Here is a 142,081-nt window from a genome sequence, read left to right as displayed (position 1 = left end):
AATTTGAAATGTTGGCAATTCCTTGGGTCAGCTGCGAATGCTCCCTGACAAAAGGGAGCAGTTTTTGGAGCCAAGATGTAAAAGGATTAAGACCTATTGGTTGGTAACCTTAGCAACTTCTCACCTCCTGCCTCTCCCTCTTATTATGGGGGAAAAAAACCATGACGATTACCAAGTTTTGTAAGTGTGTCTAGCCCCAAGTATTGCTCAGGTGTAATTTAATGGGGCAGTGAAGACGAGATGCTCAGCGCATTGGTGCTTCTTGGTGCCTGTGCATCTGTGACCCAGAGGAGGTGGCGGGTGCAGTCTGGATGGCAGTGACACTTGGGTGCTCTGGGCCTAAACTGAAGTGTTGTTTCTCAGGTTGTGTTCATTACTTTTCCACAGAAAATTAATAAGTGTTAAGTGAAAAAAAGATGCAAGGTCAAAGACCTTTGGCAAACACTGGTTTCCATTTTTTTTGAATTTTTTTATTGTGGGTAAAATACCTATAACATAGAATTTGCCATTTTAACCATTTTTAACTGGACAATTCAGTGGGATTACTTATATTCACAGTGCTGTGCAACCACTACCACCATCTATTTCCAAAAATTTTCATAACCCCAGACAAGAACTTGATACCTATTAAGCAGTCACTCCATTCCCCTCCCCCAGCCCCTGGTGACCTCCACTCTACCTTCTGTCCCTCTATGCCTATACTAGATGTTTCATGTGAGTGGAGTCATAGAACATCTGTCCTTTTATGACTGGCTTCTTTCACTTAGCATAGTGTCCTCAAAATTTGTCCACGTCGTAGCACGAATCCGGACTTCATTCCTTTTTAAGATTGAATAATATTCCTTTGTATGGATAAACCACATTTTGTTTATCCGCTCATCCACTGATGGACACCTGGGTTGTTTCCGTCTTTGGGCTATTGTGAATAATGCTGTAATGAACGTTGCGGTACAGGTATCTGGGTCCCTGTTTTCAGTTTTCTTGGCTATATACTTAGGAGTGGAATTGCTGGGCCATATGGTAATTCTGTGTTTAAGTTTTTGAGAAACCACCAGACTGTTTTCCACAGCGGCTGTACTATTTTAACACTGGTTTCTTTCCTGCAGAATTTCTCAGCTTATAAAATGTTTCTGTATACAATAAATCTCCAAGAGAAAAATAGTTTTCAGATTTCCCAAACTTACTTGACCTTGAAACGTTTTTTGCTTTTTTTAATTTAATTTTATTTTTTTAAACAGTTTTATTTATTAATTTATTTTTTTGTGAGGAAGATCAGCCCTGAGCTAACATCTATTGCCAATCCTTCTCCTTTTTTTCCCCCCCAAAGCCCCAGTAGATAGTTGTATGTCATAGTTGCACATCCTTCTAGTTGCTGTATGTGGGACGCGGCCTCAGCATGGCTGGAGAAGTGGTGCGTTGCTGCGCGCCTGGGATCCGAACCCAGGCCGCCAGTAGCGGAGCTCTCGTGCACTTAACTGCTAAGCCACGCGGCCGGCCCTTTTTTTTGGTTTTGGAATGAGTGTTATGGAATGCATCTTAGGGGACACCACTCTAGAGAAGTTTGAAAGAAGTGTGTTTTCCAGTGATTGGCCCTCCCAGTCACCGTCTTTCCTTACGTCCTACTGAAGTGGTCAGGGTGTGTTTATAATTTCCTTATAGCTATTCTTATGTCCTCGTGTGAAATAAGTAGAAATTATTTGCATTTTCTGGGTGGAAGGTATCTGGGATGGAAATTGAAATGCTTAAATACTGGACTTTTTAGAACAGTTTTGATTGTGATTTAAGTGGATAGACCCTTAGATAGGACAGTTCTGGAAAATTTGGCACATAAGGAGGAGCCTGGAGACTTCTCACAACCTGATGATTTTTAGCCAGATGCTGTGTGAGTAGCCTGGGTCTCGGACCCTCCTGGGAGGGTGAACTTGGGTATTAGTATTGTGACCGTGAGGCTGCTGTTAAGGGTGGTGCTTAGCTTCTCTTCTCAGCGCCAGGCTCCTCTTTCACAAAAGTTTCAAAATGCTCATCCTCTGTGGTGAAGCTCTGATGGAAAGGAGTGTGGCTCTCACACTGGGCATCAAGTGGTTCAGTTTGTATTGATCTGCTGCTTTTAACTCTTGCAGGTTAAATGCCTCGCTCTCTGCTCATCCTGAGAAAGATGAATTAATCCTTTTCGGAGGTGAATATTTCAATGGCCAAAAAGTAAAGTATTTATTTTTTCTTTTCCCCCAAATTTCCGTGGGTCTCATTTGGAGTAAAATTAAAGCAGAGATACCAAATATGCATTTGTGCTTTAACTCCCCTCCTGTGTGTGCGACCTCCTAAGCTGTCAGGACTGGCGTGCAACGTTGTCCTTGACAGGCCACCAGGATCCTTTAGTGACCTTTGCGGTCACTCCTCTTACCGCCTGCTTGAGGTTGCCCAGCACGCTGCTCATTCAGATTGATTGTTCGTGCTGTTCTTCCTCATGATGGGTTTCCACAGTTGTTTTGAGTAGGGAAAGTGCTGATAAATTGTGGAGCTCATTTTTATTTTTGAACAGGCCAGAAAGACCTGTATTTCAGAATTGTATATGAAATAGTTACAAAAGCAGAATTTCACCTTCCCTGCCAGGTGGAGAGACACTCTTTTTCTTTGTGTCATCATCCCAAAGGATCCAGGGGACCAGCTGTACGGTGCCCTGCATTGATACGATTTATATTGCTGTAGGAAAGCTAGTGGTGGAGACCCTTCCCCCTTACTGTCACTTGCGTGGAAGCATCATTTGTGATACTAAAGCTCCTCTTCCTTTCTACAGACTTTTTTGTATAATGAACTGTATATCTATAATATCAAGAAGGACACCTGGACCAAAGTTGAAATCCCCAATCCACCTCCGAGACGCTGTGCTCACCAGGTGTGTGTCTTTCTGTGTTGGGGCTTTACTCTGAGGATTCTGTTATGGACTTTCCGAGTTGGTGAATGACAGGCCACCTGGTACAGAGAGACCGGGCCTTGCACATCATCCCCGCTCCACTGTTTCTAAGTTGGACTTGTTACTAAGCTGCTTTGCACTTCAGTGTCTTTACCTGTAAGACAAGGAGAGGAGCACCTGCCCCTCCAGGTGGTGCGAAGATCATATGAAATAATCCAGATAAAAGTACCTAGTGTGGTGCCTGGTGTGTACAGTCAGCAAAGTGCTCCTTCTCCATTTGAGTGAGAGAGGCCCCTGTAGGTCCAAGATCTGGTGACTAGAAAGGTGAAAACGAGGCTACAGAATGTTCAGAGATAGGTGTGAATGGTGTTTGGAAAATAATTATTGTAGAATGAGATGAGTTATAACCGGGAATAAGGAAGGAGCAGCACATGCTGTTGGCTCATCATCACCCAGGAGAGCTCTGTCAGAGCTGTGATCCTGTCAGGGAAGGGTCCTTGTTTCAGGCTGCATCAGCTCCAGGAGGACGGGCACTTCGTCTTCCTCGTTCATTATTATAATCCAGTACTTGGAACAGTATCGGGGCTCAAAAAACAATTTGATTGAGTGATACCTCTTCAATTTGGAGAAAGATCATGGTATCTGCCTACTGTGGTGTCATTAAAACATCCCTCCACAGTCTGTGGTTCTCCTTTTCTGATTCTATGCTCAGGAGTAGCCTACTGATCTGAAATTGGGTCTGAGAGGAGGACCTGCCTGCCTGCCCTGCATGAACGTCTCGTGTACATGAAGGCTTGCGGGCATTAGGACTGCTTCATCTTCTGGAAGAGAGGAATGCACTTGATTTCTGGTTTAAAAATCAGATCTTCATAAGCTTGGATGTTAATAAATGGATCTTGAGAAGTCTGAGTCCATCGAGCCTACTCCAGTTCTTGAGAATGAATAATCTGCCCCAGCCCTCCAAGCTCAGGACTGAGCCCTGTCCTGTGGTGAGCACTGCAAGTCCCCAACCCTCCCGGATGCCTCGTCAGATTCCTGGGCCCCGATTGCTCATGTCCTGATGGAGCAGTCACACTCTGTGCCCACGTCACATAATGCAGCCTCAGGGGCTTCTGTTGTGTTTCTTTTCTTATCCATTTTACTCACAGTTATAAACTGTGTCGTTGAAGAATTAGTGTCTTAAAAAGTCTTTGAGTGGGCCGGCCTGGTGGCTTAGCAGTTAAGTGCACGCGCTTCACTGGGTGGCCCCGGGTTCGGATCCCGGGTGCGCACTGATGCACCACCTGTCAAGCCGTGCTGTGGCGGCATCCCATGTAAAGTGGAGGAAGATGGGCACAGATGTTAGCCCAGAGCCAGTCTTCCTCAGCAAAAAGAGGAGGATTAACGACAGATGTTAGCTCAGGGCTAATCTTCCTCACACACACACACACAAAAAGTCTGAGATTTTTTAAATCAGTTATTTTGGCAGGGTGCTTGGTGGACTCTGAGTCATAGGCATGCCTTAGGAGGACTTTATTAGTTTATGGCTTAATGATGTACTGGTATTAAGGTTGGCTTGCTGTTTACTTGTGAATTTCACAATGAATCAGAGCAATGGGAAACAGTAAATTATTATAAAATCTTTGCCTAAAGGTCATTGTATTTCAAATTCTACTGCGTTAACTTCTGGGATGTAAGAGTTTCCTCATTATAGACTAGTTTATGAATATGATGTTAGAAGCTGTGTTCTTTATCTTGTCTTCAGTCAATTAGGGGACGAAAGGAGTAGAAAGAGAAAGCTTATACATACACGCTGCATTCTTTTCTCTTAGATCCTGGATTGGGGTGGGGTGAAGTATTTTTAGTGTGTAGTTTGAGAGTTTAGATGGCCTTTTCTAAAATGCGTACAGCCCAGGGAGAGAGTAAAAGGTCATAATGTCTGCTGGATGTAGGACAGAAGGACCGGTGCATGCTTCAGCTGCGTGCTCCTCTCCGTCCACCTTTTCCTGGGAGAGAAGAAGGGAGTGTTCCTCCTCTTCTTCCTGGGCTGTTGGGGACAGCCAGCAGGGAGAGAGACTCTTGAGAACTGAGGAATGGGTGAGGAGGAAGAGGTGAAGATCTTGAGTTCATGTCCTCTTCTTCACTTGATGGTTTGTTTCTCCCAGAGTAATAACTAACACTCACTTGAAACAAAATGCATTGTCTCATAAAACAGAAAAAAAGTTCCATGTGGTTAAAAAAAGTCGTCTGTGTTCTTATTGGCCTTTGTGTTAATGAGCAGTAGGTGGTTTATGGAGAATAGTTAATATAAACAAAAGGTTTACTCGTGAAAGAAGTGGAGTTCCACTGACAGTGTCCATTTGAGCTGCAGAAAGTGTTAGCCTCCACCTCAATAAGAGCTTCAGTCCGTCCATCTGAGGCGGCACTGCAGGAGTCCTGGTTTCGTTCACTCTGAAACACTGAGCGTCTTTTACACTTGAGGCACCATTCTAGGGCTGGGAAGCAGTGACCAAGTAAGACAAATTGGCCGTTCCTGATGGTCTCCCGTATTCTGTTTCCTCTGGTCCTGATGGTGTCCTGCGTTGTCAGGCGTTGGCTCTCACGGAGCTGAAGCATGCACCTGGTGTCGGAATCCGTTCACAGTCTGTGTGGGATCTTGGACTCCATTGGGCTCTTTTTTGGCATTTGGTGGGAGAGTTATGAACTTAAGGTTTTCTAGACATGATTTTATTCCAATTAAGACAAATAATAAAAAACCCAAATGCCTGGGAAACATTCAGCTTCGTGGGACAAGTAGGAAGGTGGTTGCTGGCAAGGATGGCCTCGCTGGCACCTGGGCAGTGCCGCTGAGCTCGGTCACTTGCTCGCGGGGTGGTGCTTTGCCTTCCTTAGATCCAGAGAATGTTGGTTTTCAGTCGGTTTAAACAGTTTCTTCAAAACTGCTATGAGTATATATTTTTAAAGGTGTTTTATTTTTGTTACTTTATTTCCCAAACACAAATTAATCACCCATGAGAGAGCCTAGGGTATGAACTCTCGGTAGGTTTGACGGTGCAGAGGAGAGTAAGCAGCCAGTAGGGGAAAGCCAGGCTCCAGCCTGTTCCAGCCTGGTGATGCCATTCCCTCCAGAGTCCAGCTGGGTGTCTTCTGAAGATTGGCACAGTAGTCCAGCTCAGACCTTGGCTGTCTCCTCTATAAGAAGAAGAACGCTTATGTTAGGAGGATATTATGGGAAGTAGTTTTGTTAAAGTGTGGTGACTTCTTGTAACCTCCTTAAGACTTCCTTATTGGCCTGAAACCTCTTGTTTTTGTATTATGTTTTGAGGTGAATTTGCATTTTGTGGGTATCTTTAGCAAATAATTTTTTTTTCTTATACTGCAAGGTATTTTAGAGTACTGCATATTTATTATAAGATCAGTTCTTCCTGACAGTGACCTCGATAAAAGTAAAGTTCTTAGAGAAATTGGGCACTGATCAGTGATTTGAACTAGGTTCCCTCTTACCAGACTATTCCATTCCGTTTGCTTAACAGTTATGAAATAGAAATAATTTGGAAATAACATTTAACTTGGATTAGATTAAAACCTTTGAGTTTGATATAAAATCCTATTGCTAGTTCCCAGATTGGCCATTTCATTCATTATTCTTTTCTTAACCCAGGAAGTTTTTCTTTTTTCTTATTTTGTTACTTTTATGTAGAGCTGTATCATTGTTTTTACCCCTAAATAGCTAATTAAAAATATTTGAACAGGGCAGATTATTTTAAATAGCTAGAATTTTAAAACATACCTTGTTGAAGGTGAGTGAACTATATATTTTTCCAATAGTGTGACTTCTCTTTGTTGTCTCTTTCGACACATGCATGCAAAATAGTTTTCTGTAGAAAATACTAGTAAAGATGTTTTAGTTTATCATCAGTAACTCTAGAAAACAAAATACTAACGAGATGTGTCATACCCATGCTTTGGTTGCATAAGGGAAGAAAACAAGATGAATTTATTTTCTCTAAAATCCGTTTTCTTTGTTTTTAGGGATGGCAAGTAAAGAAAGACTTTATTATATATTTCCTTAAGAACTTTAAAAAAAAAATTTAGCAGGAAATACAGATTTATTTTATCATGATTTATCTTTAAGTGTTACATTTTAAGGGCGTCTCTCTCTAGGGTATTGTTTTGTATTGATGTGAACTGGAAGTATGGACCCCAGGTGTTGGTCTGCCATTGCTGCGTGACCAGCACACTAGTGACCAGTCATTTGCTTGATTTCTTTGACTTGAATTTCCTCGTTGTATTAGATGACTAGTGTTATAGTAGGTGATTAAGGTGCCTTCTGCATTTTAATCTTTAAAACATGGTTCTCGTTTGAAGTTGTTTGGGAGATAATTCACGTAGTACCTCTCATGTAGCAATTTTGAAATCATTCTTGAAAGAAGGTAGAAGAAGTTCCAGATGACTTAAAAATCTCAGCATTAGATCCCAAACAGAAGTTGTGTTTAGTTCAAGTATTTCTGTATAGTTTTTCCTATTTTCCTGACATTGGGTTCATTTTTTTCTCTCTCTCTATTGTTTACACATTTTTCTTTTCCAATAATTTTTACTCTTTATTGTTTCCTTCCTTCCACTTTGGGTTTAATTTGCCTTTTTTAGCTTCTTGAGGTGAAAACGTAGATCATTTATTTTAAATCTTCTTTTCTAATATAAACATTTAAAGCTATACATTTCCCTCTAGGCACTGCTTTAGCTGCATCCCACAAATTTTGATGTGTTTTATTATTCAGATTGAAATGATCTAATTTGCTTGTAGATGTCTTCTTTGACCCGTGGGTTACAGTATCTAGATGTATGTTGTTTAATTTACAAATATTTGGAGATTTCCCAGATACCTTATTGTTATTCATTTCTAATTCTGTTGCAGTCAGAGGGCACTTTGTATGATTTCAATCCTTTGAAAAGATTTTTTGAGACTTATACTATGTCTGTACATATGGTCTGTCTTGGTATGTGTTCTGTGCATATTTGAAAGGAATGTGCAAGCTCCAGTTGTTGTGTGTAGCGTCCTTGTTAGGTCAAGTTGATTGATAGTCTTCACATCGTCCATATCATTATTGACTTATCTCTGATAATATTCTGAAGTTTACTTTGTCTGCACAGCCACCCCAGATTTCTTAGGATTAGTGTTTGTGTGGTATATCTTTTTCCATCCTTTTACTCTTAACCCATTTGTGTCTTGACATTTGAAGTGCATTTCTTGTAAACAGCACCATAGTTGGGTCTTGTTTTTGTATCCAGTCTGACAGTCTTTGCTTTTTAGTTGGTATATTTGTCTGTTATATTTAATGTTCTTATTGATATGGCTGTCAATCATGTTTTTGATATTGCTGTTTGTTTTCTATGTCCCATTTGTTCTGTATCCCTTTTTCTCTTTCTTCTTTTGCGTTGGTTGTATTTTAATGTCCCCTTTTTGTCTTCTCTGTTTGCTTATGTTTTGTTGTAGTAGTTGCTCTAGGGTTTGCTGTATACATGAACTTGAGGCAGTCTGTCTTCAAGTGATATTATGCCACTTCTCATAAGCTGTGAGAACCTTACACTAGAAGGCCCACATTTTCTTCTTCCATCCTTTGTGCTGTTGTTGTCATATATTTTTTTCCATATATTTTAGAAGCCTCGCAATACAATGTTATTGTTTTAGTTTTAGACAGTTATTATTTAAAGAAATTTTAAAATGAGAAAGAAAAATATCTTACATTGATTTACAAATTTACCATTTCTAACTCACTTCATTCCTTTGTGTAGATCTATGTTTTCATCTGGTAATGTGTTCCTTCAGCTTAAAACTTCATTTACCATTTCTTGAAGTGCAGGTCTGCTAGAAACAAGTTTTCTTCGGCTCTTTTTCTAAGTGAAAATGTCTTCATTTTACTTTCATTTTGAAGGATATTTTGCTAGATACAGAATTCTAGGTTGACAGCTGTTTTCTTTTAGCACTTGAAAGATGTTCTGTTTGCTGGCTTACATCGTTCTAGTGAGAGGTCAGTGGTCATTCTCATCTTAATCTCCTGTATTCAGTGTGTCTTTTTTCCCCCCTAAGGCTGCTTAAAAGATTTTCTCTTTATCTTTGATTTTTCAGCAATTTGATTTTGATGTACCTTTGTGATTTTTGGGGGGTTCTATTACATGTATGTTAGACTGTTTAATGTTATCCAACGGGCAGTGTATCTCTGTCCTTTGTTTTTTCCCCAGTCTTTTTTCTCTTTTGTCTTCATTTTGGATGGCTTTTATTGCCCTTCATGGTCAGTGGATGTGCTGTGAACTTGTGAGTTTTTCATTTTACATACAGTATTCTTCAGCTCTAGAAGTTGTTTGGTTCATGATTATTGTTTCCATGTTTATTTATTATGTTCATGTTTTCCTGTAATTGGACATATTTATAATGGTTTTCCAGTCCTTGTCTGCTCATCGTCTCACTGAGAATTGACTGACCTTTCTCCTTGTCATGGGTCACATTTTGCTGCTAGAACTGTGTGGTTAGCTCCTGGGCTTTGTGACTGCTGCCTGTGGATTTTGTTTTCATCTATCAGTGAATCATGAGTTTTGTCCTGGCAGGTGGTTTAGTCACTTGCAGATCATTGTGATAATTTTGAGGCTTTCTCTGGGGACAGCTTAACCCATAGCCTTTCTGGGTTCTCTCCTGAATGCCCTGGGCATTCAGTGACACTTTTCACTCTGTCTGGTTGGAACTTGCCTGTCTCTGAGCCCTGTGTAAGCTCAGGTCGTTTTCAAGCTTTCAGCCCCACAGTGGCGGTTCTTTGCCCGGCTTCCCCTGGTCTCACCCTATAGATGTCGCACCCTATAGATGTGCAGCTTAGTGTTCAGAGGCTCCGGGGGACCCCCTATGCAGATTTCCAGGGTGCTTTCTCTCCAGTACTCTGTCCTGCAAGTTCCAGCTGCCTCAGCACCCCTGAACACTGATCTTTGTGTCTTCAGCTCAGCAAGGCCACCTGCTCTCTTGGGCTCCTTTCCCCACAACAGGGTGCAGACACTGCCTCCAGAGTCAGAGGGCTCACCTTGCTCGTTGACCGTCTCTCGGGACCACAGTGCTGCACTTCCTCTGTCTGATTGTATTGCTTCATGGATTTTGTCCAGTTGGCTCCTGGTTTACACTGGGAGGGCTGGTGTGGTACCTGTTGCTCCGTCCTGGTCAGGAGTGGAAGTTTTATGCCTGTGTCTTTATAGATTTAATCTTCTCTTGAGGAATGTGTTAATTTTTTCTTTATGTTCACTATCTTTGAAGAGTAGTTAATACAAAGCCCTCACTGGCCATCAATCCGCCTTCATATGGTCCCTAGAGTCCTGACATGAGGGCCTGTTACTGTGACAGAGATGGGGGATGGGAAGACGAGCTCTGGCTTTTTTACAGTCTCTGTTTTCTTGCCTGGAATTTGACTTCATTTTTTAAGAATGACTTTAAAAACCGATTATGTAAGTAATAAATATTTATTGTGAAAAAAATGAAAAGAATAAAAAGGAAAAGTCCATGTCCATTCTTCCAGAACTGCTAATTTAAATTTTTTGCATCTTTTCTCTGACGTATAATTTGTATTTCTACACATCTGTATTTCATATTCGTTGGAGTACATACATGTATACACATACATATATTCACACATTTTTTTCTAGATTGTTCTTTCCACTTGATGCATTATTTGTAGTATTATCCTGTGGCATTAAATTGTCTTCTATAACATGATATTACAAAACTCCATTGTATTGTGTAACATGAATGTACCACCTAACTTCATTAAAACTAAAAAAATGTGTTAGATTTGGGCCTGAGCTCATCATCATGTCTGCTTTAAAGACTTGAGATGATGAGTTGCTTTCCTCTAGCACTACGGGGGTTTTAGAGTGATAGGAAACTGGCTTGTCCCTTTATAGGTCAGTCATCTGTGCTGAGATGATGCACACTAAACTGACTGAAAATGGAGTGGGGGGGTCGTGTCACCTGTAAGTATGCCACCAGGACTCTCCAGTTAGTCCAGGGCAGGAGCGGCATCAGAGACAGAGCCGCAGTTCTGCAGTGTTCTTAAGCTCTAGGCAGGGTGCAGGACCTGCGCTGCAGTGGAAGCTCTGGGGTACTCAGAGGGTGCCCACAGATGGAGCCTCCTGGGAAGCACCGTCTGACCTGCCCAGTGGGTGCTTTTGTGTGGATGTCTGTGAGAGCAGGTAGGCATTCAAACAGAATGCTCAGGAGCATCCTGGCATCCAGCAGCACCTGACGTGCTCCCCCGCCCCGGCCACACTGTGCCTGCTGCTGTGGCCACTGCTTCCAAGCTCCTGGCCAGAAGGCCCCTCGGTTGTTTCCCATCAGCACCCCCTTGGCATGAGGGACATGCCCGCGTGATCTGCTTTGCTGCCTGGACCCCGTGGCTGGTGACTCCCAGGGCAGGCTGGCCCAGTGCCTGCTCCGTGCCAAGGGTTGACTGACTGAGCATTACACCCCACGTTTGTGGGGTACTTACAGGAGAAGTCATTTCCGTGAAATGGAAAAACCTCACACACTCGGTTTATGGGTTAGCTAACCATAAAACGAGGCAAGTTGTGACTGTCATTGAAACAGTGAACCAAGTGGTATGTCACGGAATGAGTTCTCGACAGAGGAGGGCTCTGTCCGTCACTGACCAGCCGGTGGGTTGTGTGGTTCTGGTGGGTTCAGGCGGTCATGGGTGGTTCTGATGTGGCCTCTGAGTCCTGGGCCTTCAGCAGAACCTCAGAGAACGCAGGCCCTGAGAAGGAGACGAGACAGGGCAGGTGTTCCAAACGAGGTCAGGGCTGGGAATCGGAGTGTCCATGGGGTGAGGAGGAGGTGAGCTTCTGGAATTCTAGGGGAGGGGTTCCCGTTTTATTTGTGCCACCTTTTATCTTCACTTAGGCTTTTGTTTGGAGAAAGAATTCCACTGCTTCAGCAATCCAACCCAAAACGCCAAAGCCCTGGACTAGATAGTCTATAAATTGCCTTTAAAAGTCTCCAAATCTGTGTTTCTTGTATTTGCATTGGTAAGGGTTATCTTATGTGAAATAGCATTTGCTCTTATTTTGGCAATCTGAGATATGTTCCCTTACAGATATTTTTCCTTTTCTGGAAAGGCCTTTTTAATCACACACTTTGACTTGCTTTTTCTCCTCTTAAGGGGGATCTAGCACAGCAATCCCCATCGAGAGTCAACATTGCCCTCACCTCGTGGAGATGGAGCTTTCTGTGGGGTGATGGAGAACTCAACCACGTGGTCACTGTAGGAACACCAGGATGGCTTGGGCAAAGTCTTGTGTTTTCATCCTTGTATTTCTGATGCGGGGTGTGGGATGTTGGGTGTTCTTGCTTCATCTTTGATGAGTTAGTGAGTAACCTTGAGAATGTGAAGTATAATTCTGCTCATGGGATGTGAGCCCTGGAGTTCCCATCCTCAGTTACCTCCCCCCTCAGATCGCCACATTGGTTCATGATGTGCCTGTGGACCGTTTGTTCTGTAAGTGTTTTGATATTCTGCTAAGCCCAGTAATACTTTGAAATGTGCACATGTGGGTCTCGAAAGTCTGATGTTGCATGGTGCCTGGTTGGCATGGCTTACGTGCTGCTCTCTCTTCTGCTTCTCCTGTGCTGACAGTGGCTGTTCAGGATACAGGATAGTGAGCGCTTCCTGCAGCGGGTGGCCTGAAGGCATCATTTTCCCTGCTTCCGTTTGCCTTTACTGTTATGCTTAAATCTTTTAAAAATAAACGTTAATAACATTACATAAGCATTCCCTAGTACACATATGTTTTATTCATTAGTGTAGTTTTAGGTATACAGTGCTTAATAGCTAGGAAAGGGGTTAATGAGGGCAGGTAAACAGCTTTATTATAGATATTTAATAAAAAGAAAATACTCTGTCAGTTTGTGTTATAACTAATGTGAACTTTTGACATAAATGTGTCCCTTTTAATGGGATATGGGGTTGTCTAAATCTAAGTGGATGTTAATTTTGCAACCAGGAATGCGTGAAAGTTTATTAGACTTTTGACTTAGGCGGATTTGCTGTATGAGGAATTTTTCAGGAATTTTCCCCTCAAAGGCAGAAGATGATGGCCGAGTGTGCGTGCCGGCTGAAACTACCCTGTGTGGTGCTGTGGTAGATGGTGCCAGTGCTGGTCCCCACTCATGGAGCTGGCAGAGAGCTGCATCCTAACCTGTCACCTCTCTTAACAGGCGGTGGTGGTGCCTCAAGGTGGCGGACAGTTGTGGATCTTTGGAGGGGAGTTTGCTTCTCCCGATGGAGAGCAGTTCTACCACTACAAGGATCTGTGGGTCCTGCATTTGGCCACCAAGACCTGGGAGCAAGTCAGGTAAGGCCTGGGTGACGAGCCCGACCTCTGGGCCAGCTTCTTTCCCATGCCAGCACTCTGAGTTCAGGAGACGCAATTGGATCTCGTAGAATCTGGGGCTCTGAGGAGTGTGGACTGCAGAGCCCTGAGAGACTAGACCTGCTGGTCTGAGGTAGGAAAAGAGCTCGAGTTTTCTCTGGACCCTTCACAGAGAAGTGGGGCCTGGTGATGGCTGCCTGACGCCTGGCTTTGTTGAAGGTGTTGCCGGGATCTTGGGGAGCAGCACTGTGCCTGGGCTTATTTTCTCATTCCTCCCCTCGTCAGCGTCATATTTTAATGCGGTTCTCCTTCTGGGCCATCTGTTTATCCCCTTAGAGGCAACGCTGGGTTTCGACTTGCTGGAAATGGAGCTGTGGTATTTACTAAAAGGGAGTGCTCTGTCTAGGTCTAGTTGACGTAAAATAGTGGAGCTGGTGAGAGGAAGGAGGGCGAAGCCTCTACAAGGCTCTTCAGTAAACTGGGCTCTGCCATTGCTGGTGCTTGGTTTCTGCACCTGTGGGTGACATTGATGCATGGTTGTCACGTTTACCACTGCACACTGACCACGGGTGTCTCAGTGGTCAGAGCTGCACACCCGTCTCTCTATGTAGAGACACAGACGGTTTATCTGTGCATAAATTATTTATGAGAAGAAACTTAGTAGAATGACAGATTGAAAGTGGAGTTAGTGGCTTTATCCTTCTGGGTACGATGCCCGATTGCCAGGCTGCGTGTGCCGTGATTGCAGGGTACTGTCTACAGTTAATACAGCAGAGTTCCCTCTCCTCAGTAGAGAAGGCATCTGTGTTGCAGAATTCACTTATGGTGCAGAACCGTTTCCGGGTCCTAGGACTTTCGTCGGCGGGGAGCACCACACCCTGGAGGACATGCTCGGTTATTGGACCATGAGCCTTTCAGGAGACTGCTGATGCTGGCTGTCGAAGCCTGCTGTCGAAGCCTGCTGTAATCCTCTTCAGGCTTAGACTGTTAAACTCGCAATGCAAAGAGTCCATTGTGCAAGTGGAAAGTGTCAGTAGATTCCCCTAGCTCGGTTGACCTGCTGGAGAAGGACTTGATGCCACTCTTAATAAAATCAGAACCAGAGCCTTGTGTGCATTCCTGATTCCTGACTTCTTCATTGCCCTCTCTTACTTGCTTTGGGAAGCGTTCGTTATCTTGTAGGCACAGGAATCAAGAAACAATTTTCATATTAAGATTGATTTGGTTATGTATATGTTGAAACTTAGTCATTTTCCCCTTAATTTAAAAAGCATTTAGGCCCAGAGCGTGTAACCTTTGTTATCTTTCTTGCTTTGCTTCAGTAATTCCTTTAAAAACCCATTTGTTACTTATTTGCTTGCTTGTTCATTTTTGGCAGATTGATTCCTGATATTTCCATAGCATTTGTATCAGCTTTGGAAGCTTGCGTCCATAATGGATGGGTGAGGGACAGTAACCCTCTCCGTGAGAGAATGTGTCTCATCTAAGAGCTACTCGGCAAGGCCTGCTGTTGACGGTAGCACTTCTCTGGGCTGTTTCAGCAGTGACGTTCTGAGCTCTTTCGTGACAGGCATGCTTTCTTGTGGCCTTCCGTCTTCTGGTTCTATGTATTGTGGGTGTTTGTTCTAAGGAAGCTGGGAGGCGCTATTGATGCGTGGTCACTGGGGGAGTGTCCTTTGAAGAGCTCACTGTGGCCAGTGTCCCCAGCCAGCCAGAGATGGCCGCCCTAGCCTCAGTGCATGACTCAAGCTGTGTGTCCCAGTGCCGTCGCCTTGATTACACTTACATGGCATTTGAGGCATCCATCCTAAATCAGAAAATGTCTCTGATAAACAGGTCTCTCATTACTTGAATACTTGCTTATTGTAATTAAAATGTGAGAATTTTTTAAAGGTGTGTATGTAGAACCTATTGAAAACTAACGTGAAACTGCCAAGATAAAATTCAGTGCCATCTTAACCCCTCTGTTTTAGTCTAAATAGAGTGGTAGGGCAGGAAAAGGGTTATGTGCTTTATTTTTTGTCTTTTTTGCCTAAATCGCTGTTTTTCAAGCCTTCTGGGTGATGAGCTCTGGTTCTTTGTGGGTGAGATGAGCAGAGAGACCGGCAGAGCGATGCTGTGAGCTCTTCCCTTCGGTGGCCAGGGTGCGACGGGTGCGTTTCACCAGAACCTAAGAACCATGTGGGAATGTCTGTCTGACCAGAAAGGTGCAGCCTGTTGAGTACAGGTGTGCAAGTCAGGAACTCAGGAAGTCCCCAGTTCTGTCTCGTATTTTGTTTGCCAGGAGATTTTAAATGACCAGCTTAGTTTCTGTGTTTCTGCTGCTCAGCAAAGTTTGGTTACTACTACTTCACATATTTTTGGCCTTATGTTTGAGGCTTGCTCAGTTTTCAAGGCCCCTGATGGGATGCAAAGTGTTATAAATGGTGTGCATGGGATATTATGTGATGGCAACGTCTACTTCCCTGTCCTTCTTGTCTCCCACCCTGAAACGTGGGCACTGAGCTCCTGCCTTCCTCAAGTACTTGGTGCCTTAACCTGTCCCTGTGCCACAACCCTTCCTGCACCCGCCCCAGATGTCGTCTTTGAGGCCATCAAGGAACGTGTACCTCTGGTGTGGCCCCTTCTCTTGCCGGGACAGCTGTCTACAACCCACTGTGTATAGGAAACAAGCTTATCTCAGGAGAGTTTTCCTGAGCAAGTCACTGCACCCGAAGCCACAAGAGATTGATAGATCTGACAATAGGAAATGTTAACAGTCTTGTATGGGAAATGATGCCCCAGGAAAGTTGAGAATAGTGACGGGTGGGGGGAAAGTACCCACAGCGTTCAAAATAGAGGCCTTCTGTAAGGTAGTGAGCAACAAGTGGCTTGAGGAAAACCGAGCAAAGGAGGTAAAATGGCAAGTCACAAATGGCCAACACTGAAAAGGTGAGTGCTACTCAGTGTCAGCAAGAAGGCAGGGACTCCCGTGGTCAGATGGTGGTGGTATCCGTCACGCCATCATAATTTTAAATGTGTGTACCCCTTGACCCCAAATTCTCTTTTAGGACTATACCCTAAATAAATACTCCCTCTCTTTTTGTACAAAAAAGCATATACAAAAATATGTACAAAAACACAAGATGCAGAAAAACACATGCCTGAGAAAAAAGCTTACAAAGTGGGCCAGAGAACTGGGTGTATGCTTGCTCGTGTGCGCACATGCACGTGGCGAAAGGTCTGGGTTGTTTCCAGGTTTTCTTCTAATTCGTTGATCTTCTGTTGGCACCTGTTCTAGTATCACTCCATTTTAATCACTACAGCTTCGTGGTATATTTCGATAGCTCAAAGGTTTTTCTCATTTACTTTAAAGATTTCTTTGTCGTGCACTCATTTTTTTCATATGAGCTTCAGAATCAGTTTTTCAAGTTCTGTTTTTAAACATTCCAATGGGATTTTGATTGGATTGCTTTCATTTATAGATTGCACTTAGGGAGAAGTGACATGTTTCTAATCCTCAGTCTTCCCAATCAGGAACATTGTACTTATCTCAGTTTAGTTAGGTTATTTTTATTCTTCAGTAAAGTTTACAACGGCTTAGAACTAGAATTGAAAAGTCAAAGAGTGTATGTGTTCCTAAAGCCATTCACCTCTGTCTGATGGTTGTCCCCAGGGAGCTCCGTGGCACTCCCACGCTTGCTGTGTGGGGCCTTTGTGTCTGCGCTCTGTATTCCCAGTGCGCAGTATCCTTGTTTGAGTGTTGTTCTTACTCATATGCACCATCACTTCACAGGGTAGCAGAGACGAGACTGTGGGTGGCAGCCCTGCAGAATAAGCAGTTGTTCTGGCTTTATCTGCCTTTGGAAGAGGTACCAGAAAGAAGAGTCCAGGTTTCCCAGCAAGAGTCAGTTGTGTAGTGGCTGGGAGACTTGTCAGCCTGGGGAGGTGGCTCAGAGCTGAGAGAATACCTCTAGTAGTGATTCTTGGGCTCTTGTGCACCACGTAGCACCTAGGGAGCTTTTAAAATGCACATTTCTACACTCCGCCTTGAACATCAAGTCTGATCCAGGGCAGGTTTAAAATGGGGCTCAGGTATCTGCATCTTACATTAACCCCTGCCCCCACACCCCGCAGGGACCCTGAGCCATGTGGCCCTGGACTACAGCTGGAGGCCTCGGTTATTAGTCCATTGGCCTCAGTTGCTGGTGGGTCTCATGCTTATTTTGAGTGCTGTGCACTGATGTGAAAATGTCTGCTGCCCTTTTAGAAGTAAGAAAATTCACATAAAAGGCCTCTTAGATCCTTAACAATTAAAATAGTGTAGGTATTGCTTTTGTAATTTACTAATTATTACAAAATGAAAACATCACCCCAACTGCCTTGATTGGCTTGATTGATGGGGCCCAGAATAACCGTGGGAAAGTGCAGGTAGACTAATTATTAAAGTCTGTATTGGTTCCTTGGACTAGTTACAGTGTGTGGGATTTTGACTTAGAGCTGCTGCCGCTTGTAATTGGACTTGGTTATTAGTACACTGACATAGTGGTTGCTGTTGAAAGAGGATGACTGCTGGCAGTTTATCCTCTGTAACTTTTTTCTTACTGATCTAAAAGAAAAGGTAAGGAGATTCAGCCAAAATGAAGATTGATTTTTACCGTTTCTGGGAAAGATCGCTCAGCCTGGGAGAATGCACATGATGTGGGCTCATATCACTTGAAAAGTACAGGAAGAGTTCACTATGAACTGAATTCATTTAGTTACCAGGATTTGTCCTGGCACTCTGCATTCATTTTTTTAGTAAATGCTCTTCACTCCCGTGGGGGTAGGTTCACACTGGGGAGACTGAGAGTGGGAAAGGTTACATATTGGTAAAGGCCAGCAGAGGCCACATTACATCAGCATCTGGAGTGTTTAGTCCCTTTCTTGGCTTTTAAACTGGTTTTTCTTTTGGGAGGGCAGGATGGATTCCTTCTTGAAGGCTGATGACTTTTGATTTACAGTCGTGTGTCGCTTGATGACGGGGATACAGTCTCAGAAATGTGTTGTTAGGTGATTTCTCTGTTGTGTGAACATCATAGTGTGTACTTACACAAACCTAGATGGTACAGCCTCCTCCACACCTGGGCTCATGGTACTGATCTTCTGGGACCACCGTCATAAATATGGTCCGTTGTTGACTGAAGCATCGTTATGTGGCGCGTGACTGTTTATGTGTGTCTTCGATGCTGATGTTCTGATTCGAGTTAAGCTTCCTGATACAGCGAGTGCCTCCAGCCCATCCTTGTGTCTGCTGGTCTGAGGAAACTGTCCTCTGGGGAGGCAATTGTAACTCAACAGGAGGAACAGACAGGGCCCGCCCCAGAGTAGTTAGGAAGAACTGTTCTTCTGAGGTTAGTGATGCAAACTCCCTATCAGGTCACTGAAGGGGGTGCCTTGAACAACCAGTGCCTGCGAGTTTCCTCATTTAACAGTGGGATTGTGCACCGGATGCCTAGTGCAGACACAAGAACCTCATTTTACATGGGATGTGTAGGACCAGCTCTAACAGATATTTCAAGATTTCTTGAGTCTCTGTCTTCAGTGGGAGGTGCCTGCAGAACTGCCCTGATTTAAAAAAATAATACAAAAGGCCTGATTTGGCAACATCAATTCTATATATAGTAGTGTTTTTATTTTTATAAAATATGCAGTCTTTCTCCCCTTCCCCAGCCGCATCTCCTCCAGGGGTAGGAAGGAAGGTGAGGTGTGTTTGTTGTGAATGTGTGTACACCTGTGTGAGTGGGATGGAAGTTGGACGGCAAAGGCAGGACCAGCATTTGCCCACCTGCTCTGTTACTTATGGTGCGGAAGCCTTTACCATGTGTAATAGGTCAGGATGGGCAGAGGGGCTGGGAAGAGGAAAGGATTGAAAGAATCACCTTTTCTCTTCCATTTAACAGGTGAGTGGCTGATAATTGAAGGTATATCTGTGATTATCATCAAAAGCAACCTTGAAATAGTGAGACGCTAGGCAGCCTAGTGCCTTAGTCAGCTCGGGCTGCTATAACAGAATACCATAGACTGGGGGCTTAAACAGCAGACGTGTATTTCTCGTAGTTCTGGAAGTGGGAGGTACAAGATCAAGGTGCCAGCAGATTCAGTGTCTGGTGAGGGCCCACTTACTGGCTGGTAGACAGCTGCCTTCTCGCTGTGTCCTCACGTGGCCTTTCCTTGTTCATGGAAAGATTTCTGTCTTCCTCTTCATATAAGGGCACTCATCTCATTATGGGGGCCCCATCCTCATGACCTCATCTAACCCTAATTACCTCCCAAAGGTCCCACCTCCAAATACCATCACACTGGGAGTTAGGGCTTCAATATATGAATTTTGCGGGGACACAAACATTCAGCTCATAACAGCCAGCATCTGGTGTTTGCTAAGATCTTTCCTTTGACAAAGATGAATGTATCAGTGAGGGTCAGATGAGGAAAGCATGAAGGGGTGGTCACACCTGTGGTGGAGGATGCAGAACAGTAGGAACATCCCACTGGTGGGCTACGAGGCAGATGGGGAAGTTCTGGAGCTGAAGGAGATGCCAATGCTCCTGACAAGGGGCTGAGGCAGGGGAGGGGGGAATGCCCTCGTTCCTTCCGTCTGTCCCACACCCCCAGTCTCCCACTGGTACTTCTGGCTCTGGTGGGACTTCTCTGTGATGGCAGCAGAGCTGGGGGCCAGCGGAGCCCACGGGAGAGGAATTGCCTGTGTAATAAGACAGAGTGCTCCCGCGCTTGGATCCCCTCTTTAGTCACAGTGGGCCGGCCCTGTCAGTTCAGGTTGCCTGTTGTTTCAAGTTTGGTTAGGTCAGCCTGCACACTTAAAAGCCAGCATTTCTAAAGATGAACCCCAGTCTTCTCCCCTACCCCTACAGGAGGTGCAGTTGGGCAAGGGGAGAAAGGTTTTGGCACCCTTCCTCCATTTATTTCTGAAGCTGCTGCCATCCTAGTTTGTCATCAGTGACTCAAACCACAAACAGAGGGAGGCCAGGCTACCACAGAGCTCAGCTTTTTTCAGATGTTGTTCACATACGATATCACCCTTTCAAAATGTATAATTGTGGTTTCTAGCATATTCACAGAGTTGTGCAGCCATCACTGCTGTCTAAATTTAAAGCGTCTCCATCACCCCAAAAAAACTCCTTCCAGTCACCCCACATTCCTCCTTCCCCCTAGTCTGTGGGAACCCCTAACCTGCTTTCTATCTCTGTGGATTTGCCTATTCTAGGTATTTCACATAACATCCTAGATGTGAATCCTACAGTATTTGTTCTTTTGGGACTGACTTTCAGTTAGCATCATGTTTTTAAGGTCCATCCATTCTGCAGCACATATCAGTATTTAATTCTTTTTTATGGCCAAATAATATTCCATTGTATGGAAAGAGCACATTTTGTTTATTCGTTCATTGATGGACATTTGGGTTGTTTCCACTTTTCTGCTCTCGTGAGTAACGCTGCTGTGAACATTTGTGTACAACGAATACATTTTTATAGCATTGAAGCACTTAGTAGGTGATGAATAAAAGTTGGTTGAATGAAAAAAATATACATAAATGGATAAGTGCGTGTGTGTGCGCACTATTTTCTCTTGATTTGAGAAAGGAGCCAATGTTTGGTCTTCAGGAAATACTGAAGTATTCAGTATTCGCACGTATTCAGTGTATATGTATCTTAAAGTGTGTCTGAGAAAAGTTAACATCCTAGAAAAGAAGAATTGTTAGCAAAATGATTCAAAGTTATTTTTACGATCCTGTTGCGAAGGGCAATTACGAGTTAGCTGAAATCAGACTGTGCCTCATAATTGCAATGTATGTGAATCTTGGGGTGTGACATACGTGTTTGGAAATAGAAACACACATCTCTGCTCTCTGGGTTCTGTAGTGAGCTAGTTGGGCTGGTGGTCCGAAGGCTCTGGGCTCCACAGCGAGGCGGGTTTTATTAACAGCCACGCAGCAGCTTGAGTGAAACCAGGCGCCCACAGCAGTGGACGCAGAAGCTGTGTAGGCCCCTCTTCCTTCCCTGCTGGCTGACCGTCACCCCTGATGTGCTTGTGTGGAGGGAGGGAGGGAGGACCCGGGGAGGAGCAGCACACAGGTGGAGTGTGACTATGTGGAGAAACACTAAGCCGGGAGGCAAAGGGCATGTGAAAGCGAAAGCTGCCATTCAGATCAGTGGTCAGTGTTTTGGCCCATAGCTGTCATTAGTGCTGGGACCTCTGACTTCATCTGGTTGGTTTAGCGTCTTAATTGGTGGTTGAAAGGGCGGGTTCTGGGACCAGACTGCTTTGGTTTAAATTCTGGCTCTGCCGCTGACCAGCTTAGTGTGTCTTGATTTTCTCCTCTGTAAATGGGATTAGAGGTCACATCTGCACCACGTGTTTGTTGTGAGGAATAAATGCACATAAAAAGGCTGGCCTAGCATAGAGTAAACATTCCACAAATGGTGGTTTTATTATTAATGGTAACAGTGAAAATAAAAATAAAACAAGGACACAGCTTGATAGGCTGCCTGGATTATAGAGACTGCTACTAATTACTCCCTACAATGTGATTAAACACTCTACTTACAAAGCTCAAACTCCGTTGACTGATTGATACCTGGAGAAGTGGGGCTGAATTCCAAAGGCACGCTGTTTGAAATGCAAAGGGAGATGCTCTTACACAGCCTTCCTGCTGGGGCTGGGTTGTAACTATTCTTGGAGGAGGGACCTTTTCTATTCTGAGGATGAGCCACTAGAGGAAGTGCCCTGTCAGGTCGGCCTGTGCGACCTTGATTCACAAGGATTCCGAGAGAAATTGTTCCTTTGCTCTGTTAAGTGTCTCGGGGCTCCCTGGTGCAGCATGGTGCCACAGCGTACACTTTTGTAAGGTGTAAACTTGAATATAACTCGGGAAGGCATTTGCGTATCTAGTGCTTAACGCCCTCTTTGTACCCTACGCACATAGAGTTATTTGATGCTTGTGCATTTTCTGTAAATGTCACCACAGCGGCCCATTGCAAGGGGCCTAGGTGATGCTGAGTGGCAGCTCACCCTGTTGGAATGCCGTTCTGCACAGAACTCAGATGCGCTGAAACACTTACTCCCATAACATTACACGTGTGTTTTTGTGCCACATATAGATCTGGCCAAGTAGGACATGTTAATTTTTTAAGACTCCATATTTAGGAGTCATGGCAATTGAAAAGTGCCTGTTGGAGATTCAAATATAAACGGGCTTTTTTGGATGGCTTTATTTTTTTTAAAGGGGTCTTTTTATAGAAGATTTTTTTTCCCTTTTGGTTACAAAACAAGTGGTACTTGGCTGCTGCCTCAAAAAATGAGTTGACAAAACACCCGTCAGATTCGTGGCCAGGAAGCTGGCAGGAGGCCCTTAACCTGGCACGTCTCGGCGGTGGGCAGTCATTTGTAGATGACGGCTTACTGGCGCTGTGTCCGCAGGTCACTGGGCCTTTAGGTTCATGGTTACTGGACTAACACTGGTAGCATTCAAGCTCTCCTGTGTAACTTGTTTTGCAGTAGAATTGGAAGCGATGAGACTAGTTTAGTTGTTGAATGAAAACCTTCCTCAGATTGTACTTGTTAAGTACTATATCAGAAAACTTCTCACAAGGGGGACTTGCTTCTCGCCCAGCACATGGGGTGTTTTCCTTCCCATTCACCTTCTCTACTGGGCGGCAGCAGTGTGGGGTGCCCATCTGCTCAGCACCCAGCACAGATGGCGTGGAGATGTCGTGCCGTCTGCTTCAGCCTGAGGAGTGGGGCCAGCCCCCAGGACAGCACTGCTCTGCCCACCCCATCCCCCGTGCAGAGTGTGCAGTTGGGGTCAGCGCCCAGCAACCCCAGGGCTGTCATGGCATGCCCAGACCCTCCTTCTGAGCCTTGTCCATTTGGTATTTTTATCATGAATTTGGGTAAGAAAACATGCCTGCTAAATTTGTGGGTGATACAAAGCGAAGAGGGAGAGCAGATAAGTTGGTTGACAGATTCAGTATCCAAAATTATCTCTGTGTACCAAATCTAACAAGATGAAATTGAAGTGGGACAGGTTTCCCTTGTAGGTTGCCTGTAAGTATAGGATTAAGAGATATGACTTTAAAATCTGCCCTTGCTAGTAGGAGAGAGGGATTTTGTACTTTGTAATCCCAGTAGGCATCAGCCTATGAGGAGGCTCCCCAAAGGCTAATGCTTAAATGTCAGATTGAGGTATTGATTACCTTTGGTTGCCTTTCCATTGGCGAGCACAGTGGTCATTTTGAGTGACATATTAAAAGGGACGTTAATAAACCGAGAGCGTTAGGGGAGAGAGAGCAGTATGTCAGGCATTTGAAGAAAGATGAGAAGAATGGAATTTGTTCTGGATGGGGATAAGGGAAGATCTGGGGTCCTCATAGTGACGTGTAATAAACTGTTCACCCAAAATTTGCTAAAGGGGAGATATTTGGATGGGGCAGCTTGAGCCTCCTTTTCATTTTGAGATTCTGTGTATTGATGTATTTTTTAGGGCACCTGGTTTTGGGGGAAGCTATATAGAATACACAAAAATAAATGGAGAAGAATACATTGTATAAATAAGTGTTGAACTATGTGGTTCAGGTTGTCACCATCCTTCGCAGCCTGGAGTTGCTGAGGTCTTTGTGGGGGAGCTGGACTTGAGGGCTGGATTCTGTAGGTGACAGAGCCAGGCCTAGAGAGCAACCAGTGCAAAACGCCTTTGGCGTGAGCAGAGGACCCTAGAGGGGATTTGATTCCGACATAGGACTTGAGGCTTGTAATCTGTAAGAATCTAGGGAGTGTGCCTGGATGACCAGGTCGGTGTCGGCTCTTTTTTAATCAGATTGTCTTCTTATTGTTGAGTTTTAAGAGTTGTTTGTGTATTTTGGATAACAGTCCTTTATCAGATGTGTCTTCTGCAAGTATTTTCTCCCAGGCTGTGGCTTTTCTTCTAATTCTCTTGATACTGTCTTTTGCAGAGCAGAAGTTTTAAATTTTAATAAAGTCTAGCTTATCAATTATTTTACATTTAGGTCTGTGACCCATTTTGAGTTAATTTTTGGGAAGGTCATAAGGTCTGTGTCTAGGCTCATTCTTTTGCATGTGGATGTCCAGTTGTTCCAGCACCAAAGACAGAAGAGACTGTCTTTGCTCCAGTGTTGCTTTTGCTTCTTTGTCGAAGATCAGTTGACTATATTTATGGGGATCTCTTTCTGGGCTCTCTGTTCTTTTTCATTGATCTATTTGTTTATTCTCTCGCCAACACCACGCTGTCTTGAACTTTGTTCTTTTCCTTCAGCACTGTGTTGGCTATTCTGGGTCTTTTGTCTCTCCACATAAACTTTAGATTCTTTATGTTGATATCCATAAAATAATTTGCTGGGATTTTGGTTGGGATTGCATTGAGTCTCTAGATCAAGTTGGGAAGAACTGACATCTTGACAATACTGAGTCTTCCTATCCATGAACATGGAATGTTCCTCCATTTATTTGGTTCGTCTTTGATTTTGTTCATCAGAGTTTTGTAGTTTTCCTCATATAGATCTTGTACATATTTTGTTAGATTTCTACCTAAGTATTTCATTTTTGGGGGTGCTTATGTAAATGGTATTGTTTTTAATTTCAAATTTCACTTGTTCATTGGTGGTATATAGGAAAACAGTTGACCTTGTTGCCTACGTCCTGCTATAATCGCTTAGTAGTTCCAGGAGTTTTCTTGTCACTTCCCTTGGATTTTCTACATGGATGATCATGTCGTTTGTGAAAAAAGACAGTTGTATGTCTTCCTTCCTGGTATATATACTTTTTATTTCCTCTTCTTGCCTTATTGTATTAACAAGGACTTCCAGTATGATGTTGAAAAGGAGTGGTGAGAGGGGACATCCTTGCCTCGTACCTGATCTTAGTGGGAAAGTTTTGAGTTTCTCATCCAGTGTGATGTTAGCTGTAGGTTTTTATAGATCTTTATCAAGTTCAGCAAGTTCCCCTCTATTCCTATCTTACTGAGAGAGTTCTTATCATGAATTGGGTGTTAGATTTTGTTAAATGTTTTTTCTCCATCTGTTGATATGGTCATATGATTTTTGTTTCTTAATCTGTTGATGCGATGGATTATATTAATTGATTTTTGAATGGTTGAACCAGCCTTGCATACCTAGGTTAAATCCCACTTGGTCATAATGTATAAATCTTTTTATCCTTTTTTGGATTTGATTTGTTAATATTTTGTTGAGGATTTTTGCATCTATGTTCATGAGAGAGATTGGTCTGTAGTCTTCTTTTCTTGTAATGTCTTAGAATGGTTTTGGTATTAGGGTAATGATAGATAGAGGATAGAAGCTGTCCTCTGAAAGAGATTGTAGAGGATTGGTATAATTTCTTCCTTAAATGTTTGGTAGAATTCACCAGTGAACCATCTGGGCCTGGTGCTTTAGGTTTTGGAAGGTTGATTGAATTATTGATTCAATGTGTTTAATAGATATAGGCCTATTCAGATTATCTGTTTCTTCTTGTGTGAGTTTTGGCAAATTGTGTCTTGCAAGGAATTGGTCCATTTTATCTGGTTATCAAATTTGTGGGCATAGAGTTGGTCATAGTATTCCTTTATTATCCTTTTAATTTCCATGGGATCTATAGTGATGTCCCCTCTTTCATTTCTGATATTAGTAATTTGTGTCGTCTTTCCCCTATCTTAGCTTGGCTAGAAGCTTATCAATTTTACTGATCTTTTCGAAGAGCCAGCTTTTGTTGATTTTTCTCTATTTCCTGTGTTCAGATTCATTAATTTCTGCTCTAATCCTTATTATTTATTTTCTTCTGCTTACTTTAGGTTTAATTTCCTCTTTTTCCAGTTTCCTAAGGTGGAAACTTTATTATAGATTTTAGATCTGTCTTCTTTTCTAATACATGCATTCTATAAATTCTATAAATTTCCTTCTAAGCACTCCTTTTACTGCATCCCACAAATTTTGATAAGTTGTGTTTTCATTTTCATTTGGTTCAAAATATTTTTTAATTTCTCTTGATATTTTTTCTTTGACCCATGTGTTATTTAGAAGTGTGTTGTTTAATCTCCGTAATTTTGGGATTTTCCAGTTATCTTTCTGTTATTAATTTCTAGTTTAATTCCATTATGGTCTGAGAGCAGACATTGTATGATTTCTATTCTTTTAAATTTGTTACAGTGTGTTTTCTGGCCCACAATATGGTCTGTCTTGGTGAATGTTCTATGTGAGCTTGAGAAAAATGTGTATTCTATTGTTGTTGGATGAAGTAGTCAGTAGAAGTCAATTATAGTCATGTGCTATATAACTGTTTCGGTCAACAATGGACTGCATATACGATGGTGAGCCCCTAAAATTAGTACCATCTAGCCTAGATGTGTAATAGACTGTGCCATCTGGTTTTGTGTAAGTGCGCTCTGTGATCTTTGCAGAACAATGCCATCACCTAACAATGCATTTCTCAGAAGTGTCCCCTTTGTTAAGTGACGCCTGACTGTATATCCAGTTGATTGATGGTGTTGTTGAGTTCAGCTTTGTCCTCAGTGCTCTCTGCCCGCTGTATCTGTCCATGTTTGAGAGCGGGGCATCGAATTCTCCAACTGTGATAGTGGATTCATCTTTTTCTCCTCTGCAATTCTATTAGTTTTTGCCTCACATAGTGTGATGCTCTGTTGTTCAGTGCATACATGTTAAAAATTATTGTCTTTTTAGAGAATTGACCCCTTTATAATTATGTAATGTCCTTTTAAATCCCAGATAACTTTTCTTGCTTTGATGTCCCCTGTGTCTGAAATTAATTTAGTTACTCTTACTTTCCTTTGATTAGTGTTAGCATGGTATGTCTGTGTCCATCTGTTTACTTTTAATTTATATGTTTCTTTATATTTAAAGTGGATTTCTTGTAAACTACCTAGAGCTGGGTCTTTTTTTGATCCACCCTGACAATCTCTGTCTTTTAATTGGTGCCTTTAGGCCATTGACATTCAAAGTGATTATTGATATAGTTGGATTAATATCTACCATATTTGTTACTGTCTTCTATTTGTTGCCCTTGTTCTTTGTTCCTGTGTGTGTCTTTTGCTTTTTTTCTGCCTTTGGTGATTTTAATTGAGCATTTTATATGATTCCATGTTCTCTCCTTTCTTAGCATATCAGTTATACTTCTTTTCTTTACTTTTTTTAGTGGTTGCCCTCAAGTTTGCAATATACATTTACAACTAATCCAAGTCTACTTTCAAATAACACTATCACTTCATGAGTAGTGTGAGTACCTTATAATAACAAAATAATCCCAATTCCTTCCCCCATTCCTTTTATCATCACTGTCACTCATTTCACTTATATATGAGTGTATAAAAGCATACATAATCGAATAAACTGTTGCCATTATTATTTTGAACAAACTTATCTGTTGAGCATGATATTTTTGAGATCTGTCCGTAGTGCGGTGCGTGTCAGGAGGTGGTTCCTTTTTGTTGCTGACAAGCATTCCATCGTATGAACGCACCACACTTTGTTTATCTCTTCATTCATTGAAGCACCTCTTGACTGCTTGCAGGTGTTGAAAGTTATGAATAAAGCTTCTCTAAAATGTTTGTCTATAGGTCATTGTATGCACTATTTGAGTAAATAGCTGGTGTCAGGTTGCTAGACTATCTGCTAAGTCTGTGTTCCACATGATAAGGAGTCATCACAGTGGTGGTCCCATTTCACACTCTCTCCACTGCTGTGTGACTGGGTGAGCTCCAGTCACTTCATGGCCTTGTCAACAATGGATACTGGCTTTTTGTTTTAGACAGTCTCACGGTGTGCGGGAGGAACTCACTGTGGTTTTAGTTAGTTAACAAAACAACTGACAACTAATGATGTTTGAGCATCATTTCATGTTTTTATTGGCCATTTGTATATCTTTTTATATCTTGTGTGAACTTTCTGTTCAGATCTTTTGCCTGTATTTTTATTGAGTTGTTTATCTTACTAATAATAAGCCAGTAAGAATTCTTTACATATTCTGGATACAAGCCATTTGTCAGATGTATGTTTGCAAATATTTCTCCCAGTCCATCACTTGCCATTTTATTTTTTTTATTTTTATTTTTTAAAGATTTTATTTATTTATTTTTTCCCCCCAAAGCCCCAGTAGATAGTTGTATGTCATAGCTGCACATCCGTCTAGTTGCTGTATGTGGGACTCGGCCTCAGGATGGACGGAGAAGTGGTTCCTCGCTGCGCGCCGGGATCTGAACCCCGGGGCCACCGGCATCGGAGCGCACGCACTTAACCACCAAGCCACGGGCCGGCCCTGCCATTTTATTTTTTAATGGTTTATTTTGAACAGCTGAAGATTTTTATTTTGATGGAGTCAGTTTAGTATGATCTATCTAAGAAATATTTATCTACTCCAAGGTCATGGACATTTCCTCATGTTTTATTCTAGAAGTTTATAGTAGCTAGCTGAACTCAGGAAGGTTTTGGTAGCTTGTGATCAAATTAAATGGTACTCAGTAAGTGCTCATGAAACAGAAATTGGTGTAAAAAGTGGTCTTTTTTTTTTTTTTTCCATTTTAGATCTCCAGGGGGTCCTTCAGGTCGGAGTGGACATCGGATGGTAGCCTGGAAGAGACAGTTAATCCTTTTTGGTGGCTTCCATGAGAGTACAAGGTTGGTACCAGTAGCAGGAAGAGTTTTCTTTCCTGGAACAGTAAGGGGTGGACTTTTTATGGAAAGAACCATTCTGAATACACATGGAAAATGCCACCCATCCCCTAAAACCACAGCCAACTACTTGGGCATGTGGTTGAGACAGCCACACAGGCCCCCGTGGTCAGGAGGGCCCCAAGCTTAGTTTAATGTTCTGCTGTCACTGTCTTGAAATTCTTAATAATTGTTGAACAAGGGGCCCCACATTTTTGTTTTGCATCAAACCCTGCAAATGATGTGGGCAGCCTAACAGGATTCTCGAACTGGTCCAGAATCCCCTGGAGGGCTTGTTAAAACTCTGGTTGCAGGGTCCTACCCGGTTTCTGACTCAGTAAACCTGGGGTCGGGCCTGAGAATCTGCATTTCTGCAAGCTCCCAGGTGATGCTGATGCTGCTGGCCAGGGCACCTCACTTTGAGAGCTACTGGGCTAAAATAATTTAAAAATTCCCCCTGCTGCGGGGTGCAGTGATAGCCCATGTTCTGCAGTAGAGTCTGAAGAGAGGCCTCAGTTAACGTCGGTACAAGCCACAGTGGGTTCCCAGGCTACGCTCTCAGGTTCTGATTGTTTTAATCCTGCCATCTATACAGATACCCTCTTGAATGTCCTTAGTTCAATCCAGAAAGATAAGACACATGGTAACTAGGTTAGTATTCCTGTCGGCATCATAATACATAATGTTTTGGGTAAAACGTCCAGAGTGTTGTAACGCCTGGTGAGGCTGTGTTTGCAGGGCTCTTCCTTTGACCGTGTGCCATGTCAGAGAAGGGGATGATGTCTTTCTCGCTGTGTGCCTTGTTTTACGCTCTCCTTTCTTTCTCCGAGTCCTTTAAAAAATAATACCGTCAATTTATCAATTGTGGTGGCACTACTCAGACTTTTGTCTCATTATGGATCTGTTTGCACATATTTTTTCTGATAGTTCCTGGCTCATGAACATAAATCCTCGCATGCACATGTGAGGAAGGAGGCATTGGCGGGTTAGGAGGGTGAGTGCCACCGCTTTTTCACGTCCACCATCTTAGATGGAGGATTGTGGTGTAGATTTGGCTCCATTAAAGCTTCAGTTTTTCTTGGGGTTGGCCTGGTGGCGTAGTGGTTAAGTTTTGCACGCTCTGCTTTGGCAGCCCAAGGTTGGCGGGTTTGGACCCCGGGTGCAGACCTACACGCCATTCATCAAGCCATGCTATGGCAGCATCCCACATACAAAATAGAGGAAGATGGGCACAGATGTTAGCTCAGGGCCAATCTTCCTCAGCAAAAAGAGGAGAATTGGCAACAGATGTTAGCTCAGGGCTAATCTTCCTCACCAAGAAAACAACAATTATTTGTCACAGCACACATGGGGATTCGTAGGTTTGTCAGTGCGTTGATTCAGCACCTACTGTGTGCGGGGCAGTGAGTGAGATCAACACAGCCTCTCCTCCCTGGAACTCATGGGTTATAAAGCGAATCAAGTTTTACAGTGGTTGTAAGTTGCAACCATTTCAAAGTCAACTTTTTTCAAAACTATTGTCATCTGTTACCTTGTTTAAAATGATTGTTTATGAAGTATTTCAAACATTCAGAAAAAATGACAGTACTAGAACAGATATCTGTGTAGTCACCATACATATTAAATTAGTTTGACTTTTAAAAACCAAATACAGTTGCTGTTTTATGTGAAGAATAGAATTTCTTAACTGAAAACATGCAACGTGAAATCTGAGGAAATGGTGGAAGATAGTGAAGTCTTTTAAAAACTCCAAGCCTCCATGTTCCTCAGTTCGTATGTTAAAAGCCCTCCTCCCTCAGAAGGGCGCGCTGGTCGTGGGTGCCAGTCAGAAAGTTCACGTTGTTTCTTTGTCGTCATCAGCCAGCGTGTCCTGTTTCTCGGTACCTGCTTTGTGCAGCATCCGAGGGTGTGGCCGAGCAGACTGGCCTTGCACCAGCTCTCCTCTCATGGTGATCCTCTGCGCATTTGCTGTGGAGCTCCAGACTCAGATCATGTGAACACAGCATGAAAAACAAAAATCCCTTCAGACCTGTGTTCCAGCTTCTCACTTCTCCCATGTTTTCTTCTTTTGAAAATCAGTCCTCACTCCCCGTTTTGAATAGCCAGAGGGCATCTCTTATTGTTTTGGTGTCATTCTGACCCGAGGCCCCTCAGCATTGCCCGTGGCGTCTGTCAAATCCCCACATCAGGACCCAGCCTTTTCTCTGGGACTGTGGCACAGCTGCTGCTTCCCTGCATGTGGGGCTCCCTTCTCAAGGGCCAGTTTTCGTTGTGAGTCCTTGCCACATAAGTCCCAGGAGCATTAAGCAGGGCAGGGCCACGCTGCCTCCTGGAAGTCTCAACCACGTCCTCTTGCCCTTGCCCGAGCTTGTGGATTCAAAGGGCTTCCCTCTGGCATCCATCAGTTTCAGGACTGCTCGGTCCCATCTCTCCACCTGTCCAGGGTCTCTGCACAGCCCTTGCCAAGCTGTGGATATCTCCATTCTGAGTATTCACTGCGGTCTATAATTCATTGTCAAACTTAAAGTTACACGCACAGTAGCCTCATGTAATTATTTGTAAGGTTGTGATTTTGTAAACTGTGTAAGCCAAGATGGTATAACTTGCAGATTAAAAACGCTTTCAGATCTAGGTAAATTACCGTATTTCTACGGGCTAGCATTATTTCTGCTTTTCAAATGCAAACTCACATATGCTCCCAATCCTTTCATATGAATTCAAACTTTAATTAAACTGATAACTTAGTATAACTGGTAGGAAATTTACCTTTAATTTAAATCAGGTTCGCTTTTTAATGTCACTGTCTTTTTGTTTGTGTCACTGTATTATAACAGGGATTACATCTATTACAATGATGTGTATGCCTTTAACCTGGACACCTTCACGTGGAGCAAGCTCTCCCCGTCAGGGACAGGGCCCACACCCAGATCAGGCTGCCAAATGACCGTCACTCCCCAGGGCAGCATCATCATCTATGGGGGCTACTCGAAACAGGTGAGACATGGCTTGTAGGAAAACGAATGAACTTCTGTCTGTTGCCTTTTCAATGTCACCAAAAATGAAAACTTCCAAATAAGATTTCACATTATTTTAATATAAACAGTTCTCTTTATTGAATTAGAAACTGACAGAGTATTAATCTGCTCCTCTGTGAATATGTTAAGATTTTTTTATAGCCATATTATGTTCTAATCCATTTGCCCTGAAAAGGCTGCACTGTGAATAATTCTGTATTTGGGGATCTTGATTTCTAAGCCATGGACACTACCTACTGTGTGGTGTTCCATTGTAGAATAGACCACAACTAGTTTCTCCTTTCTGCTGTCAGTGGGCTTTCTCTTCCTTCACCTGTGAGCAGTGCTGATGTGCTCACCTGGCCGTTCTCTTGCCCGTCTCAATGCATGTGCACTGGAGTGTCTCCCGCTGGCCTCCAGCGTGCTTCCCTCACACGGCATGCCCACTGACACCATCAGCAGCCACGAGTCTTCCTCTTGCCCCCTTCCTCATCAGCGCTTTGCCAACCTGTGAATGTTTGTGCCTCTGAGGGGGATGAAAGGCTGTCTCATTTTTAGGCTTTTTCTTCTCCTTTTTGTTTTGAAATTTTCCAAACATGCAGTAACTTGAAAGAATTAGTGAGCACTTCTATCTCCCACCTAGATTCTGCCATTAATATTTTACCCTACTTGTTTTGTCACATATCTGTTCATTCTGTAGACTGCTATCACCCGTTGTCTTTTTTGATGTACTTCAAAGAAAAGTGCAGACATCAGAGTTCAGTGTTTACTTTTTAAAGTAAAATTGACCTACAGTGAAGTGCACACATTTTAGGTGTCTAGGTGACAGATGCATGAGTCTCTGTGCCCAGAACCCTCGTTCTGCCACGCCTTCCCAGCCATTCCCTGCCCTTGTCCACCCAGGGGCCAGTGCCATTCTGATTTTTCCACCAGGTTTGATTTGCCCTCCCGGAGTTTCTGAGCGATGTGGTCACACATGTACTCGTTAGAGAAAGCCCTCCTCCACTCTGCACGTTCTGGAGATTCCTCCACTTTCATTGCTTCTTCATGCTGAGTCGCATTCCATTATTTAACACCCCACAGTTTGCTTTTCCATTTTGTTTTGGTGGACACCTGGGCTGTTTCCGGTTTTTGACTATTATGAATAAAGCTGCTGCGAGCGTTCTTGTCCAGTCATTGTGTGGCTATAGGTTTTGATTTCTCTTGGGTAAATACTTACAAGTGGAACTGCTGGGTCACAGAGTGGGCGTAGGCTTAATTTAATAAGAAACTGTGCCACCTCTTTGCAAAGTAGTTGCAGCAAAAATGTCTTGAGGGTTGTGGTTGCTCCATATCCTTGTCAGCACTTGATGGTGTCAGTCTTTTTATTTTAGCCATTTGGAGGATGTGGGGCATCTCATTGTGGTTTTAATTCTCATTTTCCCCAGGTGAAACAGGCCCTCTGATTTGCTGGCTGAGCAGGTCGCCTGTGGTGTGGTCAGGGTGACTAAGGCAGGGAGGGTGCCCTGCAGCAGGGAAGTGCCTGCATTCTTCCCCACTCCACCCCAGTGAGCACAGGGCCCTGCAGCTCAGTGACTGGAGTTCCAGGTGGATTCTACAGCCCGTGGAAAGAAAGGATTCTAGCCTTCACTGGCAGTTGATCAGAGATTGAACATTCTCTTAAATTTTTCTTGGTCAGTGTTTGTTCTAGAAAGAGAAAATTGACTCGTTTTCAGCAGTTGTGACCTGCCTGGGTCTCTGCTGGCTGTTGTACAATCGGGAGGGCCCTGAGGAACGGGCTGGTGTGGCCACAAGCAGCACAAAGTGCCCGGATCTAAGGCTTTATCATAGCAGATGCTTCACAGAGTATAACAGGCTGAGGAGCAGAGCGAAACCTTGTTAAGCTGATGCCACTAATCAAAATCGTGCCTAATTCTCAACAGCTGCTGTTCCCCAGCCAGGCACACCAGCTCGCCTTCCATCTGACAAGTGTGTAATCCAGCGGCTACCGACTCCAGGCCTTGGCGTTTGAATTGCAGTGAGAAGCTTGTCTGTTTGGATTCATGGGAGATTTATCAGAATTAGTGAAAGATTTGAGTTGTGAATGCTATGGAGTGTATATATATATATATATATATGTATATATATATATATATATATATATATATTTTTTTTTTTTTTTTTTTTTGGTGATGAAGATTGTCCCTGAGCTAACATCTGTGCCAGTCTTCCACTATTTTTTTTTTCTGTGTGGGACGCTGCCACAGTATGGCTTGATGAGCGGTATGTAGGTCCACGCCCAGGATCCGAACCTGTGAACCCTGGGCCACTGAAGCAGAGTGCACAAACTTAACCACTATGCCACTGGGCCGTCCCCCACGCTATGGAAAATTAAGAGGTGTTAGTCTAAGTAGGTAATGGGCTGCTCAAGTCCCAACTGGAATGCCCTTCATGGTCTTGGAGTCTGGACCAGAGGAGTGCTCCTCCTGGCTCTGTGTCACCACCTGCGAAGGGGATTGCTGGGCACAGTGTCCAGTGAAAATGCCCTGCGACTGCCTTGGGGCAGCCTGCACAAGTGGGTGATTAACTCTTGAGACATCAGAAAGAATGGCCTCTAGAGGTTTTTGTGTTTCACAGATGGTCCACCTGGGCTGCCACATGCTACTGTGTCAGGAGACCCTAGCCATCACTGGGCCTGGTTTTAAAAAATTACTGCCATTGTAAATCCAAGGGAACCAGGATGAAATTCTGATAACTCTATAAACCCGGCCTCCCGTTGGCCAAGATGCTGAGGGTTGCTAGAAGCTGGTCAGTCTCGTTGGCAGGTTAGAGAAAGGAAGGCAGCACGCCGCTCCACTGCTCTGGACCCGGGAGCCCAGGAGAATTCACGGCATGTTTTAAAGTAGCTTGCCCTGGACACAGGAGGATGTCTGTAGCGCACATGAGATTGGGGATGTTCTGTCCATCAGCTGTAGAGCGGAACAGCCCGCACCATGGCACTGGCTGGTGGGGCCTCTTGCACACACTGTCAGCTGTGTTACCGTTTCTCAGCTCTCAGGACAGGAGTGACGGTGGCACCAGGCCTCCCTCCCCGCGCTCTGTGACAAACAGCCATGCTGCTGGCAGCTCTGTCTCCTTTGCCCTGTCTTCTCCCCAGCACTTCCCTAGAAGCTGCCAGAGCAATTTCTCAGACTTCTCCCTCTCAGTCTTTTTCATTTTGTTTGAACCTTGACCAGGGTACAGCTGCTTTATGTGGAACCTGCCTCTACCCTTCGGGGATAAACTTGGGCAGGCCCGAGAGAGTGGACGCGAGAAGGAAAGGCTCTTCAGAGTGAGGCAGGCAAGTTCAGCCTGGGGCAGCAGTGGGGCCTTTGCTCACCTCAGAGCCGCCACTGCCACTTCCAGAGACTGGACAGCACTGAAATGGGGAGTCTAGGGTGTCGTCTTCGCTCCTGACAGTTGAAATGAGTCCATCTCTGAGTCGAAGGCCAAGGGAGTGGGAGCTGCTGACACAGTACTGCTGAGTACTGAGTACTGCTGACTCTGTACTCAGAGCTGCTGAGTACAGAGCGTGGGCTGCGAGGAGATGGTCCTGGGTGGGAGGCAGGGGCTGCAGCCTAGTGCTGGACTCCGGGTCTCAGACAGACTCTGAATGGTTTCAGAGACAATTGCATTGTTTTTAAACCAAATGTTATAACATTTGATACACATCTCTCAGATGTCTTTGGATTCTGTTAGTGCTGTATTGGGCAGAGGAGGAGTCAGTTCTCTGTAAAACGTACTCCCAAGTTACTGCTGTGTGTCGTTAACATGAGCGCTCCTGAGCTGCTTGAGGAGGAGGCTCATCCTTAGAGAAAAGCTGGACCCTTTTCAGAGCTTCACCTTCTCTAGAGGGAAGTTTGACGTCTCCAAATATTCATGCAAGTTCTGTTTCCTCTTCTATACAGTTGTATCCATTGAAAACACTAACTGAATTTAAAGCTAGTATGATCTGCATAAATGGAAAGAATCTGTGGCACAGGTAATCCAAAATAAAAGAATAATACAGGGCAGCTTTTTGCTGTTCCCTTTGAAGACAAGGAGATTGGGTTTTGGGGAAAGTCATAAACTTCAAGAAGGGAAAATATGCTATGAAAGGAGGAGTTAGAAAGCTGTTAGGGCATGCAGACCCATGAACTCGTCGGCTGCAGCATCGTTACCTCCCAGCCAGCCAGGGCTCTTCCCAGGGCTGCCACCCTGTACGGAAGCTGTAGACCCAGGTCAGCCGAGCAGCCCTTCTGAGGAAAGGTTCTGGCTTACAAGGCCTTGAGGGGACATATTTAAATCTTTTGGCATAAAAGATCCCCCCTTCACCTTTTGATTTTAAGAAGAAATCATTACTGTCAGCAAAACACAGTTAATGTTGACAGGTGCAGTGACGACAAGGAGGCTGAGATTGGCTGAAGCTCAGTGGTGATCTGAGTTTCTAACGACACATAGAGATGTCACTGAATTCCTTCAATGTCCCCTCAGCAGGCCAGGCCTCTGGGTGTGAGTTTAGTTCCTACAAATGCTGGGCCTTTTGGGCTGCAAGGGTAGACATGGAAGTGGTAGTTCCTTCCTCTGTACTAACCTGCTGGAAAAGGAGAAGAACGTCTAGTCTTAGTAACTGTCTGTAATATGCGGAAGGCGCACCACTCGAATTGTGCAGACGTTTCCGGAAGGACAACAGAAGAGGCATGCCAGATTCCACTTCCTGAGAGTCAGGCTGCTCCACCAGTGACGGATGTCAGACCTCTTTAGTTTTAGGGTATTCGGGCCCACACGTTCAGTCCATGGACAACTGGATTGTTTTGTTTTGTTTTCCAAAAGGAAAATAGCTTTTTTTCCCCTTTACAGTCGACACAGTACATACTCATTTGTTAAAAGAATTATGCACATGTATTTCCTGGCTCTGTCAGCTGAGAGAGGGCCTAGAAGCAACGACAGCCAGTAGCACCTGGTACCCAAACCTTAGTTTCTAATACCACCTCCAATAAAAGGAGCCAGGGAGGCCAGCCTGGTGGCACAGTGGTTAAGTTCATGCTCTCTGCTTCAGCAGCCTGGGTTCATGGGTTCGGATCCCAGGTGCGGACCTGCACCACTCATCAAGCCATGCTGTCGTGGCAACACATACAAAACAGAGGAAGATTGGCAACAGATGTTAGCTTGGGGCAAGTCTTCCTCACCAAAAAAAAGGGGGCGGGGGGGTGCCAGGGTTCCTTGGAAACGGCCAGTTCTAGGACTGGGGCAGGAAATGTGCAAAACGAGTCTGGGCATCTCGTAGTGCCAGAACCTAAGAAGTCATTATAAGAACCCCACATTGATGGGCGTGTTCGAAGGACATAGGAGCCAACTGAAAGAGTTCCCAGGGCCAAAGTTGGAATCGTTTGAGCAACAAAGTAAGTTAAGTGGCATTGGAGTATAGCCTGAAGTGTAACGTGAATCTCCATGAGTCAATACAATTATGAACGATTGAATAAATGAATCGGGGAAGAGACAGATCTCCTATGCTTCTAGAATTCCATATAATTGTGTAGACTGTCCGCCCTCCAGGAGGTGCAGCATGACTCCCCTCTCCTTAAGTGGGGGCTGCGCTAAGAAATGTCCTTCCCAAGAGAACAGTGTGGAGAGTTGGGGGAGGGGTAACTTACCGTGGAGAAACCTGGCCAGTGTGACCCCAGCCAGGTGGTGAAGGTCAGTGTCAGCAGTGAGGGGTCACGGTGATGGCTCGCACCCTGGATACGATGAGTGACAAGGCACTTCACCTCTGGGATCCAGAGCCCAAAAACCCAGAACCCCAGTCTAACCCTGAGAACAACATCAGACAGATCCCAACTGAGGGCATTCTAAAAAACACCTGTACAGGTCCTCCTCAGAACTGCCACGGTCACCAAAAACAAGGTACATCCGAGCAGCTGTCCCAGCCCAGAGGAGCCTGAGGATTCAGGACCACTACATGTGATGCGGTGTCCTGGAGTGAAAAAAGGACATTAGGGGAAAACTAAGGAAATCTGAATAAACTGGGGGCTTCATTTAATAGCAGTTTGTCAATATTGGTTCATTAATTGCAATAAATGTACCACACTAAGATGTTAACAGTAGGGGAAACTGGGTGCAGAGTACGTGGGAACCCTTGGTACTGCCTTCTCAATTTTTCTCTAAGTGTAAATTAAAACTATTCTGAAATTAAAAGTAGGGCATTTAAAGGACAGATACAAAGAAGAAATTAAAATTTCCTGAAATTCATCACCCAGAATAACGTCTTGCCAAGTAGCCTTCTAGACACTGTCAGTGTTTAGGTAAAAGGTATGTTGTGAAGACTGTAGGATATTGCTTCAGAGAATAAAGTGTGGTCTGGCTGTGGTAATAAAACTAATTTGAAGCAGAAGACTCAAGGTTAAGAAACCTGTGCTTTATTGTTACAGAAGCTCAAAAGTTTTTTAGATGGGGTAATGCTGGCTTCTGCACGGAGCATTAATTTGATTCTTGCACCAAAGCCTGAATCGCATTATTTGAAAGATGATGGGACTTGAGGGTACACGGGAGTTGAAGGTGAAGGATGGCTGCAGAATGATATTAGAGGTCCCCGTGGGGTCTCCAGTGGAGCCCCCGTCCTCGTAAAATGAGGATTGCTGCAGAAGCTCTAATGAGAGAGAGCACTGGAGTATTCTAGCATGATTGTGTTCATTAGAATGGTGGATTTTTAAATTTAAAATCTAGTCTTAGTTAATAAATCATACCCACACTTTTTGTTATGTCTATTCAGATGAGGTCAGAAGTGAACCTGCTGTATTTCAGAATCTCTTGGAGGCTGTTCTAGAAGGCTGGACTCCTTAGTCTCCTCCACAAGGAATGAGACCACCAGCTTGAGGGGGCTGTGCGGGGCTTGTAGATGGCCCTTGGCTGTTCTCACACGACTCCCTTTCCTTTGCAGAGAGTCAAGAAAGATGTGGACAAAGGCACCCAGCATTCAGATATGTTCCTGCTGAAATCTGAGGAAGGAGGAGAAGGTACTTGCGCTGTGCAGAGAGGATGGGCCATGTGGGTGGTCTGCGTGTTTGCTACAAAAGGCGGTTGGGACAGAGAGGTGCAAGCCCACCTGCCCTTGTGGACATGGGGTCGGTGGTGAGCCCCTTGCGCACTGTGCCGGAGCTGTGGGCAAGCCTTTCTCGCCCCCGAGGGGGCCCAGCTGGACACTCCGTGTAACCCTAAGTGTCCGCCTGTCTGTGCAGCAGAAACGGCTGTGGGTCCTCACCCCCTGGGGGTGTTCAGGATGGACTGACTGAAACACGGGTGATGCTAAGCCGTGAACTCCCTGTGTAAAGAGCGGGAGCCGCTGCTTTTTAGGCATCTCCCTTCCTCGTCCGTGCTCGAGAGCAATGACCAACCTTAGGATGTAGACTTCTGGAGTGCGTATTGGGTTGATAGCCCCAGTGTTCATTTTTTAAAGCTCCTTTACAAATAGTAGGATTGCAGTTTGTTTGCATGAAGCAAGTCTTCAGATGACAGGACTGGACTAGCCCCAGGGGATCTGGTCTGATCCCAGTCTCTTTGTGACTTCCAGCACATTCTTTAACCTCCCCGTGAGGTCTCTTCTGTAAAATGAGAGGATTGTTGTGCAAAACACCTTAGTTCTTTCTCGCTCTAAAATTCTTCAAGCCAAGTCTTCAGAAATGTTCCGTACCCCGACGCTTCTCAGGTAGCCAGCCACCAGCAGTGACTGATGGGGATATCTCTGTTTACCAAGTGGGAACCAAGGTTTAGAGCTGGGCAGTCACTAGCCCAGTTCACACATCAGTGAACTCAAACTTGAAATCTGGACTATGTTCCAGGCTGTGGGACCTGAGCCTGTGTGCTCAACCACTGCGTCCCGGCCATCAGGCCTTCGACCCCCGGTGAGAAGTACCTGGTGTCTCGTGAGCTGGCACACATTCGCATGCGTGTGCCGTACAGCTGAAACAAGCATATCTTACCCTACGTGCAGGGCACTCTGTCGTTTATTCTTTTCTTTTTCCTCAAAACATTAAAAGGCTGGTCGTTTTGGACCCATCTCATGCCCACTAGGGGTGCCACTCGGAGTCACACCTGCGCCGCACGTTGATGTACAGCGGTTGGGCATGACACTAGAATGTTTGCCATTTGATGCTTCTGCTAAGTTTTTTCTTTAATGTTCATTAAAGGGAAAATCTCAGCTCTTTTTTCTAGACGCAGTGGAAAGACTTCCGCCATGTTTCACGCTAGGTTACATTTGGAGGATTCGCACAGAAATTAGAACGTGCCCAGAGAGAAGAGTACAGGGCTGTGGCCTGCAGGAGAGCTGGCGCTGTCCCTGCAATTCTGATGAGACAGAGCAGCCCATGCTGTGGGCCAGGGCTCCTGAAGGACCTTCACCAGAGGACAGCCCCACGAGGGGCGGGCGTGGGGCGGGGTGAGATTCTCCCAGAAGTCGGCAGGCCCGCCTCCCCCCATGCCTCTTCTGTCTCATCCTGCCCTTGAACCACAGCTGGAAAGTGCCCCTTAGTGGGGGAGGTGTTGAGAGGGTATGTGAAAAAGTTACTTCAGTGCAAACTGAACCTTAAGGAGAAGGATTCAGTTTTGGGAGGTGTGTTGAAGTGTTTCGTTTTTCTACAGAGGGAGCAGAATGAGTGAGCCTGGTGTTCTTTTACCTGCAGTCTTGTGTTTTCTCATTTCTCCTAGTCACTGGGGACCGGACACTCTTGTCTCCCTCCCTCCCTCTTACCCCACTTCCCTGCTCCTATTTGACAGGCAGATGGGTGTGGACTTGCATTAACCCTTCAGGAGCCAAGCCCACCCCGAGGTCCGGCTTTTCAGTGGCTGTGGCCCCGAACCATCAGACGCTGCTCTTCGGGGGTGTCTGTGATGAGGAGGAAGAGGAGAACCTGCAGGGTGACTTCCTCAATGACCTGTACTTCTATGATGCCGCCAAGAACCGCTGGTTTTCAGGGCAGCTGAAGGTAGAGTCAGGGTCCAGTGTGTATGCCACGTGTGTCAGGAAGGCACCTAACGCAGGGCTGTGCCCGGCTCTTGCCTCCATCACTATCAGCCGTTCTTCCTTCCAGGCGAGGTATTGAGATGCCCAGGGCCCCCAAACCCAGTCCCTCTGTCTGTGAGGCTCTGAGTGAGCTGTCACCATATTTACTGTCATCATAAGTAGGGAGCGGGTCACCTCTGCCTCTGCTGCTGGCACCAGCCTGAGAGAGGCAGCCAGTGTGTCCCGGCCCAGCAGTGGGATCCCCGGGGCTTTGGGAGTAGATGAGTTCATCAGGTCAGCACCCTCAGAGACGGCCCTGAGGTCAGAGGAGGGCAGTCCACTGTGGCAAAGACCCCGAGCTCTCCTTGAAGTGCCTTGGCTCCTGTGATGGGCATCGGGTTCCTGTGAGGGCATGTGTCTGGACTCGCCGCCCTCTTTGCGTTTTCCTCTGAGGGGTTACACCAGGAGAGGTTGTGTGGTCTCCGAGGGTGAACCCTAGAGTGGATTAGGGGCATGGGCCTCCAGCTGGTTGGCCCAGCATCCCTTGGTGGGTTGGGCTCACCATGCTGCCCCTTCGTTTGCTTGCCCTCTGGAGCGCCCACCGAGGCCGCCTGCTCACCGCCATGTGTCTGCAGCTGAAATGCGCTGCCTTGCTTTTTATCAACAGGGACCTAAGTCAGAGAAGAGGAAGCGCAGGCGGGGCAAAAAAGTGGAGCCCCAAGGTGCCGACAAGCAGGAATGTGGGGGGTCCAGCACCTGGGCGCCCCTGGAGGTGATCAGAGAGGTGGTTGCAGAGGACGGGACCGTGGTCACCATTAAACAGGTGCTGCCTGCCCCGAGGCCAGCAGGACGGCCACAGTCCGATGAGGAAGATGGCCCTGATGAAGCAGATGGCGCCACTGTCGAGCCGAGCCCCCGCTCCAACGCCATGCTGGCTGTGAAGCACGGGCGGCTTTACCTCTATGGGGGCATGTTTGAGGCAGGCGACCGCCAGGTCACCCTCAGCGACCTGTACTGCCTTGACCTCCACAAGATGGAGGAGTGGACAGCCTTGGTGGAGATGGATCCAGGTGAGCTGCAGTGGGGGTAAGCACCTCCTCAGGTCTGGTGGGAACCCCACAAAAGCACCTTCATCGCCTCTGCCCATGGTGCCCACCCAGGTCCACCCCAGGCCGATGAGCCTGCAGTGAGCAGGGCAGTGTGCTCTCACCTTGTGGCCGTTTACATAGGGCAGTTCTGGTCCTGGTGAGGGGCGCATCCTGTGCACTTCCATCCCTGCTCTGGGAGCTGAGGGGGCAGCAGGGCTGACTGCATCACAGGACGCGGGCTCCTCTGTGACACCACTCGTGTGGACCTCAGGCTCTCCAGTGCTGCTCACAGGTGCATTGTTCCAGAACAGATTTTACCTGAGCCTTCCTCTTCCGATTGTCAGCAGCCTGCTGTGTGCACAGGAGAGTGGACCAGGCGGGCCCATCTCTCTGGTCTGTGACCTTCCGATTGAACCTCTGGGCCCGTCCGCTCTGCTCCAGACTGCTGCCCGTCAGTCCTCACCTCACACTGTGCCACGGCTGCTGCTGGCCTCCACTCACTGCTCCTTTCTTCAAGATCGGACACTAAAAGTAAAGTCAAAACCCACACATCTAGGGAATGGTACCGAACAGCTGGTGTGAGATTCATTACTGTCTTCTAGTGAAACGAGGTTAGAGTTGGGGCGACCAGAGAAGGTTTTGGAGATGGGTTGTGTCTTTGCTGATCGTACTCTCACCCCATCTCTGCTTTAAGATCCAGGGAGAACCATCTTGGAGCAACCAGCCACATTGACTCCCTTTCATGTCGTGTTTGTGTAGGAAGAAAGTGGACTCCTCAGAGGGGCTCCCCTGGTACCCATCTGCAGTTTCCCTGGCCCCCTGGCTACACTGACACTCTGTGGATGTTCGTTTTTGTTTTAAAGAAACTCAGGAGTGGCTGGAGGAGACCGACTCGGAAGAGGACAGCGATGCGGTCGAGGGTGCCGAGGGCGGAGGTGACGATGAGGAAGATGAGGACAGTGGCGAGGAGAGCGGCTAGGAGGACGGAGGTGAGTGGGCCATGTGGGCCTCGCTCGCCTGTGGTTAGTGCCAGTGAGGCGGAGCATCAGGATAGCAGGGGGCAGAGCCTCTCCAGAGCCAGAGTGCTCGGTGCCAAGCTTAGAGCTTGGGGGTCCCTTCTCTCCCAAGGTCCTGATTCTTACCGATAATGAGAGACTTGAGAGTTTTAAAATTTTTAAGATTTGACTTTGCTGTGTAAACGGGCTCTTGAGGTAAGCTAAGTTTTTAAAAAAAATATTTGGAGGGCGTGTAAGTAGCTTGCTGTCTAAGCAGTGTCATTGTAGCTTCTTTGATCAAGTGAGGAGTGCCCTTGCGATGTCGTTTCTATAAAGCCGGGTGCTCACGCTCCATGAGACAGCAAGCACGCGGCCTCCTCGACTGCCTGACCCAGGCCTCCTTCCTCGGCTGAACGTGTGTCTTTCTTCTTTCTCTCCTTCCCCTTGAAAGAGCAACATCACCCCTTGGTGAGGCCTGGCGAGCAGTTCACAGACTACCTGCCCCGGACCGAGCAGTATTGGGTGCAGCTTGCCCGGGACGACGCTGGGCCGAAGGTGCAGGAGAAGACAGTGCTGAGGGTAGCCCACGCCCTGGCAAAAGCTTTCTTTGATGGCTCGGCGTGAGCCACCACAATGGACCAGAGTGACACTGAGCATCACTACTGTGATCTGCAGTTAACTGGATCTGGAACAAGGCTGCCGCAAAGGTGGTCTTCTGTGCAGCCCTGTGTGCCCTGACGGTTCCACTGGAGCCTCCATACAGGGGGCAGGGCCGAGCTGAGGCCAAGGCTGCCCCACACAGGAGGCGACACCTGGGATATGAGCTAGAACATTGTGCTTTGTGGGCGGTGTTCCCTTCTGCAAAACTCGGAGACAAATGTTCTGATTGACTGCACATTACTTACCAGGAGATCATCTCTTTGATTTCTAACAGTTATCAGTAGCAGCCCACCGACTGCCTGTATGCGCTTTCTGTGTTGTCTGAATAAAGCCCCTTTTGGTTGGGTGGCTCTGCTCTTTCTCTGCCACTTGGCTTTGCTCCGGGGTCTCTTGGTGACTAAGTGTACCTGACTCGTCAGAACCACTCCTTTAAGCCTTTGTGGGAGGAGGTGGTGGAGCCATTCTCTACTCCTTTCTTCTTTGGGCCCAAGGTTGTCGTTTGCAGAGTGACAGAGAGGAAGGGAGGCCGGAGGGCAGGGACCCCACTGTCCCCATGTGATGTCGCCATCCAGCACCCTGCTCAGGAGCAGGGGTTCATCGCAGCGGAAGTCTGGGGTTAACAGGCAGACTGGTGCCCACTCCAAGGTTAATGGCAGGAGACCAGTTTTCGTTTGTATCATTGGGGTCAAAAGTTGGGCTTTGAATTCACACCTGGTGCCTTTTTTCATCTTAAATATCTTCAATAATGAGAATGTAGGATTCTTAGTTTTCAGTGACGGGGCCGACATCCCACTCATCACCTGGAACCAGTCATCCGGTTCATTACCTGGAAGTTTAAAAAAAAAGAGTGGTAGTGCCTACCTCCTGCAGAGCAGGGCATGGGCCCAGGAAAGCTTTACTGGAAGGGTGTGGGCCAGTGCACCCCAGAAGCAGCTCTCACTCCACCCAGCCTTTATCTTCCCTCGGTGCTCGGCACCCCCCAACTCTGACTGGTGTGACCTTGTCAGACTTCTCTCCCTTGACTCGCAAGCTGCTCTGTATGGGGACCAAGAGGGGGCGTGGGCTCTTGCAAGCTGAGCAGAATTAGGAAGCTCTCCCCTCGCAGTAGCCTGCCTGCTGCATCTGCCCGTCAGATCCCCCCTCTGGGTGCGGTGCTGGGCAGTGCCCGTGGGAGCGCTGGTCATCAGAAGTGCCAGGCCAGGTGGCAGGCCGTGCGGCAGGATGGCATCCGCCTGGTTGACACGGGCTTGTGTTAGGTCAAAGGCCTAGGCGCTCTGGTTTAGCGGTGTCTTTGGGCACTTCCTGGGTGCTAGGGCAGTCTGAGTGTTTTTCTGACGTTCTGGGTGGAGTCTAGCTGGAAGATGCTAGGAATGCCACAGAGGGCCCCCCCCCCGGCCCCGATGACCCCCCTGCTGGCTCTTGTGACTTGGGCACCCCAGGCCCGATTGTGTGGCCACCTCTCTGCTGCTGCTGGGTGGGGGTGATTAATTGGAAGATCTTGTCAGCTTCAATACAGTTGTGTGTTATCAGAGGCCATTTTTTTTTTACCAGAGGGCCTGTACTTGGTGAGATTTGAAGAAAGAAGATATTTTTGAATCAACCAAGTTGAAAGAAATAACAAACCCCCTGAAGAAGAAAGTTCTCGTACAAACAAGTCTATATTGCTGTCGTGTCCACAGAGTTGTTGCCAAAGATGCAGTTTGGGTGAGACAGGCTGCTCAGAACCCACGAGGATTAAATAAACAAGCTTCCAGAAAAGGAGCTACCTCTCTAATTGTGTGATTAAAACACCAGTAAAGCCAGGCCTTAAATGTGCAGCAGCAGGGAGAGGAGAAGATGGGACACAGGACCCCACCCTCCCCAGGAGCCTCAGGGATGGGGGGAGACAGGACACAGAACCTCGCCCTCCCCAGGAGCAGCGGGGAGAGGGGGAGACAAGACAGGACCGCGCTACTCCAGGAGCACCAGGGAGAGGGGAAGACAGGACATAGGACCGCGCCCTCCCCAGGAGCAGCGGGGATGGGGGGGACACGGGACAGAGGACTGCACCCTCTCCAGGAGCAGCAGGGAGAGGGGCAGACGGGACACAGGACCGCGCCCTCCCCAGGAGCAGCGGGGATGGGGGCGACACAGGACAGGACTGCACCCTCTCCAGGAGCAGCGGGGAGAGGGGGAGACGGGACACAGGACCGCGCCCTCCCCAGGAGCAGCAGGGATGGGGGGAGACGGGACACAGGACCACACCCTCCCCAGGAGCAGCAGGGTGCGGGCAAGATGGGCACAGGACCGCGCCCTCCCCAGGAGGAGCATGGTGGGGGAAAGACGGGCACAGGACTGTGCTGTGCCATCCCCAGAAGCAGCAGGTAGCAAACCGCCCCCCGCCGTCTGTCTGCTGGTGACTAGTTTGCTGAACTGAATGCTCTTGATGCCCCGACAGCCACCGGGGCCACAAGTGCCCAGCACGAAGCCCCCGGGCCTCCATCTCTGGGTTGCTGGAGGAGATGGCTGTGTTCAGGGTCAGTGAGGGCCCTGCCCTATTTGCCTGCTCCTTGGTTTGCCGAGTTGTTGGTGAACCCCCTTCCTGCCCCCCATTGATGGGTTCTGCCCTTCTCTCCTACAGGTGCCCATCACCTGGCTGCACCTCCCCTGCAGACACTGGTACAAGCAGGAAGTCAGTGGCTAGGTGACAGTGGAAATACATTGAGGGACCAGACACTGGGCGGGTCTGCTGAGGAGACAGCCTCTCCAGGGCCATCCCACTTGGGGAGGGAGGGAGCCCTCAAGAGGCCTCCCCAGGGGGATCTGGAGCTAGTTCAGGGACAGGTCAGGAAACATGAATGAGATTCACACTTAGAAACCCCCCCAAGTGTGTCGCGATGAGGAGAAGGTAACACAAGTGTCCACTGGAGGCTTTAGTTGGAGGAGTGTGGCTCAGGAGGAGATGGTTTTTCCCTAGCATGAAGGAAAAGGGATCAGCTCTAGCAAGCATGAAACCCATCTGCGTCTACTGCTTAGTTCCGTGAGCACTGAAGGAACTTTCTAGTAACTACTGTTTTCCCCCCGTGTTTTAAATTGGGAAGCAAAGCTGTGTGGGGGCCATTGGTCACCAGAGACCAGTCTCGTCTCATTGGCTCAGATAGCTCCTGAGTACAGACCACAGTCATCTTCCTGTCTGTCTGGCAAGAGAACTTTGGCAGTGCCGTCCGAGTCCAGGCCGGGCCTGGTCACCAGGGTCTGACCATGGTGTCCAGCGGGGGAAGCTAAGGCACCAGGCAGCACGGCCAGTGGCCACAGGTGCTGGGACCAAGGCGCCCCAGGCATCCGCGAGCCCAGCTCAAGCCTGTTCTTTCCTTGTCTCAGCCCGAATAGCCCCTCTGAGCCCCGCACTGGATATAAGCCTTAGGGGGCTTGAAGAGACGCCACGGGCGCAGCCAGCACTGGGCCTGGTTGGCTGGTGCCATGTGGGAGCGGAGCTGGGGCTGTTGTTGTAGGACCGAGATGGGCTCATGGAGCACAGAACCGTGTTTGGGGGACTGGGACTCGAGAGGCGGGCTCCTCCCGGCCATGAGGGCAGGGAAGAGGGGGCGCTTCTTATCCAGGGAGCTGGACCTAGAAAGACCAGGGTGTCAGGGGAGGATTCTGAGGCAGGAGAAACTCTACTGGGAAAGAAAGATAATGAGAACTGCCCCATGAGAAACACGGATGTTGAAGTTTAAGAAAATTAAAGATAGGTTTGAGGAAACGATACTGCGAGGTCCTTGGGGCAGAGCCTGTCTGTGTCTTCCGTCAGCTGGCAGGGGGGTGAGCGCCAGCTGGGACGTGGAGGCCGTGAAAAACCTGGGCCCCGAGACAGTGGATGCCGGGACTGGCTCACACACAGGAACGGCTGCACGGGAGGGTGGGGGGCACATTTCAGATTCGGGTTCAGGGAGCTTTTCTGCTCAAAAAGTAATAAGATCCTCCACATGTGACAGGGCACTGTCGGATCATGTAAGCTTCAGTTCCATAGGAAGGAATTTGCATTTATCCATCTTGAAATTTTGGCAATAGAGGGAACTTGCATGAGAGACACAGATTTATAATGAGATGATACGAGTTATCCCAAGTTTCAAATGACGATGTTTATTACTAAAAGGAGCAAAATTTTCCTTGAATCTCGACAGTGTCCCTTGCTTTCAGATCATGAAATATATACTAATGGTATGATTTAAACAGTTACATTCATTAAAGAAAATTATTTTATTTTCATTTTGTAAGTAACCAAGCTATTTTCCCAGCTAAGAGAAAAGAAAAAAGGCCGAGGTAACGTTTTTAGCCGCTTCATCAGTAAGAAAAATCAGAACATAGTCAACATTCCCTTTTTGTCATTGCACAGAATGATTGCACTGTGGTAGCAAACAGTTTACATGCACCAGGGAAAAAACGGAAACAAGAAAGTGCAGATTGAGACCGATTTCTATTAGAATTCACAAAAAGGCATCTACGTCAGGGGTAGTGGTTTCATGTCTAGAGTGAGGGCAAGTTTCCACACGCCGCCCACCCGAGCAGTGAGGGCCGTGTTGGTTTATTTCACTCTGGCTACATCAGATGGCGTTTCTTTGGAAATGGTGAGTGGTGCAAATAAGGGCCCAGCTGGAGAGCACTGTCAGGTGTAGCTCAGGGTAGGGGCACCAGCAGGTCAGCAGTGGGGTGCCTCTGCTCGCTTGTGAGCCACTGTGTGCGTGAGGGCTGAGGGCCGGGCGGGCTGAGAGTGCAGGCCACACTGCTCTGATGGTGGCAGTGACAGCGCTCAGTGGAGCCGGGCTCACTCGGGCCCAGTGGGAGGGGCTGGGGGGTCCCAGGCAGGGAGTGCAGGAGCAGCCTGGAGGGAGGCGTGCTGTGGCCTTTGGCCCCACAGAGCTGACTCCCCTCTTCGTGTGCCTCACACTCATCTTCTCCCTGTACCTGACCCCAGTGTTTGGAAGCCCATATGGGGTGACTGGGGAGGGGCCCTCCTCCTGACATGCTTCCTGCCTTTCCCAGGCCCCACCCGGTGTGGGGTAGGCGTCGCTCACTGAAGGTCAGCTGGCTGCATAATGTATCTGCCCCGTTTGGAACTGGTAACGAACGTTTAGAGAGGGAGAGAAACCCTCAGGCTGTGTACATGTTCTCGGTGGTCACGGTTGAACACAGGATCCGATGGAAAACCCTTCATCTGTCCGTGTGTGATCACGCAGGAAACACTGGAATACGAGATCTGGAGGGACTAGAAATTCTCACAGCTGCCTTGGGTGTATCAAGGGCAAGACGGGCGCTGACCTCCAAGGAGACAGCCCGGGCGCCTGTCTGACCTTCACAGCAGGTGGGAATGAATTACTGAGGCGGGCTGAATCAAGCATTCTAAATGAGGCACTGCCAGCCGGGTGGTGGAGCAGAGGTCCAGCCAAGACCCATCTCGGCCATTCCTTGGGGCCTCCTGCCTTTCATCAGTTTTGGACTATCACCATGTCACCAAGTAGTGGTGGAACTGCTAGAGATCTGCATCCATGTGTGGCACGGACACGAGAGGAGGGGCGGCGGGAGAGGATGTGCACAGGCGTGACGACAGGCGTGCGAGGCTTGGGGCCCGGGCCTGTGATGCAGGCGCACAGTGAGGGGAGTAGTGGGGCGGACAGAAGTGAGGTAGGTATGTGAGGTTGGCTGCTCTGGCCTGCCCTGCTCGCCGTCCCCTACACCCCAGACTCCCCCGGGGCTATCACGTCCACACTTTGAGCTGCCCAGTGGGGCTGCCTGCTTCTCTGAGATTTAGGAACAAGCTGGAACAAACGTGTTTGCCCACTCATATCTCAGGCACTTCCACGTTGGAATGTCACCCAGAAGCAAACTCTGAAGATTGCATTTATTCCTAACGTGTGGGCCACGGTTCTGGAGGACATTTAGCCATCTTTCAAAGAGTTAGCTCCGTCATCCTGGGGGTTCCACTCTCTAGGCACCACCCTGCACCACGTCGCCTTCTGCAGCTTCTCTGGGGCCTGGCGTCTCCCCCATGTCCTCAGAAAGGAAGCATCCCCGCAGATGTTTCAGTGGCTGGACGCTGGGTTTCCACAGCTCTCAGACGTTCCGCCTGTTCCGTAGTTCACCTTGTCCAGGCATATGCATATGCCATAAAAACACAGCTGCGTTTTTCATTTTTAAACAAAGGCAACTGTACTTTCTCTTGCTTCTTTTAAGGCTGAGTTACCGACACTTCTTGGCACTTGGGGCGACTGGTTTTTTCAGTCTTCGCTCACCGATGGTGTTGCCTGCCACCTGGCCGGCCCCAGGCAAGAACCAGACTAACGGGACACCTTGAGCTAAGAGTCTGCGCTTCACCCTCACACATTGCTCCTCCTCTGCAGTCTTGATCCTGTCACTTCACTCGACGTTTAACTGACCAGGAGCAAATCCTCGTCCTAGGCAATATTAAAAATGACTCCATTGTGGCGTTTACTCAGTATCAGGAAAATCTGAGGCGTCTGTCAGCTGTACTCGATACTGTCAGTTGGTTTTCGGGTCAGGTGGCACATTCAGTTATGGAAATAGATGTCTTAAAATCTAGTAGGCACCTTTATGTGAAGTGTCCGAGACCAAAGGCAAGAAAAATTGGAAGACAAGACCTGTAAGAGTTAAAGAAGCTGAGCTTAATCTAGAAAAGAGGTTGCCCCTTCCACCCTTACTCTTGAGAAGCGTCTTACTATACATGTGAAATGGTATAAGCCACTGCCCTGGAGGAGGGCCGCTGGGGCATCTCTGAGAGTGCCTGCTGGGCGTCCCGGTGAGAACGGCCTCCAGGGGGTGGTACTGGTGCTGATTCAAGATGCTTGGAAGTCGTGAAAGGATAATCAAAAACCGAAACTGAAAAATGCAAAAAAAAAAACCCTAATTTCATTCGCTCCCCCAAATAGTCATCTTAACAAGTCCATGACATCTTGGGCTTGGTGTCGGAACATCTCCACTGGGCTCTCGGTAACGTCCTTCAGTTGTTAGGTGGAGTGGCCTTATAATTTATTTTCTAAACTGGGACTCTTTTGAAAGTGAAAAGGAGCACTTTGATGACCAGGTGGGGACACCCGGTGTTAGCCAGTAGTGGAGCTGCCCTAATTATGTGCCCTGGGCACCAGACGTGGGCCCTCGGGATTTGTGGGCTGGGGGGACCCAACCTGTGTTCTTCATACTTCCTGGGGAATCTTGGGTTTGTGCATGTAGGAAAGAGCCTGTCATCCTACAACGTAGGTGTTTACTCACCTCCCATACAATGGAGTCTCAACAAAGAAACATGGTTGTGGGCTTCTTAGGAAAGTGTCAGGAAGTCCGTGTGTTTTGATGACTCCTCCCTCCCCTCAAATGATTTCGGCAACAGGTCTTGCATTTTTTTGGCTATACTGAGTTTTTCTTCATCGGCATCATCTTCCTTGTCAATTATTTTGGCTTATGTATTGCATACCTGATCTGTGTCTTTGGGAATCTTGTGTGCTAATGATTACGAAACTTAGAATGCAAAAGAACAGATAAAGAGAATTTTCCAGGTGCCTGAATTTATCCAAGCACTCTACAGGCACTGAGCAAACTTCAAAAAGCACAGGTGAGTGAATGTACACGGTTCCTCATGGGTTTGGTAAAGGGAACAGGTAAACTACGGGCACAGACAGGCTCACCTTGGGGCCTCAGAGGGCAGTGTCCTTTCAGAGTGAGGTGCAAGTGCAGGTTTCCCAGCCTTGGGGGGTGGGGAGAGGTGGCATGGGGTAGTGACCTGTCACCCCACCTGTGCATGGGCCCCAGCTTGGTATCTCAGGTAACACAATTTCTCTGCCTCTAGTTTTCACATCTAGAGCATGGAAGGAGCTGTTGAGAGAGAAAATGACTCTCACGAGGTTGCTCTGGGATTAATTAAAACTTGTCGACGCTCTGCACCACTGGGGGCCAGCTGTGACATGCACGTCCATTCTTTCCAACAGTCCCATGTGTCCTCGTCTAGCTCAGCACGCACACGCCCACCAGGAACGCGCACGAGACAAGCAGGTCAGCGGCGTGGCCCCGGGGTGAGATGGCCGGCGCACCTGTCGGGAAACCTGAGACTCTGGGCGGGTAGGAAAAGCAAGGGAGGCTGAGTGAAAACATGGGCCTGCCTGCAGCAGTCCCAGGAGGCAGCCCAGTCTTTAATCAGTTTGGAAACCAATTAAAAAATAGCTTCTAGAATCTCTAAGACCCAGTGCGTCATGCTTGGTGGAATTCTCCGGCAGTGCAGGGGAATGACTGAAGGACGGGGTGTTGATCTGGTTTCACAGTCGTGGTGTTGGCAGCTGGACGAGTGAGGGGACGCTAGCTAGTCACCTGTGTGAGCCACTAGGCATGAAACCACTGCTGCTGTCGTTGAATGATACGCATTTTTGTGCTGTTGCTTTTATACGTATCTGAATTCCTCATGGTGTTCGCATGTAAATATGTCACCTGAATTTGTAGGTACCATTTTGTGTCATGCAGTTACTGGAATGTACAAAAGAAGTCTATAATCTTTACAAATAAGAGTTGCAAACAGAATTATAAAACACATATCCCAGCATGGATGATTCTTAGAGCTGCAAGGAGCAGGCATCTTTATTTGGTTCACGTCAGGTCTGCAGCAACCACTCAGTATTAAAAAGGAGGAACGGAAAGTAGGATGTACAAAAAGACGTCCTGTCCCTTCAGAAAGCAGCGTTATCAGAAGTGTATCTCCTGCGGACCCTCCCTCCCTCTCCTACGTCCCTTCTCCCCAAAAAGACCCCAAACTAAACCAAACTGTGGAAGGAACGGGGAGTGAATGGATAACGGAAAAAAATAAAACTGAATTTAACTGGAACATGCTCTAATCTTTAGTTTATTTCTGGTTAAAAATATAGCAATCCAGTGCAGTGTAGTAAAGAAATCTGCTCGAAAGGTAGCAGAGAAACAGCTAAACGTAAGCAAAGCAAGGCAGAGCCGTAGACGGCTGCACCCAGGATGACCGTGGGGTGGGTTCACTGGAAGGATCTTCCCGGGCGTGGGCGCAGTGGGACCTGCGTGTGGACATGGCCAGGCCCCCCAGACATGTCCGTCCACGTGGGTGGGGCTGGCTCCATAGCTAGGACCACGGGGCACTCAAACGTTCTGGAACCTTGTTCTTTTGTTTGGATGGTGGGACAACGCTGGTAGAGAAGGCAGAAACACCAGGAGCCTGTTTTTGTTTGAAACGTTACGTTGTATGTTTCTGGGGAGATAGATATGCAACGATTTCTCAGGAATTTTTTCAAGCCACTGGGTTTCAACCACATTCCTGTCCTGGGACCAGACCAGCTCCAGAGTATGAATGAGGCATCTGGAGGGAATATGCGTATGTGTGGGAGAAGTTGAGACAGGTACAGGACAGAGATGTGAGAACCCGTGGGCTCAGTGACAGCGGGAGAAGACAACGTCATGTAAGGGCCACCGCGGACGTCCGACAGGGACACATTGTGCATCCTAAGTGCAGAAATGCCAGATGCTTGGAGCCCAGGCGTGATGTCAGAAATGGTCCATGGCTAAGGGGCCCCCACACCGCTCCCTGCCCTCCGGCACCAGCCCCCAGGCCTCAGCGCTCTGTGGGCCCCTGGACGTCCGCAGCTCGGCTTCCCTGGGTTCTGGTGGGAGGAAGGCAGAATGGGGGCGGGGGAGGGACAGCAGAAAAATAAGAACTTGGCTTTAAGACTCAGTGTGGGGAGACGGCCTTGCAAGGAAAGCCGTGGGCAGTGCCAAGAAGAGGGCAGGGTTGTGATGTGTTTCATGAGGAAGAGAAGAGAAGGCAGACCTCTGCTCCCTTAAGTATGCAGCACAGATTTAAAATAGAAAAAGGCCCAGGCTGCTGCCAGCTGGGATGGGACACTCTCTTCCCCATGCCTCACACCCATGCTTGTCACCTGCCATTCCAGAACAGAGTTCTGGAATAACCCAGAGGAAGAGCAGGGTTAACCCACCCTGCATTCCGCGTCACAGCAGCTGCTCCCCACCCGCCCGGCACAGCAGGACCCTCCGGAGGGGTCTTCCTCGGCTGCCTCCTTTTCCACATCCCAGACGGGAGTGTGACTGTGACGATGACAGTTTTATTTTTTTGCCATTGAGGGCCAGGATCCCTTTTCTTTCCACATCAAGCTGGAGGGGCGGCGTGCTGGCCTCCTTCTGCCATGCCACACAGCATAGTGTTATACAAGCAAAGAATTCTGGCTAAAATCCAAAAAACATTACCCAGAAGAAAAGGCAAACTGTGAGTAATACCCAATCCTGTTCTGTGAAAAGACTCGGAAGCAGTTGTGGGGCCGTCCGAGTTGCGGTCCTTCTCTTGTAACGTCTCCCTTTTGTACACCAACCGTTGTTGCTGACGCGACAATCTCATCAGATGAAAAAGTTAATAAACAAAATGGCGACTCCGATGTTGAGCAAGATCACCATGGCCACCAGGATGGGAGCCGAGCCCTGGAACAGGAGGAGGAAGAAGAGGTGAGCCCACCGCCCAGGGAGAGCCTTCTCTCTTGGCCATGCCCCCACCAAAGCCAAACGAGGGGTTCCAGGAGAGTAATGGATTGACTCCTCAGAGCACAAAGCCCCTCACATCAGAATCGAGGGGGGCTCCCCACTCGCTTCTAAGGCTGAGTTCCTGGTCTTGGAATTCCCTGTGGCTTTGAAAACCATGGTGCCTGCCCGCCTGCGGCCCCAGGTCCCTGAGTAAACAATGCCACACCTGCGTTACTTTTGCCTTCAGCTCCGTACAACTGGGACTTCAGAGGCCGTCACGAATTTCAGATGCGGCCCACCCAGAGTGGCCCCTAAATTCAGCCTGAGACCCCAAATCCGGCGCTGGGAGAGCCCTGTCATAGTTCCCTAGGCACATCTTCCTCAGTAAAACCTCCTTCCCGTGAGCTGTGCGGGCTCCGTCTGACAGCCCTGCTGCGTGGCCCCCACCGCCATCAGCGCCGGCCCCGCAGGTGGGGGCAGGCAGGAGGGCTTCATGCTTGCCTTCGGGCCTTTCCTGGGGCACAAAGCACCCGACTCCCTTGGAGCGGAGGCCCCAGCCCAACTGGGTGCCAGGAGCACAGCCTCTCCTTCCCTGGGCCTGAGGCCTTGGTGCCTCTGCGCTGCTGGGAGCAGAGACTGCCCTGCAGGACAAGGATGAGGGGCAGCACCCAAGGCCACTGCTGGAAGTTCCCCATCCCCCAGGGACTCGGCGCTGCTCCTGCAAAGTAACTGCAGGCACCCAGCTGGAAGCCTTGTGCCTCTGCCCCAGAGAGCTTCATTTTCAAGCACCCAAAAGCACCAGCATGGTTAAGGGGGCTAAATATAGAACCCTTCCTGCATCTCCCACCCCTGCCCATCATTCGGCTGTTCCTGAAATAACACACACAAGCCACATACACACATGCACATGGGTGCATACACACATAAGCATGCACACACACACCACATACATACGTGAGCGCACACGTTTCTGGCTGCCGGAATGCAACAAGTGCCGTTGTAAGTGCGAGCTGGTGTTTAGGGCCCATCGAGAGCACATGGGGGCTGCTCTCTGCCAGGATTTGGTGCAGGGAGGGCAAGAGCACTTCAGAAACCAGCCCACCAGCAAGACGGGTGTTCACAGTGGTTTCAAGGGGAGGCAGAAATGGCCTCGGGGGCCACAGGCCACCTTCCAACAGGATGCATCTCTTCAAAGAGCACGACGCCCTGACACACGGGGACCACACCCAGGGGTCGGAGTGGACACAGCCTGCCCGGCAGCGATGCTCAGTCCCAGGGGGCCCAGTCCCAGGGGGCCCAGTCGGGATGCATGAAACGCAGGTGTCCTCACACGTGAGCAAGTCTCAGCGTCCCCCTGGGGGCCTGATAGACCTGGATCCTGGCCCACCCCGAGCATCTGATCCTGCAGGCCTGGGGTGGGCCAGAGAAGCTGCATTCTAACCACCTCCCAGAGAACGCCGACGAGGCATCCTGGGACCACACCCACGTGGAGAACCACGGCCTGGTAGGAAGGGAGGCTGTGGGGTGGACGGCCCCACGTAGAACTCTGCTGTCCCCCCCATAGGTGTGGGCTTTGTGGGAGCAGGACACGTGTTCTGGTGGATGAGTGGACCCCACCACCCAGCCAGATGCCCCAACTCCTCTCTGTGTCTGGCTCTCCGTGTTCCCATCCAGGACACAGGACAGTCCTCAAAGACGGTGATGGCGAGGGCTACTTACCAGGAGATGCAGCCCAGAGGAGGGAAGGACCCTTCCGGGCAGCGGGGAGGTTTGAGTGAGTTGGGGGAAGGTCTAGGGGAGGATGGGGTCCCATGCTGCCTGGTTTCTTTTTGGGAGCTTCCACAATTGCCCAAGTACTTTCGCTAAAAGAATCGAGTCTGGGAGTAACCCTCTCAGGGATCTGGATCTGTCTATAGGAATTGAAACCTCCACTGGTTTCATGTGTTGGAGGGGTGTCCCAGTCCTGGGGAAGCAAACGCCATCAGCCGAGAGCCACCCCTCCAGGCCCCCCTACCCCAGCCTCAGTAGTAGGGGAGGGGGAGGACTCAGGTTTCCAGTGGACCAGCCTGGGCTCTCACCACCACCCCCACCCCCTGCCCCGGGACTGGCCGGCACCCACTCACTGTGCTAGACTTGAGCTCGTCCCCATTCTCCTCGTCCGACTCCAGTGCCACAGGCAAGGACTTCTGGGGCGGGGAGAAGGTCAAGTCCCAGCGCAGCAGCCGGGGCTCAGCCCTGTCCCCCAGCCGCAGGCTCTCCAGTCTCTGCACTGCGGGCTCTGTGCACGAGGCTGGCCTGACGTTCTCCTTGTTCTGGGACTTGGACCTCAGTCTCTGTGACCCAAAGCCCCGATCCTCGGAGCGGCGGTCCTCTGCCAGGCCCCGGTAGGCGCCCCCCTTGCTGTAGCGTCTCTTCTGGGCATGCGCCTCCTGCATGTACGCGTCCACCCTCAGCAGGGGCTTCATCTCCATCTCGTAGTTGCTCAGCTTCTCCTCATCCGGCTCCAGCAGCTTGGGGCCCCCGGGGCTGGGGTTGCCGGCTCGGTGGTGGGAAGTCCAGGAAAACATGGGGGGCGACTCCGTCCGCCGCTCCCGGGGCTTGGGGTTACTGGGCTGCTTGTGGCCCGAGCCCCGGGTACGGAAGTCATCTGCGGGCTGGCCGCTGCGCAGGGCGCCGCTGCGGACACCCCTAGAGCCCCCAGCCTTCTCCTCGCCCCAGCTGTTGCGGGCATAGTCCCCTCCCCGGCCCTCCAGGAGCATCTGGATGTCCCCGCCTCGCTCCTCGTCCACCGAGACCTGCCGGGAGAAGTGGGCGACCTTGTTCCTCACGGCGGGGGCCGGTGGTGGGGTGGCCGAGGGGCTAGCGGGGAAGCTCTGCAGGGGGCTGTCGTCGGGGGTCAGGTCCGAGGGGGTGGTGCCTTTGCGGTACAGCTCAGGGCTCTCCTGCTGCAGGGGTGTCCCCGTGGAGATCACTTCGATGTCATCACTGGAAAGCTGATGCTTCGGCCGCTGGTACTCGAGCCCTTTACGGAGGAGGAGATGGAAAACACACAGGTGGTTAGGCCTGACCTCACCTGAGGATGGCAGGAGATCGGGCCAGGACCAGGGCTAGGGTGACAGGCAGCCAGGGCACTCGCCGCTCACCAGTGGGGTGTGGGCACAGCAATTCCCAAAGCCCTCCATGGAACCCCAAACCCCCCACCCCATGGGCGCTCTGAGGATGACCAGGTCACGATGGGCAGTGTGGACAGTTGTTCCAGTCCCCAGCTGCATGGGAGACGCAAGATTCAGAGAACATACAAGGAGTGGGGCCCAGCCCGCTCCATGGGGTCTCAGGTCCCACCCCTGACGGGGCCCTCCTGAGGATGAAAGGAAGCATCTCATGCTAGATGACCTTCTATGGGGTCTCACGGCCTGGAGTTGCCCACCCCGTCTGCCCAGGACACCTCTGTCTCAGGGTGGCCTGGGCCTCCTGGGGGCTGGGCCCCAGGGTTAGAGAACAGGAGTGGTCTTCCTGCCCCACCTGGGATTCTGGAGCCTCTGAGTTGGGGACAGGGGAGGGCCACGGGGGACACAGCACCTTCGGCGTGGCCAGAAATCCCTCGGTCTAGCAGGGGCCAGCCCCTCCATTTATGAGGCGACGTCTGCCAGGCTGTTGGTGGCATGGGAGCACCACCTGAAGGCCCCCTGCTCTTGCCTGGCGGGGGGAGGGGTCTCATCATGGCTGTTTCATGGAAGGGCGAATGCCCCTGAGGGAAGCCCCTTGTGGTCTCCGAGAGGGAATCAGACCCAAGAATGCTGGGAAGTTGGATGAGTGGGGCTCGAGGCAAGCGGTCAGCCTCTCTGAGTCTACACCTCATCTGTCATGTGAGGGTGTGGCCTGGTGACTCCAGGTCTCATTCAACAACTGTGCCTCTGTGGCCATGGAACGGGGACATGGGGGTGGGCTGCAGCAACACCTCCCGGCCATGGGGTCCAAGGAACTGCACTGAGAACTGGCCACACCATGGGGAGAGACCCCTGGTCCCCTCACAGGACCCCACCATCACTCCCCTGACCCGCCTCGATTGTGACTGAGACTTCCTCGGGTCCAGGCTCCTGTGCCTTAGACCCCAAGGGCCCTGGGTGAGGCTGGACACCAGGCCTTGCCCAGGAGGCCATCTGTCCACCAACAGCCCTGGGGTCAGCCCCGGCTGGCCCGCAGACCTCACACCCCAGAGGGAAGCTGGTGCCCTCCTGCTCAGCTCCAGCACCCTATCAGAGCCATCAGCTATGAGATCGTTCTCAGCTAAAATTAATTTCAGCGCAAATGACATTCCTGGAAACATCACTGTGAAAATGCAAGGCAGAAAAGGCAGCACTTGCAGCTGAATTCCAACATTTCTGTCCTCTATCTTGTGTCCTGGGGTTTCCAAGGCCACTCAGGTCCTCCTGCCTCCCAGAAGCGGGCCTGGCCTCCCTGGCTGCCCCAAAGGCCAGGACCCCTACCAGCAAGGCTGAGAGCTGCCGGGTTCTGGGAGCAGAGCTCAGGGTGTGGTCTCAGAACACAGACTGCGAGGTGGCCGAGTCCGTCCTAAACCCGGAGCAGCTTCCACTACACGCCTGCGCTGCCGCCCGCCGGGAGTGGGGGCTGAGGGAAGCGAGCCTAACCAGTTCTCCAGGACTTCCTGGTGGGGAGGCTGCTCCCGAGTGAGGCCGGAAGGGAAGCGGGGTGGGAGATGGGCGGCTAGCCCGGCCTGCAAGGATCTCAGCCTCAGCCGCCCTCTCTCTCGTCATCAATAACCTCCTTCTCCAACCTTCCCTGCCTCCCTCAGGCCCATCTAACCTCCAGGGAAGGATGAGGGTCATAGATCTGGCTGACTTGCTGCAGCTTCTAGTTCCTTCCCCCTCATTGTTCCAGAGCCTGGCTGCACAGCTGCTGCTAGTCACACGTGGCAATATACATTTAAATGTAGATTAGTTAAGACTAAACAAAACCAAGGATCCAGGTCCTCAGTGGCAGCAGCCACAGTTCCTGCATGGCTAGTAGCTACCTCACTGGACAGAACAGTTATAGAATAGTTCTGCCATCACAGAAAGTTCTAGAATAACACGAGGGGGAAGGGCAGAGAGAGGCAGCACATGCAGAGCACGTGGATACTCACAGAGCAGGAGAGGGATGCCCACATGCACGCAGGGACACGCAGCATGGGGGCAGGAGGGATGCTGAAACCACGCAGGCTCCAGCAGGCGTGTCTGAGGGAGGCGTGTGCCCAGGCCCCGCACACGGACACGCACCATCATGAAGGAGAAACAAACACGAGGAGAGATGGCAGAACGTGGCCTCAGAGGACAGCCATTTCCGCCCCCACCATGTGGCGCCCCCGACTCACCGTTTTCCCTGTGCTGGAAGGAAGGTGAGAACTCTTTGGCAGTGATCCTGGCGATCCTTGCTTCCTCCTGGGCCTTCTGGGCCGCGGTGAGGGCTGCCTCGGCCTTGGCCCTCGAGTGGGAGGTCCTGGGTGGGAGAAACAGGGAGGGCGGTGAAGGGACAGAGGCACCGAGGGAGGGTTGGCAGCCGCTGATGGATCCCCACAGCAGACTGGGCCGAGACATGATGCTGGCCGCCCTGGGGTTTGCCCCCGAGACCTGCGGATCTCTCTCATTCGTCCATTCATTCAGCAAACATCACTGGGCACCAGCCAACCAGGCCAGAGTGCCTGCCAGCCTTTCTGGGCACAGGGCAAACCATCCCCTGTGCACGCCCTGGTCTGGGGGGTGTCCCACGTCTGAAGGGCAGAGCTCCCAGTCCTGCTGCAGGGAGTGCCCCTCCTTCCCTGTGTCGTGTCCACAGACTGGAGGCCAGACCCATGGCTGATTCGTCCCTGAGCCTCCGGGGCAAGCAGGTGCTTAATCAGCGTTGACCTGACCAGAGACGAACAGTTTGGGGGCGACCGCGCCTGCCACCCCCGCCAACAGGCAGAGAGCATCTCCGTGGGGTGAGCAACCACGCTGGCTGGGCCCTAGAGCAGGCATGGGCAGGCTTGACGGCGGAACCAGCCAGGCCCTGCCTAGAGATGCGGCCCACCTGCCGTTAGCATGTTAATGTGGGGTGATGGTGTCACCTGGAGCACAGGCGTGGCCCCTCCACGGAGGAGCCTCGAGGCCCATGAGAGGTCACACGCCTCTGTGCCTCAGTTTCCCCTTTGGTCAAGAGGATTCAGCAACACCACCAATCTCGTATGTGTGTGTGTGGAGGGGGGGGCGCGTGATGTCCCTCAGCACAGGCCCGCTGTGGGGGCGTGATCAACATGGGTTTGCTCTCATGTTAGTAAACATCCTGCACTCGTGAGACAAGAGCCCAGACCCGGTGACACCACACCCCAGGGTGGCTGCGGTGACAGGAACCACCACTCGAGCCTCATGGTGCTGCCCTGAAACTTCTAGCAAGACAACCTCCCCGCCCAAAGGTCTGTGCGACTCCAACTCGAGACCCCAGGGTGTGGGTGGTCCCCACTCAAGGCTGAGTCTCTCCCCGGCTGAGTCCCGCATGAGGCCTTCCTCCCTTTGTAGAACGAGGGCTGGACTGGGTGCCTGTGTTGGGACAAGGTGGAGACTCTGTGTGTCCTACCTGCCTGCATTTTTGCATTTCTTCCTGCCCGGTGTCCTGGCTCCAAGGGGCCCTACTTCCCAACACTGGGGAAACTGAGGCACAAAGACCAAAACCCCCAAGACAAGGGGCAGCCTCCCCCTCGGAGGTCTCCTCAAGGCTCCTTCTGAGCAGCCTGATGCTCCCAATACTCATGTCACTCACAGTCCCTGGGCTTAACCTGGACACCCTCCCTCCTCGTGAGGGACTAGGTTTCTTTTTTCAAAATTCCCCTGCGCTAACTGGGAACAGTTTTACTAGAAAACAAATGTATGACATATGCACACATCCAGTAAACCAGCATGAACGTGCGTCCAAGAAACGGAGCACGCTGCTGAGGATGCCTGCTCAGCCGGCTCCAGGGTTCCCGTTAACGTCCTCTCCCAGCGCTCCCACGTCCCGCCACCTGCTGCATCGCCCAGAAGCAGGCCCCAGAGATTGAAGAGAAACCCAAATGCAAAATGTAGCACTGAGAAAATTCTACCCTTCACAGAGTTTTATCTCCCAGGAATTGGGAAAAGACGGCTATCACTCAAGATAGCTGCAACCCCGTGTCTCCCAGGGGCGTAAGCAGAGAAGCACCACCTTCTAGAAGATTCCTCGGGAATCCTGTGATTCTGATTACAACAGAAGAGGGGTAGGAACGTCATGGAGACAAAGCCATTAATAAAACACTAATTACTACTACTTAATTTGTTATCAATAACAACAAATCAATTGATAAATCATCGCTGCAGCCTTCCGGCACACCCTCAGCCCATCCGCAGCCCACAAGCTCCCGAGCAATCTCCCCTATCTGAAGCCAGTGTGTTCCAGCTCTGCAGTCCCCAAAGGTCACAGCCACGAGTTTATGGAAAATTTGGGCTTTCCTGTCCCTGGCACTAAGTTGGAGGCTGGTAGAGGCGCGTGTGTATCTCAAGAGCCGTCCACGTCGTCACATCAGAAACAAGGGTGGAAGTCAGACCCAGCAAGGGCCAGTTTGAGGCCACCGTTGTCCAAGGCCACATCTTAAGGCCAGGGCGTCATTGACGGAGGGAGACAGGACAGGATGGCAGGGTGTCTGGTGCCATCGGGTGAGCAGGAGCAGGGGCCCGCCAAGCTGGCTCCCTGCCACTTCTTTCCCATCCTGTCCCATCTCTCCTCGGCTGAGACCCTGTGAGCCACTCCGGAGAGCGAGAGCAGCGCAGACGCCCCAACTTGGAGACCCGAGGGCAGTGGAGGCCCTGAGCGACCCCTTGGGGGGCCCTGAACTGGGGCCTGTCCCTGAAATTGTGCTCAAAATGCTCTAAATGCTTTTCTCCCCCACTAAGCAGAGGGTGCACGGCCCTCATCAGATTGTCAGGGTCTGTGAGGCCCCACAGCTGGCGTGCACCATCTGCACACAGCTGGTCCCCACGGAGGAGGAGCTTCAGCCGGGTCCCTCAATCCTGCTACCGCAGCAGGCGAGTCGGCTCCACGGCGCGTTCTCAACTTCCCCCAGAACCGCCCAGGGGGCTCCGAGCTCACCTCTGCCCCAGTGACAGTGGCTTCTCTCCAGAATGTTCCATGGGTTTGTTTTTTGTCTTGTTTTTGGTAATAATCGTTTTATTGAGATATAACTCACATACCATACAATTCACCCATGTATAATGTAGGATTCAGTGGTTTTTAGTGTATTCACAGAGTTGTGCAACCATCACCACAATCATTTTCATCATCCAAAAAGAACCCTGTTCCCTTTGTCAGCCACCCCCACGTCCCCCAAGGCTGCCCCACCAGCCCTGGCAACCACCAGGTTACTTTCTGTCTCAGTAAATTTGCCTATGCTGGACATTTCATGCCCAACTAGGTTTCTTTTAAGGTTTTCTTTTTCCTTTTGAGGTGAAATTCACATAACATAAAGTAAACCATTTTCAAGTCCACAGTTCGGTGGCACTAGCACAGTCACAATGTTGGGCAACACCACCTCAATCTAGTTCCAGAACATTTCCGTCCCTCCAAAAGGAGGCCCGTACCCATAAGCAGTCACTCCCCACTCCCACCATGCCCCCAGACCTGGGGGAGTCTGAGCGACAATTCAGCCTTGACAAAGCACCTGCCACTGTCACAGGGTCACGGAGTCCAACCATATGCGGCCACCAGGCGGAATACCGAGGCCTTCCCCCAGCTGGCCGAGGGCGGGGCCGCACTGTGTGTTCCCCTAATCCCGGGACCTTGGGTAATCAGCTGGCAAACGAGCGTCAGAGCCGACCAGACGGAGCGTCCCCAAAGCCCTTTGTCTGGCTGGGACCCGAGCAGGTGACGTCCACCCTGAGCATCCCGCACCTTTCTACACCAAGTCTGGGATGGCCCCGGCCCCGGGGACGCACAGTGTGCTCACAGCACAGATGATGGAATCCTGAAAATATGTATGTTGTAAGGGCTCTGAAGCGAGCCATGGAGAGAGTGAGCCCCGGGGCCTCCCGAACCTGGTGGGAGGCGCCGTGAGCAAGGAGGGCTCAAGGGTGGGCGGTTTGGAAAGGCCGAGGACGGGCGACGAGGCTGGGGCAGAGGAGGGCAGGCTCACTCATGCCTCCAGTCCCACTTGTCTCAGAGCATTTGTTTGTCTCATAGGCCATCACCTCCTAGTAAGAGCAGGCTGATAAATGAACCGATGATGCAATAACTTAATGTCACGAGGAAAGGAGGGGAGTAGAAAAAGGAGGGAGGCTGGCGGTGAGGTCAATACAGAGAGTGCGTGCAAGCAAGCCTGGGACACCAAGTGGACGTGAGCTCCCTGGCAGCCAAGGCAAGCAGGGAGCACCACTGATGCAGTTCAGGGTGCATGTCAGACCAAACAGAAGCTGTAGCTTGGGAGAGGGACAGCCAGGCCAGGCCCTGGACATGAAGGAAGTTTCTCTCTCGGCCTCACAGGTTTCCTCAAGGGCTTCTTGTGACGACCTTCCACGCAGGCCGCTGGGGCCACGCAAAGCAGTTCAGCAAAAACGACCGGAGGGGGCTGAAATGACCCTGAAGACCAACATCGAGGGTCTGGAACAGGGCCCAGCGCACTTTTGTGGAGGTTCTTTCTCGAAGCTGAGCCTGGATGGCTTGAGGCCGGCTTCCACCCCGAGAAGGATGTGAGACAGAGCATTCTCTGCTGATGGCATGTCCCTGTGTTCCTGACAAGACAGATGCAGATGAATGTGGAGCCCAAACAGGACTTGGAACCAAGAGACAGGACAGTAGGAACATGGTTCGACAGAGGAAAGGCAGGGCAGGCAGCTCGGGGCAGAGGGAAGGGCCCGGCCTCAGGGTAGCAGGGGGCCATGGATGGTTGAGGAGGAAGAGTGGTTCGAGCCCCCGGGAGACAGTGTGCGCCCAAGGCCACGGCCAGTGCAGCACAGAGCTGGACAGGCTGCTCACAGGCGAACTTACAGGGAGACCTAAGCGTGAGCGAGAATCTGTGTTTTTTTAAAGTAGCGAGTTTGACGGTTCCTCATATAGAGGAATAATGTGAATATTTACTATACAGGTGTCCACCTCGCAGAACTCAGCTTAAATCTCCCCAAAGGCAGGCTAGCGGGGCGTCATTCCACAGCATTTCTGCACACGCGTCCCCACGGCATGCATGTAGACACCAGTGCCACCCCCTCCGGGTCCCCTCTGTCCTTATGGACACGGGGCTTGGCTATGACAGTCTCTCCCGGGAGGGATACATCCAGAAGGCGGAGGGAGGCTGAGGCCGTCGCGGCACACGATCCTATTTTTGTCCTGAACCCTGGGAAATAAAGACTCCCCAGCTGACCTCAGACGAGGTGGGGCGGCTGCCGGGAGGGCCCACTGGACACAGCATCTTCGGGGCGGTGTCTGCTCCTTGCTCGTGCGGCCTGGGCCCTGCTGGATGGTGAGAGCAGGGCCACCGCCTTCAGACCTGGAGCCTGGGGACCCCGCTGCCCTGCCTCCACGCCACACCCGTGGCGAGGTGTGGCTGAGTCATTCCACTCCTAAAGATCCCGCGGACTGGGCCTCGAGCCCTGGATCTGACCCCCGTCCCGCGTCTAGGACCTGTCATCACAGTGCCATCCGACCCTCCGTGATGGGCGCCTTTCGGGAACTCTCCTGCAAGACCGTCCGCTCTCGAGGAGGAGGGCATGCTGCACCCCGCCTGCTCGGCACCCCCAACACACAGCACAAGTCAGCGAGCGGGAAACGGCCCTGATGGGGCCACTATTTGGTTCCCACGGCTTTGCTTGGTAAAAATACCACAAACGTTAATTCACCAACATCATACGTATATTTACATATATACGTTCACACATATATAAAAAGAATATGCTGTGCCAGCCCTCAAATAAAACTAAATCAAGATGAGTGCATTTAACAGAGAAGAGAACCTCCCAACGTGTCACGAAGGTTCATTTTAAATGAGACTCGGGAACAGCCAGCAGCCAGGTTCTGGGTGGGTAAGTTTCCCAGGGTTCCGAGCCCCCTGGTCAGCCTGTGGAGGGGTCTGGTCGGCTGTGAGATCCAGTGGGGCCTGCACCGAGCACGCTGGGCTTCCTCGCTCCAGGAGCTCCACCCGCGGGTCTGCAAGCGCTGTTTCCCACACTGTGCATGGGGGTTACTCAGGCCCTGTGCCCCGGATCCCACCACCAGCCCAGCGACCCAGACAGAAGGCAGCAGAAACAACCGGGCTTTCTGCACTGCTGCTGACCTGCAGGCGGGGTGGGCCGGGCTCCTCCAACGGGGGTGCCATCTCTCATAGACCGCGCGGGGGATGAATGTACAACCACGGGGCTACATAAGACAAGGCCACAGATGCATGAGGTGCCAGAGTGGGCAGGGCATGGGGTGACCTGCCTGTGTCCCCCGCAGTTCCACCCTTAGCACCTTTACTGGACTCACTGGTGTCCCCCCAAACTTTGTCCATCTGCAACCTGGGAATGTGACCTTATTTGGAAATAGTGTCATTGCGAGGTGTGATAAAACCCCAAAGGCCTGGTGGCCCCTGAGTGTCTGACTCAGCAGGTCTGGGGTGGGCCCAGGAATTTGCATTCCTAGTGATGCTGGTGGTCCAGGGACCTCCCTCTGAGCACCGCTGCCTGGAAGGTGAGAGACTCTAGATCCCTGACCACAGCCTGCTGCCCTCGCTGCCTGCTGATGTTCTGCATCTGGCCCTCGTCCAGGGACAGCCCGCCTCCCATCCCCTCTGCACTCGGGCCAGACACGGCGGTGAGCCAGCTCGACTCGCTCCCATACCCCAGACTGAGGGCACGCCTGCCCCCCAGTGCCGCCCCCAGCCCCCCAGTGCTCCGTCTGCCCAAGAAGTGGGGCGTGTAATCCTGCTCGGGGTCTGCAGCCTTGTGGGGCCCCCCAACCCAGTTCAGACTTAATTTTCTCCCAGCCACTGTTCCTTGTGTCTCCTCAACCGGAGCGGCTCCTTGAGGGTGGGCCTGCTTGGAAATGAAGGTCTCAGCGCTCTATCTTGGGTCCTCAGGACCCATGCTGGGCACCCAGCTGTTGCCAGTAACCGAGGGGCTAAGAGGGGCCTGGGGATTCTCCGAGGAGGTTCCCCTCCCATCCATTTGTGCACTTGTTGAGTACCTACTGTGTGCGTCCTGGGGCCCCAGAGCCCACGGTGAGCAGCAGGGCAGACAGGAAGCATGACAGGAGAGAAGATGGGCACAGCCGGGGTGCCACAGGACACCTGGGGGGAAGGCTTGTGCTGGGTCCCCATCCTGGACAGGCTCACCCCTCACCAGCCCTCAACCCTGCCCCTCCTGGCAGACGCCCTCGCCTGCAGTCAGGGTCTCCCGCACACCGCAGTGCAACACCAGGCACCAGTGGGCCGACTGTCTTCAGTCTTCAGAGGGCTCATTCTCACACCCATGACAACCCGGAAGGAGCATGGTAGTGTCACTCCTCTTCAACAAATGAGGAAACCGAGGCTCAGGTCTGGGCTTCCACATCCCTTCGGTGGTTTGGCCTAGTGGATGATCCAAGTTCTCTTCCAGCTCAGAAAAGTGCCAGGAGTCAATGACAAAATGACTGACCCGGAGAACAAGTGACTCAGCATGTCATCCTCCTCAGGCATCTGCTTTGGGAAGGGCCCTGTACTGGGATGAACAGCATCCCCCAAAATTCACAACCGCCCAAAACCTGTGAACGTGGCCTTCTGGAAACAGGGTCTGTGCAGATGTGATTAGTTCAGATGAGGTCACGCTGGATGAGGGTGGGCCCTGAATCCGATGACTGGAGTCCTTATAACAGGAGGGGACACACAGAGACACAAAGTGGGGAGAGCCCACGTGAAGACAGAGGCAGAGACCGGGGTGATGCGGCCACAGCCAAGAGACGCCTGGGGTCCCCAAAATGTGGGAGAGGCAGGAACGATCCTCCCCTAGAGCCTTCGCAGGTAGCGTGGCCCTGCCCACACCTGGAGTTTGGACTTCCGGCATCCAGAACTGGGAGAGAATAAATTTCTGTAGTTTGTGGTCATTTGTCACAGCAGCCCCAGGACACTACTGCAGGCAGCGAGGGGTCGTGTTTGCTCTGCGAGGACAGGGCTCCTAGGGAGCAGCAGGCACAGACACACCTGGACACAGCTGGGGAGGTTCCTTGGTCAGGGAAGCAGCGGTTTTGCAGACCTCCCTGGGGGCCACTGTAGGGCTGTGGCCGGACGTGGGGATGGGACAGATACACAAGCTTCTCAGGCCACGTGAACGATCATCTTTCAGAAGTGGAGACATGCTTTGGGCACACGGAGAGGGAAAGGCTCCATACAGATGTCAAATGTTATGAGGTCCCGCCCCAGCCAGTCCCTCCTCCCCACGGTGGCTGGCGGGATTCAGGCCTCCGTGCTGAGGCTACTCTTGAGGCCTCGAGGAAGGAGGGACGAGGCCTGGTCTGCCAACACCCAGGGGGCCTGCCCAGTGGGCCCTCCCTCTCCCTCTCCCGCACACGGCCGGTGACCAGGCTCCAAGTGCATGACTCGTCCCCACAGCCCGTGGACAAAGACGACACCGGCCCTCCCTCTGGAGCTTACACCGTCTTCCTTCCCAGCAGCCATTAGGCAGACCCCATGACGCCCCAGAGGTGACCCAGGCCAGGTCACGCTGGAGATGTGGTCTGGACCCCACATCTGCCACCTCCTCCTTCTGTTTTTTTATAACAGCTTTATTGAGGTTTATTCACATCCCACACAATTCACCCTTCCACAATTCGGTGGTTTTTAACACATTCACAGAGCTGTGCAACCATCACGACTATTTAATTCCACAACATTCCCATCTCCCCCAAAAGAAACCCTGTACCCATTAGCAGTCACTCCCCATCGTCCTCCTCCAGCCCCTGCAGCCACCAGTCTGCTTCCCGTCTCGTGGATTTGCCTGTTCTGGATGTTTCATATTCACAGGATCAGACGACACACGGCCTCTCGTGTCTGGCTTCCCTCCCGAACATCACGCTTCCGAGGTGCATCCACGCAGTAGTGTGTCGGTGCCTTTCAGAGCTGAACAACCTTCCACAGTGTGGATGTGCCCTTGTGGTCTGTCCACCATCAATTGGTGGACGCTTGGCTGCTCCCACGTCTTGGCGATCGTGCGGTGTGCTGCTGTGAACACGTGTATTAGCCTCGGCGTGGATGTGTGTTTGCTCCTCTCAGCCCTTCTTCTCTTGTCCCTTCCTTCCCTTTTCTAGCTCCTTCCCCTCCTCTCGTCCTCTCTCCTCTCATCCAACCTCCTGCACCCCATTCTTACTTCTCACTTCTTCTTCCTTTTCCTTTCCCCCACTCACCCAAGCGCCACGTGGGTCTCCGAGCTGAGGGGTGGCGGCTCTGGCCCAACTGTGTGGCAGCTTTGGGTGTCAGGGGGTCAGCTCGCTGCAGCCCCAACTTCCACACTGTGATCTGGATGCCCAAAGGCCAGCTGGGGCTGGGGGTTCGGATTTCTCCTGCCCAGCTATTTCCTTTACCAGGCAGCAAGACAGCAGGTGGGCAAAGCACCCAGAGGAGACAAAACATACACCCAGGTGAGGCCTTTCAGATTCGGACACAGCAGGAGTGTAGGGGAGGGAGGGCAGAACCAGCCTCGAGTGGGATCCGGGCCTGCGGCCCCATCCTCCAACAAGTCCAGAATCCAGGTGTGGCAAGGCCAGGCTCCCTCCAGATGCTCTAAGGGAGCCTCCTTCCTGCCTCTTCCAGCTCCTGGTGGCCCTGGGCTTGTGGCTGCATCCCTCTAAGACTCTGTCTTCTCCTGGCCTTCTCCCTGAGCATCTGTGTCTCCTCTTCTGTCTTATGAGTGCACCAGTCACTGGATTTAGGGCCCACCCTCATCCGGGATGGTTGCATCTCCAGATCCTTCACTCAGTCTCATCTGCAAAGACCCTTTTTCCAGGCAAGGTTGCATTCACAGGTTCCTTTTGGGAGCCACCCTTCATTCCAGTACCCGGGGGAGAATGCCAGGCTTGCTGCTGCCCTGGCTAGGGGAGCTAGAGAAGGAGGCAGGGCCTGGAGGAGGACCACAGCTGGCTGGTGCCTCGACTGCTCCCCCAGCCCTGGGCCCCAGCCTTCCCTGTTGCAGAATACTTTCACCCTCACTGTTGGTTTGCAAGGCCATCTCCTGTTTGCAGGAAGGCAACGCCAGACCTCTTTATGTCCCCTCCACCCTGCACGGGGCCGGCAGGAGGACAGGCGTCTTGAGGGCCGAATAGAGAAGTATCATTCCCCTGAAGAAAAGCTGATAGATCAGAGCCAGAACTTAGGGGAAAGCAAGCGTGGGGACTCTTATTTCACGTCAGCACACGCCGGTGCATCTGGCCCCGGTCTCTGCAGGATTAAATACCTGCTCAGGAGTTGCCTTCCAGCCCGAGAGGAATGCGTCTCAATAACCCATCAGTGAATGGAAATGCGACCAGGCCCATCACGGAGTGAGGGAGAACACGCCACTGGCCTTACAGAAAGTCACATTCCACTCGGCTTCCCACGGACGACCTGAGCTTGGGCGAAGCAACAAAAGCCAACATGGAGGCTCCCTTCCTGGCAGAGGCCGGGCTCACCACTGTTTTTATCGCCCACCCACCAATGCCCACCCGGGTCTGACCGTCCCCTCACTTGCTTGCTCAGGCACCTCACTCTCCATTCAATCCCCTTGACTTCAGGAGGTCGGTAAGGACCCCATTTAGCAGATGAGAAAACTTGAGGCCAGAGAGGCTGAGCGACTTGCTTGGGGTCCCCAGGAAGTGGTAGCGGAGTCCAGGGAGCATTGGGCAGGCTGGGGGATGACACAGATTTCTGCATTTTAAGGAGGGGCCTGACATTATTGAATAGAAATGTCAGTCCCGATGCGCCTGTCAACCAGCTTGCTAGGTTCCCCTGATTCAGGATCTCACTCCCATCCCACCCCACGCCTGTCTGCCTCTCCCCGTCCACACCTCCTTGGCCTGGAGGAGAGCAGAGACACTGCAGGAAATGGGTGGGCTGTGGGGTCAAGGCTTTTTTGCTCAGAGACGTGCCAAACAGAGCCCGCTGGCTGAAGGGGATGCTGACAACACAGGACAGGAGCGGAGCTTCGACAGCAAGCACGGTGGGGGTCGAATCCCCACACGACCCATTCCACACATGGGAAAACTGAGGCCCACGAAAATGAAGGGACACCCCCAGCATTGCACCCAGGGTAAGTGGGGCTGGGGTCTCAGACCCAGGGGTCTCGGCCCCCACACGAGCTGGCTCTCCAGCAGCTGCCAAGACTCTTCTTCCTGTCCTAAAAATGTGTGTTTTCTTTCTCAGTCCTGGGAAGATCTTAAGCATTACAAAGGATGTATGGATATGTTATGGTTGAACTGTGTTCCCCCCAAATAGACACTCTGGAGTTGTTCTAACCCCTGGTACCTGTGAATGTGACCTTATTTGGAAGGAGAGTCTTTATAGAGGTCATTAAGGTAGAATGAGGTCATGTGGGTGGCCCTGATCCACCATGACTCATAAAAGGACATCAGGACACAGACGTACATGGAGAGACAACCATTTGGGGACACGAGGAGAAGACGCCATTTACATGCCAAGGAGAGAGGCCTCAGGAGAAACCCCTCTGCCCACGCCTTGATCTGGGACGCCCAGCCTCCAGGACGGGAGACAATAAATGACTGTGGTTTAAGGTCCAGCCTGTGGCGCTCTGTTCCGGCCACCTGAGCTGACAGACATGGCATGAGTTGTTTCCACGAACAGCCCCCTCTCGCTCGCAGCCTCTCCTCCACCTAATCCTGGAGTCACGTGAGGCCTTGGGTTCAAGCCAGTCCCTCCAACCCAGTGGCTCAGGGAGCTCAGACTCCACCAAACTCCAAGGCGAAGGAAGAAAAGCTCTCCCCACGGCCACCAAAGCCTGCCAGGCCTCCTGCATGAGGAGGAAGGGCCCAGCCCAGAGCAGGGTGCTCCTCCTCCTCCACCCCTGCAGCAGTGCCCAGAGTACAACCCAGCCCTGGAGGCCAGGCCCAGCGGCCGCTGGCACACCGCTCCGCCCCCGAGGACTGGAGCTGTTTCTTCCGGATTTAGGATTCCCCAAGCCCTGCAGCCAGCCGCAGGGGGCAAAGGGCTCAGCCCCCGCATAGGAAATTAGTGTCACTCCTGTTGTACAGACGAGGAAACCGAGGCCCGGAGAAGGGGGAAGCCAGCTTCCGAACCTGGATCTGCTAACTGCTCTGCCCGTCCGGCCAACGAGGTGCTGCAGGCCATCCTGGGGCTCCCCTCTCCTCGGGTCCCAAAACCTCACCCCCTGGGCCCCCTGAGCGAGGATCAGCAGGCCGACCCTTTCCAGGCAGGTCAGGGCTGGTGCGGGGTAGTGGAGATGCTGGCGAGAGCCAGTGGCCTCCATGACGATGACACACCCTTGAGGGTGTTCAGGGGAGAGCAGCCACAGCCTGGCTCCTCACCGGAAGCCCTGACTGCAGCACACCTGGGAGCTGGTCAGAAATGCAGGTTCTCAGGCCTCCCTGCAGGGGGATCCATGTGCTCGTCAGTCTCAGAAGCTGGCCACTGGCACAGGAGAGCACCGGCTCACAGCCCCTCTTCTCACACTCCGCCCCAGGATGCCCCCACCGTGGGTCCCAGAGCCATAGGACGAGGGAAGTCACTCCCAGAGTCCCCGGGAACCTGCTCAGGCACAGAGAGGTCAAGAGACTCACCCCAGAGAAACCCAGCTCAGAAAAGTCCAAGGTTCTGCCTATCACAATTTGGGGTACCAGGAAGGGGGTGCTTCCCTGGGAGGAGGCCAGAGACCAGCTAAGAGAGCTCCAGACTGGCCCAGCCCTTCACCTGAGAAGAGACCTGGGCTAGTCACCAGGCCCCGCTAGGCTTCAGTTTTCCCACCTGTAAAATGGGGCCATCTCGAGGATTAACTGAGATGGCACAGGCCAGGCTCCCAGCACACAGCAAGCGTGTTCTTGCTGCCCTGGACGGCAGTGCCTGCCCAATGGTGGGCAAGGGGCTGCAGCTGCCCAAGCCCGCCCTGCTCCCTCCCTAGGACAGGGCTGCTCCTCCCCAGGGCCCTTCCCTGCTGCCCTCCTGGGACCCACAGGATTTCCCCCAGGCTCCCTGAGCTGAGATGGAGCAGACCCCTGGCAGGACTGATGGAGCTCCAGGGACAAGCCTGCAACCACAGCCCCCACGCAGACAGTCCCCTGGCCCTCCAATGGCCTGCTGCCATGGGGGTCAGGCCCACCCAAGGCTGTGGGGGCGGGACTGGCAGGGAGGGGGAGTCAGAAGAAGCTGCCTTGGTCAGAGCAGGCAGAGGGGCCCTGGGGTCCAGGCTCTGGCCATCCTGGGGTGGAGTCCTGGGGCCCTGTCCCCCCAGTTGGAAATGGAACATCCCTTCCGGGCACAGCCCCGAGGCTGCTTCATCTCAGGAACCAAAGGGGCAGGGAGGCCTTGGAAACAGATCAATACTCTGGCCAGGGGCAGCTGCCACGCCCCATCCCGGGCAGACATCACAAATCAATCACCGAATTCTTTCCAGGAGCTTCTGGCCACAGCCTGGGAACCCTCTGCATTTTCGGCTGCCCTGACCAGCCAGTCAGGATCAGCTGACAAGCTGTGAGCTGGGTGTCTTCCCTGGGAGGACTGCTGCTTATTTCTGCATCAGCTCAAGCTCACTGGGAACCCTGCACAAGTCTGATCATATAAACGCTGTGCACAGTGTGAACACCCATCCAAAGGGACCTCTTGCTCGCCCTGTGCATGACCCCAACCACGGTGGGATGCACCTGCTGGAGGTGGTCAAGGGTTCACCTGTGCCACCCACAGTGAGGTCCCCGGACCTGCAGCATCAGCATCACCTGCAGGCATCCCAGAAATGCGATTCGTAGGTCTGCCCAGCCCTGCTGGATCAGGAAGGCCCAACAGTGTGAACAGGCCCTCCAGGGGACCCTAATGCACCCAGAAAGGCCTGCAATGGCCCTGCACCTCAGCCCTGATGAGGCTACAAGCTGGGGGCACAGGAGGAGCCAGGGTTCGTGGGCCCTGAAGCTTATAAGGCCTGGGGGGTTTCTCTGAGGGAAAGAATACAAAATGCCTATGTGGATATGTGGTCAAGGCCCTGACGATTACGTGCCATTGGTTCCCAGGATCAGCCTCTGGGGGCGATGGGTGAGAGTAGGGAGAGGCGTGTAGAGGGAGGTCTAGCCTGGGGATGCTCAGGCACCGTGGTTGGGGGGGCGGGGAGCAATGCTGGAATAACACCTGGGGGTGGAGATGAGCCATCAGGTTAATTCAATCCTGGAGCAGACTGAGTCACATCATCCGAAAATGAAATCCTCCTCAGGAGGCCCCTCCTTACTCCGGGAGGGAGAGGTGGTGACGCTGGAGGAACAGCCGCCTTCCTGGGTCCTGGCCCATGTCCCTCCCAGGTAGGTCCGGGGCTCTGTCCAGGCTGGGGCTGCCAAACACATCAGCTGCTGGCGAGACATCCCGTGCAGCTTTTGGGCCACTCTGAGAGCTGACCCTGTCCCAGGGCCCCAGGATGTGCACCCCACGGGGAGACGTGCTTCCTGGGGCGTCCTGCCACCCAACCTGCCACCGGCGTTCGCACATGGGAACTGGTGAGGGGGCCGTCTCCGCCGTCCATTAGGTCACGCTGGGGGCAGCAGGTGAGCCGGCCGTGAAGACTCAGCCGACAGAGAGGCTGTGGTTCTCATGTGTGTCCTCCACTCACCGCCCGGCTTTCTCCCCTCCGTTGTCCTCCGAGAGTCGCCTGTCCGGGACCTTACACACTCCGGGGCCACCCGTGGGAGTCCACCGTGTCTGGTCATCACGGAATGCCAGTGTCCGCCCTCAGGCTACGCTAGTGGTACGGAAGGCTGAACGCCCATCGTCCATGCCCGGCCGATCCGCCGTGCTCTCACAGTGACGGCACAACGTGCCCAGCTGCCTGTGACAGGCGGGCATGCTGGGAAAGGCCTCGGCTTTAAGTCACTCACACAGTGACCCTCCTTGAGTGCCACTGCTGTGTCAGACGCTGTGCAGGCGCTTGGGACACGGGACGGAGAAAGACCCAGCACCTGCCCCCAGAGACTTGGAGGGTGTGACGGGCATTAACTAACCACAACGCCGCTGGTTATAACCGTAACCAGAGCTGCAGAGAATGAGAGGTGCTGGGAGTGCCTCCCAGGGGCTCGCTCCTGGTCAGAGAGGGCTTCCTGGAGGAGGTGACAGTGAGCTGGGGTTCGAAGGACGAGCAGGAGAGTGGGGGTGCTGGATGGGGCATGTGGAGGTCCTGGGTGGGAATGGGGGGCACAGTGCACCCAAGGACCAGAGCAGAGAACGGGGCTGGGGTAGTGGCCAGATCACAGAGGGCTCATTACTCCGGAGAGCAGCGAGGGGCCTCTGAAGGGCCGTGGGCAAAGTGAGACCACCAGCTCCGAGGTGCATGTTGAGAGGAGCCCTCAACTGGATGGGAGGATGGACGGGGGTACAGGGGATGTGGGCGGCTCATTGGATAGTGGGTGCTGGAGAGCTAACAACCCATCTGGGCCCACACGTGGATGCTGCGCCGTCACAGGACCGGCTGGTCACAGCCCTCCACAGTAAGACCTGCACACCCACAGCCTGAGCCGGTCCACGAGTGAGGCGGGGGTTTGGCGGGATTTTAAAAAATTACTAAAGTCAAAAAAGAACTCAAACTGAGCCAAATAGTATAAAACAAGATCCTTTGTTTGAGTCCTTGTTGCAATTACTGTGACGGGGTTTTCTACCACAGCCAGGAGACGGGGGGATGGAGGTTTCTGCAGAGTCCGAATCCCACCCGAGTCCCTGGAAAGCATACTTCATCTGGTCAGACTCAGTCTGAAAGTCACAGACGAGCAAGCAGATCAGATATTGGAGCAGCTTGGAAGCCGGAGGACGTTCTAGATCAAACCACGACAGCTGGCCTCTCTTCCTCCTGCCACATCTTCCCCTACCTCCAATTTTTTCCAATTAAAAAACTTCAAAGAAAAAGAAACACCCAAAGCAACGCAGAAAGTGGTGTCCGGAGCACCGGCGGGTGAGCGAGGCTGACTCACAGAGCAGCAGAAACAGACAGGCAGGAGCCGCCGGGACACCGACATCCAGCCGCCGCCTCCGCACACCAGCCGGAGAGGAGCACAGGCTCCAGGGTTGCGGCTGCGGCCAGAGGACTGGAGGTCAGGAGCTGCCTTTGTCTAACACCAAGACCCTGCCTGGGGACACGGGGTCTGTAGGAGTGTCCTGGGGCTGCAGTAACAAATGACCACAGACTAGGGGACTTACACTCACCGTTCTGCAGGTTACAAGTCCACACTCCCCCTGGAGGCTCCTCACCTCCCCCCCAGCTCTGGGCCAGCAATGCTGGCCATCCTCGTCTTGGGGCAGCACACTCCATCTCTGCCTCTGTCTTCCCATGGTGTTTTCCCTGTGTCTCTCCTCTGCTGTCTCTCTCTAAGGACACTGTCATTGGATTTAGGGCCCACCCTAATCCAGGATGGTCTCATCTCAAGATGAGACCTTACCTTAACTACCTCTGCCAAGACCCTTATTCCAAATAAGCTGGAACTCTGAGGTTCCAGCTGGACATATCTTTTGGGGTCCACCACTCAACCTACTATGGGGTATTAATCCTCCATTTCTCTGTGACCTTCGATCCTGGGCCAAATGTCTCTCCCAGGGAGCAGTCCTGACCCCCACCATCCACCCTACAAGCATCTTGGGCTTCCTAGGAGGGGGTCATTACCCAGGAAGGTGTGATGGGGCCCGTGTGTCGGCATCCGGCCCCCCATCCAGGCCCCCATCCGGGGCAGGTGTTCTCTCTGAGCCTGTTCCCTCAGCTGCGGAATGGGTGCGGTCATAAGCTCCTCAAGGGTCTCTGTGAAGATTCAGGAGGTAAGGCGGAGATGGCGCACAGCCCAGTGGTGCATGTCCGTGGATATTGTGTGGATGAGTTTCGCTTTTTTAGTTACTTTACTGAGGTATAACTGACAAACCATAACATTCTCCTGTTTAAAGCGTACAATTCAATGGCTTTTAGTATGTTTCGAGTTGTGCAACCATCACCATAATCTAATTTTATAACATTTTCATCCCCCTAAAAAGAAGCCTCATACCCACAGGCGGTCACTCCCCATTCCCCCTTATTCTGCTCTCTGTTTTGTTGTTGTTTTGTGGAAAGTATTTCTCCCAGGGAGGAACTGGAGAGCCAAGGGCCGGTTGGGGGGGGGGGTGCTGGGAAGGTGAGTGTGCACAGAAGGGCAGGACCAGGTGACACCGCGGGCAAGGCCAGCACTGCAGCCCCTCCCTGCTCTCCCGTGGCCCTGGCCGCCTTTGAGCTGCTTTCACTGTGGAGTTCCACCCTCCTGGAACAAAACAGTAGAAGACAGAAGGGGAGTGGAGGAGACGCAGAAGTGTCCTCCCACAGCACTGCTCAGCACTGCAGGCCGCTGGCCACCACGGGGGACAGCAGGTCTGGTGGGCTCATTCGACCACTCGCTCGGTGTGTATTGACTGGACACATGCAGGCACCAGGGACTCAACACACAGGGCAGGCCCTGCCCTGGGGGAGTGGACGGTCTGGTGGGGAAGGCTGGTCTGGATACAACCACAGAACAGTGAGCGCTGCCAAGCTCTGAGGGTGGACACGGGCTCCCAGAGGAAGCAGGCGTGGCCAGGCCTGAGAAGCAAGAGGTTGGCCGGGGGAAAAGAGTTCATGGATGAAGGGACAGCAAGTGCAAAGGCCCAGGGGCAGGGGAGGGAGTAATGTGTTAGGAGACTCGGGGAGCTGACAGTGTGCAGGGGCATCTGCATCGTGCGAGGGAGTGGGGTGGTGGAATAGACCACCTCAAGACACCACAAAACCTTCCACTGTCTGGCTATGTGGCTGGATGTTTTGTTTTTAAAAATATACAAAAGCAATACGGGTTCCTTAACAAATTTTAAATAAAAAATTTATTAAATAAATTTCTCCTTCCAATCCTTTCCCCATCTGTTCATCATCCCACAGGTAACTACTCTTAATCCTGGGGGATTCTCTTTCAGCTCTTTTTCTGTGTACTTAATAGGCACACACATCTTATTTCTGAAATATAAATGGGGTCATACTCTGCATATCCTTTCCTATCACTTGATTTTGGCTTTAACACGTCATGGACATCTCTGCTATGAGCTCACTAAGATAGTTCTCATTGCTTTTAATCCTGCATCATGTTGCATTGTGTGGACACTCCAGGCTCGCGTGCTCACACACATTAGAAACTCTGGACCAAGATTTCGTCTGCCATGCTTGTTGCTGTTGTTTCTTAACCTAACAGTATCTTGGAGATTGTTCCGCATCAGCAAACACAGAGCTTTCTTGTTCTTTTTAATGGATTTTGCGCTGAAACATGTTGTGCCTGCCCCTGCTGATGGACGGAGGGCTGTTGTCCACTCTCTGCTCTTACAAATCATAGTCTAGTGGCACTCTGGTGCATCTGATATTGCACACATAAGTCTGTCTTCAGGACACATCTCCACAAGGGCTGCTGCCCATTCGCCACATCTCCAATTCAGTGGATTATCACTTATCTTTCTTTCCCAAGCTGACAGATGAAACACTGTATTAGGGCCGGCCCCGTGGCTTAGCGGTTAAGTGTGCGCGCTCTGCTACTGGTGGCCCAGGTTCGGATCCTGGGCGCGCACCGACACACCGCTTCTCCGGCCATGCTGAGGCCGCGTCCCACATACAGCAACTAGAAGGATGTGCAACTATGACATACAACTATCTACTGGGGCTTTGGGGGAAAAAAAAGGAGAAGGATTGGCAATAGACGTTAGCTCAGAGCCAGTCTTCCTCAGCAAAAAAAGAGGAGGATTAGCATGGAAGTTAGCTCAGGGCTGATCTTCCTCACAAATAAATAAATAAATAAATAGTTTCTCTAAAAAAAAAAAAAAAGAAATACCGTATTATCTCATTGTAGTTTTAACTTGCATCTCAGTTATTAAGAGTGAAGTTGGGTTTTTTCTTCTCAATTTGTAGGAGTGTTCATAAAGAAACTCTGTGAGGCTGCCACCACCATCCCCCCGTTTCACAGGCGAGAACACTGAGGCCTCTGGAGGGGAAGCCCTGCCCAGGGGCACAGCTGGTGCATTTACCTTCTCCAGCTGGAAGCCCAGGTGGGTCTGAGCCGGGCAAGCCCATAGAGAATGCCCTGTTAGGCCCCCGCCTTCTCATTTGGGGGGGTGGAGGAGGGCTCTCCCAGTTACCACGGCAACCCACATGCTCCTGCTCACTAGAAATGCAAGTCTCTCAAAGAGTTGACTTTCCAACATCATTTTGCCCTCCTTCCCACCGCCTCCCCATCCAGGCTGCAGTCCATGTTTAGACTGAGCGCCCCCTCTTCTCCCTCACCCCACACCCCGAGCCTCCGCACACCATGAATAGCAGGCAAACTGCCCCACTGCGAGTAGCCTGCATACCCATTGACAAGTGGAAAGATGGCTAATTCAGGCGCTGTGTTTCCACTGGCGCAGGTTGGCACACAGGCCATGTCTGCCTGCGATTGTCTAAGCTCCCGGCGGGGGAGGGGGGGGGGGACGGGGCAGCAGGGCGGGGCGCATCCCCAATGCAGGATGAGCCAAGCAAGCGGCCTCAGGCACCGTTTTCTGGGGCACACAAGGCTGGGCTGGCAGGCCTCCCTCATGGGTGCGTATTTACTTAAAAACCAGTGCGGCACAACAGCACGCATCCACGTCCTCCTTGGTTTGCCTACTTAAGGCCCTGCCTGAAACCTGAGTTTTGAAACAACTCAGTTACATTCGGTTAAAAAAGAAACCTGTCTGTCCACTGTCTGCAGCGGGCCCAGGACCACCGCCTCCATGGGTCACGGCGGGAGGGCAAACACTCTCCAGGACCTGCCACGTGGCCGCCAAATGTGCTGTGCCCCTGCCAGCTCAGGGTGGCCCTGTGTGCCCAGCCCCGACCCTCCAGGCACTCAGGTCCCCACTGGGCAGAGAGCAGTGGTGGAAGGTGGGCCCCCTCCACACCACCACCAGTGACCACAACGGGATGGGGGGGACCAGGCGGCCAGAGACCCCAGCTCGGGGTCCCACCAGACCTCATTTACACAACACAGACTCAAAGCTGCGATGAGGAGGAATGTCAAGACAGCTACACTGAGCATTAAAGCCCCAGGTGCAGGGCCCTTCTGGGCATGGGCCCCAGGTGACCGGGTGACCGCACTGTCCAAATGCCCAGGAAGCCCACCCTGCTTTCTACCACTGCCACCCTCTGGTGATGGGTGTGCTGCCTCCCGACTCAGGGAGGGTCAGGATCAACTCCCACTGGCCCCTCCACCTCTGACCAAGTGTCGCTTCTCCTGGGAATCCTTCCCCCTGTCCCCAGCCTGGGCCAGGTCCCTCCTTCCTCCCGCCGCCCTCAGGAGCTCTGGGAGCCTGGGACTTTGATCCCTGTTGTATCCCTACGTCAGCGGTAGCTGAAGCTCCTGAGAGCAGGGTTCTGCATCCCATGCTCCAAGAGTGGTGCTGGCGCAGGGGGCCCAGACAGGCCTTTGCTGAACCGATGCATCAATGTATTGAGGTGATTTTCCAGGATCGTCCGTCTCTTCCCACTGGCTCCTCGGGAACGGGGCTGTGTCTGTGCACAGTGGGTGCTCAAGAGGCACCTGTCTGATGAACGAGTGGGTGGAAAGGAGGACGGAACAGTATGAGCAAAGGCATAGAAAGAGGACCGACGGGGGTATGGTGCTGTGAGTAAAGGATGGGCTGGCCCTCGCCTGCGGTCCACCCACTTGGATCCTGGTACCTGGCACAATGCTATTCACACAGCAGAATCAACAAGCGTGTGTTGATAGAATAAACGAAATAAGGCCAGGCTGGGCCCTAGTGGACCTTGGACAGCAAGCAGGCATGTCAGTCAGGGGTGGTGCTCCCTGCTCTGTGCTCCCAGGCCTGGCGGGGAAAGCCTTCCACCCCCGCCCCTCGGATCTCACTCATTGGCTTGCTTCTCCCAGGATCTCACTTGCTGGATAAATGGCAGCAAAGGCCATTTATAGGCGGCACTATCTTTCTGGCACATTACCCCCAGACCACCGTCCCTGCTGCTGGGCACCTGGGGGTGCAGCAGTCACCCTCCCATGCCAGCTCAGAGCCCCTCCTCATGACTGTCATCCTTTCTGCTCCTGCAGAGTGAGAGTGAGCCTCGGGCAGAGCCACGCGCTTCTAGGAACCAGTTGCTGGCGGTGGAGTGGGCCGACCTCCATCACTGACCCACTCTAGAAAGCTTCCCATGTCCGTGTCTCCGTCGTGGAAGGGCTGAGATGTTCTGGAGGCAGAGTTATAGGAGCGGCTCCCACGGCATTCTGTACACAGGCGCTTGGCCTGACCCAGAGGCCCCAGCAGCCTGCAGGCGGCCGGCACAGCCCCCAGGCAGGCAGACCCGGGGCTGGGCTCCACGCGCAGCTGGACACTCACCATGTGATGCTGGTGCGGTACTCCAGCCTGTCTGAGCCCCAGAGCCCCTAAACCTAAAACGGGGGTCCAGAGAGTCAGCACAGGAGGCCCTCCGACAGGGCCAGGCACCGACATGTGCCCTGTGCTGCTGCTGCTCTCACCGCAATCATTATCACTCCTCCTCCGCCCGGATCCAGCTTGGACCCCCTCCTCTCCGGGCCAGCAGCTCTCACACATCACTCCATTTGGTCCCGGCAACCACCGTGAGCCAGGCCGGGGTGGGGGCAGGCGAGGCAGGACCGAGCTTTCAGCACAGGCTGCAGACCCCCAATGCCCTGCACTTCCCAGGCAGCATCATCGGGGCGCTTGGTGCCAGGACCACCCCACCTCACAGAAGAGGATGCAGAGGTACGGAGGTGACAGGCAAGTGGCCGAGGGGGGACGGGGTCCTGCTCTTCTCCACTATGATAAAGCACCAGTCTGGGCACAAGCCCAAAGGTAGCCTAAAGGTAACCAAGTCTCTCCCTTTTTCAGCCTCTCCCAAGTCAGCCGTGGGAGAGGGGGGAGAGGAGACACTCAAGCGGCAGGTGGGCTTCCCGAACCCCGGATCCCTCACCACCTGATATGCCTGGGTGTCCCAGAGCAGCAGAGGGGGAACCAGAGGCTTTCAGCCCACCCCTGTCCCTACAGCTAGCCGCTTCCTGCACGGACAACACCCCCGCTGTGAGGGCCCAGGGCAGACCCCCTACCCACCCTGAAGACTACAGATGTCCCTCGTCCCCCTTGGCACGAGGCGGAGATGCCAGCAGCATTTCAATGCTTCCTCGTCCTTCCGGAGAGGCTGGGAGAGATTTCCTTGCTAATTTTTAGTTCTCTGAAGGCAGAGCCGCAGGAGCTTAACCCCCCAGGACCTCGGGGAGGATTAATGAGCTGTTTGTCAAGTGTTGGAGCTCCCTGGAGACCAGCTCTGGGCGTGTGGAAGGAGCCGGCTGGAGGCACTCCGCCCAGCATGGCACCCACGGCGGCAGAGGGGAGTGGGGGCTCGGAGGCCTGGGTGCCCGCCGGGGTACCTTGGGGAAGCCGCTTCCCGTTTTTACAGCAGAGGAGGGTGGGGAGGTGGCCCTGGAGTCCTGCTCTTTGGTCTGTAATGGTGACAGCATGAAGGGCTCAGAGCCGGCCAGGAAAGGACTCATTTAGAGACTGACCATCCTTCAACCAGCCCCTGTGGGGGCCCTGCTCCCTCAGGGAGGGAGGGGACAGGACCGGACATGTCGGGAGCATGGCCTTTGCCTCAATCGGCAAATCTAACTCTGCCCAGACACTCGGCAGGGACGAGTGATTCTCTCCCATTTTGCAGAAGAGGAAACTGAGTCATCCGCTGTAAGGGAGGCAGGGCTGGCATGATGCGCCACACTCTGCGCAGAGTGAACCACCTTCCCCCCCTTGCAGGACACATAGCGGGACGTCATCGTCTCCTGCAGCAGAGAGGGATTAAGCTTGGCTATGCTCACCACTTATCCGAGCAGGGCAAGATTTGACAAGGACCCAGAAGGGGTGTTTCCAGAGATGCTGAGTGAGTGAGCGTGGGGCCCGCCTATGTGGAACCCCACATCCAGGACAGTCACACAAGAGAAGGCAATGCTCTCAACTCCCCAGTGAGCTGCACCAGGAGCCCGATCAGCAACCACGTGTGGGAGGCCATGCTTCAAAGTGTTCAGGCAGCAAACACAGTGCGTCTGGGTGGAGACCAGGAGGACTTCCCAGAAGAAGTGCCGCTCAAGGCAGAGGGGCCTGGAGCAGCTGGGGGATGAAGGGCTAGGAACATCGTGCAGAGCCGAAAAGCAAAGCATCCCCACAGCAAGACGGAGGAGCCTGGAAGCGCTGGTGGGCAGCACCCATGGGCACATGGAGTCAGAGTACCCACCTAGGCCGATGGCCTGGAGCTGAGTGTAGGTTTTGCATTTTTAAGTGGTTTTTGAACAAAGAGAGAAGATTCTGTGACAGAGACCCTAGGGCCGGCAAAGCCTAAAATATTTACTCTCTGGTCCTTTACAGCATCACATCTCAAACATGCAAACACAAACATGAAGAAAACTCTTTAAAAGTTTCCATTAATTTAAGGCAAAAGTGTTGCTGCTGATCTAGGGGGGGCTCTGTGGGTCGAAGTCTAACCCCTTCATCATGGAGCCCTGAGATGGGTGGTACCTTGCTCAAGACCCCCAGCTGTCACCGTCGAGGACTAAGACCCAGGTTTCCCAACGCCAGGCCCTGCCCATGATACTGTCCTGTTCCTCGAACCTGCTCCTGCCTCCAGAGACTAGAGGAGGGCTCCCCACACCCCGACTTCAGCTTTGGGAGGGGCCCCTGTCCTTCCTTCTTCTGGGGTTTGGGGTGGGGGAAGGAGGACAGCAGAGCAAGGGGAGGGACGACTTTTCCAGATCAGATGTGACACTCTCAATCTGCCCGTGCTGGGGCAGAGTGCCACTGGAGTGGGGTGAATGGTGATCCCCAAAAAGATGTGTCCCTATCCTAAGCCCCAGAACCTGTGAAGGTACCTTATTTGGAAATAGGGTTTTTGCAGATGTGATTAAAGTAAGGATTTTGAGATAAGATCATCCTGGATTATCCAGGTGGCTCTAAATGCCATCACAAGTGGCCTTATAAGAGGAGGGCAGAGGGAGATCTGAGACACAGACACGGAGGAGATGGCGGCCATCCGAGGACGGAGGCAGAGATGGCGGGAGGCAGCCACGAGCCCCTGGGAGCTGGAGGAGCAGGAAGGACCCTCCCGCAGAGCCCCCAGAGGGAGGGCAGCCCTGCCACACCTGGATTTCAGACTCTCGCCTCCAGGACTGAGGGGATAAATGTCTGTTGTTAAGCCCCCCAATTTGTAGTGTTTTGTTAGGGCAGCCGGAGTGGACCAGGACACTCTCACAGCCGGCAGGGAGGCACACAGATGCTGGAGCCAGACGGCCTGGGTTCAATCTCAGCCGAGCCAGGTTCTCACCGGGTGCCAGAATGGGAGTAACAATACTGCCCAGCTCATGGGGTTACTGTGACAGTTAGACTACGGTTACCATGAGGCACACTTGTATCAAAAATTATTGTATATCTGAAATTCACATATAACTGGGTGTCCTAGGTCTATATTTTCTAAGCCTGTGGACTACAGCTGACACTGCCCGTCAATACTCCAGCACCGGGTAAGTGTGCATCTAGGCTGGAGGATGTCGGGGCCAGCCCCACTGCCGGGTGTCACGGGTCAATGACGAGATCCGATTTCAAAGCCAAGGACAAGTCATGATGACCAATGTTCCAACTGGGGACAGAACATTCCAGAAAGCAGACAAGGTGCTTTGTGAAAATGGCCTCATCAAAGGGGAGAGGGAAGCAGATTTGGGGTGCCAGGTGCCAGCGGGCTCAGTGGGGACGTGAGTGGAAGCCTGACTCAGGGCAAGTGGGGAGGATGGGGACAGTTGTAGAGGTCAGCCGAGCTGTGGGCAGAATCTGGGCCTCAGAGCCCATGGGGATGGGGTGGTGAGGACCTCTGTGATGGGGCGTGGACCCCACAACATCACGAGGCTCACAGAAGACTGCTCCCGCCGCTCACCGGCCCCACAATCAGGGATTCTCCTGTGGTTGTTATTACGGATACAAACTGCTCAGCAAGGCCCGTGCTACGGAGTCTGCAGGCAAGAAAGGGGCCGGGGCTGCCGGGACCCCACGGCAACCTCATGCCACGGCCCCCACGCTGGACCTGGCAGGTAGGGGGAACCAAGGCCTCTGTCGGGGATCCAGGCACAGGTGGCGATGTGCGACTGTCGGCCCCTGAAATAAAACAGCAGGTTCCAGATGGCCCTTGGCTCAGAGGTCCAGGTCAGGGGTCCCAGCTTGGCACCCTGAGGGCCTGCCCTGGGAAGAAGATTCTAGTCTGGCCACTCTGCAGTGAGCTCCTCACCTTCCCCCGCTGACCAGACAAAGCCAGTCGAGACTCTCCTCCCTACGTCAGAGGGATGAGCTGGAGAGGAGTGGGCGACCAGCGCCCGGGTCTACCCGTTCAAGAAGCATCCGCTGAGGGTGGACGGTCTGCAAGGAGCTAGATGAGCCCAGAGACGAAGAGACGGCTCCCGCACTCGAGATGCTCATGGTCTGTGCAGCGGTGGTTTGGGGGGACAGACAGAGAGCCGGGCCGGGGAGGGGCTGACCCTGGAGCAGCAGCAGTGACAGGGGCCCTCAGGCACTGACACAGGCGCCTGGCCGTGGCTCCAGCTCTGCCAGCTACTCGCTGAGACCTGGACAAGTCACACGGCCCCCCAGGCCTCAGTTTCCCCGCCTGCAAAGCACAGCTCGTAACACCCACCTCACCAAGCGGTTGTGAGGATAGTCAGGGCGAGCGGCCAGCACTTAAGGGGTTGTTGACTCTGGCATTCCCTTCCCGTCCTGTCACCAGCCTCCTCTGAAGTCACTTATTCAGTGACTTATTAAGTGACTGAATAAGTCACTTATTCAGTGTGTCCCACGGGGGCACAGTCCTGTCCAGCTGCTGCGGCTGCTCCACTGGCATCTCTGAACCACTGGCTCTTCTGACCAGTCTCTGCCCCTGCCCAGGCCTTCAGGAAGGGTCTGCTGGGTCAATCTTTATTGTGCCTAAGGTGGTGGCACCAAGCCAGACACCTGGGGACACAGGTGAAGGGGACACAGGTCTGGCCTTCACCAACCGAGAGACACAGCCACCTCCTCTGCTCCAGGAGTTCAGGCCCCTGATGGAGGGAGTGTTTTAACCTCTAAATACTTCAGCCTTTCCTCAAAACAAGGACATTCCCTCACCTAAGCACAGTACCGTCAGTTCTGCTATAACGTGACCTATGCGTTCCTAAATGTCACTGCACCGCACAAAATCGCATGATGAAAACCGCAGGGCAGGACAAATGGGGTCGGGGACGCATCCCTCAAAATCATCATCAGTGACACATTAAAAAAAGGTGGGAACCTCATGAAAGCGGCAGCCCACTGTCACGTGTTAAATGGTTAAATATGTACCCAGCATCATGAAAGCTGAGGAGTGTGGAGTCTGCTGCGATGTGGGCCTGGGAGGGAGCCCGGGGGCTGCTGTGGGGGGGGGAGGGCTGGCCGGGGTCAGAGGGCAAGTGGTGTGGATGTGGAGGGTGTGGCGCTCACACTCGGGGGTGCCGGGTGCTGCAGGCTTTGAGGCGCATGCGTTCTGTGTCTACGCTCAGCAGTGTTTCTGGCAGGTGCAACTGCACCTGTGTTATGCTCAAACCATCCCTAATCCATCAATCGTGTTGGAGCAAATCTGTGTTTTCAAACCAAGTGTCACTGCAGAACTGACTGCACGACTACCGCCATCACGAAATTAACCTTGAAACAGTCCTCCCACCACCTGCCCCACAGACCCAGCTCAAACCTCGCCTCGTTGTCCACTTTGTCCCAACGGCGCGATGTAACAGGTGACACTGGTGAGCGTGGGGCTACGAGGTTGGCGGCACCAAACCCCGTGGGGTCCTAGAGGTTGCTGGAAAGGGTCTGTACTTTTTCGTGAAGGCAACGGGGGAGCCCCTGATGTGATTTAAGCAGAGGAGGGCCTTCGGGGTCAGGAGCTACCCTGAGGACAGGTTTCAGAGGGAGACAAGAAGGAAGCCGTTGGGTCCTTGGTGGGAGGTGATGAGGGTCTGAGCAACATCTTTATTTAAAGGGGGAATGGAGGAGAACCAGCCGGCCAGCCAATCCCGGGAGATGGAGGGTTCACTCCAAACCCTCACAGGCTTGGCAGACACTAGCCCCTGACCCAGGACTGACCACGGAGAGGCCGAGGCTCGCTCAGCCGTGATCTCCTGCTCCATCCACCCCACAGAATCTCAACCCCAAAACAAACATCCCAGAAGACAAGCTGGGACACCAGTGCCCAATTCCACAAAAAACAGCCATAAAATTAACCAAGACCCATCAGCTGATGTCTCAAGAGATCAGACATGAGTCTAGCAAAATCAGGCAGCGGGGGAAAACAATCCAGCCGTCCTTCTGATTTCAGCTCTGTGGGGACACAGCGTCTGCTGCCGACAGAGACCACTGGCCCGCTGGTTCCCGGGGTCCTCAAAGATCGACGGAGCACTTCACCTTCCAGGCCCCTCACGCAGAGCTCGCCCCCTGCTCACCTCCCACAACGGGGCTGCTGCGACCCCAGCAACACGGGGCGGCCAGCTCTGGACTCAGGGAAGTGCGGGTGGAGCCTGAGCTCTCAAACCAGCAGCCCTGGACTTCTCTGTGCCAGCAGGAGGCAGGGAAGCCCCCGGCCCGTCTCAGGACCGTTTTAAATACATAAAACACGTGGGGTTACAGAGGAAACCGATTATTTTGAAATGTTATTTACAAATCACATTTGCAAGATGGTCATGCTTCGTGAAGAACACGAGAATAACCGGCTGCAGCTGTGGGCCTAAAACGGGCCGTCGTTGGGGAGCAGGGCTGGGTAAACGCTCCTTCAGAATCTAGAACTACTGTGACGTCAGGAACGGTCTGCTGACCAAGTCGCAGGCCCTGCACTACCCCTGGGGCTGGGCCGGCGTTCGTAGCTGGGAGAGATGCCAAGCTTCATCTCGAAGCCAGTGCAAGTCCAGACGAGACCTTTCCCTGCCTGAGCCTGAGCCTGCTCTGACTCCTGGTGGGCCGGGCCTCTCCCTGCACCTTGGGGGGCTCCCAGCAGGCACCCTGCTGCTTTAGGAGTGAGGGGCATGTCATGCTCAGCAGTCCCCTCCTTCAGACACCCGGTTCTCACCACAGCCGACCTCCCTGGATAGTCACAACTGCCAGCCCGATCCCCACACGTCCAGGCGTACTCAGGGGTGAGGCCTTCTTCCCCTAAGAGCGTCTCTGTTGTCCACAGGTTCAAATGGCAGGCCTGGACAGCCGGAATAGCAGCCCCCAAAGATCCACGTCCCAATCCCTGGGACCTGTGAATGTCACCTCATACAGCAAAAGGGTCTTTGCAGCTGTGACTAAGTTAAGGACCTCGAGATGGAGAGATGATCCTAGAGTATCCGGGTGGGCCCATGTCATCACAGGGTCCCTATAAGAGGGGGGCAGGAAGGTCAGAGATGTGACAGCGGATGCAGACATGACAGAGCCAGAGATATGACCACACTCCGAGGCTGGCATTGAAGATGGAACGAGGGGCCACGAGCCAAGGAGAGCGGGGCTCTCTGGAAGCTGGAAAAGGCAATGAACAGACTCTTCCCTGAAGCCTCCAGAAGGAACCAGCCCTGCCCACACCTCAATTTAGGCGTCTAACCTCCAGAACTGTAATATAATAAACATGTTTTAAGACGAGTTTGTGGTCCTTTGTTATGGCAACAAGAGGAAACCAACACAAGGGCTACGAAGAGTGCGTGAGCGACTGTGCTATGGGCAGGAGGGTCAGATGGCAGTGCTGACAGTGTGCTCTGTGCCTGGCCCTGAGCCAAGACTGTGAGACAGGTACAGCCACACGTCACATAACAGTGTTTCAGTCAACGATGGACCGCATACACGACGGTGGTCGCATCAGATTAGTACCATACAGCCTAGGTGTGTGGTAGGCTGTGCCATCTAGGTTTGTGTGAGTACACTCTATGATGTTCACACAACGAAATCACCTAATGATGCATTTCTCAGAAGGTAACCCCATCACTAAGTGACGCATGACTGTACTATCATTATCCATTGACAGATGGGGAAACCGAGGCTCAGAGAAACTGTGACAGGTTACAGGAGACGTGTCCCGGGAGGACACGGGATCCCCCAGCTCTGACATGAAGCCGCTCACCCCCAGATGTTTCCCTCCAGCTTTATGAGGGTCCATCATTCAGAGCCCAGGACACCCTGTGACGTGGGTACTGTTGTCCCATTTGAGAGACGAGGACAGTGAGGCTCAGGGAGGTGACCGATGTGTGAGAACTGGCGTATCTGGAAAGAGGCGGGTGGTGGGCATGCAGAGACCCACCTGGGAGGGCATGGCTTCTTCTCTGCAACATGGGGAGACTGAGGGCTACAGAGGAAACATGCGGACGTGTGCCGGCCCCGAAAATGTAAGGACGAAGGTGTGGACGTGTGCCAGCCCTGGACTTCCGGTCACTGGGCTCCGAGGGCCACAGGACAGGAGCATGGGGCCGAGGCGCCTGGTTCTGCTGGGAGCCCGGGGTAGGGGGTGGTAGTCACTGGCTCTTCAGGGTCCTGAGCAAAAGGGGAGGGTGGAACCAATCAGCTTGGCCCAGAGTCCTGGGAACATCTCTCCGGGAATACCCCATAACTCTGCCCCGTCCTGGAAATCTGCTCCAGGTGGAGTTCTGTTTGTCCTCCTGGCAGAACCGTCCAGCAGAGAGAGTATCAAAGGTCTGCTCTGGGGAAAGACTCATTCCCCAGAAACAGGCTCCAGGGAGAGCCTTTCTTGGAGGGATGTCATCCATCTAGAAAGTTCTCTCGGGTGATGCTGACAACACAGCCACCATTTGCTGAGGGCTCAGGACTTGGTATCATTCTCTTCGGTCTTCACCACAGCCTGAGGACAGGTCCTGTCTTAGCTCCTCTACAGACGGGGAAACCACCGCTCAGGGAGGTGATGGCACTTGCCTGGGGTTTCCAAGCAGTGAGTGGAGGACTGGGGCCTAAGCTCCCTCCCCACCTCTTGGGGGTCACAGGATGGCCTCTCCCCGTAGCAGAGAGGGATGGCTCAGAGTGGGGAGGTGGGGCCAGCCCATCCCACACAGACCTCTCATCCAGCCAGCACTGGCTCACATCTACAGTGTGAAGTATGGGGGATGCAGCCCCACCCAAGACCCCAAGACTTAATCCCGCCCTAAGGCCACTGACAGACTAGGAGGGGACAGGCAGGGACAGCTCTGAGAACGAGCATCTCACGTGGCTGGGGACGGGCAGAGGGAGTGGGCCTGGGCCCCAGGTAAAGGAGAGCAGGCGGGGCACTCTAGGGGGGACACAGAGCCTAAGAGCACGGATGAAGCAGGGTAGGGGCCCGAGATGGGACGAGATGAGGCCGGGCGGTTAGCCGTCCATGCCGCAGAGTTCTGGGACTCCTCCTCTTGGGGGTGGGAAGTGCTGACAGTTCTAAGCTGGGGAGACAGTCAGATCTGCCCTTCCAGAACCTGATTCTGGCTATGGTGGAGAGTGGTTAGCGGCTGAGAGGAGAGACCCGGGAGGGGCTGCCCCCTGCTCTAGGCAAGATGGTGACAGGACGCATGGGAGGAGGGAGCCACTGAAAGGCTACTCTGGAGGCCAAATCACTAGGAACCTCGGGACCTGATCAGAGATTGGCTGGGGAGGGAGGGGGAAGAGGGAGGTCCAGGATGAGGCCGGCCCCGGTGGGCGGATGGTGGTGCATTTTCCTGAGATGGGAAATCCAGATATAACAGAAGCCTGTACAACATGCTGCAGGCGCACGCCCACTAGGATGGCCACTATCAGGAAACAGAAACAAGTGCTGGTGAGGATGTGAGAAACTGGAGCCCCGTGCACTGTTGGTGGGAATGTAAACGGTGCAGGCACTGTGGCAGTCTGCCGAGTCCTCAAGATATTAAACATGGAATTATCATACGATCCAGCAATTCCACTTCTGTGTGTCCCCAAAAGAATTGAAAGCAGGGGCTCCAAGAGATACTTGTACACTCATGTTCACAGCAGCGTTACTCATAGTAGCTAAAACACGGAAGCAGCCCAAGCGTCCATCGATGGATGAATGGATAAGCAAAATGTGGTCCATCCACACAAGAGAATATTATTTAGCCTTAAAAAGGAAGGAAATTCTGACACCTGCTACAACCCGGATGAACCTTGAGGACTTATGCTCAGGGAAATAAGCCACTCACAAAAGGACAAATACTTATGATTCCACTTATACGAGGTCCCTAGAGTTGTCGAATTCATAGAGACAGAAAGTAGGATGGTGGGTGCCAGGGGCTTGGGGAGGGGGATGGGGAGTGGGTGTTTAACAGGGACAGAGCTTCAGTTTGGGAACATGAAGAGTTCTGGAGATGGATGGTAGGAATGGTCACACAACAACGTGAATGTGCTTAATGCCACTGAACTGTACACTTAAAAATGGTTAAAATGGTAAAATTTATGTGTATTTTACAATTTTAAAAATTTGCAGGGCCAGCCCGGTGGCATAGTGGTTAAGTTCGTGTGCTCCGCTTCGGCAGCCCGGAGTTCACTGGTTCGGATCCCAGGCACGGACCTACACACCGCTTATCAAGCCATGCTGTGGCAGTGTGCCACATAGATGGGCAGGGATGTTATCCCAGGGCCAATCTTCCTCAGCAAAAAATAAATAAATAAAATAAAAATAAAAATTTGCAAAAAACGCCATAGGCACCGATGGCCAGAGAGGTGAACAACGTGCTCTAGAGAGCATCAGTCAACAGCAGGAGCACCTGTGTCTGCCTCCCCCAAGCCCCTCCTCAGGGACAGCTGAGGGACGAACACGGCACCTCTCCTGGTGGGCCCCCGTGTGCCCATGACAGGCATTACTAATCAATCAAGGCTGCTCCACTGACCCAGACTTGGCCTCAGAATCCTTCTCAATCTGGAGCCCTGGGCAGCCACTACCAATCAATCAGATGGGGGCAAGCTGCTCACCCCAAGCTGCTCCACAGCCCGTCTAAACCAGCGCCAGGCGCCAGACGCAGGGTGGGCTGTCCACGCCTTGGCTGTGGGTACCCCTGCCAGGCACCTCAGCCAATGTCCGTGATAACCGAGGTCTCAGCCACTGTGGCCTGCTGCCGGTAACCGCTCCCTCCTTCTGCCACTTCATGTAATAACTCCTCCAGGCACCAGCCAGTCAAGCCGCCTGCTGGGTAAATAACTAACAAGGATCATTCAGCCAGAAAGGGGAGGAACTGGGGCTGCAGGGGGCAGACACCAATGTTCCAGCCCCCACAGCCAGCCCAGACTCCCGCACTGCCCGCCCACCGACCACGGTCAGGGTTCAGACCCTCAGAGCCCTGTCATCTGGGGGAGAGGGATGGGGAGGCCCCAAGCAGGCACCTGGAGCAGGAAGGTAGTCAGGAAGCACAGCTGGCGTGTCCGGCCCCCAGCACACAGGGAGCACAGCCCTGCACCCCGCCTCCCCGCCAGTGCCCATGCATGGGGTCACCTGGAAGCCCTCCCTTCTCTTCACTGTCCTCCCTTGCCGATTGTCCCCCGGGTCTGTGTCAGAATCCACAGGTGGAGACGGAGAGACAAACACAGACAGAGAGACAAACAGAGAGAAAGAGACAGACAGAGAGAGAGAGAGACAGAGACACAGACACACAGAGGGAATCCTTGTCCTAATGCTCTTAAGCTTTTCCCAGAAGGCAGAGAACAGAATCCTCCACCTGAATGTGCTGCACTTGGCGTTCAAATCCTGGCTGGGCTGCTGAGCAGCTCTGTGACCTCAGGAAGTAACTCTCCTGCATTCACGCAGTAAGTACTGGCTGAGCATCTCCTCGGTGCCAGGTTCACATCAGGCCCCAGAGACGCCAGTTAACCCGGCCACGCCTTGGCACCCAGAGACGAGCGATCAAGGGCAGGTGGGGAGTGAAGAGGCCCGGTCCCACTGCCTTCCTAGGATGGGGCAGCACAGGCCACTGCAGAACCCAGCCCTGGGTGCTCAGGGAGGGCTGTGCAGAGGACGGACACCCAGGTCCTCAAGAATGACCATTCTGTGGCCAGGTGTGGCAGAGGTGGCTGCTGCCCCCAGAGCCACTCACCCTCCTCTACGGCGGGGTGCAAGGCCACTCAGAATGAGGACATTTCCCAGCCTCCCTTGCAGTGGGGCGGCCATGTGACTAAGTTCTGGCCAATGGGGTGTGAGCACAGTGCCGCACACCTTGGGGGAGGGGCCAGCATAGATGCTACCCGCAGAAATAAGCATCTCTCTTGGTTAAGCCGTTGTTAGTTTTTTATTGCAGTAAACCATATAAAACACAAAATTTGCCATGTTCTCCTCCAGAATGTTTTATATCCAGTGGGATTCTTCAGGTTGAATGGAGCCAGATATCTAGGTGGATTAACTGTTATTTTTCACAACATACTGAACCATGAAGCATGGGTGACTTCCCATCACGTGCTCCCCACTAGATAAACTGTGCCACCATAACGAATAAATGGAATTTGCCTCCCTACTAGGAAAAAAAATGGCCATGTTAACCCTTTTTAAGTGTACAATTCAGTGGCACTGCTTTCATTCACAATGTTGTGCGACCCTCAACATGCTCTACTTCCACCTTTCTCACCACCCCAAACAGGAACCTGTACCCATTAACAAGGAGTCACTCCCTGCCCCACCCCTCCCACCCCTGGGAACCGCCCCTCTACTTCGTCTCCATGAATTTGCTGCTTCTGGAATTTCACATGAATGGAGTCATACCGTATTTGTCCTTTTGTGTCTGGCTTCTTTCACTCAGCATCATGTTCTCAGGGTTCGTCCACGTTGTAGGGGGTATTAAACCTTAAACCACTGTTATTTTGGGTCTTGTCAATCTGGCCTCCTTCCTAAAACACCATCTGCTATGGGTTGAACTGTGTCCCCCCAAAATTCATATGTGAAGCCCTAACCCCCAAGTGTGACTGTATTTGGAGAGGGGACTTTTAGGAGATAATTAAGGTTAAATGAGATCCTAAGGGTGGGGCCCTAATCTGGTAGCATTGGCGGCCTCACAAGAAGAGGAGAGAGTGCTCTCTCTGCACACGTGCACCAAGGAAAGGCCATTCTAGGACACAGCGAGAGGGTGCCATCTGCAACCCCAGGAGAGAGGTCTCACCGAATCCAATGGTGCCAGCACCTTCATCTTGGACTTTCAGCCTCCAGAACTGTGAGAAGTGTCTGTTGTTGAAGCTGCCCAGTCCTGATATTTTCTCACGACAGCCCGAGCTGACTAAGAGGAGGGACGAATATGCCAGGAGTGAGAAGAGAGGCACAGAGCATGAAAGAAACTCAGTTTCCTCAGCTGTAAAATGGGTGCCAGGGCTCCTATACTGTTGTCATGAGGGTCCCATGAGGAAGGACACAGAGACCCCGGGGCGCCTGGCTCACAGCAGGCCCAGCAGCATCCTGCTCGGCTGACCAGCTCAGGGAGGGAAGCTCATGGCTGGAGCATCTCGACTGGTTAACTCTCGGGGGGCACGGCTTGCTGGCAAAGCTTGAGACACCCACTATCAAGGCTCCCCCGTCACTGGGCGGCCCCTACGCAGGACAACTTTGCAAAGGCTGGTGGGCAGGTGGTCTAACGGCACACAGCAGGCGGTGATGCCAGCAGAGGAGCAACCTCAATTCCCGAGTGTGCACTTGCTGCCGGGAGCAGTGTGTGCATTTCTGTCCTGCCCCATTTAATCCAGAACATCCTCTGAGGCAGGCAGAACAGCAGTGTGGACCTGGGACAGCTACACCAGTTCTCTATGCTGGGCTGTTGCTGTTGTTAGTGCCGTCAAGTGGATTCCAACTCCTAGGGACCCTGTGTCCAGCAGAGCGGAGCCCTGCCCAGTCTTTCTGCACACCCTCTCACCTTCCTGTGCTCTATCAGACAGTGCTCTGCTGCTATTCACAGGGTTTTCATGGCCAATTTTCCCGAAGTGTGTGCCCAGGTCCTCCCTCCTACTCTGTCTCAGTCTGGAAGCTCTGCTGACACCTGTCCACCAGGGGTGACCCTGCTGGTATGTGAAATCCCAGGGGCAGAGCTTTCAGCATCACAGCCACACGCAGCCACCACAGTGTGACAACTGACAGATGGGGGTGTTGTTCCCTGACCAGGACACGAACAGGGCCGAAGCGGTGAGAGCCAGATCTTAACACTAGGCCACCAACCGTGCCCTACTGGCTGGTAAATATTTTGAATGTCACTCTCTGGGAATAGTTATGATTGTTTAGGGAAAACAGGAAATGAAAACTAAAACTAAAAGAGAAAATGATGCCTGTTCTATCACAGGGAAACTGAGGCTCAGCAGCGAAACGACTTTGCCAGGGGGCCAAGCATGGAGGCGGGTGGGTCTGAGGCAGGTCTCCTGTGACAAGGACACCCTGTGACAGGGCCACGTCCAGGGCTCCTGTGGAAGCTCCCGTGCTCTGGCGGGGTGGCGGGAAGGGCTGAGAAAGCCGCGTGACAGCACCCAGTTGTCACTGACCGAGGTTCTCCTGCCTCGTATGGAATAACAAGCTCTCAGGGAGAAAGCAGAGCAGGACCGCGATGAGCCTGGAGACACGAGTCCCCAAGCCCTTTCTAGCCCCAAAACGCCACACAGCCCTCGGCGTGGATGACAGAAACCTGCTGGGTCACGCCCTTGGCTGCCAGGCCACAAAGAGCAGCTCGTCTGCAGGGACCCACCGAGACCCCACCCCTGCTCGACACAGCCACGCTCAGAGCTGTCCACCCAGCAAGTCTCAGTGCCCCCCGGGGGCTCAGTGCCCACCCCAGTCACAGGGGAGGTGCAGGGCTCGGGAAAGTTACAGGTATTAAGCCAAGGGGCCGAAATTCAAATATCTAAATGTTCATAAACATACACTTTTAGTCTTTTTTTTTCTTTGCAAAGATAGGATACTACACATAGGATTTTAAAGCCCATAATTTTTACTTTAGCCTTACAGCAAGAACTCCTCAAAAGGCAGCTTTGCTCCAGGAAAGGAGTATGTCCAACTGGTCTTCGTATCACATCGGAATGCTCAAGCGTCCCTAAGTAAGAGTGGCTGTGCACTTAGAGAAGCAGCCTCCGTGCACGCGTGCACCTTTGCACCCACAGGAAAATACCCCGACAGAGGCGCCCACACACTCACTCCCAAGCTGCTTCTTTATCTGACTCTTTAACAAAAAGAGAAGAAAACAGTAACACCAAGAGCAGGCTGAGGGAGAAACAAACGGGGACCCAAGGCCAGCCTGAGAGAAGAGTGGGGAAAGGCCCTCCCCCTGGTGGGGGGTTTGGCGGGAGGGGGTCTTGTTTCAGGGTCCCACCCACCAGCACAGCCACCTCTCTCTTTTCCACCAGCTGCCTCTCTGGGTCGCTGCCCCGCACTCACAGCAACTGGACACCAGGGCCATCCTCCTGCTTTGCGGACGTGCAGGGCCAGCTCAGCCCAGCTCCCATCTAAACAGCACAGCATCCAGAGGGACCAGGAGCCACAGCTTTCCTGGAGATGAGCCAGCACGAGGAGGGGCCTTCACTCTCTGGTGCTCCGGGGGACCAGCCAGAAGCCTCCAGAGAGCCCAGTGGCCTCCCCCAGGCTGAGCCTGGTGCTGGGAGCCCGGAGCCCCCGTGCATGCTGTGGCAGGATGGACTTCAGTTTAAGCAGACAGTGTATCAGTCAGGCTGGGCTAATGCTGTAACAAATAGGCCCAACCACAGATAACAGCACAGACCCAACAGATGTCTATTTCATGTTCATGTCAAGTCAAAACCAGATGTTCCTGAAATAGTGACCGGGCAGTGACCACAACTGACTGCTGACCTCACAAAGAGGCACGACAGCTGTCTTCATTAGTGCATCTCTAGGAGATGTTCTCGCGAAATCTGATCAAGCCTCTCAGTCTAACTACCAGTTTCAGGAAATCCACGGAACAGGGGAACATAAACCTGCCCCCGGAGGCTCTCAGCACAACCCAGACTGGAAAATTCTACAGGACAAACCACCTGGTTTACTCAGCAAACAAATACAAGGAAAAAAAATGCAGGGAGGGGCCTGTAGCTTAAAAGAGACCTAAGACACACCACCCAAGGACAACATACGCATCTTATTTTAATCCTGATTTAGGCAAATAAACTAATTTTAAAATGAGGCAGCCAGCAGAATGAGAACCCTGGCTGGATTTTTAATGATATTAGGCATTAGGTGTTGTGTTTTAGGTGTGATGATACTGGGGTTGTGGTTTTATTTTTCTTAATTATTCTTATCTTTATAGATGAAATGGTATGATGCCTAGAATTTGCTTCAAAAGTAACCTCAGGGGGTGGGGGTCAGGGTTCAAGTAACCAAGATGGGTCATGGGCCAGGTGAGTGGCCCATGATGTTCATTAGACTTTTCTTTTCGCTTCTGAATATGGTTGAAATTTTCCATAATACAAACTAAAAATAAAATAAAAATAAGAGCAAATGGCACAACCACGTTCACAGCAACATATTCACAACAGCCAAAAGACAGAAGCAACCTGAGTGTCTGTTGACGGATGAGTGGATTAAAAAACGTGGCATATCCACACAACGGAATATTATTCAGCCTTAAAAAGGAAGGAAACTCTGACACCTGCTACAACCTGCCAGCTCCTTGAGCACATTATGCTCAGTGAGATACTCCAGTCACAAAAAGACAAGTACTGTATGATTCTGCTCATAGGAGGTCCCTAGAGTCATCAGATTCACAGAGACAGAGAATATGATAGTGGGTGCCAGGGGCTGGGAGAAGGGGATGCAGAGTGGGTGTTTAATGGGGACAGAGTTTCAGTTGGGGAAGATGAAGAGTTCTGTGGATGGATGGTGGTGCTGGTTGCACAACATTATGAATGTGTCTAACACCACTGAACTGTACAGTTAAAAATAGTTAAGATAGTAAAGTTTATGTTCTGTGTATTTTATCACAATTAAAAAAAAATTTTTTTTCATATATGTGTGTTCCTAATTGGTGGTGCTCCCTTCCCGGTGGGGACTTGGGACCAGGCGCCTGTGTTGATCTTCAGCACAGGCTCCTGAGGGCACCACGTGTGTCTGGTGACGCCAAATGCCGGGGAAAGAGGGCGCAGAGGGGTCATTTCACCTCTGGTCCTGCTCCGCCAGCTCACGCCCAGCACATGGCCGCCCCAACCCCAACCTCAGGGAGGCCGGGAGACGTGGCCCAGCCGTGCACCTGGGAAGACGGGGGTGGGCTGGGGGCCGGGAGCCAGCTCTGCACAGTCGCATGGGACCAAGGACCACAGAGGGAAGACGGCTTTGTTGTAAGTTTCCTCGCTGCCCCAGGAAAATTCCTACTGGAAGCAGTTTTCCAAAGAGAGAAAGAAAGTGACGAATCTGCCCAGGTCAAGAGGGAGCGGGCGCCATGTGGCCCCGGGTCCCTGGGTCCCTGGAAAAGAAGGTGTGACACCTCCCTTTACAGTGGAGAATACGAGGAGCTGTGTCCCTCTGAGTCTCCGCATGGCCTTCTTACAAGGACACCTGTCACTGGGTTAGGGCCCACCTACTCCAGTCTGACCTTGTCTTAATGAACTACATCTGCAGAGGCCATATTTCCAGACAAGATCACATTTGAGCTTCCAGGTGGACTTGAATTTTGGGGGGCACTGTTCACCCCACCACAAGCCCCCCAAGATAGGCACTGTGCTACATTCTCCATATACGTAGCCTCCCACTGGCCCCAGGGAGGAGGTGTTCTTATCCATTTACGGTGTGGGGTGGGGGACCGAGTGGCAAAGCTGGGACTCCAACACCTACACTACCCCCCCTCCCCATCCCAGGAGCCCAGGGAAGGGGTGGGGGCTCCAGGGGAGAGGGCATGGGAGCCAGAGCAGCAAAGGTGAGATGGGAGAGCCACATGCCCTCTTGCCTCCCTGACACTCTTGCAACTTCCTGGGTGTTTGGGTGGCATCGGAAGGTTCAGGAAGAGGTCAGGGTCCCAAGCAGCTTCAGTCTCTCTTCCCTGAGGGACCCAAGCCAGGGAGGGCTCTGCAATAACTCCTCTGGAGGATGAGCTCACTGGGCCCTTGGGGCGAGGGACCGAGTCTCCTTGGCGGCAACTGCAGAAGACTCAGGTCTGTCCCCTGGCCAGCCCCACTGCTCCCCGAGGACAGCACCAAGGAGCGAGTGCTCAGAGCCAGGCGGGTCAGCGCAGGGTGGCCCCACAGCCCTGTTCCAAGAAGGTCCCTCCCTCAGCGCCTGCCCAAACCCAGCTCAGAGCCCTCCTGGGCACAGGCCTTGCAAGGCCCCATTCTGGACACTGAGGAACACGGGGCAGCACAGCAGGCCCGGCCCTCTGGGAGCTCAGCCTCACAAGGGACGGACGACTCTGACAAACAAATGCAGCTCTCAGCAGAGAGGACACAAACATTTATTAAAAACCCAAATTTCAGACAGTTCTCCAAAGAAGATGCACAAATGGCCAACAAGCACATGAAAAGATGCCCGACATCACTAGCCATCGGGGAAATGCAAATCAAATCCACAGGGAGATGCCACTTCACACCCACTAAGATGGCTGCAATCAAAAGGATGGACCATAACAAGCGTTGACGAGGATGTAGGGAAACTGGAACCCACCCGCACTGCTGAGAGGAATGTAAGAGGGGGCAGCCACTGTGGAAAACGGTGTGACGGTTCCTCGAAAAGTCAAACCTGGAACTGCCATATGGCCCAGCAACTCCACTCCTGGGTGTATTCCCAAGAGAACTGAACACAGACGTCCACACAACAATGTGTAGACGAATGTTCACAGCAGCATTCTTCATAACAGACAGAAGGGGAAACAACCCAGACGTCCATCAAAGCATGATGGATAAACAAAATGGGGTCTATCCACACACCAGAATATTACTCAGCCATGATAAGGAATGGCGCATTGATACATGCTAAAATATGGGTGAACCTTGAAAACATTATCCTGAGTGAAAGAAGCCAGACACAAAAGGCCACATATTGTATAATTCCATTTATATGAAATGTCCAGAACAGGCAAATTATTCACAGACAGAATATAGATTTGTGGTTGTCAGGGCTGGGGGAGGCTGGTGAGGAGTAAGTGCTAATGGGTACAGGTTTCTTTTGGGGGTGATGAAAATGTTCTGGAAGTAGATAGTGGTGATGGTTGCACAACTCTGTGAATGCACTAGAAACCACTGAACTGAAAACCACTTTAAAAGGGTGATTTTTATGGTGTGTGAATATCTCTCAATAAAAAGGAAAGCGACTGAGGCTTCCACTTTCCTAAGAGACATGAGGACATTAATCTCTATTCTGCTCCCTGCTGAAGTTTGAACAGAGGTCATTTCCCAGAGCCCCCTGTCAGGGACCATCCCCCACCCACTCCATGTCCTAGTGGGGTGTCAGTCTGGGTGTCCGTCCTCTGATCATCCCCCTCACATTTGAGGTGGGCACATGACCCAGCCTGGCCAATCAGCAAATTCCATCTCTCATGGGCAGTGAGTGGGCAGGCGACCCCAGCAGAGCCAATCAGAGTCTTTCCAGATCACTAATCTATGGCGCTCAGAGAAAACGGTCTCTCCCTCCACCCTGGATCGAGAACTGTAAGGGTTACGAGAGCGCAGATCTGCTGGTCTCCTATCTCACCCAGAGAACCTGCTGGAGGATGAAATTAACACACAGAGGAAAGCAGAACAAAGAGAGGGGGAGAAAGACAGAGCCCTGACATTATCTGAACCCCTGGATCCAGCTGTGCCTGAAGCCAACCCAGGGAATGAAAGCCAATACAATCCCTTTCTGCTTGAGCTACTTTGAGTCCTGATTAATACAGCCAAGTCACATTTTATACAGACATAGGTTTGGAGAAAACCTCAAGTGGTCGAATTACTCTTCAAAATCCCCTAAAGTATAGTTATACATTTAGGGGCTCTGTTATGCAAAATATCTAGATCTTTAAAGAAGGGAAGTAAGTCCAGCAAGGTGCTTACGCAGTGAGGTGTTCCCACTTCCCATCTTGTCCCTTTCATCCTGCCTCTGTTTCTCCCTCCTGCCTTCAAGCTGGGAGGGTCGAATCCATAACTTAACGCTCAAATGGTGTGTCTCCGCTGGGCACTAGACAGACTGGGAGAGGGAGAGCTGGGGTGGATGACCCACTGCCTGGCAGAGCCCACTAACGGGTCTTTGGAGAGGCACAGAGAGGCCCAGGGCAGAATCTGGGGGTGGCAGAGGGCGGGCTGACAGCAGACACAGCCTGGAGCTCAAGTTGGAGGAGCGGCTAGGGCGTTTTGAGGATAGTGACATCTGCACGCAGTGGCAGGTTCTTTTAGTGACCAAGATAAACCCCCTTCCATCTCACCAAGCCATCGGTAAAGTCTACCACACACAAGACACACACACACACACCCCCACACACACACCCCCGTGTGTAGGTAGTTTCCATGGAAAACTGTCATGTTCAACAAAAGGTCAGGAAAGCTGAAGCAGTGCCCCACGAGCTTGGGGGCACCACCCATGAGCACACAGGAACCTCAGAACTGAAGACACTTTGGTTAGGGGTGGTGATGGTAAGGCTGACTCGCGCTATCCAGGTGAGCAGTAAGTTCTGATCCAAGCTCTCTGGAGAGCAGGCTTGATTCCAAAGCAGGAGCTGCGATTTGCAGGGAACATGAGGTGAAGAAGCAAGAAGAGAGGGGTTCACCCACGGGAACAGCCCGGCTGTGGTGCAGCTGCAGAGTGCAGGGCCTGAATGGTCACCCCACATCCACACACCCGGAACCTCGGAGTGTGACCTCATTGGGAATAGGGTCTTTGCAGATGTAATTAAGTTAAGATGAGGTCACACTGGATTAGGGTGGGCCCTAAATCCAATGACGTGCCCTCATAAGAGGAGAGGACACAGAGACACATGGGGAGAAGACCAAGTGAAGACAGAGGCAGAGATGGAGGGATGCGGCCACAAGCCAAGGGAGGCCTGGGGCCCCCAGGAGCTAGAAGAGGCAGGAAGGACTCGCTCCTGGAGCCTTCAGAGGGAGCTCGGCTCTGACACACCTTGAATTCAGACTTCTGGCCTCCAGGACTGTGAGAGAACAAATTTCTGTTGTTTTAGCCCCCCCGCTTTGTGGCATGTTGTTATGGTGGCCCCAGGACACTCGTGCAGGGAGCACCAGGAGTGTTCCCAAAAAGGAGCAATGGTCCGTGTCGCTGGAGCCCACGGCGTGTGGGGACGAGCACAGTGAAGACACTCCTTCCTCCCTTCAAGCACTACCCACTGAACGCTGCATCCATCAGCTACTGCTGCACACCCATTCCCCCAAAAGCAGGTGGCTTCAATAATCATTTCTTCTTACTCGTGCAGCTGGGTCTTCCCAAGGGTCTCTCATCCCCGAGGACGGGGTCTCCCTAGGGCGTGTTGTCATGGCGCTGACAGAAGTACAAGAGAGGCGAGCAGAAACACACAAGGCCTCCCGGGGCCTCAGCCTGGGACCCACACGCCACTCTCCGCCCCAGCCCACCAACCACACGAAGCGCGTGGCCGAGCCTCCAGAGGGAGGACCGCAGAGTCATGTGGCCAAGGGGGGAGGAACCAGGAACAAATGTACATCTACCACAGCGTCTACCGGGGCCCAGGCAGGACTGAAACAAACTTAACTGCAATTAAACTTCTCAGATCTGACCAGGGTGGACATGGCTGTCCCAGGCGCTGAATGTGCTGTTTCACTCAGGTGGGGAAACTGAGGGTTGGCGACTGCCAAGGAGTCAAGGGCAGGGAGTTCTCCACACCCCTCCCCCTGCCTGCTCTCACGTGTCACAGGAAAGACAATCGGAGTCCTCGTCTTTCCTTGTGACACATTACCCTTCACAATGACCCACCAGGCACACGCTACCTTCAACCCATTTTACAGGGTCACAAGCGAAGGCCCAGGGTGTTTATACACCTCAACTGAGGCCACAAGGCCACAAACAGCAGAACCACTTACCATTTCTCTCCAACATGGAGAAGAAACGGGCTCCAGCTGTATCAGAAGAGTTTGGGGTCAGATTTAGAGGAAAAACTCCTGCAGTCACCAGGTCTGGGGACAGAGCACCAAGACCATTTTGGAGTCCCTTTCTCCAGGGCCTTGTAAAAGGCAACAGCTTCTCCTGGGAGGAGGCGAGCTCAGTGGAGGACAGGGTTAAACAGCCCCCCAGCCCCCGGGCCTGCTCTGGACCCCAGGACCCCTGGCTCAGGGGTCTCCTGGACTCAGCCAGCACGGGCTGGCTTCCTGTCACCTACATCACCCAAGGTGCCTTTCCGAGTGCCAGGTGGGAAAGCTGCCTGTGGGTGAGTCAGAGGCTCTGTGCATTCTGTCTGACAAGTGCCACGGAGCAAAGCGGGCGATGATCCTAATGGCATCTGACAGCCCTGACCCCGTGTTCAAGGGTGAGACACCCTGGGGTGAGGAAGTGGTGGAGGTGTGGGCAGGAGCTGGCGCCCAAGCCCCCAGCACCTGCCAGCCCCCAGGAAGCACTGAAGAAGATGCCAGACACAGGATCAAGGTCAAGAGTTCCAGGGTCTTGGATGGAACCCAGGGTTTGTCAGCATACGTGGCCCCAGAGGCAGCAGCCTTCGCCCCCCGAGTGAACCCTCAGCTGGCCCTGAACCTGGTCATTTCCCAGGATCTAGCACCCACTCCCAGGCTCTCCTTCTCCGTTTCTTTTTATGTTGGGAGGCCAGAGCCGGAACAGATGGCTGTCACCCACCAGAAGGCCTCTCCTGGCATGTGGCCGGCCCTCCCCCGGAGGCAGGAAGCCGCATGTACCCTGCACAGACAGCCCAACTCTGCAGGGCCTGGAAGCGCGGCTGCAGAGCAGGTCACCTGGTGGGGGCAGGGAAGGGACGGGCATGCCCATTCTAGAGGCAGGACGGGGGGGACACACCCCACCCTCAGCTAGAACGGGCAGTGTGTGGGTTTCCTATGGAGCTGTAGCAAATCATCACACACTTAGTGGCCTAAAACAACACACATTTACTATCTTACAGTTCTGGGGGTCAGAAGTCCACAATGAGTCTCACGGGGCTGAAATCAAGGCATCGGCTGGTCCCTTCTGGAGGCTCAAGGGGAGAATCTGTTTCCTTACCTTTTCCAGCTTCTAAAGGCGCCCACATTCCTTAGCTCATGGCCCCACATCACTCCCACCTCTGCTTCCATCCTCACAGCTCCCCCTCTGACTCGGACCCTCCCATCTTCCTCTAATAAGGACCCTCGTGATTACAATGCCCCCCCAATGATCCTGCATAATCCCCTCATCTCAAGATCCTTAACTTAACACATCTGCAAAGTCCCTTTTGCCATGGAAGGTCACCTACGCACAGGTTCCAGGGATTAGGACGTAGGCATCCTTGGGGGCCACCACCAGCCTATGGCAGGGAGAAACCCCTCAATGACACAGCAGTTGGGCAAGGCCACCCACCACCTCCTCCTGCAGCCCTCCCTCCCAGCCGAGTAAACTGGTGCAGCCTTTGTCGCGGGCAGCGTGGCAGCAGCTACCACAAACCTTAAAGGCACACATCTCTTAGCCAGCAACGCCTGCTCCCAGAGACTATGGCGCAGAAACACCCCGGCCGGCAGCAAAGGTGGGTGGGCAAGGTCTGCGCAGCCTTGTTTATAAGACTGAGAGATGGGACACGCCTGAAACTTTCACTAAGTGAGCGCTGGACCAACATGGTGCATCCATAGCATGGAATATTATGTAGCCATTAGGAACCATTCAGGTCTGCTTATCCTGGCACGGAAAGATGCCATTGATATAAGCGAGGAGAAAAGAAAAACAAACTACGAACGACGTAGACAGTACGGTCCATCACTGGAAAAGGAAATCACGAAGGTGCGATGCACACATCTGCACATGCGTTGAAAAAAACCGTAATTCCCTCTAAGGAGACGAACAGATCCTGGTGGGACATGGTTACTTTATAACAGTCTGTTTTATTGTTTTAATATTTTTATAAGGATATATTACCATTTTAATAAGGAATAATATTTTTTTAAAAAAACAAAAATACCACTCCCTCCCCCAATTTCAGATCCTGAAAGGTTCTGTTTCCTTTAGGATGGAAAGATGCCCCAGTCAGCGAGCCCAGGCAATCTCCCGGCAGACAGCTCACCCGCCACCTGGACCCTGCGGGGCCCTGTGCTCTGTCTCCTGCACCCGCGCTCTGGGACCGGGGGTGGAGACCCGTAACTCAGGAACAGGGGAGCCCTGGGGAGAGCTGAAGGCAAACAGGCAGGCTCCCCTGAGGCCCAGCCTGAGAGAAACCAGCCAGGGCCAGGCATACAACAGGCGCTCAAAGAGCAGCTGGGGATTTCTCCCCGAGAGGCCTCACCCAAGGTTTTGTTTACCAAATCCTTTCCTCCCAGGGGCAATGCTGTATTTAGAGAGCATTTCAAGGAAGCCAGCCAGCACCCCCATATGCATGACTAGGGAGTCCCAGAGTTTGGTCCAGGTCTAAAGGAGCTGAGAGAAGGCACAGGGCATAGGCCGTGCCCCAGACGTGAGGTCTAGCCCTGACTGGGCCACTGCCTGGCTCTGGGACCCGGGCACCCCCCTCTTAGCTGGCTCTCGGCCACACTGCCCACGGGGCCCACCTTCCCACCATGCCATCCAGGACAACTGCCATCCTTCAGAAGGGCCGGCCTGCCTGGCGCCAGGATTCTGAATGCACAGATCAAGTAGCCATGTCTGCTGTGGGTGCGGGAGGGAGGAATGGCTGCCAATGTGCCAAGAATTTGTCATCTCTCGTCTACATGCCTGGTCAAGGTCCCTCCCAGCTCCACCTGCCGCAATTCTGCTCACTCAGCAAAGCATCACGAGTCGTGAGTGTCAGCTGATGGCCAGCACAGGGACAATCGCCACAGCCCTGTGAACGGCCATGACAACCCGGCCAGCCTCAACGCACAGGAGCGGGTGTCCTCATCCACCCAGCCACGTCCTCGAAGGCTCCTGCCCCCACCTGGACAGAGAGATGCCCTCCAGGTCTCGGGAACTCCCAGCCCAGCCCCACCTCCTGTCCACACGCCTGTGCCCATCCGGGCTGCCCCCGCGGGGGAACAAGAGGTCCTCACACAGCACAGCCACCCCTGCCCGCACCTCCTCCTCACTCACCCTGGGCACAGCGGTCACTCCCAGGAAGCAGAGTTGGCTCCAAGCTCCAGGCTGTGGGTTCAGCGCCAGAGGGATGACAGACCAAGCAGTGGGGGGCGGGGACAAGGAGCATTTGGAGCATCTTCCTTCCCAGGGTGTTCTGGCTATCCACCCCCCTCCAGCCCTTCCCCCAACCATGGCATGGTCAACCTAAAGAGCAAGTTCAGGAGCAAAGCTGGTCCCCTGCAGGGATCTCCAGGTATGTGTGTGTGTGTGTGTGTGTTGCACGCAGTGAGCTCTCATCCCCATCTTTGCGAGCACCCTCCACGCCCAAGTGCTCTGCACAGACACCATCGCATGCAATCCCCACAATGCAGAAGCCCAGAGAAATTGACCTCCACCACCCTCTGCAGAGTCAGAGGACCCACCCAAGGCCACACAGCGAGCCACCGTGTCAAGACAACCACGTCTGTAGGATGTCAGGGCCCAGGCGCCACGAGGCCAGACTAAACCTGCAGGAACACGCAGTCTCTCTCCCATGAACTCTGCCAGGAGACACGGCCTTGCTGGACCCAGGAGGGCCCACCTCACACCCTCGAGAACCCGTGGGCACCAAGGAGCAAGAGGGGCCACAGTCCCCTCGGGAAGGACTGATAGGGCAGCTGTGCCACCCCTGCTCCTTGTGAGCTTGGCCCAGTCGGCCCCTGCCCCGAGGAGGTCACAGCCACGCCTCCGGGTCCCCAGCACCAAAGGAAGCAGCCAGTGCCCCCGACAATGAGCGAAAGTGGGGCCTACACAGTTACTCATTCATTCATTCATTCAGAGCACAGCTGCGGCGCAAACACTGAGCTACTGAGGCAGGCGCTGTCCCAGGGCCGGGATTCAGTGGTGACGGAGACAGACACACCCCCTGGCCTGGCGAGTTTATGTTCCAACAGAATGTGAGTCAACACACGATGACGAATCCCTCCTCCTCTCAGCTCATCTTACGACTCTGCAAACCCCTAGACACCTCTTCAGAGTAACATTCACTGGAGATAAATCACAGAGGAGGCACAGAGGGGGTCCCAGCAGAACGACCACCACTAGAGTCCCACGTAACTCTCGCAGGGTCTGTAGGTCGGAGGAGCCACAGGTCTCACACCAGCCAGAACCCTCCCTGCCCTCGCCCTCGGCAGACACAGCCAGTCAATCGCAGCGCCCTCTCCCATGGCACTGGTGCAGTGTCAGACACCTTCTCAAGCATGACCATCAACCCAGGGTGCTGCTGAAGTGTCCCCGGGCCACCTGGGGGAAGGGGGGTGGAGAGGGCTCACGGGCCACAATCTGCCCCATACCACCCCCTGCTCGACAGTACTTCCCTGCCTTTATCTGCTTTACACTTCGGGAAGCTGTGACAAAGTGCTCTGCTGCTGAAAACTGAAATGTGACAACCCCTGGGCTAGGTGTCCTCTGTGCTTCTTTCATCTCTAGTAGGTGACAGGTGTATATTTTGATTCCCAACCAGACCGCAGGCTGGTCCTCTGGTGAGCAGCAGAGCACAACCATTAGGTTTCATCTTCCAGGCCAGCCATGCCTGCTAGGAGCACTGTGATCAACCAGTTATGTCTGCCACTGGCAAGGGTCAGGGGTGATAAAGAGGCAGTAGGGGCGAAGGTGACACATATTGGCTGCCTTGGTAAAGGATGCTTCATAAAAGTGTCCCTAGTGTACGAAGGCAGGAGAGGTCTATACCTGTGGTCCAGCCGAATACAAGCTGCTCAAAGAGAGAGCCCCCAGTGTCCAACTTTGCTGGACTCACTACGTTGGGCGACAGGGCAGGATGGAGTCATCCTTCACTATCGGGAGTTCACAGTGGGGTGCCGAGGACCCTACGGGAAGTCACAGGTGAAGAACAGTGGTACTGTCTGCTCTGACCTCGTCTCACTCAGACCGACCCGGCACACACTCCCCTCCCCGTCATCTCCCACTGAAGACCCCGTCAGGGCCCTCTCCACCCTCCGCCTGTGTGGCAGCCATGTCTGCACCCCTCTCCTCTCCCCTGTGGGCCTCCTGTGAGACAGAGGAGCAGGCGGTTCTCAGGCCAGCAGCACCAGCTCCCGGGAGCTCCTCGGGAATGCAGGTTCTCAGGCCCCACTCAGACCTGCACAATCAGAAGCTCTTGGGGGGCCCGGCCATCTGCATTTTACACAGCTCCAGGGTGCTGAGGGCACCTGAGAATCACCTAGAGAACTTTAGGGCTCTGAAGCCCAGGTGGCACCCCAGAAAGGAACTCAGCACCTCTAGAGTGGGCTGGCATGCATTTCTGAGTGCCCCCAGGTGATTCCCGCACACACGAGGGGGTGGGGGGCAGGCGCTGAGAGCCAGGCTGCAGACCCCACCCCAAGGGGGAACCCCAGCTCCCTCCTTGCTGTATGGCCAAGCCCCGGTCTGAGCAGCTGTGGGCCTTGGTCTCCTCTGAAATGGAGACAAAGGGACCAGCTCTCACAACTCAAGCTCCGTGCAGGCCCCGCTTTCCCAGAAAGCCCGGGTCCCCCGGCCTCACAGCAGCTGTCCCCACAGAGCTGCTCTCCAGGGAAGGTCCTGGGCGCTCTGACAAGGACACACCAAACCGTTTCTCACCGACTCGGCTCAGTAACCCGCGCCCGGGGGACCCGAGGGCAGAGCGCCACGGCCCATGGCTCCCTCACCACCTGGTCGTCTCTTGGTTGAGACAGTGACCGGCGTCTGCCCGGGGCCAGCCACTCCGCAGTCCCACGCGGCCGCTGCGGCCGCTGTCACACTCCAGCGGAGCCTGGGCCTCGGGGCCTCTGGGCGCTGACCCAGCCGTTCATCTGCCGGCTTCGCTCTCGAGGATGAGGACGTGGCTCTGCTCCCTCCTCCTCTTCTCAAATCTAAGCCACTGAGAAAACGCAGGCAGTGCAGCTCCAGCCGCAGCCTGGAATGGAGGCTCATCCTTGTCCCCTCCCAGAGACCAAGGACACTGTCAACTCCTGCCTCTGAGAGGTGACTGAAGGCACCAAGAGGGCCGCACGGCTCAGGGTCACGCCTCCCCGCAAGGCCACCAGGCTGAAGGCGAGGGGCCGATATAGCTCAGGGGAGGGCTGGGAGGACGACAGTGGCACACATCAGGCCCTATGCATGCCGCGGGCGCTGCCTGTCACTCCATCCAGCCTTGGATGGGGAACCTGGCCCAGAGATGGTAAGCACCTTCCCCGGGCTGCTCAGCAGTGACGGGCCAAGGCTGGACGCGGGTCTGCAGTCTCCGTGACCCGGCATCCAACACACAGAGCTGTTGTTCCAGTTCTCAGGCCTTCACGGCAGACAGGCGCCATTACTCCTATTTCACAGATGACAGAACTAAGCCTCAGAGAGAAGGAAAATCTGCCCCAGGTGGAGGTCCTCAGGTGTGCCGACTGAGCCCTACCCACAATACCACCGCGACTCCTTAATGGGAATCAGTGCCCCCAATATCCGTGGGATTTGTCAGAAAATCGCCCTGTGCCCCACGTCCTCAGTCCTAAGAAGTTCGCCTGGTCGTCGGACTTTAAAATAAAGTCAGTTCCGTGGAAGACCATCCAGAAACCCTGTGCTTCTGCCTCCCAGACCCTTGGCGGAGAGCTGAACTGCAGGCCAGACGGGAGCTGTCACGAGCAACCTGAGTCTTTGATGACACTGTCCCCCACCCTATAAACTGCTTCTTGTCCACTGAGGTCAGCAAACCAACAAAACATCACACAAACGGAAAAAAAATAAACAAACAACTGGAAGGAGGGAGAATCGCCAAAATGCCAACGAGAGTCTCTGGATGACGAATCAGCCCAGACCCAAAGCTGCTTTCTTCCTTTACGCTCCATTTTCCAATTTTTCTACATGGAACGAGTATTTCATTTACAATGGAAAAAATAACTGCTGAACCTAACTTGATCTTAGAGTACCAGGCGAGTAGTCATACACGCTGCTCCTATTAATTTCCGTGCCTGAACGCTTCTGGGGGAGTGGGGAGGGGGCAAACAGAACAATTTTGGACCTTGATGTTCAGGTAGTGATGCCATTTTTCTTTTGGCTTCTCAGAATGGATCTCGTTTCCCTGTAAAACCTCAGAGTTGTGAGTGGCAGATATTCTGCCAACAAACCCACCTCTTTTGTTCCTTCACTGTGGATCAAAGGTCACTGAAAACCAGAACCAAATGGGCTAAAACTTTAATTAGTGACAGGTTGGGAAGGCCTGAGCCATAGCTGAGCCAGGAGCTTTCCTGGAATAACTCCAGGTCTGCCCCTGGCTGGGAATACAGAATCATCCAGAAAGATGCCGGGGTCTGTCTTCCCAGAAGCCTCCTGCCTAGGCAGCCTGAGGGGTCTACAGCAGCCCCCAGATCCCGATCTCAAGCCCCAGGACTCTCAGGGCGGACCCCGGGGACCCTACTCTGACCCAGGAGAGCAGACAGATGGTGGAAAGCTCCTGGTTAACTCAGCCAGGAATTATTCCTTGAGAACCCAGGAGCGTGGCCGCCTGGGGGGCCCCTGGCTTTCAGCAGGGCAACTTCCTTCAACCTGTGGCAGAGCCTGCCGTGTTCCTGCTGTCCACAGGCTCCCACGGCCTAACTGGACCAGACCCAGGCTCACATACTTACCACCGCAGCTCCCAGGGAGCCAGACCCCGGGACCCTTCCTTCCAGCTCTGAAGTCCTCAACCCTGCACCAACACCAAAGACACCTCGAAATCCAACATGGCACCCACCAATGGTCAACTCCAGACCCGTTGCTTAGGGCCCAGGCTGGCTACCCGACTGAACCCCAAACTAAGTCCTGCATCCCATTCAGAATAGCTATTGGCCCAAAGCACCAAGTCTTGCTAAAGCCCCTTGCCTGGTGCCCACAGCTGATCTGTCCAGTTGGTGCTGTCTCCAGGGGCTCATGAACGATCTGGGCTGCAGGATGGGGTGGCCTGGACAGCTTCCACCCTATTCCCACATCTCTGCAGTGCTGGTCGCTCCATGCCCACCTGGGATCACAGCCGTGGTGGTATCACACCTTTCCCTTAACCAGCGCTGTCCTACGCATCTCACCAGCAGGATGGCCCAACCTCTTTATCCATCGATATTTTACACTAAATGCCAGCATATAAAACAGATACAGATGCTGTTCTGTTTGAGAGGAGGCCATAGGACCCAGAACCTCCTCAGACCAGCCATTTCCTTGTCCCACCTGTGAGAACCTCTGAGGATTGCCAGGGTTCCAAAGGGCATAGTTCGAGAAGCACCAGTGTAGGCCTCAGACTGCGCAGCACCACTACCACGCCGGCCCAGCAACCCCTAACCGCCCGGCCGCCCCGAACCCCCAGCCCTCCTACCTAGAGGCCGCGATCTCCGCCTTCTGCTTGGCGATGGTGGCCGCGCGCTCGGCTGCCTCCACAGCCCGGTCCACCTTCTCGCGGATCTTGCTGGCGCGCAGCGGGATGAGGTTCTTGCGCTTGCCGCTCACGAGCACATTCTGCTTGTACTTGCCCTCCTCTTTGGTGCCATCGGGGAAGGTCATGCAGCCGTAGCCGTGCCGCCGGTTGCCAGCCCACTCGCCCTCATAGCGCAGCCCATCCGAGCGCTGGCTCACGCCGAAGCCCGAGCGCTTGTCGTTCTTCCACTCGCCCACGTAGGTCTCCGTGGTGGTGGCGTCGATGTCGTCCTCGATGACCGACAGTTCAGCCTCGCCCTCGCCCAGGCTGATGGTGGAGTGGATGTCGCTGGCCGTGGAGCTGACCGTGCTCATGCCCGCCTCGCTGCGGAAGGAGCTCTGCTTGCTGCGCTGGCTCGCCAGGCTGCTCTTGGACTCGGACTTGCGCAGCTTCAGCCCGCTCAGCAGCGAGCGCCGGAACAGCCCCTTCTTCTTGCTCTTGAGGATCTCGGAGTCACTGTGTGCCACCAGCACGAAGCCCCCCCGGGACACAGCCGGGCTGCCGGCCACCGCCGGAGACGCGTCGGGGTGCAGCGCCGCGCCGTTGGTGTGCTCGCTGCGCAGAGAGTTGATGGACGTCCTCAGGGGCGAGCGGATGACCGCCGCCATGCCGTAGGGGACACTCTGCCTCACGCCATAGCCTTGGCGCATGCCACCAACCCACTGGCCCTGGTAGGTCCCTGTGGAGACAAAGGAGAAGGGTGAGTGCCCAGAGGCACACAACACCGTGGACGGGCCCCCAAGGTTCTCCCCGTCTTCGGGGAACTCAGCGAGGTTTACAGACCATGGTGCGTTTTTACAGTTGACACCACTGACAGTCACCTTAAAGACACTTCCGTCCTGCGTCCCACAGTTGAATTTCGTTTTCTCTCTTGGGAGTTGGGGAGGGGGAGGGAAGGCATGATAGTCTGATGTAGAGGCGGGAGCACAGAATCAAGAGTGAACTGGAGAGCTCCCCCTGCGTGGGCAGAAGGCCCAACCCAAAGAAGACCCAAGAGGGAAGCAGTGAAGGAGGAAGAGCACATCCTGGCTGAGTGGCCCCCAACGGGGGCTGTGGGACCAGGAGTGGCAGCTACAGGGACACAGATCTGGGCTACAAACTGGGTACTGAAGAGGCTGCCTTGGAAGGTAGTAAGTTCCCCATTGCTGGAGGTACCCAAGAAGAGTTTGGAAGACCACTCGGCGAAGACACCTTAAGTGCATGTGGCCTTTAAGGTATTGAAATCGGCAGACCTGACATCCCCCAAAGAATCAAAAGCACTGACTCAGATATTTGCACACCTTTGTTCACAGCAGCATTATTTACAATCGCCAACAGGCGGAAACAACCCAGATGTTCATCAGTGGGTAAATGGATAAACAAAATGTGGTCCATCCATACAACGGAATATTATTCAGCCTTAAAAAGGAACGAAATTCTGACCCATGCTACAACATGGATGAACCTCGAGGATATTATGCTCAGTGAAATAAGCCAGCCACAAAAGGATAAATACTGTAGGATTCCACCTATATGAGGTACTCATCGTAGTCAAATTCATAGAGACAGAACTTAGAAGGGTGGGTGCCAGGGGCTGGGGGAGGGGGAATAGGGAATTATTGCTTGATGGGTACAGAGTTTCCGCTTGGGGTGATGGAAAAGCCTTGAAAATAGAGATGATGGTTGCAAAATATTGTGAATGTAATTAATGCCACTGAACTATACACTTAAAAATGGTTAAAATGGCAAATTTTATATTATATACATCCTACCGCAATAAAATAAAAAGAAAAAAATCAGCAGAACTGGGCTCATATTCTCGCTCCACTCACTGGCCGTGTGACTTTAGGCAAGTTTCTGGACCTCTCTGACCCTCAGTTTCCTTATCTGTAGAACGGGTCTAAATTCCTCGTGCCACAGGTCGTTGTGTGAATTAAATGACCCTCAGCATGGTGCAGTGAGGCGGGTCCCCACCCTCCACCTCCTCCCACCCTTGCTCCTACCAAGAGCTTTTCCTGCCTCGGGCCACCACTGTTCACACTGGGCAGTGGGCACCTTCTTCCCCAAGAGACTGTGCACCCGAGTGCCCCACAGCACCCACTGTACCCCCTCCCAGAGACAGTCAACCTGGCTGTAAGTGGGGGACAGTGGTGAAGGGACGAGCAAAGGCACTGGCTGATTCTGTGCCACTCAGCGTCCTTGGTGTGGCCCATGCTGGGGCAGAGACCCCAAAGCTCACACTAGCCCCGGGTTGTGAGAAGGACCCTGGGACTAGGTGCATGGTCCTGGGTGGCTCCTGCCCTGCATGGGCATGCGGTGGCCTGTGGTAAGCTGGCCTTTTAAGAAGGCCAGACCTGCTGCCTGGACAGCGGCCTACTGCAGTCAGTTCAAGCTGGGAATACGCTGCCATTGTAGGGACTCTCACCCTGGCTCACTGCCCTTCTACTTGTGGGCTGAGGACAAGGCTGTCAGATAAAACACAGGGTGCCCAGTTAAACCTGAGTTCCACATGAATAACAATTTTTTAGGGACATATGGTATAAGACATACTTAAACTAGAAATGATCAGCTTGATGCCCTGAAATTCAAATTTAACTGGGCATCCCATAGGTTTATTTGCTGAATCCAGCAACCCTAGCTAAGATCCTCCAAGATGGCACCCCAGGTTTTGCCAAGATGGGGGCACTAAGGATGGCAGGCTCCCCTCCCACAGCTGAAAATGCCCCTGGGAAGGAAGGAGACTCAGCCCACCCCACTCCCAGCACCCTTCCTTCCCCTCAGGGAGGCTGGGGCTTACAGATAAGGATGGAAACCACAGTTAAAAAGCGAAGGCATAATGGATAAGCAAAATGTGGTCTATCCATACAACGTAGTATTATTCAGCCTTAAGGAGGAAGGAAATTCTGACACAGGCTACAACATGGATGAACCCTGAGGACATTATGCTCAGTGAAATAAGCAAGTTACAAAAGGACAAATACTATCTTACTTACTTATTCCACTTATATGAGGCCCCTAGAGGAGTCAAGTTCATAGAGACAGAAAGTAGAAGGGTGGTTACCAGGGGCTGGGGGCGGTAGATGGAGGTTACCGTTTAATAGGTACAGAGGTTCAGTTTTGCAAGATGAAAAGAGCCGTGGAGATGAACAATGGTGACGGTTGTGCAGCATTATGAACGTATTTAATACCACCAAACCGTTCACTTTAAAATGGTTAAGATGGTAAATTTTATGTTATTTGTATTTTACCACAGTTAAAACAAATAGGTTCTCAGAGTGGGCCCTAACCCACTCTGACTGGTGTTCTCGTAAGCAGAGGAGAAGAAAGCAGGGTGCGCACAGAGGGACAACCCTGTGAAGAGGCAGGGAGCGGGCGGCCGTCTGCAAGCCAAGGAGAGAGGCCTCGGAAGAGCCCAGCTCCGGGCTCCTCCATCTTGGACTGCCAGCCTCCAGAACCGGGAGAGAATAAAGGCCTGTTGGCTAAGCCCCTCAGACTGTGACATTCTGTTACGGCAGCCCGAGCAGACTAACACAGGATTCTCAATCTAGCCAAGTGACATAAGGATAAAAATAAGAACTAAAAGTTAGGAGGAGAAACCAAGAAAAAGGATAAAAAGCCAGATTGCCGAGAACGTATAAACAATGAATTTTAAAAGAGAGCCTTCTCCCCTCCTGCAGGACAGAGGAAGAAAAGTTTCTGCAAACAATGAACAAGAAAAGTGTGTTCCAGGAACACGAGGCAGAGAAGATAGTGGGGGGGGGGGCAAGGGTGCTGTGCTGAACAGAGACTCTGCCCACTTCCCCGGCCAATCCGGGCACTGGCAGCCAGAATCACCAAGCCCGGGCAGGGAGAACTCCTCTGGGGAGACTGAATCGGGCCGGCAGTGGAGGCCGCCACACACACAACTTTCAGTCAGCTTCTCCCATCCCTCCCTTTAACAGACGAGCAACCAAACAGCAGCAGACACCTGCAGAGAGCCTCCAACAGGACAGAGACGAGAACATACAAATAAACGGGAAAATGAGAAATTGAGGGAATCGTGAGAACTACAGGGTGTGGAAGAAGACGTCAGGGAAGCCACAACTTAAATCCTCATCGAGATGAGATACTGCATCCACAAAATGAGAGTCAAATGCCACAGAAAAGGGAAAATCCAAGACAAAGAAAGAGCTCCAGCAAATTAAAAGTATGATGGCTAAAATAAACATTTTGGTAAATGAGTTGGAAGATAAATTCAAGAAAATCTTTCAGAAAATGGAACAAAAAGGAAGAGGTGGAGGAAATAGTAGGAAATAGTGAGAAGAAGATTAGAGTCATCCATGAGTCATCCAGAAGGCCGCAAATCTACATATCAAGGGTGCCAGAAAGCAGTGAAGGAAAATTACCAAAGGGATAAAATAAGAAAGTGTCCCAGAATTGAAGGATGTGAGTGTGCAGGGGGAAGGGGCTCACAGACACCCTGCACAGTGAAGGAAAAAGACTCAACCAAGACATGGCATTGTGAACTTTCAGAATTCCAGTGAGCAAAGTTCCCAAATTCTTCCAGAGAAAAAGAAAAACAGACTGCACAGGAAGGACTGAGCATCAGAATGGCACAAGATTTCTTACCAACAACACCGAAACCTAGAAGTCATGGGAAATTGACCCCCCGCTCCAATTCTGACAAAAATGATTTTCAATCTGGAATTCTATACCCATCAATTTATCAACCAAGTAATTAAGCCACAAAAACTATATCTTCCATGCATCCTTTCTCAGGAAGCTACTGCAGGATATACTCCACTAAAATGAGGGAGTAAACCGCAAAAGAGGAAGACACAGGGAGATCCAACAAACGGGAGAGGCAAAGGGGACTTCCAGGAGCAGAGGGGGTGTGGGGGTGTATATATAAAATCTTCCAGAAAGCAATGAAGGAAAATATACAAACATATTAAAAGCATGTATATTATATATATATATTATATATAATGTGTATATTATACATAATGTGTGTATATATATGTATATATTATTGATAGAGAATCTGGTGAGTTTGTTCATGTGAAAAGCTGCATTGAGAGCTATTTTACTGAGCATTTGGAAGGGAAAGAATTAACCAGTGATTTAAAGAAAACTATGCAATTGAAAAAATGAAGCAATTACTAACTCAAGTTGCACGTGAAACACGTTATGTGAGCATATAGAACCAGAGTGCGTTGCATGGCCCAGCAGCCAGCCACACTTAGAGTCTTTTCTTAATGGAAACACTGAATATGCATTTAACAAAAAAATGGTGACATAACAATACTGGAATGGTTAGGGAAGGGAAGAGGAAGAAGGTTCTCAAAGACTGAAAACCTTCATCTCCCACAGTAGGAAGGCAGCAGGTAACAGCTGAACGTGACCGTGAACCCAGAAAGCAGAAAGTGCCTATATTGAGCATCTCAGAGGTAAGTCTCTGACGTAGCAGGTGAAAGAGCTCAGAGTTGTAGTTCTGGGCGGCATCAGATGGAGGGGTCAGGGTCCTGCCGATTTTTGTTTCAAGCACTGTTTTTAGCACTAATTGACATCATAAATTACGGGCACATTATCTCGTTAAAGATTAAAAATTTTAATGGGGCAAGGGAGGGAAGACACTGTTAAAAGAAAATTCTCACAATAGGGATATTTTCCTCGTTTTTCTGGCCGTGGAAACCAAGGCTCAGGGAAGATTTGTGCCCCATGGGGGTGGGGACCTGCTGAACCCAGCGCCAACACAAAGCCCTGCTCCTCACAGAGGACACTAGCCTGGTGAATGCCCACCGTGTACTCAAGAAAGCCAGGAAGAGGGGGCCCAAGTGCAGTCATTGGTCTCCTGGGGGGCTGGAGGGGAGAAGCTTCCCTGAGAAGGTGTCAGACATGCAGACTGGAGGCAGGAAAGGGACCGTGAGACGAGGCCACTCGTGTCAGAGGCGACAAGTGTTATGTGCAGGTAACAGTCATCCTGCACTGAGAACGGGACACTAGCCGGGAGCCACCCAGGTCAGAGCGGGTAGAGAGTCAAAGCAGACCCCAGTGGGGAGCAGCGAATACGACCTCCATATTTCGACTCCTGTCACCCGGATGCGGGGGGCCGGGCCACGCGTCCAGCCTCGCAGATCGGGGAGCTTGAGGACCCATCCGGGTGCGCCCCCTCCACCACCCATCAGCCTGAGTGTGGGTGTGTGAGCGGGTGGGGTCCTGAAGGCGGGACCACCAGGCTCAAGGGCAGGTAGCACCCAGCGCTCTACGTGGTGCCCCACGTGCCAACTGCACGTGGACGCATTTGTTTTGTACCTTTCACCTCCACATCTGCTCATATCGGAAGGGCTCTTTTAAAACGTTTTTTTTTTTTAAATAATTAATAGGCTACTTTTCAGAGTTTTAGATTTACAGGAAAATTTAGCATAAAATACAGAGCTTCCCCCCCACCCCCCGAACACTCACCCGGGGTTCCTGTCACCCTTCATCAGCAAGGTAACCTTGTAGCCGTGCATGTGCTACAATCGGTGAGCCAGTTCCCACACAGTAACTAAGTGGTGTTTACATTGTACGGGTTTGGACCAAGGCAGAATGGCACATATCCATCTTTAGAGTACATATAGAATAGTTTCGCTGCCCTAAAAATCCTCTGTGCTCCACCTGTTCATCCCTCTCTTCCCCAGCCCCAGCCACCACTGATCTTTTTACAGTCTCCATAGTTTTCCCTTGCCCAGATGTCATACAGTTGGAACCATACAGTATGTGGCCTTTCAGCCTGGCTTCTTTCACTTGGAAATATGCATTTCAGGTTCCTCCACATCTTCCTGTGACTATGTACCACAGTTTGTTCTTCCATTCTCCTAACAAAGGACATCTTTGTTGCCTCCAAGTTTTCGCAACTATGAATAAAGAGGTCTTTTACACATAAAAAAAAAAGTGGGCCTGATCTCGGTATAAAGAACATTCTTCTAAATCTAATATATTCATCTTTACTAAAACTTCCCTGCGTCGGCTGCCTTCTCAGTCGGGGGCACCTGGAAAGCCCTCCTGGGGCGCCCACAGGACCCAGGGCCGCCGCAACCAAACTGCACCATCAGCTAACTCCTGCTGAGCACTCACAATCCACGGGGCTCAGAGAGGCACAGGGACTTCTCCAAGGCCACACAGCAGGAAGAGACGGAGACCTGACTGACCCCACTTGGCTATCTCCAGAGCTGGAAGGAGCTGCATGGACAAGGGAGCCAGCCTCTGACTCCTCATCGTCCCCAACTTAGGGGAGACCCACACCTGGTGACATCAGCCGATCAGTGCACGTCCAGAGCAAGTCCGAGAAGAGAGGAGGTGACTGGTCTGTAGACTCCAGTCAGGTGTTCTCTCAGTATTCCCTCTGAGCTGAGGTCCCTCACTGTGTCACCCTGACCTCACCGGGGAGGGCAGAGGCTGCTTCCCACCTGCCCACAGGAATGACACCACCCACACTGCTGAGTGCTCACGGCGTGTCCACCCTGAGCTAAGGGCTTCCAGAGGCCGCTCGCTTGGTTCTCACAACCCTATGACAGGGACGTTATTGTACCCATTTCACAAATGCAAAAACTGAGGCCTGATGAGGTTAAGTCACCGGCCCAAGTCCTGACACTGAGGAGGCAGCAGAGCTAGGACCCCAATCAGGTGTGCCCGATTCTCAGGGCCACGTTCTGGACAATTTTTCTCTACCCCGCACTGAAAAATAGGAAGGTGGGAAGTCCACATCCAAGAAAGCAGACTCCAGCTCCTATCACACCACGTCCCCACCAGGCCCATGGTTCTCCCGTCTGCTTGCACAGACTCGCTCACTCGGGATGGCAGGGAGGCGAGTGGCAAGAGACTCATTCTGAACGAAGGTCCCCCAGGACGGCAGCTCTGCATCCAGAATGGGGGGCGGTGACCAGGCAGCGGAGAATGCGGGTGTCGCTCAAAGGAGGCCTGCTGCTTCTCCTGCCCCCCGGTGTCAAGCGCCGTCTTCTCCCCAGGTGAATGGTTCCGACGGGCCGGTGGCGAAGACCTGGGTGACCCCCATCAGCTTCCAGATTTCAGTCCCATGTCCCATTGGGCCTCAGGGGCAGGGACCACCCTTGTCCCCCTACGCCCCTCCCTCTGATTCTCCCTCTGGGCGTTAAAGGAGGGGGCGGGGGGGCGGGGGGCAGGAACAGAACGTGGCACAGAGAGGCTGCTGCTCTGAATCCTGCCATCTGGGGGCACCTTCTCAGGACCTCCACTCCCCTTTCCCCTCTCTGGTCACCCAGCGGGCACCGAGGCTCAGCAGTTGCCCGAGGCCCGCAGGGCTGGCAGGGGTTAATGGCAGGGGTTAATGGAAATGCTTGTGAGGTGGGAGAGGCAGGAGTAGGAGGAGGAAGCAAGGGAGCCCCTCTTCCAGAGTGGCCAGAAGTCAGGCAGGTCTGAGCACACATCTTGGCCACGTGACACTGGACAGATTCGTGGACCTCTGGGAGGCTTGCTTTCTCTGTCTGCAAAATGGGGATAAACATTATTTCCCTCCGAGCTACAGAAGAGGAGCACGGTGAAGGGACGAACAGCCAGGAGCTGGAGCCAGACTGTCTGACAACAGCTGTCAAAGCCTGCACAAGTGACCTAGTTTCACCCTCCCTCAGTTTCCTCTTCTGTGAAATGGGGACAATGCCAACATCTACCCCACAAGCTTATCACGAGGAATAAATGATTCGTGTTCGCAAAGCACTCTGAGATGGTGCTGGGTGTGTGGCAAGTGTGTTTAAATACAACACAGCCGGAGGCCCAGGTGGCCCAATGAGTGAAGAGCCCAGAAGTGACACCTGCAAGGCTCTAGATAAGCGGTGGTGCATCAGCATCACCTAGGAACTTGTTGAAATGCAGATTCTCAGGCTCACCCCAGGCCCACTGAGGCCGACACCCCGGACAGAACACGCCTTCCAGGTGACTCCCACACCACTCAAGGTCAAGAACCCAGGTCCTCCCATTAGAATCACCTGGAGAACTTTGAAAATAATCAGTGACGCCCGGCCCGCCCAGAGACACGGATTCAGCAGGCCTGAGGTGAGGCCCGGGCGTGGAGGGTTTAGAAGTTCCCAGGTTGGGCCGCCCCGTGGCTTAGCGGTTAAGTGCGTGTGCTCTGCTGCTGGCGGCCCGGGTTCGGATCCCGGGTGAGCACCGACACACTGCTTCTCCCGCCATGCTGAGGCCATGTCCCACATACAGCAACTAGAAGGACATGCAACTATGACATACAACTATCTACTGGGGCTTTGGGGGGAAAAAATAAATTAAAAAAAAAAATCTGAATTTAAAAAAAATAAAAATAAAAAAATAAAAGTTCCCAGGTGACTGTCATTTCAGAACCAACAATTATTTTCTTTTTTACATTAGGTTTTTGAGGACCAACGATTCTTGTTGCTGAAAAGTCGCCTGGTGGTCAAGCTCCCATCTTCACTCAGACAGCAGCCTCCACCTCACCTGCCCTCCCTTCTCTGGGGCAGGGCGTTGACACACAGCACCACACACACTGGGGCCACGCTGAGTGCCCAGCCTTCCAGCCTGAGGACCCACACGAAGAGGGAGGATTTGGGCTCAGGTGCGTCACGGATCCCTTTGAGATGTGATGCAACTTACGAGGCATTGTCACAGGAAAAAAAATGCATCTCCACCCACAACCAAACACAGGGGCTCCAAACCACCCCAAGGCCGTCTCTGGGCCCCAGTGAGACCTCTGCAGGCCTCAGTGTCCAGAGCACTGGGCTAGAGGACCCCGCAGAGCGGAGGGAGGGCCGAGGGCTCCACGTGGAGCCTCCTGTTTCAGAGGGACAGGCAGAGGTAGTGAGGGTGTGGCAGGATGCCCACTAGACCCCTTGGGTTCACGTCCAGCTCCACCATTAGCTGTGCATCCGGGCAAGTTACCCTCAGTTTGCATGTCTGTAAAATGGTGATAATGACAGCCCCGGACCCCTGGGGCTGCAATAAGCCAACGACTGAACACGAGAACCTGGGGTGGCCTCGGGAGAGTGAGTGTGAGTCTGTGCGCTTTTATCCTCACGGAGGCCCCTCTAGATCCCTATCATCTCCTCATGGAGGTCCCCCAAGGTCTCTGTCATCTCCTCATCGAGGTCCCCCCAGGTCCCTGTCATCTCCTCACAGAGGTCCCCCCAGGTCCCTGTCATCTCCTCACAGAGGTCCCCCCAGGTCCCTGCCATCTCCTCACAGAGGTCCCCCCAGGTTCCTGTCATCTCCTCACAGAGGTCCCCCCAGGTTCCTGTCATCTCATGGAGGTCCCCCCAGATCTCTGTCATCTCCTCATGGAGGTCCTCCGAGATCTCTGTCATCTCCTCATGGAGGTCCCCCCAGGTCCCTGTCATCTCCTCATGGAGGTCTCCCCAGATCTCTGTCATCTCCTCATGGAGGTCCCCCCAGAGTTTGTCCACTCTGAGAAGAATGAGAGAGTGGCTGGAGGCCAGCTTGTCCTGCAGTGTCACTTCCTTTCCCAATGACTCCTAACATAGAGAGCTCGATCACTGTCACCAGCCAGCTATGGGAGCTTGCTGGAGGCCCCTCTCCAGCCCCCTCTAGTCTCATTCCTGCAGCGTGGGGATCACCCCCACTCTAAACGGCTGTTTATTCACCTAACCAGGATCGACTAAGTACCCACCGTGTGCAGGGCTCATATTTACAGGGAACAAAGAGCCTTGGGTCTGAGATTTAGAGGGACAGGAGGCACTAAGTGACCACCCCACCAGGAAGAGACCCAGAGCAAGGCTTGGTGGGGAGGGAGAAGGGGCAGAAATGTGGTCAGGACCCCTGCAGGAGACACTGACTGTGGGCTCCAGAAACCACTGCTCTCTCCAGCCCCGTCAGGATTTTCTCCAAAGACACACTCCACCACGTCCAAGAATAAATCCCCAGAAAGGTCCCTGGTAAGGACTTAGCTTCCAGAAGACTCTTTTAAAATGAAGCTGACTGGGAATGTAAAACAGTACAGACACTTTGGGAAACAGTCTGGCAGTTCCTCAAACAATTACACCTAGAGTTACCGAACAACCCAGCAATTCCACTCCTAGGTGTCCACCAAGACAAAGGAAAATGCACGTCCACACAAAACGTGTACGCGAATGTTCACAGCAGCACTATTCACAAGAGTAAAAGTGGAAACAACCAAGTGTCCATCAATAGATGACAGATAAACAGAATGTGGCCCATCCATACACTGGAATACTACTCAGTCTTAAAAAGGAATGAAGCACCGACACACTACCACATGGGTGAACCTCGAAACCATGATGGTGAGTGAAAGAAGCCAGACACAAAAGGCCACATATTATATGATGCATTTATATGAAATATCCAGAATAGGCAAATCCGTAGAGACAAAAAGCAGTTGGTTAGGGATTAGTGGTTGCCAGGGGTTGGGGACCGGGAAGGGGGAATGACAGCCAGGTATAGGGTTTCTTTCTGAGGGGATGAAATGTTCTAAAATTGACTGTGGTGATAGGTGCACACTCTGTAAATTTACTAGAAATCACTGAATGTGCACTTTAACTGGGTTAATGTATGCTATGTGAACTATACTATATCTCAATAAAGCTAATAAAAATAAAGCCATGGGTAGCGGAGCCCCTCTCTGCCATCTGGGCAAAGAGCAGGCCCTGGCGGGAGGCTGTTCCAGCCTTCCTTTGCCATGGGGAGGGGCATGGGGGCCTCCGTCCCCCTCCTGACACCCTGCAGCCACTCTGTCCACCTCCTTCCTGTGAATGCCACAGCTCGTGTTCAATGACAACCGTCCTCAGTCCTCCTGTTACCGGGCTCTGAGGGGGGCTCTCACGGTATGAGGATTTCCCAGAAAGCTTGTTCTGTGGCCCCCACAGCTGGGGTTAATCCATCCAGAGGACCCCGCAGCCCATGCAGAGGAGAAGGACCCCTCACAGGACACGGAGGTGGAGTGTCCGATTTCAGATGTGACATGTGCTCCCGAGGGGTGGGGTTGGTGCAGGGCCCCCAACCTGGGGCTGCAGACTCCAGGGGGTCCATAGACACAATCGGGGGTCATGGGTAAGGAAATCAGCCTTGTTTCACTAACCTCTCCCTGAGACTTAGACACACAGCAAACCACACCAGCATTCCCCAAACCTGTGACTTGGTCACAGCAGAAACAGCACGTCCCTCGAGGGTGGCTGCGGACACCCTGCGGTAGTGTTACAGCCCAGGCCTGCCCGGCCAGAGTGGGCAAGAGAGCTCAGCAAGGGCCCCACTCTTGCCCTGTCGGACAAAGAGTGGCCAGCCAAGAGTGGCCTGGGCCCAGGACACGCAGAGCCCACAGCCCCGCACCTGCCCCTGCAGCCCCACAGATGCTGGCTCCAAGCTGGCTCCAAGCTGGCTCAGGGCCCAGTAAGAGACGTCCAGTACTGCCGCCGTCCCGCCCCAGGCCACTGCTGCCCAAGGCAAGGGGGACACAGAGGGCTGCCCAACCGTCTCCAGAAAGAGCAGCTCAGAGAAGAGCCTGAGGCTCCAGAGAGAGAGGAGCAGGTGGGGCCCGGTGGGCCAGGCGGTGGCCAGTGGCCAGTGCAGACCCCTCCATCTACCCCTACCCCAGACAACTCAGCATCCATAGGGCTGGGCCTGTAAGAGGCTCTTGCTGGCCCCCTACTGCTCCTCCCACCCGCAGCAGCATCCATCATGCCGCTCCTCTGACCTCGAGCCCCTAAGGGACCAGGGGTAGTGGCAAGTCACCCAACCAGACTCTGGGACTCCAGTGCCCCCTTCATTTCCCAGAAGCCCTGACTCCCCGGGAAGGAGGACCCTAAGACACATCTGGGGAGGAGAGAGGTCAGTGGCTAAACCATCTCCCCCAGCCCCACCTCCGACTCCTGGTCAGCCCTGGGGATGGAGCTGGACTGGGCATCTCCAGGTGGGGTCTGATATACAGGTTGGAGACCTTAACCCTATCTGGGGCCCCCTCAGCCCCCTCCTTCCCCCACTAGCTCCTCCTTCAGGTCTCAGTCCTTCAGGAAATCTGGCCAGACCCAACCTGGTCACACTGGCTCAGGGGCAGAGGGCTCCTTCCTGGCACCTGTCACAGTCCCCATTACACAGGCAGGAGGGCTGGGCACCCCAGGTTGATGGGCCCTTGAGCGAGGGGCTGTGTCTGTGCCCTGCTGCCCCCCAAGGGCCCCCAACACCTGGTGGTCATGGCCCCCACAGTCAGCTGGAGACCACTGCCCAGAGGTCAGTGGTGCCCATTCCGGCCCGCCTCTCCCTGTCCCCATCACCTCAAACTCAGGCCCAAGAGGAGAGGAGGAACGAGTTGGGTTTTCCAGAGGCTTCCCTCAGCCATCAACAAGAGTCCTTAGGGCACTGAGAGGAACAGGAAATGCCAAGGGGACCAGAAAAGTGGGTCTAGGGGCAGGAGGCAGAGGCAGGTTTGATGGTGTGATGGCCTGAGGTGTTCCCCACCCCCTCCCCAAAAGCCCCCTGACACGTGGGCACTGTCCAGGGCCCCTAGCTGGGCTGTGCCATCCTCCTATGGGGTATAACCCACCTCACAGAACGCCAGCCTCAGATAAGGTCCCCCCGAGACCACGATAAAGTGAGACGAAACAGGTCACTGTGCCACCCACGCAGTGCCAAGCTTTCCCCTCAAGGAGCTAAAACCATCTTTACCCATTACAGCTTCATCCCGGTGTGCCCCCCGTCCTGTGGATGAGACTGGCTGAGATCCCCCATCAGAGAAGTGCCCCTCTTTCTGACAGCACCCAATCAAGAGTGAACCCCACTTTCTCCCAGACACTCTCCACATCGCCACCTAAACCCCAACCCCACAGAAGGCTCCTCTGACCCCCTATCCTCTAACCCCCCGCCCTCACGGCAACAGGACCAAACCCAATCATTTCCCCGCGGGCGCACTCCTGGGGGCCTTGGCTGGAGGGCCCTGACACCCCTGAGGGAGTTCTGGGTGTTTCCACAGGAACTCCTCCTCTCTGACTGCTGTGGGTGGAGGGCAAGGCCTGGAGGTAGGGGTCTGCCGGCCTCCTGAGGGTCGGAGACTCTGAGGGGACTGAGAAGCCCCCAGCGCTGAGCCTGGTGGCCCTGTTTGCACGAGCTTGGAATCAGCCCCAGACAATCCCCCCAGCTTGCTGGGCTGGGGGTCCCGGGCCTTGGCTCCTTCTGCAGGATTTCACAGATGCGGGCTGTTCCCAGGACGGGGTTCTGCTCATCAGGCAGGTCAAGGCTGACCCGCTTTTTTTTTTTTTTTTTTTTTATTGATGTTTTAATGGTTTCTAACATTGTGAAATTTTGGGTTGTACATTTTTGTTTGTCCATCACCCCATATATGACTCCCTTCACCCCTTGTGCCCACCCCCCACCCCCACTGCCCGGGTAACCACAGTCCAGTTTTCTCTGTCCATGTGTTGGTTTATATTCCACATATGAGTGAGATCATACAGTGTTTGTCTTTCTCTTTCTGGCTTATTTCACTTAACATAATACGCTCCAGGCCCATCCATGTTGTTGCAAATGGGACGATTTTGTCTTTTTTTATGGCTGAGTAGTATTCCATTGTATATATATACCACATTTTCTTAATCCAATCGTCAGTCGAGGGACACTTAGGTTGCTTCCACTTCTTGGCTATGGTGAATAATGCTGCAATGAACATAGGGGTGCATAAGCCTCTTTGGATTGCTGATTTCAGGTGCGTTAGATAGATTCCCAGTAGTGGGATGGCTGGATCATAGGGCATCTCTATTTTTAATTCTTTGAGGAATCTCCATACCGTTTTCCATAGAGGCTGCACCAATTTGCATTCCCACCAGCTGTGTATGAGGGTTCCTGTTTCTCCACATCCTCTCCAACATTTGTTGTTTTTTTGTCTTGGTGATTATAGCCATTCTAACGGGCGTGAGGTGGTATCTTAGTGTTGTTTTGATTTGCATTTCCCTGATGATTAGTGATGTTGAGCATCTTTTCATGTGCCTATTGGCCATCTGTATATCTTCCTTGGAGAAGTGTCTGTTCATTTCCTCAAGGCAGACCCGCATCTTACCTCGAGACTTTGGGCCAAAATGGTACAAGCTCACGTCAGGTGAAGCTCTGGCTGCAGGGCTGGAGGAGCCACCTTGACACCGCCAGGCTTTCTCTGTCACGCTCCTCACAGGCTCCAGAGGAGGGCACAGGGCTGGAAACTGAGGCAGGGGTGCCGCTCGGGCACTGGAGCAGCCTGGGTGTCCAGCACCAGCACAGGCCCAGCCCCCGCCAGCTTCTGCTCCACGGTGGGGACTGTGTGGCCACAGGTGACGTCTCCTGTGCACAACAGGACAGCCATGCCGCACAGGGTTGTCACAGAGACCTGACGGGAAGGTGCACAGAAGGAGCTGGGCGCAGGACTGCTACACTGCGAACAGCAAGAAGTGGCAGCTTCAAAACACAGGGTCGAGCGAGAATAATATGTCCGTCCCTGACAGCAAGAGGAATTCTCATTCTCCCTGCCTCCCTCTCCTCACGACCTCCCCACCTCTCTGTCTGTCTCTCCCTCTCTCTCCCTCCCTCCCTTCTTCCCTACACTCCTTCCTCCCTCACCATCTCTCCACTAACTTCCTCCCCTGGCTCACACACTCCTGCCCTTTCCTCTTCCTGCTGGGCCACCAGCTAACCGCACACTCTGCGCCTGTGAACACCTCATGGTCACTGTCACCACGGCCACCTCTGGCCCCGAGAAAACCCTGACCACTGCTATATTTCTGAAGCATTCTCTCGGGGATCCACAATTAATTTCCTCCAGGTTGGATCCTGCATTGTGGACGCAGCCACTCAGCCCCAAGCCCGGGGCACGAGTCCCCACTCTGTCCAGGTGGCGTGGGACACTGGAGCCATGGGGGACTCCCGGCCGGGCTGTGGGCTGGGACCTTCATCCCCAGGGGGTTGACCTCCTGGGTCTCGTTTCTCCTAACAATCAGGCTGGGTCTGTGCAGACCCAAAGGGTCAGGTCGTGGCCTCCACGGCCAGGTGGGTCTCACCTCAGACCTGGCCCTTTGCACTCAGGCACAGCCACAGCCACACTGGTTCCCTGTGGCTCCCACGATGGCCCTGCTCCCTCTGCCTCTGGGGGCTCACAGATGCTCCTCCTGGAGCATCTGCAAAGCCTGCCCACCTCATTCCTGCCATCCTCAGATCTTTGTAGGAGAGTCACTCCACCAAAAGGCTTTCTCGGTTGCCCCTGATGCCCAGCGGTTCCTCCCAGCGCTGGGCCCAGCTCCCTCCAAGCCATCGGCATTAAGTGGGGAGCCATGTAACAGGCTCACCGACGACGTGGGTCCCCAGCCAATCCAACAGCACCACACCACCCCAGGGCTATCTGTTCACTGCCATGCCCAGGGCAGCCCACGGCCCAGCTCATAGTTGGTGCTCAATAAATACCCGTGTGGGTCTCAACTTCCCCAGGGATAACACTGCTGTTCTCTGCTGCTGGTAAAACAGACCTTACATACAGCCCGTTGAAACCTCTGTGAGAGAACTGGACAGTATCACCTGACCTCTTAGCCTGGGGGCAGTGGTCCCGGTTCTGTTAAACTGACATCTGCTGAGCACCTATTGTGTGCCTGGCACCGTCTCGCTACTCCAAGAGCAAGAGAAAGGGGCCCAGAGTTCATTTCAAGGAATCCACACCCACTGGGGAGGAGCACGCGAATGGGCAGTGGGGGTGGTCAGGAGTCAGGCGCCAGAGTTTAGTCACTGCGGTATCTACAATCTACAAAAACACTTAATAGGGGCCAGCCCCGCGACGCAGCAGTAAGGGCGCCAGCTCCGCTTCGGCAGCCCAGGGTTTGCGGGTTCAGATCCCGGGCGCGCACTGACGCACCGCTTGGCAAGCCATGCTGTGGCGGCGTCCCATATGAGATAGAGGAAGATGGGCACAGATGCTAGCCCAGGGCCAATCTTCCTCAGCAAAAAGAGGAGGATTGGCATCAGATGCTAGCTCAGGGCTGATCTTCCCCATAAGAAAAAAAAAAAACTTAATAACTCAACAATAAAAAGACAAAGTGGACAAGACTCTGAACAGACGTTTCTCCAAAGAAGACACACAAATGGCCAAAAGCCTACAAAAAGATGCTCAACATCATTAGTCATTAGGGAAATGCAAATCAAAACCACAGTGAGATATCACTTCACACCCACTAGGATGGCCATAATCAAGAAGACAGATAGTAACAGGTGTTGGTGAGGATGTGAAGTAATTAGAACCCTCACACGCTGTCGATGGGAACGTAAAATGGCTCAGATGCTCTGGAAAACAGTCTGGCAGCTCCTCAAAAGGTGAAACAGAGCCACCATACGACCCAGCAGTTCCAGTCCTAGGTGTCCACCAAGAGGACAGACAACATATGTCCACACAAGAGTGTGTACATGAACGTTCACAGCAGCGTTACTCACAACAGCCAAAAGGTGGAGCCAACCCAAGTGTCCATCCACTGATGGATAAACAAAATGTGGTCCATCCACACGATGGAATATCACTCAATCTTAAAAAGGACTGAAGGACTGGCACACAGGCAAGGTGGATGAACTCTGAAAACGTTATATTAAGTGAAAGAAGCCAGTCACAAAAGACCGCATTCCATTTATACGAAATGTCCAGAAGAGGCAAATCCACCGAGACAGAAAGCAGAGTAGCGGTTATCAGTGGCTGGGAGAGTGGGATGTGGAGTGACTGCTTAATGCATACAGCGTTTCTTTTTTGGGTGATAAAAAATGTTCTAAAATTAGGTTGTGGTGACAGTTGAACAACCTGTGAACATACTAAAAACTACCAATTGTACACTTGAAAAGGGAGAAGTTTACAGTATGTAAATTATATCTCAATATAGGTGATACCAAAAACATGTCACACGATACCCTTTGTGTCCTCTTGGGGTGCATGGAACTGACATGGTCTGACATGGAACAACCTCTATGATGTAATAAGGACAAGTGGGGAAAACATGAATTGCAGACCAGGGCCTATAATCCACCGTACCAGGCGCATGCTCAGAAATCTTTGCCTGGTCTCGGATTCCACCTTCAGGACGGCCCTATGAGGGCTGATAGTCGAGGAGCCGGGGTCTGACTCAGTCCTGTGCTGTGTGCATGCCGAGGCTTCCAGAACCCCCATCTTCCATGTGACTTGGACAAGTCACTCTATCCCCAGCCTTGGTTTCCTCAACTGTAAAATGGGCACAGTAGCTACGTGGACCTGGCCTCACGGGGTGGGGAGATGATAAGACAACATAATGATGAAAATGGTGGCCACGTGGCTGGGACAAGCAAGCCTTGAGTCCCCACCCCATCTCTGCTCCTGGTGTCGCCCCACCTTCCCCAGGCGTACCCAAGCCTCAGCCTGACTACATAGTCCACCACCTAGCTCGAGTCAGCCATGCCTCTCCTCCCTCTTCTGCCCTCTTCCTCTCCGCCCCATTCTGAGTCCTGGGGCTTCTCCCCTCCAGTGACGGCCTCTCCCCTGACTTCTGGTGGGAAGAGGGAGGTGGCTCCATTTAGATCCAGACTCACAATCCCACTGCACCCTCGCCATCCTCACCTGGCCGCACGCAGCTTCTCACACTGAGCATGGTCCAAATGCGACCTTTGGCCCCACACCACTCCTTGCCTAGGGTCCCCTCTGTCTTACATGGGAGCTGGCTGTCCTGGACTCCGCCCACCTCCAAATTCTTAGGGTTCTGGTTCTCCCCAACCCACTGCCCCGCCCAGATCCAGGCCATCATCCCCTCTCCCCTGGACACCTGCATGCCCTCCCGGGGCCCCCAGCTTCTAGTCTGGCCCCCATTTCCTTCTCCATCCAGCAGCCAGAGCACTTATCCAAACACAATCGTACAACTACCACACAGCCCAACAACTGCACTCCCACGCATTTATCCCAGACAAACGAAGACGTCTGTTCACACAGAAACCTGTCCATGACAGTTTGTAGCAGCTGCATTCACAACAGCCCCAAAGGGAAATACCCTGATGCCCTCCACAGGTGAATGGTTAAACAAACCCTGGTCCAACCCACCATGAAGTACTAGTCAGCAACAAAAAGGAATGAACTATTGATAGAGCAGTGACCTGGATGGATCTCCAGAGAATTACAGTGAGGGAAAAATCCCGAAAGATTATATGCCGTATGATTCCATTTATAGAACGTTTTTGAAATGAGAAAATGTTAGAGATGGAGAGAAGATCTGTGGTTGCCAGGGGCTGAGGAGACACAGGGGTGGGGGTGGGGGGGAGCTATGAAAGGACGACACAGCGATCCTTGTGGTGACGGAAGGTTCTGTATCTGACTGTATCAGTGTCAACATCCTGGCCGTAACACTGAACTGGAGTTTGCAAGATGTTACCATTGCGGGAAACTGGGCAGAGGGTGCAGGGGGTCTCTCTGTACGATTCTCACAACTGCATGTGAATCTATGATCATCTCGAAATAAAAGGTTTAATTACAATAACACAAACACAGACAGCATTACTGCCCTGCTTAAATCGTCCGGTGCCCTTCCCTGGCTTCCAGACAAAACCCAAAGTCCCTCCCATGGCCTGGAAGCTGTGCTCAGACATCTCCCTGCTGCAGCCACACACCTCTCCCTTCAGTTCTCTAAACAAGCCGTGCCTGCCCCAGCCTCCGGGCCTTTGAATATACTCTTGGCCCTCCCTGCACCTCCTTCTCCCACTCTCCACAACTGGCCCCTCATGTCCTCCAGCTCTCTGCCGATCTGCCATTCATTCATCATCCAACCATGATTTCTGGAGCTCCCCCCGACGTGCGGCCACAGTGAGGAACCCACCAGACCCTGTCTCTTGTCCTCCCGGAGCTTCCAGTCCAAGGGCAGGAGACAGCCATGGAAGCCAGTTTAACAGTGCACGGGAGCTTGTGCACTAACGGAGGGCCTGGAGGCGCCATGGGGGTCAGAGGAGGGGTGCCCCACACCTGGCAAACCCACAGTTTATCCCACACCATCCTCACCAAACTGCATTTCAACTACAGTCCTGCACTGCATAATGACATTTCGGTCAACGACAGACCGCACATATGACGGGGTCCCATAAGATGAGTACCATACAGCCTAGGTATGTAGGACGTTGTACCATCCAGGTGTGTAAATGCACTCTGTGATGTTCGCATGACAATACTGCCTAAGGACACATTTCTCAGAACATGTCCTCGTCATTAAGTGATGCACGATTACATTGCCTTTTTTAGCCAGAGCCACCCACAAGCAGCCAGGCCTCTGAACCCACCAGAAAGCAACCAAACAGCCAAGGGCGTGGCCACAAAAAGATTACGCACAAAGGTTGGCTGGACGGTCCCCAAGTAGGCACAGGGCGCCAGCTCATGGCCCCCTGGCTTTGCTTCTACAACCAGCCCCCCATGAAGCCTGCAGTGGTGTGTGATCCCTGCCCACCAGGTAGGCCCCACCTGCTACTCCCGGGAGGGCCCTCCTGGCTTCCCTTAGTACCTGAAACCCTCCCAACTGAAACTCCCTCCCGGGCCTCCCAACAGTAAGACTGCCACCACCTCGGCCTTGAAATGTCTCATTTTACCCGTCCTCACCCTTGAGGCCGAGGCAGACTGGGAGGGGGACAGGTGCTTCTACAGGTGTGGTCCTCAGGACCAGCTGCATAAGATGGCCCAGGTGTGTGATCCTCTTGTAGACTCCTGGGCTCTCTTCTGGGGATCCTGTCCAGGGAGACCGTGTCAGATGACTCGGACCGGTGACCACAGGTGGTTGAATCCCTGCTTCAGCATTTTCCACTCTACCTGCTCCTGGTCTTCATTTTGGATTCTCAGACCCGCAGGAACATGCTGGGTTCTCAGGCCGCGGGAGGGCCCTGGCTCTGGCGTTCCTCCCGTTTCCTGCTCGCTATGCTCAATGACCATCAAGCTGGGCATGTCTCGGCACCCGTAGAGAAAGGAAGGGTTCTTACCCTGGGGTTCAAGGATAAGTTTCAGGGAATCTGTGAACTCCCAGAAGGGTCCACAAAACATCGCCTGCGTGCAGGGACTTCCACGGGTCCCGAGAGAAGACCCACAGCTTCATCACACTCGCAGAGGGGTCTGGGAGAAACCACAAGTTCAAGAGTTACTGGGCAAAGGCCTCCCATGGGCCTGGCGCAGAAGGCCCCATACGGCGTCATCCTTCTCTGCCTCTGCTTTGCTGCGAGGCCATGGGCAAGGAGCCCAGGCTCCTCCATGGGCCTCAGCTCCCCCATCTGTAAAGTAAGGGGGTGGCTGAAATGATTGCTCCATCACTGGGTGCTGGAGACAGCTCTGGGGCCAGTGGAGCCCCGCTGCCCACCAGCCACATGACCTTATCAAGCCACGTACCCCTGAGAGCCTCACTTTTGTCATCTCTTAAATGGGAGCACATGGCTTACCTCAAAGCATAGTTTTAAGGAATAAAAGAAATAACATTTATGGTAAAGTACACAGCCCAGTACTCAGAACAAAGCAGATGTTCAAAACTGTGAATATCCTTTGGAAGGAATCTCCCTGGCTTTGGGTTTCTACGTTATCAAGTATGTGCTTAGGAGCACTTTGAAACTGAAATCTATAAGACATTGTAGTGGGTTGAACTGTGTCCCCCAAAAAAGACATGTCCACGTCCTAACCCCTGGTACCTGTGAATGTGCCTTTATTTGGAAAAAGGGTCTTTGCAGATGCAATGAAGTTAAAGGTCTTGAAATGAGATCATCCTGGATTTTGGCTGGGCCCTAAATCCAATGACACATGTCCTTGTAAGAAACAGAAGAGGAAAGGGCACAGACACAGAGGAGAAGGCCACGTGCTGACAGAGGCAGAAACATAACAGTGCCACCCTATGCAGGTGGTCCTAAGGTCCACACCTGGAGAAGCACCTGTCCCCCTCCCAGTTGGCCTCTGCCTCAGGGATGAGGACAGTTAAAACGAGACATTTTATTTTATTAAATAAAGCACAACATCTATTTCATGAGCCACTTGACCTAGAGTTTGAAAAACTCTTGCCAGAGCAGCAACTCTTGGCCTTCCTGCTTTTATCACATCCCCAGGCCAAGATGCCACCCTCCAGCATCCTGGCTAGAGTGGCGTTGGATGGAAGCCCAGCACACGTCCCTCATCGAAGCTCTCCCAGTGATTCTGACATGCAGCTGAGGCTGCTCTAGACAAGTGGTCCTCAGCCTGAGCTGCGCATCAGGATCAGCTGGACAGTTTAAAAAAAAATCCCAATGTCAGCCTGCACCCAGACCACCTCAGCTAGCATTTCTGGGTGGGGCCTGGCCATCAGCATTTTTCGAAGCACCCAGATGACTCCATGCACAGCCGAGGTTGGTACTGGTGTGCTACAGCGGTGCTTCCCACTCTCGAACTGCCTGGGCATCCCGCAAACACGCGGATTCTGACCCTGGAGGTCTGTGGGGGCCTGAGATTCTGCATTATAACAGTCTCCCAGGGGACCATGCCTGGTGATTCTACTATGCAGCCGGGGTTAAGGGGCACTAGCCTAGATCCATGGTTCTAAAGTTGGGGTCCCCAAAACAGCAGCATCAGCAGCATCTGAAACTTGTAAGAAATGTAAATCCTTGGGTGACATCTCAGGCCCAGAAATTCAGGGGTGGGCCAGCAATCTGTGTTAACATGCCTTTCAGGTGGCTCTGATACACGCTCAAGTGTAGGGAGCACTGGCCTAGAGTAAGAGACAGTGACAGGCCAACACTCTGCCCAATTTCTGTGCCACCAGCAGCAGACTGACCCTCGATTCTTTTGGGGGTCTCCAAAAGCAGCAGGGAGCCCTCCCTGGGTCCCAATCCACAGCTGTGACATTCCTGGGAAGGCAGAAGATGGCACACATTGAGAGGGAGCAAGTGTTCTCACTCGATCACAGAGATGATAAGACTGAAGCTGAGGACACGTCTCCTTCAAAGTCAGCAACTTCAGTCATGGGGGAATGGCCACCCTAATACCTGTCACTCACACTCGACTCAGGTGTCCCCTCTGCTGGAACGCCTCTGCTACTCCCTCAAGGACACACACATCTCCCCCTTTCCATCTCAGAACTCTCACCTGCAGTATTCCCATGCAGGATCCCCAAAGTCTGGCATGAGAAACCCCTAAATATTTCACATGTTTTAGTTTTGCATCCAGACTGCATTTTCTTTTTGGTAGAAGTCACATCATCCTATTTCTTGTATTTTATTTTTGATTTGTTTCTTTTTTTCCAGTCCCCTACATTACCACAAACTACACACTACATAGTGCTATAGACTGCGTGTGTCCCCCCTAAAATCCGTATGTTGAAACCTAACCCCCAATGTAATGGTATTAGGAGGTGGGGCCTTTGGGAGGTGATTAGGTCATGAGGGTGAGGCCTTTGTGAATGGGATTAGTGCCCTTACAAAAGAGACCCCAGAGAGCTCCCTGGCCCCTTCCACCACATGAGGACACGGAGAGAAGTTGGCAGTCTACAACCCCCTCACCAAACAACGAATCTGTCAGAGCCTTGATCTTGGACTTCCCACCCTCCAGAACCATGAGAAACAAATGTTTTTTGTTTAAACCACCCAGGCTGTGGTTTTTTGTTACACCAGCCCCAAATGGACTAGACACAGAGTCAGTGCTCAGCAATATATCCAGGTGGATTCTGAAGTTGCACCTGAGCTTTCTGTCTTTGCATCTTGAACATAGTAGGAACTCAGTAAATGCTTCTCAAATGACTGAACGGATCAAGCCGAGGAAGAGGTGGCAGTAAAGAAACAGTCAGAAAGTGGGTAGATGAAAAGGAACTTATTTTTCTGATTGTCTGTGCTAGCACTTTGCAGTGAACGCTGCTCATGAAATAGTGCTCCGAACTGTCCCCTGGTCATGATTGCTTCACAGCGTTAGAACGGCGTCACTCTATTATTCACTGTACTCAACACCATCCCTCTTACTTACGTAAAACACTGCCCAGTCTCTTATGAACAACGACAGAGCCAATCACGTCACAAAACTGATCAGGGGATCATAACAGTGACACTTTAGAGAGAGGGTTCAAACTCTCCTTGAACAGTCTATGTCCAGTTCTAAGTTCTTGCAATGAGATGGATGGGTGAAATGATGATGGTGAATGAAGTTACCAAATACTACTGCATTTGCACAGTTCACTCATTCCACAAATATTTATTGAGTGACCACTGTATGCCGGCACCATTTTAGTCCCTCAACACAAAGTAGTGATAGGCACAGACACACAGCCCTTCCTGCATGACGCTTACACTCCACGCCAGTGCATCCAAAAGAACCTTCCATGACAATGGAAATATTCTGTCTCTGCACTGTCCAATAAGGTAGCCACTAGTCACATGTGGCTATTGAGTACTTGAAATGTGGCTAGTGTGACTGAGGCACTGAAATTCTAAACTTTACTTCATTGTAATTCATTTAAATTTAAATTCAAATAGCCACACGTGGCCAGTGGCCACTGGATTGGGTAGAGCTGGTCTAGATGACTAATCCATTGATGCTGATTTAAGGAGAACGGTGGCAAAACAGTCTTTCTTTGGCTGCTGCCTGTGGTTCTGCTCTTGTAACCTGTCAGCTCCGTGGGAACTGAGCACACACCACTCGAAGCCCTTCAGAGTGACTTCTACCAGTCTCAGTGAGAACCCACCCCAAACCCACCGCCAACAGCTAGGAGATCTCTCTCAGGTCACCAAGAGACACCTAGAAGGCACTCACCTATTTTAGAAAAACTGACAGGATTGGGTAAAAAATAGGCAAATCCTCCCCCAGTGGTGGTGTTTCCTGGAGGATGGAATCCACACACTGACAGAGCGGGAGCAGGCAAACTTCTGATGGCCGAGTGTGCTGGGGGGTCAGGGCCAGGTGGTCACTGGCAAGGAGATGCGGTTTAGCTGGAAGAGGTGGCCTGGAGGGAATTAGAGCAAAGCTGGCCATCAGACAGCCTAGGCAGTGTGTGGGGGGCGCTCTCCAGGGTGCTGAACATACCACTCCTCTCTCCTCCTAAAAGACACCTTGGACCCAAGAGAGCTCCTTGCTCTAGTCCACAGAGCCTGTCTGTGGCAAAGCCAGGACCCGTGCAGCGCCGGCCTTCACAAGCCACATGGCCTCTCACAAGCCAGGAAACTACAAACTGGGGGAGCAGCTGATCCAAGACTGGCCAGACCATTGTGGAAAATTCAAACAAACATCGCCCTTTTTTCTACTCATAAATCTAAATATCTTGTCATCATCTAATGACACAATGAGTGTTATATACAGAATTGTCAGCTCATAGTTGACAGCTAGTTATCTTTAGAGTGGGGGAGGCCTAGGGGAAATTGAGGAAGAAAAAGAGCCTTGAAGAAAAATAGCAGCAGTTCCTGGCCCTTCCCCTATAGCCACCACTAGCCTTTGTTTTTCCGGGGTCTTCCTCTCTCTAGCTGGGTGTCCTCAGAAAAGATGGGCCCACTGTCCCCTCTGCCCTCAGGTTCACTGTGTTCACTGGTAACGTCAGCTAGGACTACCACTAACTAGCCGGGAGATGGCTATTTTCGGAGGGCGCTGATCCTCAGCTCCTTCCCAGCTTCCTAATACAAAGCACGTCACACCGCTGCAGGGCTGCGCTGGGCGAGAGGAGTCTTCAATAGCACTTCTTTCTCAGCTAGTATTGGCAACGAACAACTAGTTATTTGCTTTTTGTTTCTCGTTTCACCTCGTGGAGCCTTCTCCCTCCCCAAAGTGGCTGCAAGAGAGTCTCTGAGGAGATGCGCGTTGGCCTCCAATAGCTGAGTGCTTCTTTTGTTTCTGAAATGAGTTCCTATTGGTGTAACAGCTAGAATATCTGAGTTGATGGGCCTGCTGCCTCCTAACCTGGGCATTTGGATTTAAAAAAAGAGTTTACTTTCACATATTGATGACCAAAAATATGCCCAGTGGTCACTCATTTTGTCTGGATGAGGGTTTTTCCCCCTTAAAAGGGGACTTCACTGCACAAAGTTGTATCTAAAGTGGAAACGAAGCGTCCGGCTCCATCTGTGATCTGAGCCCTCCCTCAGGGCTGGCACTCTCCCACACGGGGTAATGCTTCTCAGGAGCAGGAATCGGTAGGGGTTGGGGTTGGGAGTACTTGGTGAGCAGAGCTGGGAGGGCACAAGTGGCTGCGTTTGGGGGGATGGGGTGGAGAACATCTCTGGGTGACAGGTGTATTGTGCGCGTGTGTGCGCAGGCGCAGGGGGATCTGAATTCTGACTGTGGGCGTGTGTGATTTGTGTGGGCTGAGGGATCTGGGCCGGTGAACGGAATCTGTGTATGAGGGGGAGAGGCTGGGTGTGTGACATGACTCATATCTCTCAGGGTGTGGGAGGGTTTATTTGTGGGGGGGTAACTTTTGGTCCAAGATGTCCTGTATACACGGTACTCAGGAGGAAATATTTACCTGTGCAGCAAAGCACAGGGGTCCAGCCAGTGGAGAAGAGGCAGCGCGTCTCAGGGGGACTGGAGGCGGGCAGTGTGTGGGGGTCTGTGTGTGCATTTGCCTACAGCTTGGGGCTGCTTGCTCCCAGAAGAGAATCGTGTGGAGGAAGAGGAAGGAGCAGGGAGACAGTTTTGCACAAGGGAGTTTAAAGAGAGGTGTTCCACACAAAAACACAGGTCTGCAATCGTTGTCCTGAGCGTGAATCCTGGTGCCGCTCAGTGCTCATCAGCCAAGTCTGCTTCTCTGAGCCTCCGCTTCCCAATGTGGGAAATGGGAGGAGAGAGAAAACCAGCGCTGGAGAGGTACAGGAATTGAGTGCTGTAATTCATGCCAACACCTGCCGCATGCCTGGCCCACAGTAAGTGTTTAATATTACTTAATATTTATTACCATTTTCATTATCATCATTATCATGTCTGGCTATTGGTTCTAATAATGATCATTATAAGTGACATTTATTGCTTGTGAACTGTAATAATAAAATAGTGATAAACAATAACAAATGTTTACTATATTCCTGGCATAGCCATGGGTGTACACCACCTCAGTTAATCCCCACCTACTCCACAGATATTATCAGCAGCCCTTTGTACAGATGAAGAAACAGAAGCTCAGAGAAGTTAAGTAACTTGCCCATGGTCACAGAGCGGAGCAAAGGCACAGCCAGGATTCAAGCCCAACAGCTGTCAACTCCACAGCATGTGCTCCTGCCACCCCACGCCCCCACCTCACCATCTCCGTGGGGTCACCCGACAAGACTGTGTAAGCCACTCAGCTCACTTCAATGAGCCGCGCCTGCCTTGTGCTCAGGAGGGGATGAACCTGGAGGCGGAGGAGTTGGCAGAAGCATCCCCAGTTGAAATGGATTCCATACCAATCCCAGCTACATGTAGAACACATCTGCCGTCTATATGTTATTCATGGAAATCGCTGTTTCCCCAAATCAGCACCCGGAGCTGGGCTGAAGTTTGGAAGCTTTGCTGTTGTCTGCCCGACATTCCACCCCTTGTGCAAAGGGAAAGTTGCATTGGAGTCAAGACCATTACCTCATTGAGGGTCTGCTTGCCCTCTCTGAAGCGTGACCTCTCACCGCCCACCAGCCGACTTGGGGGAAGGCATCGACACTCACTGCTCTGTTCTGGCGGATGATGACACCCCACTCTGGCTCTGCTCACTTGACAGACTGCTTGCGGGCACGCATTCTCAACAGTCACCTCCTTCCTAATTAGAAGAGGGGACCATGTTCCAGAAAAGTGGCCCCAGACATCTGGACCTGGTTATCCTAGGCCAGAAGGGTCACTTTGGCTTTCCATCATGTCACGTCGCCGACCAAAAGGGAGCAGCCAGCCCTGGGGCCCTGCATCTGTGTGTCTGCCTCAGTTGGCATACAGGCAGTATGATGTGGGAGAAAGGGAGCTTGGCCCCAGACAGATCAGGGCTCAAACTCTCGACTCTGCCATCAAAGGATGGGGGCCCTGCCTGTCACACAGGCTCCTGGGCCTCACTGGCCTCACCTGTAAAATGGACATGATCCCCTCCTTTCCATCGTGTGAGACTCAAACATGACAATGCAGAGGGAAAGTGCTTTAGGGATCGGAACACTGCATAGCCAGTTGGATGGCGGATAAAGACCCAAGGACATTGATGCAATAAAAGAAGCATTTCTTACAACATGTCAGACCCTAAACTCATGGCCAGCCACAAAATCAGATATTCTCTTCCCTGGAGTAACCGCAATGTAATCACCTTCCCTCTAAAATGGAAGCTCCATGAAGACAAAGATTTTTGCCTGCTCTGATCACTGCTCTCTTCCTAGAGCCCAGGGCACCTGCTCATCGTAGACAATCAGTAGATATCTGGTGAATGAAGGACAGAATTCTGTCCAGGGAAGGCGGGCAGACTGGGGTGCTAGACCTCACTGTTAGATATTCTGGGGAGTTTCCAGAGAAAGGGGCCTGGCTCCTCTCCTCCCCATGCTCCTATGTGACGCCGGCCTGCACAAGACCATGAAGCTGCTCTCCTGGCTCGGACACCACTGGGAGCACCTCTGGAGGGACAGACCTGCAGAGCAGCCTGGACAGAGCCCTGGGGAGGCAACCACCCCTGGACTCCCAAACAGCCCAGGCAGGAGTACCAGGCTGCTCAGCCGCCCACCTCAGCCACCTACATCTGCTGCCCGGGCCTTGCCTTGCCGGCACCCGCGCGCGCGCACACGCCCACGGCCTAGAACCCAGGGAGGGCCGTCTGCTCTGCCGCCCCGGCGCCCCAGGGTCAGGGAAGCTCTCCAACCCGCCCCATGAAAACAACAACAGCACAGAAGAGGCCGCCTGGGATGGGGCTGGGCACGGCTTTGACAGGCAGGAACATTATATAATTAACTGCCCCCCACGCCTCCTCCCCTTTGAGTAATAATGAGCCCTGCCTTTCAGTTGCATAAGCCAAAATAATAATTACTCTCTAGCCCTCCATCACTCCTGGACGTGGCCGAGGAGCAGGTGTTTAGCACTTGCTTCACGCGACTTGGAAGCAGCGAGCAGGCAGGGAGAAGATCACACATACGCTCATGATTTTTATGCCCAGCAGAAGCACACAAGTCACTGCTGTGCCTCAGTCCTTTCCCAGGCATCCATGCCTGAAAAATTACCAAGCCGCCAAGAGGGAGGCATGGAGCCACTTCCGAGGATGAGCTCCTAGATGGGGGAGGGGGCATGTGGAGGGCAGGTTTGCTTGGGGTCTGGCTTCCAGGAACAGTAAATGCTCTATGGCTGTCAGACGCACTGAGGAGTGGACACTGGAGTGTCTGGGACAGGGGGCAGCCGCAAAACCGGCCAAGGCTTCCTGCACAGAAACCATCTTACAGCAGCAACGGGCGGGCGGGCAGCTCGCCGGCTTCCGGCAGCAGATCAGCCCTGACTGTGGTGGCATCTTAGAATGAAGGCACAGAGCATTCCCTAAACTAACGGTGAAAATGATTCAGCCGCTGAAAGGCGAGATTCCTGGGCTCTCGCTAAACAGATGGGCCTCCCTCCCTCCCTCCCCCCCTCCCCCAGCAGCCTGCTCCAGCAGAGCTGGCTGCGCATCCAACCACCCAGAAGTTCACTGCCTTGCTGTGTTGGTGTGGGGTCACGGCCCCCGCCTCTAGCTCTTCCAGTTGCTCCCTTCCCTTGGCTTGGGTTGATCAGGACTAAGGGAGGCCCTTAGGCATCGCATGAAATCAAGAAGCAAAGCTGGGGCCTGACTCCAGGAGGCCGGCACCAAGGGAGCTCTGCCAACAAGGGGAGGGGGCCCTCTGCCAGGCCCCCTGGCCCTTGGCGCACCCCAGAGGAGGCCCTGGGCCCAGTCTGGCCTTTCCAGTAGGTCTCTGACCTGCTCTCGGATGATGCACTGACACTCTGCTCAGCTCCGCGGCTCCCAGGCCTGACTCTGCTCCTGGAAAGCCCCCAATACCTTTCAGCTGGCACAGGGGCGCTGTCCCCCACCAGGCAGTGGGGCAACCTGTAGCCAGGGCTGCTGTGGCCTCCAGGGAGCCCCAGGAAAAGCCCCAGGTGCCCCCAGCCCCGCTGGAGGGAGAATCTCAACTTCCCCAGAGATAAACAGAAGAGGCAAGAGAAGAAGGTGCCCCTCGGCCCAGCCCCCGTCCCGGCCGCCCGCACGGGCGCACCTACCGCCATCCGAGTAGGTCTCCGTGCCGTAGCCGTCCTGCAGCCCGTTGCTCCAGGTCCCTTCGTACTTGGCTCCGTTGCCCGTGCACTCCCGCACCCCGTAGCGCCCCTTAAATCCGTGCGTCCACTCGCCCTTGTACACCCACTTCCCCTTGCTCTCCAGGCCGATGCCGTGGCGCTTGCCCTGCGCCCAGGTGCCCTGGTACGTGTTGCCACTGGGCCAGGTGTAGACGCCCAGCACCTCGAAGCCGTGGCTCCACGAGCCGCTGTATTCGCCTTGGCCCTTGGGGCCGGTGCAGACGCCATGGCCGTGCGCCTTGCCGTCCTCCCAGCCTCCACAGTAGGACCCTCCATCGTCAAAATTAAACCTACCCCCACTGGACATGCATGTAACTCGGTTTGCAAATCCCGCAAACGGTGAAAAAAAAAAATAAGGCGATCAACAAACCGGATTCCTGGTTGGCTGGCTGGCTGGTTTTGTTTTGCTTTTTTTTTTAAGGAAGAATGGAGAAAGCAAAAAACAGCGAGCAGATCCCGAGCGGCGGCGGCCGCGGCGCCGGCTTCGGTGGAATTTAAGTCAATTGGGGGCGATTATTCATTTTCGAGCTGCGCCGCGGAGCCTGACCAGCGTCTCGCGCTCCCGCTGGAGACAGGACCGGAGGGTAGGAGGGGGGAGGGGAGGGGTGGGGAGGGGACGGGGAGGGGGAGGGAGGGGGAGGGAGGGGGCAGGAGCAGGAGCGTGTGGTGCCAGCGGCTCCACCTCAGCGGCAAGTGCCCCTCGGAGGCGAGCCCGCCCGGGGCTGGCCGCGCAGGCCGGACGGGCGGGCGACTCAGGCCCGGGGCACAGCCCCTCACCTGCGGCTGCCGCGCTGCGGGCGCCCGAGGGCGGCGGCGGGGCCCGCGGGCGGCGGCGGCACGGGCGGTGGCGCGGGCGGCTGCACCATATTGGAGGCCGCGGGCCGGGCCGG

At 52.4% G+C, this 142,081-nt stretch overlaps 2 protein-coding genes across 3 annotated transcripts in view; one reads left to right on the top strand and one right to left on the bottom strand.

The window, feature by feature from the left end:
- KLHDC4 (kelch domain containing 4) overlaps positions 1-44,092 on the top strand; it is a 49,061-nt gene extending 4,969 nt beyond the window's left edge. Inside the window, exons 3-12 of the mRNA XM_058528438.1 lie at positions 2,121-2,199; positions 2,795-2,893; positions 13,134-13,270; positions 28,870-28,962; positions 31,830-31,989; positions 38,944-39,019; positions 40,776-40,984; positions 41,669-42,071; positions 42,953-43,078; positions 43,536-44,092. Coding sequence (XP_058384421.1) covers positions 2,121-2,199; positions 2,795-2,893; positions 13,134-13,270; positions 28,870-28,962; positions 31,830-31,989; positions 38,944-39,019; positions 40,776-40,984; positions 41,669-42,071; positions 42,953-43,068 — 1,372 coding nt within the window. The 3' untranslated portion in view covers positions 43,069-43,078; positions 43,536-44,092. The remainder of the gene's footprint in view (positions 1-2,120; positions 2,200-2,794; positions 2,894-13,133; positions 13,271-28,869; positions 28,963-31,829; positions 31,990-38,943; positions 39,020-40,775; positions 40,985-41,668; positions 42,072-42,952; positions 43,079-43,535) is intronic.
- An 8,045-nt stretch (positions 44,093-52,137) lies between these two features.
- Positions 52,138-141,748, bottom strand: JPH3 (junctophilin 3). 2 transcript variants are annotated; one of them, XM_058528436.1, is made up of 5 exons: positions 141,117-141,748; positions 110,921-111,698; positions 59,637-59,761; positions 56,389-57,287; positions 52,138-54,226 (listed from the first exon to the last, which is right to left on the bottom strand). In XM_058528436.1, the coding sequence occupies exons 1-5, from the start codon at positions 141,496-141,498 to the stop codon at positions 54,146-54,148; spliced, it is 2,265 nt and encodes a 754-aa protein (XP_058384419.1). In that variant the 5' UTR covers positions 141,499-141,748; the 3' UTR covers positions 52,138-54,145. The 2 variants fall into 2 exon arrangements, with proteins under 2 accessions (XP_058384419.1, XP_058384420.1); XM_058528437.1 differs by lacking the exons at positions 52,138-54,226; positions 56,389-57,287; positions 59,637-59,761; positions 110,921-111,698 and adding an exon at positions 140,306-140,376.
- Positions 141,749-142,081: the final 333 nt, after the last annotated feature.

The sequence above is a fragment of the Diceros bicornis genome, chromosome 32, assembly GCF_020826845.1.
Source record: "Diceros bicornis minor isolate mBicDic1 chromosome 32, mDicBic1.mat.cur, whole genome shotgun sequence".
In the NCBI taxonomy this organism is placed as follows: Eukaryota; Metazoa; Chordata; class Mammalia; order Perissodactyla; family Rhinocerotidae; genus Diceros; species Diceros bicornis.
Note: the sequence above shows the minus strand (reverse complement) of the source record. Positions and strands in the feature narration are given on the sequence as shown.

Bases quoted from the DNA above. Each gene is read 5' to 3' on its own strand.
- JPH3 (XM_058528436.1), bottom strand. From the start codon at position 141,498: ATGTCCAGTGGGGGTAGGTTTAATTTTGACGATGGAGGGTCCTACTGT. The intron at 111,699-141,116 runs GTAGGTGCGCCC...TTGTCTCCACAG, and splicing joins GGAGACCTACTCGGATGGCG to GGACCTACCAGGGCCAGTGG. The intron at 54,227-56,388 runs GTGAGTGGGTGC...CTCCTGTTCCAG, and splicing joins ACGAGCTCAAGTCTAGCACA to GGCTCGGCTCCCATCCTGGT.